Genomic DNA, 107,576 nt, shown 5'->3' on the forward strand with positions numbered 1-107,576 from the left:
AGAATGTTGAAACTTCATAGGATGATTGTACATGCAAAGTAGATGACCCCTATCGATTTTGGGGTCACTCCATTAAAGGTCAAGGTCACAGGGGCCTGAACATTGAAAATCATTTCCGGTCAGTAACTTGAGAACCACTTGACCCAGAATGTTGAAACTTCATAGGATGATTGGACATGCAGAGTAGATGACCCCTATTGATTTTGGGGTCAGTCTATTAAAAGTCAAGGTCACAGTGGCCTGTTCATGTAAAATCGTTTTTTGGAAATAACTTGAGAACCACTTGACCTACAATGTTGAAACTTAATAGGATGATTGGACATGCAGAGTAGATGACCCCTATTTATTTTGAGATCACTTGATCAAAGGTCAAGGTCACAGAAGCCTGAACAGTGACTTGAGAACCACTAGGCCAAGAGTGTTGGAATTTAGCGGGATGACTGGACATGCCAAGTAGATGATCCCTATTGCAGCCAACCATCAGTGTCTCTTTGACTTTCGCTCCTGACCCCTATTGACTTCTTGCCTATAGGACTTTGCATTGGGGGAGACATGCGCTTTTTTACAAAAGCATTTTCTAGTTAGAGTTAGTCATGCAGCCCCTTTCAAAACTCCCAGTGGCCAAAAAATGGGGTCATTTATGACATTCAGTGGCTCTGCATGGCTGAATATGATTTACTGACCGATGAGGCCTGTAAACTTGTAATGAACTTCCAAGGGAGTTCCATTTGTAGCTCATCTGCGCTGAATGCTCAGAGTGAACTATTCCTAATATTAGGATTGATGAATGTCTGTCAGCCGTCCATTCACATTTAGTTTGTTTACACTAGCATCCACAATTTTGAAGCAATCTTAATCAAATTTTGGCACAAGACCTTGGACGAGTTTGATTATGGGCTAGATTGGATCAGTGTGTCCAGAGTTATGTGCCCTTGATTGACAAAATTTGCTATATTTCACTTTGGCATAATTTTTCACCATAATGAGACGATGTGTCATGCGCAAGACCCAGATCCCTAGCTCAACAGGATTTGTTCTGTGTCCAGTCCCTAACTCTAAGGGATTTTGAAATAACTTGGCATAAATGTTTACCATAATGAGACGAGATCCAGACCCCTAGCTCCAAGGTCAAGGTAGAAGTCAAAGGTTAACATGGTCCGTTTCATGTCCGGTTCATAACTCTGCCATCCATGAAGAGATTTTAAAATTACTTGGCATAAATGTTCCCTATAATGAGATGAAGTGTCATGCTTAAGACCCAGAACCCTAGCACCGAGGTCAAGGTCATACTTAGAAGTCAAAGGTTAACATGGTCTGTTTCTCGTCTGGTCCATAACTCTGCCATCCATGAAGAGATTTTAAAATTACTTGGCATAAATGTTCCCTATAATGAGATGAAGTGTCATGCTTAAGACCCAGAACCCTAGCACCAAGGTCAAGGTCATACTTAGAAGTCAAAGGTTAACATGGTCTGTTTCTTGTCTAGTCCATAACTCTGCCCATTTATCAAGAGATTTTAAAATTACTTGGCCCAAATGTTCCTCATGAGTTTATTTATCATGTGCAACACCCAGACCCCTAGCTCCAAGGTCAAGGTCACCTTCAGACATTTTTAGCTCACCTGTCACAAAGTGACAAGGTGAGCTTTTGTGATCGCGCGGCGTCCGTCGTCCGTCCGTGCGTGCGTCCGTAAACTTTTGCTTGTGACCACTCTAGAGGTCACATTTTTCATGGGATCTTTATGAAAATTGGTCAGAATGTTCACCTTGATGATATCTAGGTCAAGTTCGAAACTGGGTCACGTGCCATCAAAAACTAGGCCCAGTGGGTCTAAAAATAGAAAAAACCTTCTGCCCCTCTCTAGAGGCCAAATATATTTCCCAAGATTTTCATGAAAATTGGTCAGAATTTTTCAACTTGATGATATCTAGGTCAAGTTCGAAACTGGTCACGTGGGGTCAAAAACTAGGTCAGTAGGTCTAAAAATAGAAAAAACCTTGTGACCTCTCTAGGGGCCATATTTTTCATGAATCTTCATGAATATTGGTCAGAATGTTCACCTTGATGATATCTAGGTCAATTTTCGAAACGGGGTTCACGTGCCGTCAAAAACTAGGTAAATAGGTCTAAAAATAGAAAACCTTGTGACCTCTCTAGAGCCATTTTTTTTCATGAGATCTTCATGAATATTGGTCAGAATGTTCCCCTTTGATGATATCTAGGTCAAGTTCGAAACTGGTCACGGGGGGTCAAAAACTAGGTCATTGGGTCTAAAAATAGAAAAACCTTGTGACCTCTCTAGAGGCCATACTTTTGAATGGATCTTCATGAAAATTGGTCAGAATGTTCACCTTGATGATATCTAGGCCCAAGTTCGAAACTGGGTCACGTGGGGTAAAAACTAGGTCAGTAAGATCTAAAAATAGAAAAACCTTTGACCTCTCTAGAGGCCATATTTTTCATGAGATCTTCATGAATATTGGTCAGAATGTTCACCTTGATGATATCTAGGTCAAGTTCGATACTGGGTCATGTGGGATCAAAAACTAGGTCAGTAGGTCTAAAAATAGAAAAACCTTGTGACCTCTCTAGAGGCCATATTTCTCAAGGGATCTTCATGAAAATTGGTCAGAATGTTCACCTTGATGATATCTAGGTCAAGTTCGAAACTGGGTCACGTGGGGTCAAAAACTAGGTCAGTAGGTCTAAAAATAGAAAAACCTTTGTGACCTCTCTAGAGGCATATTTTTCAACGGATCTTCATAAAATTGGTCAGAAGTTAACCTTGATGATATCTAGATCAAGTTCGAAACTGGGTCACGTGGGGTTAAAAACTAGGTCAGTAGATCTAAAAAAAGAAAAACCTTGTGACCTCTCTAGAGCCATATTTTTCATGAGATCTTCATGAATTTTGGTCAGAAGGTTCATCTTGATGATATCTAGGTCAGGTTTGAAACTGGGCCCACGTGGGTCAAAAACTAAGGTCGTAGGTCCTAAAAATAGAAAAACCTTGTGACCTCTCTAGGGGCCATATTTTCTCTATGGATTTTCAATGAAAATTGGTGAGACTGTTCAGCTTGATGATATCTAGCCCAGGTTCGTAACTGGTCATGTCCCGGGTCAAAAACTAGGTCAGTAGGTCGAAAAATAAAAAACCTTGTGACCTCTCTAGAGGCCACATTTTTCCACGAGATCTTCATGAAAATTGGGTGAGAATGTTCACCTTGTGAAATCTGGGTTAAGTTTAAAAGTGGGTCACGTGCCTCAAAAACTAGGTCATAAGGTCAAATAATAGAAAAACCTTGTGACCTCTCTAGAGGCCATATTTTTTCAATGGTTCTTCATGAAAATTGGTCAGAATTTTTTTTCTTGCATACCAGACGGCGTTTTTCCAGTATCTTTACCGTGCGGAAAAATCCATCTTACACCCCGGGTGTAAGATGACTCTCCGTGCTTTAAATGACGTATTACGAACTCCAATATGTAGAAGATTTATGTAGTAATAAATTTTATTTAAAAAAAGGAATAAAATTCAATACCTTACAGTTCCTATTGGTTCCTGATATACATTTCTCGATTCAATCACGTTATTTTATCAAAAAATTCATAACTTACGCTGGCAACTGATAAAAAAAAACCGGAACAAAAACATTTTTATTTTTTTTAAAAACGTCATGACGTCTTTCCTGTTTACGGACTTTGGGTTTCCCGCGCTTTGTTTAAATATACTGCCAATGAAATAGTTTATGTTTTTTCCTATAGAACTCTTACGTAAATTCAAGGGACCATGAGGCGGGGACAATATTGATCCTGGGATCATAACTTGAACAATATTGGTAAAAGTCCACTAGACAATATCTTAGCTCTAGGTCTTCAGGTTTCTGAGAAGATTTTTGAAATTTACAATATAGTCAAATAGGGAACATAGGGGCCACCCAAGGATCATTTCTGTGAAGTTTAGTGTAAATCTGCCCAGTGGTTTTGAAGAAGAAGATTTTTGAGAGTTAGAATATAGCCATATAGGGAAAATAAACCCCGACCCCTGGTGGCCATGTTTTTATCGAACTAGAACAACTTAAGCAATTTTGGTAGAGGGTCAACTGGAGATAATTTCTGCAAAATATTTTTGAAATCCGGCTAACTGTTCCTGAGAAGAAGATTTCATGTGAACTACAGTTCTGAATGGATTTTAATTCTTTGGGCAATTTTGAAAGGGGGCCACCAAAGGATAATTTCTGTGAAGTTTGGTTTAAATCTGCATGACACACGACAGATATCAAGCGGTCGCAAAAGCTCACCTTCAGATTAAATATAAATAGAATTAAGTTACTTTGAAATCATTTAAATTTCATGGACATTTCTAAGTTTTTGTGGTTTCAGTAAAAGAGACTTTTGTTGGGACATAAATATGCGGATTTCAAATTTTAACCCTTACCCTGCTAAATTTCTATAATGAAATTGTCCATCTTTCAATTTGGACAGTACCATTAAACTGTTAAAAGGGGTGCATAGTGCATATCAAAAAGTTACTGACTGAATGGCAAACAGTGCAGGTCATTATCAGACTGCACTCATCTACACTGGTCACAAAGACAGAATCAATGTGTCCAGCATGATAAGGATTAATTTAGGATGAAATAGTCATTAATTTTTATATTCTTTGGCATTTCATTTCCTGAAATAAATCCACAACAAGAGGGTCATGATGACCCTGTATCGCTCACCTGAGTAATATGACCTACATGTTTCAAATGTCAAACTGATGATAAAATATTAAGAAAGTCAATAGGTCACTCATGGTCATTGAAATTCAGTTTTACGATTTGTGTGCAAAACTGTGTATGTCATCAAAATTTCAAGGCTGTATCTTAAAAAAAAAGAAAGTAGGTCAGAAGGTCAAGGTCACAGTCAAGTGACATCATATTACTTGGGGTCATCAGGTAATAATAATTAAACAGTCTTGGAAATAGGATCAAATGATTTTTTAAGTATTTTTTCCTATATAACTCACATAAAAACTAAGTGACCCCAGGGCGAGGCCTCTTTTAACCCCAGGGGCATAATTTGAACAATTTTGGTAGAGGACTACTAGACAATGCATCATTACAAATATCAAAAGCCTAGGTCGTGTGGTTTCAGACAAGAAGATTTTTAAATTTTTTTCCTATATAAGTCTATATAAAACTTGGGACCCCCAGGGCAGGGCCTCTTTTCATCTCAGGGGAACAATTTGAACAATTTTGGTTGAGAACAATAAGACAATGCTGCAAACCAAATATCAAAGTTTTAAGTGTTGTGGTTTTAGACAAGAAGATTTTTAAACTTTTTTTTCATATACAAGTCTTTGTAAAATTTTGGACCCCCGGGGCGGGGCCATATTTGACCCTAGGGGGATAATTTGAACAATCTTGGTAGAGGACTACTAGATGATGTTATACCAAATATCAAAGCCCTAGGCCATGTGGTTTTGTACAAGAAGATTATCAAAGTTTTCCCTAAATAAGTCTATATAAACCATGTGACCCCCGGGGGCGGGACCATATTTGACCCTAGGGGGATAATTTGAACAATTTTGGTAGAGGATCACTAGATGATGCTACATACCAGATATCAAAGCCCTAGCTACTGTGGTCAAGAAGATTTTTAAAGTTTTTCCTTTCTGTCAACACAGCTGACACACGAGTTCTGCAAATCGTCTTTACCAGGTGATCATTTGACTGGAGTATCATGAAAATCCTTCAAGGAGTTTAGAAGATACAGAGCGGTCAAGAAATGGAAGGCTCAAACCTTTGCCCTTGCATTGTGACCATGACCTTGAGTCAACAAGGCTGACACACAAGTTCTGCACGTCGTCTTGATGAGGTGATCATTTGACTCAAGTATCATGAAAATCCTTTAAGGGGTTTAGGAGGTACAGAGCCGACATGAAATGGAAGGCTCAAACCTTTGACCTTGAGTTGTGACCTTGACCTTGAGCAAACATTGCTAACTCATGTGTTCTGCACATCATCTTGATGAGGTGATCATTTGACCCAAATTCCATGAAAATCCTTCAAGGGGTTTAGGAGATAAAGGGTGGACATAAAATATTACGGACAGATGGAAGGAGACCATTCCTATACCCCTCCACCACTTGTGGCAGGGGATTAAAAACATAAAACAGAACAAATTTGAGCTAGAAGGGACCATACAAAGATGCTATGCACCAAGTTTGATGAAGATCTCCCGTGTGTTTAAAGGGAAAAGATATTTGTATTTCTTAAAGTGATAAAGTGCCTCTATTTGAAGAAATGTAACTGAGAATTTTATAAGAAAGATATAGACCAAAGTTTGATAAAGATCCATCAAGCACTTCATGAGAAGCAGTTATTAAAGGTATATCTATTCTTAGCTCTAATGGCCCCACCTCCCTAAAAAAAGGAGCCAAGTGCCATCATTTGAACAAAATCAAGAGAGGATCTTATGATGCTACAAACTAAGTTTGTTGAAGATCCATCTTGTAGTTCATAAAAAGAAGTTGCTTAAAGGTAATTCCATTTTTATCTTAGTGGTCCCAAACATGGATCAAGACTGCAGATCATTTGAACAAAACTGAAAGAACCTTATAATGATGCTAAAGGTCAAGTTTAATGAAGATCCATCAAGTGGATCATGAGAAGTTAAGTAAATGTTGTTATACTTTTAGCTCTGACAGCCTCTAATACTAATAAGTGCCCACATTTGAACACATTTGAGAAAGGACCTTGCCAGGATTGCTAAGACAAAGCTTGGTGAAATTCTGACATATAGTTTCTTGCACACTGGACTGTTGTTTCCATTGATTTTACCCATGCCGGCAAAATCCATCTGGCACCCCTCCATGCCAGATGACACTCATGCTGTTAATGACAATTAGCGATTAATGCATTGATTATATTTCATTTATGTAAAATACGAAAAAAATCAGGTACCTTGATAGTTTCTCTCCGATCCTTAATGTAGTATATTTCTCGATTCAAATTACCTTGTTTTACGGTAAGAACATACCGTTACCCTACAAGCGATAAAACTAAAGTGAAACTTTGTTATTGTGAGTCACTGCAGGGATATAAACTAACTATTTTTATTTAGGGACCCAGACTGTCAAAAATAAATGTTTAACAATAGGTATATGGGCATTCTGTCCAACAATTTAGGGGCCCAGCCCAAAATCAAGGCATCATGGGCTACTGGGCCCCTGTTAATTGATATCCCTGCACTGAAACGTCATGACGCCACTTCTGCTTACGAATGTATAATTTCCAGCGCTTTGTGTACATACTCTACTATTGAAAGAGTGCTACGAAGAAAGTGTTTCTATTTGCTTTACTTATTCTATTATATGCAAGAAAAATAATCTGTCACATTTATAATAAGCTTCATATATGTATATGATATGCAAGAAAAAATATCAGTCATGTGTTTACGAATCAGATAGAAATATTCATCCCTGGGCCACCTGCGCATGGGCGGTAACTTGGCAAGCCTCATTACTGCCCAATGCACAGGGGCCCTCGGGTTGGATATTTTTATCTAATTCGAAACACGTGACATATATTATTATTCAGAGATGTTTAAGCTAACATTTTGGCTAAGGACCATCTGCCTGTACTATAGCTCACCCTGAAAAACTTTCAGAAAAGCTAAAAATGTTAGGGATATATACTGTGATAGGTTCCTTGAAAGTATGAAACTTAAATTCTTGGGTTCTGAACATCAGGAGAGGTAATCTTTGATAAAAACTTCAAAAAGTACTTTTCCCACTGAGAATATGACCAAATATCACTGGTAAGATAAACGGAGCAAGAATCTAGGGGTAAAATATATTTGTCCAAGATAAAGCGCATTTTCTTACATACATGTAGAGTTTAGACTGACATTTTGACCATTAAACCGACCTAGTCCTACACGAACGTAAATGCATTTTGACGCCCAAACTATTGATTTGCACAAATGTTTAGTACTAAATATTGACTAACCAATAAATTTACCAATTCTCATTAGCCGTTAAGCTGACACTGTCCTGATCACTGGTTTATATTTGTTAAGTTAAACAGTAACTATTGACAAATTTTCACCTACTCTACTTTACACTAAATTGGATTATTACAATTCAACCAGAAATCTGACATTGATTGAGACAAATCAGAACTTCAATTAAGACTTTGTGCTATTGAAATATGACCAGGTTTGTTTTTCCCCATATATGACTAACAGCAGATTTTTCAAGAATTAACATGAATAAATGATAAGAATATACTGAAATAATTAAATTAATAGACTGACTTAAATTCCCATAAGAGGTTATTGAGAAATTACATTTAAACACAAGAGCTGTCTGTAAGACAGCGCGCTCCACTATTTGGCAATTTGACAGTAAAATGAATTTATGTCTCAATAAGAGACCTCTACTTTAACATGAAAATAATTCCAAGTATAACAACTTGGTGACCTTGACCTTGGATATAATGGGCCCAGCCCCTGCATACACTTTGTTTGTATGCTGGACAATGTTTATGTGAAGTTACAGTAAGATATAAGCAATAGTAACAAAGATATGACAGAAAAGCAAAGACTGCTGAAAAACTTTAACCAAGAAAGTAACACGCCAACACTGACGCTGGGGCGAGTAGAATAGCACCCCTATTCTCCGAATAGTGGAACTAAAAAGCAAAGTTTGCTGAAAAACTTTAACCAAGAAAGCTCTCGCCGATGCCGTGGCGAGTAGAATAGCACCTCTATTCTCCGAATAATGGAGCTAATAAAAACTTTAAAAGGGATAATTAAAGGAAGCACAGAGCACAGCAAACATAAAACTTAACCAACTTGAAATGCTGGCCTTTCAGCAGATTAACCCTTACCATGCTGGACATGATTGATAATCTGCCTTTGCGACCAGTGTAGATCATGATCACCCTGCACATCCGTGCAGTCTGATCATGATCTACACTGTTTGCTATTCAGACAGTATCTTTTTGGCAAGCACCCCCTTTAACAGTTAAATTAGAAGATGGACAAGTCCATTAAAGAAATTTAGCAGGTTAAGGGTTAAATAATACACTGCTTTCCTTTATCAAATAAAGATCTATTTTACAGCTGTAAAATATCTGTAAAGAACCTGATTTTTAGAATGACATGGTTGTGTAAAATGTTCATGGGGTAAAATGAAATCAATTTGGAGTTATTGAAAGGACAACCAAATTTTAAGTCAAAAATTTGCAACTTTAATCAAACTTGATCTGTATTTTATAATCATAAAGTTTAACCTGTGTACCAAATCTGAAATGAATCCATTCAAAAATTATCAACCAATATCAGTATTTTGCAAACTTTTAAGTCAACAAAAGCTGTCACTAATGGTGACAAATGCCCCCACAGCACCTTGACCTTTGACCTAGTGACCTTGACCTTTGACCTGGTGACCCCAAAGTCAGTAGGGGTTGTGTACTCAATAAGTACTATCAGCATGTGAAGTTTGAAGGTCCTGGGTGCAGTGGTTCGCGAGTAAAGTGCCTTCATGCAAAAAGTTAATGTTGTGACGAACGAACGAACTAACGAACAGACGGACAGTTGAAAACTAATATGCCTCCCTTCGGGGGCATAAAAAAGGGCCATAATTCAGCCAAAAATAGGTGAATTCTTACAAAAAATCCATCTATCCTTTCAAAATTTATCACAGATGGACAGAAGGATGAATGCACAGATGCATGCACAGTGTGAACAGTATCTTCATTTACAGGTGCATAAACAAGAGCTTTCACAGGAGACAGCAGGCTCAACTCTTTTAGATGCTAGATAGTGAAATAGGACATATATATCTGACAACAAAAGCTAGACCCCACCCCATGACAAGAGGGCCATGATGGCCCTATATATTGCTCCAAGAGTTGATCTGGCTTACTGACCTTGTTTTTTACCCTACATGAGCCAGTTTCGAATTTAACCTAGGGATCATCAAGACAAACATTCTGACCAGGTTTCATAAAGATTGAGTCACAACTGTAGCTTTTAGAGTGTTCACAAACTTTGCCTTTGATCTGACCATGTGACCTAGTTTTTGACCCTAAATGATCCAGATTAAAACTTGACCTAGAGATCATCAAGACAAACATTCTGACCAAGTTCCATAAAGATTGAGTCATAACTGTGGCCTATAGATTGTTCACAATCTTTTCCTTTAATCTGGTCTACTGACCTAGTTTTTGATCCCACATGATCCAGTTTCGAACTTGACCTAGAGATCATCAAGACAAACATTCTGACCAAGTTTCATAAAGATTGGGTCACAAATGTGGCCTCTAGACTGTTCACGAGCTTTTCCTTTGATCTGGCCTACTGACCTAGTTTTTGACCCCAAATGACCCAGTTTCAAACTTGACCTAGAGATCATCAAGACAAACATTCTGACCAAGTTTCATAAAGATTAGGTCAAAAATGTGGCCTCTAGAGTGTTCACAAAGCAAATGTTGACAGACAATGCACGACGCACTGACGCATGAAGGATGCTGGACCGGCCACAATGGCTCACCTTGAGCACTTTGTGCTCTGGTGAGCTAAAAAGCTATTGTGAACTTTTTTATCATGAGAGACCTACTATGTCATGAACTTTCAGGGCTATTAAGGACAAGAGAGCCAAAAATTGTCTGGCTTCTGACTACCACATCTAGGCCTCTGTCGTTGGAACATATTTTAATACATTTTACCTGTAAGAGTCTACTTCAACTGTCGCCAATATAACGCAGAATAGGCATAACAAAAAATATTAAAATGGATGCCATTGTTTCTGTAATTTCCAAAACATTCTGACTTTACTTAAAAGAAATGCTTCAGTTTCTTGTTTCATCAGTTTGAGCTTACTGAGCTTATTGTTTCATGTAATATGACAAAAAAAGTTTGAGCTAACTGGTTCATGTAATATCTAACATGACAAAGGAATTTAAGTTTACCATTGTATCTAATGTGAGAACTAAATTTTAAAGCTTAATTGTTTAAAAATTCTGATGTGACTGTTCCGGTCTTTAAAGTCAGTTCATTACTGTCAGTTACGTATACATTTTGTACAGGTATATGTATTTCAAATCTAAATCATATTTCTCCATAATTTTGATAACATTTTGTATCATTCATTTAAAGAAAAATAGCTGTCACAGGTGAGAAAAATGTGCAGTTAGTCCTGGGCTCAAGCCCAGAACCCCTCGCTTACAGGGCGAGTGCTCTACCGACTGAGCTAACCGGTTGCCTGACATATCTCCCCTAGCGTGACATACACCCCCACAAATTAGAAACTCATCCTACAGTTAAGGAGGTACATAATATTGCATGCGTCGTAAGACTGACCAAGCAATCATGCCATGGCCCACATTGGGTGCCAAATATCACAGGGTGAGAAAAATGTGCAGCAAGACCGGGACTCGAACCCAGGGTGTCAGAAAACTGTTCCGATGCTCTATCGACTGAGCTACCCAGCCGCCTACACTCTTTCTGCCCATTTTAATATTCAAGTTCTATACCGTGGCATAGCTATTTCAAACGCATACAAAAAGTTTTATTTTAGATTTCTTAGTATGGATGTCAAAATAACAGAGACAAAATCATCATGACCATATTAAACTAGAGGATAAATCATAATTAGATATGCCATCCAACTAGCTTACGGATTAGGTCGGTGGTTCTACCCAGGTGCCCGCTCGTAATGAAATAATACACGGAGGGGCACCTGAGGTCTTCCTCCACCATCAAAGCTGAAAAGTCACCATATGACCTATAACTGTGTCAGTGCGATGTTAAACCTAACAAAATAAATAAATATAATTAGATATATAGTATTAACGCTTAGCCAGATAATCCCATTAGATTAAATACACACGGCTGTCATTCAGATCACTTATTACTAAGACTTCTGATCTTGTTAGAGAACCTTGACAACACTTAAAGGCATGTCAAAAGTACATTGACTTTTTAATCGGTTTTTACATAAGTACATTGTACTGTCAAACCTTTTGTGTGATTTTGGACAACAGCTCAGATATTAATTGGAATAAAATTAAAAGTGCTATTACATACAGTTGTAAGTTGTAAACCAAAGATATATCAAATTGCATGATCCAATTAAAAACTTTTTTTTTAATTTTACCTTTGTAAGTCAAGATAGCTTCTGTATTAACTTTTAAATGTTTTTAAGACAATTATTGAGATACTGAAGTGAAATAGATCCTGTTTTTTCCCACAGTGAAAAACAACACAAAACCAAAATCTACACCTGTAGGGGATACAATTAAAGTAAGGTTTCTGGACAGGGACAGATTTTATTGCCCTTTCAAACCCTCCTGAGTCCTGACCCTGACCTTAAAAATATAATGAAGGAGGCACAGCAATATGCAATGTTATGCTACAGGGCTGTTTCATTATAATAGCAAACATAGATTTATGCAAAATGAAATCAAAATCTCTTGACTGAGAAAACATTTGATCTGGTAGGAGAGTTCATGTTGACAGAAAGATAATTGAGCCATGCCATGAGAAAACCAACATAGTGGCTTTGCGACCAGCATGGATCCAGACCAGCTAACGGTTTCTCTAATTACGGTTTCTCTAAGCCACTATGTTGGTTTTCTCACGGCGCGGCTCATATATTGTATCAAGTGCAATATCTCTCACAAATCTGAAATATAAAATTATATTTTGATTGAAAGATTCTAATAAAACTGGGTTCAAAAAACATGAACTCTTTAATAAGAGATAATTTTATACTGTTGGTTTTTAACTATTGTTATTTTAAATTAATGTTTAATTTAAATTAAACCTATGGGAGGTCCATTCAAGTGCTAAAGTCCAGACCTCGAGATCCATTTTAGATGACACTAACGTGAACCCAACAGCCAGGCTGCTGGAAGTGACTTATAACCTACTATTAAATTCACTTCTAGTCTTCTACCACTTTACTTTTTCAGAGCTGATCATTTCTTCAGAACGACCCTCCATGCCCACCACAAGAGCCCGTCAAACAATTCTGACACCTTTAAAGCAATCCTGTAGGAAAAAACACAAGGTCCCAGCTAGAGTTTAGTCAGGGGTGATCTTCTTTCCCTATTTTAAATATAATATTTTCTTTTTAATGACATAAGGTTCTAAAACAGAAAAAATAAATTATAATAATAATTATTTTTTTAAAGAAAAACATTGCCTCCAGTGGGAAGCAAACACATTGCATTGACAAAAAAGCCATTATAATATTAAAACCTGCAACTTGGCCCACTCAGCCACCCATCGCAGGATATGACAGAAGATGAGTGAGCATCTTGTACAACTTTTAAACAATACCATCTGTGTCCTGTCTCTCTATGTGACTGCAAGAGTAAGCTCGTATCCATTCTCATATTCCTTGAGCAAGGAAATTGTGTTAAAAAAATTGAAGTTAGGGGTAAAAAAAAAATTGTTTGTTTCCGGTATCCCGACCTACCCTAAATTTTTGGCCCAACCCTAAATGTTTTTATGGCCTTGGAGAATATCTTTTTCAACTTTTTAACAAAAAGATGCAAAACTGCACTTTTTATGCTTTAAACATGGCCAGTTATGTTAGAAATCAACATACTGATGCTCTAAAGGCATAACCCCCTTATTTGTAATCATTTTTTGACAAAAAAATAATTTCCGAAAAGTCTCCCTTGATAAAAAAAATTTCCAAAAAAAAAAAAGTTTTCCGACCTACCTACCCTAATTTTTTTGAGCATGTTACCGGAAACAAAGAATTTTTTTTTAGGCCTAAGCATTCTGTTTTTTCATTGCATCAATAGTGAAGGGAAAATTTTTAACATTTGAAAGATGTTGTAGTGATAGTAGGTTTACAGGCCATTTCTAACAGCCTTGCTGTTGGGTTAACCAAAGTTTAGCAATGTGGTTAGAGTGTCCACCTACAGATCACGAGGTCCGGGGTTTGAGCCCCAGTAGGGACCTTGGTATTTTCTCTCCTAGGGTTTACTTAAATGGTGTCAGAAGTGTTTGACAGACTCATGCGGTGGGCAATAATTGGAGTATCATTCTGGAGAGCTGGCATGCTCTGAAAAGTAATGGTGGAGACATGTAGTGATAGTAAGGTTATAGGCCACTTATAACAGCCTTGCTGTTGGGTTTACCCTTTAGCGTGTCTGCCTAGGCTATGGATTACAAGGTCCAGGCTACAGATTACAGTAGGTATCTTGGTATTTTTCGATCTCACCTCGGGTTTACTTAAATGTTTTATGACCGGGACCAGCTCTCAGTATATATTAAAAGCCTAAAATATATTGACTGACGGTTAATCGGCTGTGCATGTACAGTCTACTCGCGAGTATACTCTTCTACTAGTTCTAGAAACTAGAGTGAGGCAATTACTGAAGAGGTGATGATGATGAGCATCACTGAAATATCTGAAAACTTGACATCCGCTTATCACGTGATGTAAACTATCTTTTAACAGGAAGTGACAGGTGCCCGCTGTTGGTTCCTAGCTCAGAAGTTGTATTTTCAGTTTCGCGCTTTCGGTTTCAGTCGGTTGTTGCTATTAAAAAGGTTTTGTATGACACGCACTTCTAAGCAATCATTTCTAGTAATTTTAGGCTATCAAAATCTCTTTGTAATTGTAGATTTATCACAAATACAAAACATGTGCAGAAATTAAATACATGTAGCCAAAGTTTTAAAATGGGGGGAAAGATAATAAATAAAACAAAATGAATAAAAGTCTTCTGAGAAATTATATGATTATACTTCCTTGTGATTTTTAAATTCCAAGAAAGAATATTTTACTTAGTTCCTACAGATCTTGAATTTATGTTTTAATACTCGAGTAGCCAGTTGCTTGAGGGTAAGGAAACAGCGCACAATTTCGTAATAATTTAAAAACTCAAACTATTTTACATAGAAATACTGGTACTTATGATAAACCCGGACAGATGATAAAGTCGAACACCTTGGAAATATTCGAAACTGACTATTGGTGAGTACAAGTAAATAATGACAGTGTCAGTATATTCTGTAGATAGATATTTTTTATTCTATTTCTCTAGTTCGCTGAATCACATATAATGTAAGAGAAAATTATCAGATTCATTTCTTATTCATATCATCAAGGAATGAAAATACTGTAGGCCTATGCAGAATGATATATGATAATTTTCACCCAATTTGAAAATTTTAATAAAATATGTAAGAAAAACCCGTAAGTTACACAAATTCATTCCATATTGGGAGTGTTGCCATGATTAATATGCTGTTTATCTTAATTTATAAATCAAACGAAAAGGATGTAATATATTAAGATCTACATAATAATAATATGCATCTAAAGACAATTATATTTCAGATACCTCAGAATGGCACCCCGCAAGGGCCTCAGTGATACAGATCCAACATCATTCTCAAATCCAGATAAAGTGGTTGTCACAGACATTGATCTAGATCTTGAGGTGGACTTCAAACGTCATGTTCTAGCTGGTGTGGTTAATCTCTCTCTTAAAAAGCTTATTGATGGTGTAGATACAGTGGTGAGTGAGTGCTGTTGCATGCAGAGCTTTCTCTAACTTCCTTTAGTTAAGATTGCAAAGGAATTAAGCAAGCTATTAAACAATGCTGATCAGTGATAAGATGTACACTAAGTAAATTGTGACATTATTCTCTAAAATACAAATTAGAAAAAAAGAGAGACAAAAATTAACTCTCAACCCATTTATGAGATGTATTAGTGAGAAAGGAAACAGTTTTTGACTTGAAAAGCTGTATCAGTTGTTCATCTTATTTAAAGTAGTGATTTTATGAGCAAATATTTTATGTAGAGCAATTTACATTAATATAGTGTAGCAGTATCAGTTTTGGGCTGCAATGATTTTCATTTTTGATTTTATTATTCTGTCTTTATATATATTGCAAAATTAGTATTAGGCCTACTAGGTCTATCTTGTTACTTGTAGTAGATGCATTACATATAAACGTTAGAAAAAAGTTCATTTCAGTGTCAGTATACATATTAGATTTTAGATACGCGTGATGTGACAGTTCACAGTGTGATAGATAAACAGACAGGTCAACAGCTTGAATTTGTTTTGGGAGAGAAATTGCCAGCTTTTGGATCAAAGCTGGAAGTAAGACTACCGACAACAGCTCAAAAAAGGTGGTATGATTTAGATAATTATTTAAACAGAACTATATGTACGTATTAAAAAAGTCACTAATTGTACTGGCCAGCTTTGTTCTTTATACTGAAAGAAAGGCTTTGCAATACATAGTGTATAACAGTAATGAATTATAATGTAGGTGATTGTGTGGTTTTCAGTCAGGTCTGTGTGGCTGAGAGATTAAAATCACTTGAACATTTTATAATTTGAGTCTACTAAGGATAAAATATCTTGTATGGAAGCCATCCAGTAAGGTCTTTTTCCATGTGTAATTCTTTAGATTGTATATTTCAATTTTAAAATGAATTGAAAAGATTTGTTTGTTTCCAGTTGTGATATTACCATAAAGTATGAGACTTCACCAGAATGTAGTGCCCTGCAGTGGTTACGTCCAGAACAAACTGCTGGAAAAAGACAGCCATACCTGTTCAGTCAGTGTCAGGTAATGTGTGTCATGAACTATCTGGGGATTCTTTTAACTTCTATAAAATGAATTTGTTTTCTCAGATCTTTACAGGACTTCGCAAAGGTAAATTTGCCACTGTTTTTTTCTATTATTTCTTTTTATCAGTTTAGTTCTAACACTGACCTCAGCAGAAAGTATAATGTAATCTTTCTAGACAGGGACACCAGATCTGAAAAGAAGAAAACATAAACATAGTTGTTGTTCCTCTGCAAACATTACTTGTTCCCTGCATTTTTTTTATGTTGGACATAGAAATGGACCATGCCCATCTGTGTGGCTCTCACACTTAGTGTCCAGCCCATGTCTCTGCCACCCATCAGTGAATTTTAAAATTAATTGGCAAAAATGTTTAAAACCCTGACCTGTAGTTTCTTGTCTCAGGTCAGTAACTTTGCTATGCATTGACGGGTGTTCATCTAGCATGGAACAGTGCCAAAACAAAACAGTTTCACTATGTCTTTGTTATTTCTTACTGAATTTGATTCCAACTTAAAGTAGTTCTTCCACATCCTCACCATGTGACTCACAGTCCATAACTCTGGTGCAAATATTTCATGAATAATAATGCAAGGTCCATAACTCTTGCCCCAGTATGACTTATTATGAGTTACGCTGCCTTTTTAATTCTAATTTCAGGTTCAAGTTGTGATGCGCTTTTGTTCTGTCTTAATTGTTAAATATATTTTATTCAAACTTGAAACAGTTCGTTCCACATTATTAGCAAATAACTTTGTATTGCCTGGTATTGTCTGGCAGTACATTTTGCAATAAATGCCGCTTGGCTGAGGATGTCAGTAACCCAGTTTCTTAGAGGGAGAAAAATCAGCCTTTGGAAAGAGGCACTGTTTACATCTTTAAGAACTCAGATGTCTTCTATTTTTTAAAGGTAAATACAGGAAATGCAGTAACAGCTTCATAATGTTTAATGTGAATGCAATATTTACAGTACTGGTTTAACAAGAGATTTCATTTCAGGCTATACACTGCAGAAGTATGATTCCTTGTCAAGATACACCATATGTTAAATGTCCATACACAGCAAAGGTTTGTTAAAGTTGGAATAGTAATGTATTTCATTAGTATTTTGTTATAGAAAATAATGAGAGGAAGTCAAACTTCTGACAATGACATCATTTGAATAAATGTATATAAAATGTTGTTTGTCTCTATGTTCTTTTAATAGAATATGTAATTTGAAAAATCTTTTAGAATAATAAAAACAAGTGTGCCTTTGAGATTTGAATAAAATTATGTAAAGCAGTATTAGGTAAACTTACTTTGAACTTGATCTTATTTTGTCTTTGATTTTTTTAAACAGATTACAGCTCCCAGTGAAATCAAGATTTTAATGAGTGCATTGCTGGAGAAGTCCGAGCCAAGTCCAGATACTGGGAAGACTGTGTACAGTTTCAGACAGAAAACACCAATGCCAAGCTATCTCATTGCCATTGTAGGTGGAGATATTGTCTCCAGGTAAACTCATTGCCACTGTTGCTTGAGATAGTAATCTCTTTGCCATTGTTGGTTGAGATGTTGTCTCCAGGTAATTTGATTGCCACTGTTGTTGGAGATATTGTCTCCAGGTAAACTCATTGCCATTGTTGCTTGAGATAGTAATCTCTTTGCCATTGTTGGTTGAGATGTTGTCTCCAGGTAATTTGATTGCCACTGTTGTTGGAGATATTGTCTCCAGGTAAACTCATTGCCATTGTTGCTTGAGATAGTAATCTCTTTGCTATTGTTGGTTGAGATGTTGTCTCCAGGTAATTTGATTGCCACTGTTGGTGGAGATATTGCCTACAGACAATCTCATTGCCATTGTTGGTGGAGATCTCATTGCCAGTGTTGGTGGAGATATTGTCTACAGACAATCTCATTGCCATTGTTGGTGGAGATCTCATTGCCAGTGTTATTGGAGATATTGTCTACAGACAATCTCATTGCCATTGTTGGTGGAGATCTCATTGCCAGTGTTGGTGGAGATATTGTCTACAGGCAATCTCATTGCCTTTGTTTGGTGGAGATATTGTCTCCAGGTAATTGCATTGACACTGTTGCTTGAGATAGTAATCTCTTTGCTATTGTTGGTTGAGATGTTGTCTCCAGGTAATTTGATTGCCACTGTTGGTGGAGATATTGCCTACAGACAATCTCATTGCCATTGTTTGGTGGAGATATTGCTACAGGTGATGTCACTGCTATTATTGGTTGAGATAATTAGTGTCTCAGTGTAATCTCGTTGCCATATGTTGGTGGAGATATTGCCTACAGGTGATCTCATTGCCACTGTTGGTGAAGATATTGCCTATAGGGGATCTCATTGCCATTGTTGGTGAAGATATTGCCTATAGGTGATCTCATTGCCATTGTTTGTAGAGATATTGCCTATGGGTGATCTTATTATTATTATTATTATTATTGTACCAGATTTATATAGCGCCCTTTTCATGATCAATTTCACGTTCAAAGGCGCTTTACATAGTTCAAATGCAGCCACACAGGGCGCATAATTCATCCTCTACTAGTACAGACACAGAGCAATCTGACCAGAGAGACAGAGTGAGACAAAGCCCCCACGACAGAGAGATCAGAAATCAGATACAGGCTTTTTCCGGCTAACTTAGCCAAGCTCGTTGCGAATAGACAGCCTGGTTCTTTAACGTGCCCAGTGTATAGTACTGATACACGCAAGGATTGCCTGGGTTCCTGACCAGTACACCTCTAGTTGAGTGGGAAACACTGAAAAGCGTTTCTGAAAATTCCCAAGTAGCTGCCGGTGATTGAACCCCCGACCTCAGGATTGGAAGGCCAGTGTGCAAACCACTGAGCTATCCGTCCATCTTATTGCCATTGTTTGTGGAGATATTGCATACGGGCGATCTCATTGTCATTGTTGGTGTAGATATTGTAATTTGTTTGCTTTGCTGCATTTCAAGTCACATCAACTCAGTTTAGGTCATAAATTTCAAGTTTAACAGTGTAGGAATACAACAGCAACCTTAATAAGCTGGAGACAGAAGGCCCATGTAAACATTTAAAGTAGTTCTTTACATTTGAAAACCAAAAGTGTGCTGTTATTTATCTGTAAAACATATAATAAAGCCCTGATTCTGCACATGGAAATGTAAATCGGACCATGAATAATTGGCAACTTAAATGTTAATTTATAAACCAACAACTTCTCTTCCTTTCTTAAGATTAAATCTATAAACAAAACTTATGACACATGGTGAAAAAAAGGTCATAAAATCAGTTTGAAGATAGTGGGTCTCTTTAATCTTGATCTGTTCAAATATCGAAAAAATAAGACATGGACCTATACAATTCATTTAACCAAAAGAAAGACAATATGTAACTTTACAGTTGGAGAGTTTCATTAAAATCTAACTTGTAGAAATGTTTCTGTTTGCGAAAATGTTGTCAAAGTTGTGATTTTTTCCATAGACTCCCATTATAGAAATTTGTTTGAGTTACAAAATTTCAAATTGGTCTAACGAAAAATCATATGTCCTTTCCTTTTTCCTCCGCCTGATGTTCTTAGTATATCTGTATGTTTTGAAAAATGATGGTTTAATCAAATTTAAATTTTTCAGAGTAAGGGTTACACAGGATTTTGGGCTGTTTCTAATAATGCGTATACACACAAATTTTTACATTTCTACGCGTCCTAAGTCTAACATGTTGGCAGTCCAAAATCATAATTTCGTTGCGTATCTCCTCAACTGCTGTTGCAAGTTTTTATTTTTGTTGTGTCAGTTTATTTTTTTATGGTTTGCTAGAAAACAGCCATACTGTTAGGAATTCATTGTCATACTATTAGGTTTTGTTTAGCAGTTTCGTGGTTAGCAACTTTATTTGTGATGTTAAGAATTCACAGAACATGAGTGGTCATGACTTAGGACATGCTACAGACTGATATTCAGGAATGTCATGAATTAGCGAACCAGTTAACCTTTAGCCTGCTGACGGCAAGTGGTTTTACCTTTAGCCTGCTGATGGCAAGTGGTTTTACCTTTAGCCTGCTGGCGGCAAGTGGTTTTGTCTTTAGCCTGATGGTGGCAAGTGGTTTTGCCTTAAGCCTGCAGGCGGCAAGTGGTTTTGCCTTTAGCCTGCTGGTGGCAAGTGGTTTTACCTTTAGCCTGCTGGCGGCAAGTGGTTTTGTCTTTAGCCTGATGGTGGCAAGTGGTTTTACCTTAAGCCTGCAGGCGGCAAGTGGTTTTGCCTTTAGCCTGCTGGTGGCAAGTGGTTTTACCTTTACCCTGCTGGCGGCAAGTGGTTTTGCCTTTACCCTGCTGACAGCAAGTGGTTTTGCCTTTAGCCTGCTGACAGCAAGTGGTTTTGCCTTTAGCCTGCTGGTGGCAAGTGGTTTTGCCTTTAGCCTGCTGGTGGCAAGTGGTTTTGCCTTTAGCCTGATGACAGCAAGTTGTTTTGCCTTTAGCCTGCTGACAGCAAGTGGTTTTGCCTTTAGCCTGCTGGCGGCAAGTGGTTTTGCCTTTAGCCTGCTGACAGCAAGTGGTTTTGCCTTTGCGACCAGTGTTGACCAAGATCAGCCTGCACGTCTGTTCAGGCTGATCATGGTCTGCATTGTTCGCTATTCAGTCAGTAAATTTTCAGTGAACACCCCTTTGAATAAGAAGTTGTACTGCCGAAATTGAATGATGGACCAGTCCATTTTAGAAATTTAGTAGGGTTATGGTTAACAGTATTCAGTCTTTCGGTGCTTGTGGTCAATTCTATGTTAAGCTTTATTGTCAGCTTTCTGAAATTTATATTTTAAGTAAATAGATTGAATTGAAGAGTTTCTGGAAGTTTTTGCATGAAATGGAAAACACTTCCAAAGTTTGTGCTTTTTGCAGGAAACTGGGACCAAGAAGTCACGTATGGTCAGAGCCAGAATTAGTGGAAAGATCAGCATTTGAGTTTGATGAGGTATGTTTTTTTTTTAAAGTTTAGCAGTTAATTTAATTATGCTGTTTTTAGCTCACCTGTCACATAGTGACAGGGTGAGCTTTTGTGATCGCCTGTCGTCCATCCGTCCGTCGTCCGTGTCCTTGTGAACACGATAGAGACCACATTTTGTATTTGATTTTAATCAAACTTGCACATAACTTGTATGTGCATAATATCTCGGTTCCTTTCGAAAATTGGCCAGATCCCATCATGGTTTCCAGAGTTATGGCCCCTTAAAGGGCCAAAATTTGCCATTTTTGGCTTGTGAACATGATAGAGACCACGTTTTGCAAACAACTTTAATAAAACTTGCACACAACTTGTATTGGCATAAAATCTCGGTTCCTTTCGAAAACTGGCCAGATCCCATCATGGGTTCCAGAGTCATGGCCCCTTAAAGGGCCAAAATTTGCTATTTTTGGCTTGTGAACATGATAGAGACAACATTTTGCAAACAACTTTAATCAGACTTGCATGCAACTTGTATTGGCATAATATCTTGGTTCCTATCGAAAACTGGCCAGATCCCATCATGGGTTCCAGAATTTTGGCCCCTTAAAGGGCCAAAATTTGCCATTTTTGGCTTGTGAACACGATAGAGACAACATTTTGCAATTAAATTTAATCAGACTTGTACACAACTTGTATTGGCATAATATCTCGGTTCCTTCGAAAACTGGCCAGATCCCATCAGAGTTATGGCCAAAGATTTGCTATTTTGGCTTTTGCAGCCATATAGAGACTTCATTTATGGTTTGATTTGATACAAACTTGCAAAATATTTTCAACAACAATAAATCTCAGATTCCATGATGAATCTGTCCGATCCAATTATAGATTCCAGAGTTACAGCCCCTGATTGACCCCTAAAAGAGCCAAAATTTGGTAATTTTTACCTTGTGAACACGATTGAAGTAACATTTTATATTTGATTTTAACCACACTTACACACAACTTAAGTCACAATAAGATCTTGGTTACTTTCGAAAACCGGCTAGATTCCATCATGGGTTCTAGAGTAACTGCCCCTGAAAGGGGCAAAACTTTCTATTTTGGCCTTTTCAGCCATATAGCGGTTTCATTTATGCTTTGATTTGATACAAACTTGTACAGAATGATTATCTTGATGATCTCTAGGCCTGGATCGAAACTAGGTTATGTAGGGTCAAAAACTAGGTCATCAGGTGAAATAAAAGGAAAAGCTTGTAAACAACTTAGAGGCCCAATTTATGACCCTATCTTCATGAAACTTGGTCACAATCTTTATCTTGATGGTTCCTAGGCCAAATTTGAAACTGGGTCATATGCGGTCAGAAACTAGGTCACCCCCGGTCAAATCGAAGGAAAAGCATGTTAACACTCTTGTTTATTTGATGTGCATGAAACTTAGTCAGAATGTTTGTCTGCATGAAATATCTTATGAATTTTTATATGGGTCATGTGGGATCAAAAACTAGGTCACCAGGTCAAAGCAAGGAATAAGCTTGTTGACACCCTAGGGTGCACATTTTTTGTTCTAACTTCATAAATTTTTGTCTGTTTATCATGAAGTCCTGGACAAGTTTGTATCTGGGTCATATGGGGTAAAAAACTAGGTCACGATGTCAAATCAAAGAAAATGCTTGTTAACTGTACACTCAAGATACCACGTTTTTTGATCCAGTCTTTTGGTCAGAGTATTTGTTTCCATGTAATCACTAGATAAGGTTTACACTGTTATGGTGTGTTACACAGGTGAGCGACCTAGGGCCATCTTGGCCCTCTTGTTGAATGGTTTTAAATGTTACACTGGTGTGTTGATTTTTTTCCTAAAAAAGTTAAGTACATCAATTAGTTACTTAGAGAGTTGAATATAAAATTGTGTTGACTCTTTTGAACTTAAAGAACAAACAACTGTCAACATACTGTGAAATTGTTTAACTTAGTGAGCATTATAAAATCATGTAAAATCAAAATGACAATTTGGGGGAGGGGTGGGGAAAACACTAATGAGTGACTTTCAAAGAATTAAGCTAAAATGAATGGGAATTTAGTGTGTTTTTAGGATTAATTTCTTGGATTTAGACAAACATGAAAAATAATTAATCTCACACTAATGAGGATTTCAGAGGATTTTTAAACAAGCAGACTCTGTCAATGAGATTTTACTAAACCTTTTCAAATCTGTGAAACAAGAACATACTTCATGAAATATGATATTTTTCAGACTGAGAAAATGTTAAAAACAGCTGAGGATCTGCTTGGCCCCTATGTTTGGGGTCACTATGATCTTTTGGTACTACCCCCATCTTTCCCATATGGTGGAATGGAAAATCCTTGCCTCACCTTCGTGACTCCAACATTGCTGGTAAGTTTTACATAGAAACACTAGAGAAGTGGAGATATGCACTGATCATGCATTCAGTATAGAGAATTACTAGAACAATAAAATCTGTAAAAAAAGTTTAACTGCATTACAGTCAAAAGTACTTAACTAAATACCAAAAGAACAGTTCCTATTTTTAAAATTTAGATGTTCCATTAAAGAAATGGAGCAAAGCCTTTAAGTCTAGAAGAAAGGAATATGGATTCCAACCTGTGTACTAAACAACACTGTGAAAGATTAAAAGCAGTTTTGGGTAGGAGCCTAGCTTAAGCCCTGTAGGAGCAATGTTGACGGGTCAGTCACAGCCCTGCAAACATCATTTTTCAAGGATGGCCTCAGGCTATTGACTTTTTGCCGAGGATTATCAGCACAACTCGGGCAATAGAGAGTCCGGTGTTCAATACACAACAGCTTCAAGTTCCTGTATAACAACTTGGTAGAGCATGAAGCATCTTAGTCATAGGTCCACCACCACTGATCCATGTGTTGAAGTTGTCAGTTACTTGTAGAAAGCCAGTTTGTACTGATATTGAATGCCTAAACACTGTCGAGTAGTTTGTACTGATACTGAATGCCTAAACACTGTCAAGTAGTTTGTACTGATACTGAATGCCTAAACACTGTCGAGTAGTTTGTACTGATACTGAATGCCTAAACACTGTCGAGTAGTTTGTACTGATACTGAATGCCTAAACACAGACAAGTAGTTTGTACTGATACTGAATGGCTGAACACTGTCATGTAGTTTTTACTGATACTGAATGCCTAAACACTGTCGAGTAGTTTGTACTGATACTGAATGCCTAAACACTGTCAAGTAGTTTGTACTGATACTGAATGCCTAAACACTGTCAAAGTAGTTTGTACTGATACTGAATGCCTAAACACTGTCGGGTAGTTTGTACTGATACTGAATGCCTAAACACTGTCAAGTAGTTTGTACTGATACTGAATGCCTAAACACTGTCGAGTAGTTTGTACTGATACTGAATGCCTAAACACTGTCAAGTAGTTTGTACTGATACTGAATGCCTAAACACTGTCGAGTAGTTTGTACTGATACTGAATGCCTAAACACTGTCGAGTAGTTTGTACTGATACTGAATGCCTAAACACAGACAAGTAGTTTGTACTGATACTGAATGGCTGAACACTGTCATGTAGTTTTTACTGATACTGAATGCCTAAACACTGTCGAGTAGTTTGTACTGATACTGAATGCCTAAACACTGTCAAGTAGTTTGTACTGATACTGAATGCCTAAACACTGTCAAAGTAGTTTGTACTGATACTGAATGCCTAAACACTGTCAAGTAGTTTGTACTGATACTGAATTCCTAAACACTGTCGAGTAGTTTGTACTGATACTGAATGCCTAAACACTGTTGAGTAGTTTTTTACTGATACTGAATGCCTAAACACTGTCGAGTAGTTTGTACTGATACTGAATGCCTAAACACTGTCAAGTAGTTTGTACTGATACTGAATGCCTAAACACTGTCAAAGTAGTTTGTACTGATACTGAATGCCTAACACACTGTCAAGTAGTTTGTACTGATACTGAATTCCTAAACACTGTCGAGTAGTTTGTACTGATACTGAATGCCTAAACACTGTCAAGTAGTTTGTACTGATACTGAATGCCTAAACACTGTCAAGTAGTTTGTACTGATACTGAATGCCTAAACACTGTCGAGTAGTTTGTACTGATACTGAATGCCTAAACACTGTCAAGTAGTTTGTACTGATACTGAATGCCTAAACACTGTCGAGTAGTTTGTACTGATACTGAATGCCTAAACACTGTCGAGTAGTTTGTACTGATACTGAATGCCTAAACACAGACAAGTAGTTTGTACTGATACTGAATGGCTGAACACTGTCATGTAGTTTTTACTGATACTGAATGCCTAAACACTGTCGAGTAGTTTGTACTGATACTGAATGCCTAAACACTGTCAAGTAGTTTGTACTGATACTGAATGCCTAAACACTGTCAAAGTAGTTTGTACTGATACTGAATGCCTAAACACTGTCAAGTAGTTTGTACTGATACTGAATTCCTAAACACTGTCGGGTAGTTTGTACTGATACTGAATGCCTAAACACTGTTGAGTAGTTTTTACTGATACTGAATGCCTAAACACTGTCGAGTAGTTTGTACTGATACTGAATGCCTAAACACTGTCAAGTAGTTTGTACTGATACTGAATGCCTAAACACTGTCAAAGTAGTTTGTACTGATACTGAATGCCTAAACACTGTCAAGTAGTTTGTACTGATACTGAATTCCTAAACACTGTCGGGTAGTTTGTACTGATACTGAATGCCTAAACACTGTCGAGTAGTTTGTACTGATACTGAATGCCTAAACACTGTCGAGTAGTTTGTACTGATACTGAATGCCTAAACACTGTCGAGTAGTTTGTACTGATACTGAATGCCTAAACACTGTCGAGTAGTTTGTACTGATACTGAATGCCTAAACACTGTCGAGTAGTTTGTACTGATACTGAATGCCTAAACACTGTCGAGTAGTTTGTACTGATACTGAATTCCTAAACACTGTCGGGTAGTTTGTACTGATACTGAATGCCTAAACACTGTCCAGTAGTTTGTACTGATACTGAATGCCTAAACACTGTCGAGTAGTTTGTACTGATACTGAATGCCTAAACACTGTCGAGTAGTTTGTACTGATACTGAATGCCTAAACACTGTCGAGTAGTTTGTACTGATACTGAATGCCTAAACACTGTCAAGTAGTTTGTACTGATACTGAATGCCTAAACACTGTCAAGTAGTTTGTACTGATACTGAATGCCTAAACACTGTCGGGTAGTTTGTACTGATACTGAATGCCTAAACACTGTCGAGTAGTTTGTACTGATACTGAATGCCTAAACACTGTCAAGTAGTTTGTACTGATACTGAATGCCTAAACACTGTCGAGTAGTTTGTACTGATACTGAATGCCTAAACACTGTCGAGTAGTTTGTACTGATACTGAATGCCTAAACACTGTCGAGTAGTTTGTACTGATACTGAATGCCTAAACACTGTCGAGTAGTTTGTACTGATACTGAATGCCTAAACACTGTCGAGTAGTTTGTACTGATACTGAATGCCTAAACACTGTCGAGTAGTTTGTACTGATACTGAATGCCTAAACACTGTCGAGTAGTTTGTACTGATACTGAATGCCTAAACACTGTCGAGTAGTTTGTACTGATACTGAATGCCTAAACACTGTCGGGTAGTTTGTACTGATACTGAATGCCTAAACACTGTCGAGTAGTTTGTACTGATACTGAATGCCTAAACACTGTCGAGTAGTTTGTACTGATACTGAATGCCTAAACACTGTCGAGTAGTTTGTACTGATACTGAATGCCTAAACACTGTCGAGTAGTTTGTACTGATACTGAATGCCTAAACACTGTCGGGTAGTTTGTACTGATACTGAATGCCTAAACACTGTCGGGTAGTTTGTACTGATACTGAATGCCTAAACACTGTCGGGTAGTTTGTACTGATACTGAATGCCTAAACACTGTCGGGTAGTTTGTACTGATACTGAATGCCTAAACACTGTCGAGTAGTTTGTACTGATACTGAATGCCTAAACACTGTCGAGTAGTTTGTACTGATACTGAATGCCTAAACACTGTCGAGTAGTTTGTACTGATACTGAATGCCTAAACACTGTCGAGTAGTTTGTACTGATACTGAATGCCTAAACACTGTCGAGTAGTTTGTACTGATACTGAATGCCTAAACACTGTCGAGTAGTTTGTACTGATACTGAATGCCTAAACACTGTCGAGTAGTTTGTACTGATACTGAATGCCTTTACACTGTCAAGTAGTTTGTACTGATACTGAATGCCTAAACACTGTCAAGTAGTTTGTACTGATACTGAATGCCTAAACACAGTTGAGTAGTTTGTACTGATACTGAATGCCTAAACACTGTCAAAGTACATATATGTAAAAATGGTGTACTGTTAAGTACAGTGTTAAACCCATATCTTGTTGCAGGCAGGAGATCGTTCTCTGGCAGATGTTGTAGCGCACGAGATTTCCCATAGTTGGACTGGCAATCTGGTAACAAATAAAACATGGGATGATTTCTGGTAAGTTTGAAAATTTTGAATGTTAGGTGTATTATGCAGTTTATATAAGTAAGCAATAATATGAAAGCCGTAATCAATTTTATATTTTAAACTAATGAAAACATGTACATTTTAAACTGAAGTCAGAGGTTACTGTGTGGCCCAGTGGTTGAAGTTGTTTGCTTAGAGCCTTTTGCCTCTCACTACAAATGGTTCAAGACTTGCCAGGCATTTTAATTGCTTTATCTTAGGAAGTCATCAAGCTGGTTTTTGGAAGGTTAAAGGTTTAACTCGGTGGGGGGTGGGGTGGGTACTGTTCTTGCCTGAATATACTGTAAAATCATTTAATTTTGTGAGCATAAAATTTCATGTTTCCATCCAAAAATGCAGTTTTGTGGGAACTTAATTTCATGGTGAAACAGATGATGTCATATAGATGAAGTCATATAGTGACTTGGTGACTTGAAGACCCCAGATGCCCGTCAAGGTATTATTTCAGGCAAAGGCAGGCACAATGGAGAGATTCAGTATCATTTAGTAAGCCTACTTGCATGGAACCAGCAAGGCTGGACCCTACAGGGATGAATGGCAAGTAATTTGAAGTTAGGGACCTGAACCACTGGGCCACAATCCAGACATGTCTTACATTGCAACATCTATCATGCATTAACGCCGTTATGCTGTTGGGCAGTATAAGATTTTGAGGAATAAATTTGATTTGGTGCAATGTTCAGGTTGAATGAAGGCAATACGATGTTTGTTGAGAGAAAGATAGCGGCAAGACTGACTGGTGGTGAACCGTTCCGTCAGTTCAAAGCTCTATGTGGCTGGAATACACTTATTGAAACTGTAAGTTTTTTTGTATACCATGAAAAATATTGTAAACCAAAATGTCTCAGCTGCATTGTGAAGAGTGTCATTTCATATGGAATATATCGGCCTAAACATTTGTACCCTTAATAAAATATTTCATTACATGATTCCTTATATAGATTAGCAGGCCATAGTTTGTGCTGTATGACTGGTATACATTTGGCACAAGCTTGCTGGGGTAAAAATGAAACTTGAAAAAGAAATCGTGAAAATTCATTTTTTATGTCATTTAAAAGCACTTTAATTCTGAAGATGACTTGCCAGTCAGTACTTGGTAACTGTTTGCCCAATGGTCCTCTGGTAAATAGTTTTCACCACTGACTGTCAATCCATTCATAAGTATTTATTTAAATTGCCAGTCCATATCTTTTGCCGTTGACTGGTCTACAGTTCAACACAGTTTTGCTAGGCTCAGAAATCAGAACTTGAAAAAAAAAATCTTCAGAATTTATTTCTGATATCATGTAATGTAACAAGATCTCTACACAGTTAAGTTTTTTTTTAGTTTGAAAGTACCAGTAGAGATAGAAGGAAAAATTAAATGTAAAATGAATGATGAAATTACAGACATAATTATATTTTCAACTTTCATATCAAAACAAATTTTCATTTGAAAGGAGACACTCATTTTGCATGCTGAAACATGATTTGGTTTACATCATTGCTTTCCACAATATTTGGAGAGAAATTCTCAGACTCAGTTATCTGTTGTTTAAATCAGGCTGAATGAAGGAAATACAAAGTTTGTGGAGAGAAAGATTGTAGGAAATCTTAAAGGAGGTGAAAAATTACGACAGTTTCTTGCACACAAAGGCTGGACTATATTGACTGAAACAGTAAGTGTGCTAGTTGAGGCAAAGATTTTGGTGCCTTTCAGCTACAGGGTAGTTGTGTTAAATTATGAAATGAGCTACACCATGAGAAAACCAACATAGTACATTTGCGACAAGCATGGATCCAGACCAGTCTGTGTATCCGCACAGTCCGGTCAGGATCCATGCTTTTCGCTTTCAAAGCCTATTGCAATTAGAGAAATCCTAGTGAATAGCATGGATCCTGACCTGATTGCGCAGATGCCCAGGCTGGTCTTGATCCATGCTGGTTGCAAATGCCCTATGTTGGTTTTATCATGGTGCAGCTCAAAAAAATATATTGTAGGATACCTCAACAGGCTTTTTGTGCCTCCAACATCAAAAATGTGGGAGTGGGCATGTAGTATTACTCTGTGTGTCAGTCTGCCCTTGCACAAAATCTTGCCCAGCCTATCACATCATTTTGCTATGTTGGATTTTGAAATAACTTACCACAAATGACTATAATAAAACAAAATGACACACTTTTCCCAGTATGTATATAGTAGAAACTTTAAAAACTCTATATTAAAGTCCCAGTAATATGCACATTTCCACTTTATGTTGATGGTACGTACCAAGTTTCAATTAAATATGATGGAAACTGTATTAGAACTGAGTTGTGTACATTATGTAAAGGTACAGTACTGGTTTCCCAGTAGTTTCCGGACCGAAATCCCTATTTTTTGCCAGTAATTTTCAAACAAAACAAAGTAGAAACATAAAAGTTTTACAGAAAAAAGCTAGGTTCTTCGTTAATACCATGCATAATTCGTATTACACTTGCGTTCATAACACAAATGTAGATGAGGCCTCAAACGGGGCAATTAATTCCATTAATATCTCAGTTAGTCCGAGTAGTTTTCCGGACCTTTCTATGTAACAGTTGTAACCTTCATGTAAAAGTAAACATTTCCGATTTCGTTATATATACTCAAAATCAAAACATAATTTTAAGGCGTGATGACGGTTTAAAAAGTATATTTCAAGATTTTAACAAATACTAGATCTATAATACGCTCATTACAGTTACATCTCATTACGTTTGAATGACATTTGCAACGTCACCCTAAAATGACGGGACTTATTTAGCGGACTGGTAATATTACAAAAAAGAAATTAAGAACTTTTAATATAATTAACAGCTTTTTTTAAACAAAAAAGAACAAGACCGGTCTCAAAATTGTTAGTCTAACACCCTGACCACTCAGGCATGGACACTGCTGCTAAACATTTGATTGAAAGACGGTATCGTAGGTAAATCCTTGTCTCTTTTGGTTCATTTTTTTAATCGATAATTCAGTGCCGTAGTAAAGTGAATATGTCGATTTTTTCTGACGTTCATTGTTTTATTTTATTACTATCGAAATGTTTTTACTGTATCGTCTGTAAATGGGAGCATCAGTTGACTGATGTTTACCTTCAAGGGGCCTCAATTTCTGCACATGCGCGCTGTAACTGGAATTCCCCAGCAGTTGACAATCTCTTGTGTAAACATTGCATCGAAGTAAGTTAAAACAACCGGGATATTCAAATAATAAATAAGTTCGGTAATGCTAGGTTTTCGCTGCTATGTACAGGTATCAAAGGTCTTGATGATATGATATTGTTACCCTGATGCTTTACAGCGGCGTAAAGTCTATACAGCACGAAATATAAAAGGTCCAGAAAACTACTTGGGTCCAGAAACTACTGGGAAACCAGTACATGTAATATTTCAAAGTCCAGAAAGGGCCATATCTCCAGACAAAATATCAGCCATAAAAGTCCTGACAGTATGTGTACTATTTGAATTGGATTGACACTGTAGGAGTTGAGTACACAAGAAAGTGTGAGAGATAGGGTGAACGACTGATGGACAGACAGTCAAAACACTCTTTGCACCTCCATGCAAGCTGATCATGGTCTGCACTGTACGCTATTCAGTCAGTAAATTTGCAGTAAACATCCCTACAAATAAAAAATGGTACTGCCCAAATTGAATGATCGACCAGTCTATTTTAGAAATTTGGTAGGGTAAAGGTTCATGAAATACACAAAGAGTAGTCTTCCATGAATATTAATGATTTCACAGTGTTTCACTGATATTGTTTGTTGACAGGTAGATGTACTGGGTGATTTCACAGTGTTTCACTGATATTGTTTGTTGACAGGTAGATGTACTGGGTGATTTCACAGTGTTTCACTGATATTGTTTGTTGACAGGTTGATGTACTGGGTAGGGAGCATGCCTATACAAAGTTGGTACAGGATACAAGAGGTGTAGACCCCGATGATTCATTCTCTTCCATACCTTACGAGAAAGGACACGCCTTTCTGTTTTACCTTGAACAGCTCCTTGGAGGACCAGGTATGTAATCATCCATCAGGATTTCATATGTTTTCAGGCTTAAGGTTGTTAATCACCTACCAATGTATCACTTGACGGGACTTATGGTTTGTCCCTTGTCTGTCTGTCTGTCAGTACATCACATAAAATGGAATGGGATCTAGTGATAACATTAAAAGTACATACATCAAGATATTTTTACATGAAACTTGGTACATGGATAAATGGCAATGTGTAGAATATGCACATCCTTTTAATTTTTTTTCCTTTGGCCAAAAATGTGGTTGCTATGGCAACAAATAAAAATGTTCTGACAAAAAAGTGCAGAGCAGGTTCCTGTGATAACCTAAAAGGTACAAGATATTGTTTCATGAAACTTGATACTGGAAAGATGACAGTATGGAGATTATGCACAGCTTTTTTAGCTCACCTGAACCAAAGGTTCAGGGTGAGCTATTAGTATTGGGTGGATGGTCTGGCATCCACATTTTTAGCTCGACTATTCATAGAATAGTAGAGCTATTGGACTCGCCCATGCGTCCACGTCCGCGTCGGCGTCCGCGTCCCGATTTGGTTAAGGTTTTGTATGTAAGCTGGTATCTCAATAACCACTTGTGGGAATGGATTGAAACTTCACACACTTATTCACTGTGATAAACTGACCTACACTGCACAGGTTCCATAACTCTATTTTGCTTTTTTACAAAATTATGCCCCTTTTTAGCTCACCTGTCACAAAGTGACAAGGTGAGCTTTTGTGATCGCGCGGTGTCCGTCGTCCGTGCGTGCGTGCGTCCGTCCGTCCGTAAACTTTTTGCTTGTGACCACTCTAGAGGTCACATTTTTCATGGGATCTTTATGAAAGTTGGTCAGAATGTTCATCTTGATGATATCTAGGTCAAGTTCAAAACTGGGTCACGTGCCTTCAAAAACTAGGTCAGTAGGTCTAAAAATAGAAAAACCTTGTGACCTCTCTAGAGGCCATATATTTGAAAGATCTTCATGAAAATTGGTCAGAATGTTCACCTTGATGATATCTAGGTCAAGTTCGAAACTGGGTCACGTGCCGTCAAAAACTAGGTCAGTAGGTCTAAAAATAGAAAAACCTTGTGACCTCTCTAGAGGCCATATATTTCACAAAATCTTCATGAAAATTCGTCAGAATGTTCATCTTGATGATATCTAGGTCAAGTTCGAAACTGGGTCACGTGCCTTCAAAAACTAGGTCAGTAGGTCAAATAATAGAAAAACCTTGTGACCTCTCTAAAGGCCACATTTTTCATGGGATCTGTATGAAAGTTGATCTGAATGTTCATCTTGATGATATCTAGGTCTGGTTCGAAACTGGGTCACGTGCAGTCAAAAACTAGGTCAGTAGGTCTAAAAATAGAAAAACCTTGTGACCTCTCTAGAGGCCATATATTTCATGAGATCTTCATGAAAATTGGTCAGAATGTTTACCATGATGATATCTAGGTCAAGTTCGAAATTGGGTCACGTGCCCTCAAAAACTAGGTCAGTAGGTCAAATAATAGAAAAACCTTGTGACCTCTCTAGAGGCCATATTTTTCATGGGATCTGTATGAAAGTTGGTCTGAATGTTCATCTTTATGATATCTAGGTCTTTTTCGAAAGTGGGTCACGTGCCGTCAAAAACTAGGTCAGTAGGTCAAATAATAGAAAAACCTTGTGACCTCTCTAAAGGCCATATTTTTCATGGGATCTGTATGAAAGTTGGTCTGAATGTTCATCTTGATGATATCTAGGTCAAGTTCGAAACAGGGTCATGTGCAATCAAAAACTAGGTCAGTAGGTCTAAAAATAGAAAAACCTTGTGACCTCTCTAGAGGCCATACTTGTGAATGGATCTCCATAAAAATTGGTCAGAATGTTCACCTTGATGATATCTAGGTCAAGTTTGAAACTGGGTCACATGCCTTAAAAAGCTAGGTCAGTAGGTCAAATAATAAAAAAACCTTGTGACCTCTCTAGAGGCCATACTTTTCATAGGATCTGTATGAAAGTTGGTCTGAATGTTCATCTTGATGATATCTAGGTCAAGTTTGAAACTGGGTCAACTGCGGTCAAAAACTAGGTCAGTAGGTCTAAAATTAGAAAAATCTTTTGACCTCTCTAGAGGCCATATTTTTCAATGAATCTTCATGAAAATTGATCTGAATGTTCACCTTGATGATATATAGGTCAATTTCGAAACTGGGTCACGTGCGGTCAAAAACTAGGCCAGTAGGTATAAAAATAGAAAAACCTTGTGACCTCTCTAGAGGCCATATTTGTCATGAGATCTTCATGAAAATTAGTGAGAATGTTCACCTTGATGATATCTAGGTAAAATTCAAAACAGGGTCACGTACCTTCGAAAACTAGGTCAATAGGTCAAATAATAGAAAAACCTTGTGACCTCTCTAAGAGACCATATTTTTCAATGGATCTTCTTGAAAATTGGTCAGAATTTTTATCTTGATAATATCTAGGTCAGGTTCAAAACTGGGTCACATGAGCTCAAAAACTAGGTCACTATGTCAAATAATAGAAAAAACGACTTCATACTCAAAACTGGGTCATGTGGGAAGAGGTGAGCGATTCAGGACCATCATGGTCCTCTTGTTCGTCTTAGAAATTTTTGGTTAAGGTTTTGTATGTAAGCTTGTATCTCAGTACTTACTAATGGGAATGGATTGAAACTTCACATACTTGTTCACTGTCATGATCTGACATGCACTAAGCAAGTCCCATAACTCTGCTCTTTTTTTTTTCAAAATTATGCCCCTTTTTCGACTTAGAAATTTTTAGTTAAGGTTTTGTATGTAAGCTGGTATCTCAGTAACCACTTGTGGGAATGGATTGAAACTTCACACACTTATTCACTGTAATAAACTGACCTACATTGCTGAGGTTCCATAACTCTATTTTACTTTTTTACAAAATTATGCCCCTTTTTCGACTTAGAAATTTGTGGTTAAGGTTTTGTATGTAAGCTGGTATCTCAGTTCTTAATAATGGGAATGGATTGAAACTTCACATACTTGTTCACTGTCATGATCTGACATGCACTAAGCAAGTCCCATAACTCTACTCTTTTTTTTTTTCAAAATTATGTCCCTTTTTTTGACTTAGCAGTGTTTGGTTAAGTTTTTGTATGTAAGCTGGTATCTCAGTATCCACAAATTGGAAAGGATCGAAACTTCACACACTTGTTCACTGTCATGATATGACATGCAGTACAGAGGTTCAATACCTCTACTTTGCATTTTACAAAATTATGCCCCTTTTTCAACTTTTGTATTAATTCAATTGACAAGGCTGTTGAATAGTCGAGCGTTGCTGTCCTCCGACAGCTCTTGTTACTTAAACATCTCCTCCTATGCAACTACTGGTCAGAATAAGACCAAATTAAGTCTGTAGCATCCTGGTTAGGTCCACTATCAAATTTGTTCAAATGGTGGCACGTGGCCCCTTTTAGAGGCCACTAGAGCTAAAAATACAAAATACCTTTAAACGACTTCATCTCATGAACCGCCTGATGGATCTTCATCAAACTTGATCTGTAGCATCATTATATATCCTCTCCCAAGTTTATTCAAATGGGGGCCCTTGGCCCCTTTTAGGGGCCGCTAGAGCTAAAAATAGAAATACCTTTTAACGACTTCCGACTTCTTCTCATGAACTGCTTGATGCATCTTTATCAAACTTGGTCTGTAGCATCATTATATGTTCCTCTCCTAAATTTGTTCAAATGGGGGCACTTGGCCCCTTTTAGGGACCGCTAGAGCTAAAAATAGAAATAACTTTAAACAACTTCTTATCATGAACCGCTCAGCTGATCTTCATCAAACTTGGTCTGTAGCATCATTATTATGGTCTTCTATCAAAGTTGTTCAAATGGTCGACACTTGGCCCCTTTTAGGTGCGCTAGAGCTAAAAATAGAAATACCTTTAAACGATTTTTTCTCATGAACTGCTTGATGGATGTTCATCACACTTGATCTGTAGCATCATTATATGGTCCTCTCCCGAGTTTGTTTAAATTTGGGCACTAAGCCCCTTTTAGGGGCAGCTAGAGCTAAAAATAGAAATACCTTTAGACAACTTCTTCTCATGAACCGCTAGATGGATCTTCATCAAACTTGGTCTGTAGCATAATTATATGGTCCTCTCCCAAGTTGTTCAAATGGGGGCATTTGGCCCCTTTTAGGGGCCACTAGAGCTAAAAATAGAAATACTGTTAAAAGTATTTTTAGATTTTAAATTTTAAAAAAGAAAAATTTAAATTCTCTTTCAAATTTAATTCTTTGTCACAAGCAATATCTAATTAGGTCAAGGTCTGGGCCTATTGTTATTTTGTTGTTATAGAAACAAATGTGGTTGTAGAATATACAGGTCATTTTATTTTGTCACTTTATCCTTCTGTTTGTCTATCTGTCTGTTCATCTGTCAGCCACAAAAGCTAGATTGCTTGTTAATTTTGAAAGTACGAGCAATTTTTTCATGAAACCTGACTGACAGATGGTATCTTTCTTGAGAATATGCAGGTACTTTATTCTAGTTTTAGTCTAAAAATGTGGTTCATATGGCAGCAAATATGACAAATCACCATCCACGTTAGGGGACTTTTATCAGTATTGCCTGGCAATAGTCTTGTTATTCATGTTACTCACCGATCCAAATCCATATGCGATCAGAGTTAAGGCTGTTATTCATGTTGCTCAGCAGTTAGAAATCCATATAAAGGTTAAGGTTGTTATTCATGTTACTCACCAATTTAAAAACTATGTCTTCTCAGTTAAGGTTGTTATGCATGTTACCCACCAATCAGAAACCCATGTCTTCTCATTTAAGGTTGTTATTCATTTTTAGCTCGACTATTCGAAGAATAGTCTAGCTATTCTACTCACCCTGGCGTCGGCGTCGGCGTCGGCGTCGGCGTCGGCGTCGGCGTCACACCTTGGTTAAGTTTTTGCATGCAAGTACATACAGCTATCATTTAAAGGCATATAGCTTTGAAACTTATTTATTCTTTTTCTAGGTCAATTACCTACCTCTCTGGGTCAAGTCCCATAACTCTGACATGTATTTTGAGCAAATTATGCCCCCTTTTGGACTTAGAAAATTTTGGTTAAAGTTTTACATGCAAGTTACTATCTCCAAAACTAATGCAGATATTGAATTGAAACTTCACATGTGTCTTCGGGGTTATAAAACTAGTTGATAGCACCAAGTCCCATAACTCTGACCTTCATTTTGGCCAAATTATGCCCCCTTTTGGACTTAGAAAATTCTGGTTAAAGTTTTGCGTGCAAGTACATACAGCTATTACTAAAAGGCATATAGATTTGAAACTTATTTTTTCTTTTTCTAGATCAATTACCTACCTCACTGGGTCAAGTCCCATAACTCTGACATGTATTTTGAGCAAATTATGCCCCCTTTTGGACTTAGAAAATTCTGGTTAAAGTTTTACATGCAAGTTACTATCTCCAAAACTAATGCAGATATTGAATTGAAACTTCACATGTGTCTTTGGGGTTATAAAACTAGTTGATAGCACCAAGTCCCATAACTCTGACCTTCATTTTGGCCAAATTATGCCCCCTTTTGGACTTAGAAAATTCTGGTTAAAGTTTTGCGTGGAAGTACATACAGCTATTACTAAAAGGCATATAGATTTGAAACTTATTTTTTCTTTTTCTAGATCAATTACCTTCCTCACTGGGTCAAGCCCCATAACTCTGACATGTATTTTGGCCAAATTATGCCCCCTTTTGGACTTAGAAAATTCTGGTTAAAGTTTTGCGTGCAAGTACATACAGCTATTACTAAAAGGCATATAGATTTGAAACTTATTTTTTCTTTTTCTAGGTCAATTACCTACCTCACTGGGTCAAGTCCCATAACTCTGACACGTATTTTGGGCAAATTATACCCCCTTTTGGACTTAGAAAATTCTGGTTAAAGTTTTACATGCAAGTAACTATCTCCAAAACTACTACAGATATTAAATTGAAACTTCACATATGTCTTCGGGGTTATAAAACTAGTTGATAGCACCAAGTCCCATAACTCTGACATGTATTTTGGGCAAATTATGCCCCCTTTTGGACTTAGAAAATCCTGGTTAAAGTTTTGCGTGCAAGTACATACAGCTATTACCAAAAGGCATATAGCTTTGAAACTTATTTATTCTTTTTCAAGGTCAATTACCAACCTCACTGGGTCAAGTTCCATAACTCTTAACATGTATTTTGAGCAAATTATGCCCCCTTTTGGACTTAGAAAATTCTGGTTAAAGTTTAACATGCAAGTTACTATCCCCAAAACTAATGCAGATATTGAATTGAAACTTAACATGTTTCTTCGGGTTATAAAACTAGTTGATAACATCAAGTCCCATAACTCTGATATGTATTTTAGTCAAATTATGTCCCCTTTCGAACTTAAAACTCTTTTGATATTTAACATTTTGGGTAATAATTTCCTGCTTCTGTGACAATATTTCGAATAGTCGAGCTTGGCTGTCTTACGGACAGCTCTTGTTGGTTAACTGGAAGTCATGGCATATTGCCATTTATTGGGATAAAACCTGGATCCAATGGCATAAAGAAGTATAATTCATATCACTAATTGCAACTTGTATCTTTATTGATAAAATGGGCAAAGTTACTATCTTTCTAAGGAATAAGTAAAATAACAAAAAACATTTCCATGAAATAATTCAAAATTTTCAGATTACATCAAAATATCTACTTCAAAAGTGTGGAGTTCTTTATTGATAGATAAGTTTCTCAAATTTTTTCATTTTACAGAAATAAACATGTCTCTTATTTCACCATTAATCTATGTACATAAATACATTTCAGATGTATTTGAGCCATTTATGAAAGTATATATAGAGAACTTCAAATACAAGTCAATAACAACAGCAGACTGGAAAGATTTTCTTCTCTCGTACTTCCATGAACAGGTACTGGTATCGAGTCTGTGTCATTATCAGTGTACATCATACAGGTACTGGTATCGAGTCTGTGTCATTATCAGTGTACTTCATACAGGTACTGATATCGAGTCTGTGTCATTATCAGTGTACTTCATACAGGTACTGGTATCGAGTCTGTGTCATTATCAGTGTACTTCATACAGGTACTGGTATCGAGTCTGTGTCATTATCAGTGTACTTCATACAGGTACTGGTATCGAGTCTGTGTCATTATCAGTGTACTTCATACAGGTACTGGTATCGAGTCTGTGTCATTATCAGTGTACATCATACAGGTACTGGTATCGAGTCTGTGTCATTATCAGTGTACTTCATACAGGTACTGGTATCGAGTCTGTGTCATTATGTACTTCATACAGGTACTGGTATCAAGTCTGTGTCATTATCAGTGTACTTCATATAAGATTATGTGACCATCCACAATAAACAAGTTTCTTATTTAAAAACAACACAGTTCTTAATTCTTCCCAAGCAGTTTAAACTATCTAAACCCATTAAATGACTTTCTTTACACAACCAGCGGACCCAGCTGTTAAAGCATGGTTCAGATGACTGGGTGCTAAACTTACAGTAGTCATTTGCACTTGTATACAGTCAGTTTTTCTAACAGTCAAACAAACAAAGAACCTTAACATTGAGAGTTCACCATCTTAAAACAAATTTTGAAATTTTGATCACAGTTGTTTACTAGCCATCATGGTGTTGACATCAAAACTGGAAGCCTTAAACATAGACAAGAACGAAGGTCTGTTTTAGACCTTTCCAAAACATAAAGAGCGTGTCTTTCTAAATTTACCATTCTATGAAGAGACCACTTTTTATGCGATCCTTTGTCTGGTCTCTTTATATTATGCTGTTTGTACTTAACGAGTGAATTGATAGTTCAGCGAGGATGGCTTATGAATAGTAATTGTGACAACTGGTACCCAACAGCCGATTACATACACTAGGTTGCATAATCATTTATCTACTCTTGGAAATGCATAGACAAGTAAAAAAAAAACTTAGGGTGGAAATATGTAAAGGTTTCAAACCTTTTATTTCACAATTAAGGAAGAATTTACGTAAAAAGCCACAAAACAATGGAATATTATTATGAGGTCATTGGTTTGAGTTTCAGCCAGGCTGCATGTTTATCTTAAATGTTTTCAGACCAAATTTTAGATATCCACAGTCCAAAATAAACAATAGATTTAAATTTTGTGTTTCAACTTAACATTGACTATTTGGATAAGCTGTTAAGGTCATTGTCATTTAATCTCTTGCCCCTTTAAACTCTGCAGGTTTGAAGAAGCCATCTACCTAGTTAGTAGAAAGTCTGTGGCTCTACCAAGGTGCATGCCCATGCTTTAACCCTTACCATGCTAAATTTCTATAATGAACTTGTCCATCTTCCAATTTAGACAGTACCATTAATTGTTAAAAGGGGTGCTTACCAAAAAGGTACTGGCTGAATAGGGAACAGCGCAGATCATGATCAGACTGCACAGATGTGCAGGCTGATCATGATCTACATTGGTCGCAAAGGCAGAACTAATCGTGTCCAGCATGGTTAGGGTTAAGTAATGTCCAAAGGGGCTCCTGGGGTCTTCCTCTTTTGTTAAAGTTGGAAAGTTGCCATAGGAGTTAAATTGTATCAGTGTGACTTTAAACCCAACAAGTTTTTAAAACACATGATTTACAGGAAGCACAAATTCAACTTGAAAATGTTTAAGTCAGTTTCAAATATATAGAATCAGTAAGTCAAGTTATAACACAAGTAGTTCATCTTATATCTATTACTTATTGCATATTGTGTGATTGCCAGACTGCAGCAGGAGTATTTGACAATGTGGACTGGGACGGTTGGTTGTACGGGGTAGGGATGCCGCCAGTCAGACCTAGGTAAGGAAATTTAGATTTTAAAGCATGACTGGTGTGCCCAACCACTTAGGTCACTAGCATTAGTGCAGTTCTACAGATCATAGGGTCTTGAGTTCAGTCCCGGAGTGAGGTGTGTGTTCTCTTTAACGATTTGTTAAAAGAAAATTTATCTGAAATCATTTATCCTCTACATCTGATTCATGTGAAGAAGATGGCAGTTACTAACCGAGAACAGGTTAGTACGAGTGCAGAATCCAGGAACAGTGGTAAGGTTTCTTGCCTGCCATTCTGTCAGAAACGGTACTAAGATCAGTCAAGAAACCAGCAATAGTGAATATTTTATAGACTCTTGCAATGGAAAGGTGACGAACATAACCAGTCAGTTTGGGTTGAGCCTGTCGGCAGTTTTTCTCATATGCAAAAATGGTACTTATGGAAAATGGCACATGGAATTTTTGACTGTTAAATCAGCTTCTAAACATGTTCTTGAAGTAAGTCCTGCTGTATATGGGGATATATATTGACATTGTTTATCTGTCTATCTGTCTGTCTGCCTGTTTATCTGTTCAAAAGTTTGTACGGATTACTCTGAAATTACAGGTGGGATTTCAAAAAATTTCTGTAGAAAGGTTCACTACCAAGGCCAGTAATGAGTTCAGAGTCATGTGCCCTTGATTTATTAAAAATGGCATATTTTTTATTCTTGAGCACCTTCATTTCTTAATGAAGCAATCCAAATTAAAATTACATAGAATATGTGTACTAAATACATTTCTTTCATATTTTGTTTTGGACCAGATCAGATTGGTACATTAAGAGTTATGTTCCCTTGAATTATCAACTATGCTATATTTTACTTTAATTTACTCTCCAGCACCTTCAGTTTTGAACAGGATATGTATACTTGTCATGTCAGTGTCATGTTAGAGAAATGGCAAGGTTATGCTATTGATTGTTTGAATCTTGTGATTCAGTAATAAATTTTCATTTGACGCTTATATGAAGTAGAATTGCAGCATTGATATACCAAATAGCTGAGCAATAATGCAATGTGCTTTTGTTGTAAGACTGGGTTATAATTTTATTTTTCTTACTTTAGATACGACATGACTATGGCTGAGAGTTGCGAGACACTTGCTAGGAGATGGTTAGATAGTAGTGAGGAACAGCTTACAGATTTCACCTACAGTGACATAGAAAAATTCTTACCTGTACAAACTGAACAGTTCCTTGCAACATTCCTAAACCACGTAGGTCTATTATATATATAGATTATCTATATTATGTCATCATATAATCCCAATCTAGAGTAATCTCCTAAAATTTTCAGATTTTGAATTATAAGAAAAAGATATAAATATTTATGCAAAATTTAAATTTTTTGATTTACCCTGCTAAATTTCTATAATGGACTTGTCCATCTTCCAATTTGGACAGTACCAGTAACTGTTTAAAGGGGTGCTTACTAAAAGATACTGACAGAATGGCGAACAGTGCAGATCATGATCAGACTGCACAGATGTGCAGGCTGATCATGACCTACACTGGTTGCAAAGGCAGAACTAATCGTGTCCAGCATGGTAAGGGTTAATAAAAATGAAATTAGTACCCCATAAATATGACATGATTACATTACAGGAATATAAAAATATACATTTAAGGTGTTTGATTATCTCCCCAAAGGTTAATTTTATATTAAAAAGACCATTGTTTCATCTCCAGTTGTTGCTTTGACTGTATAATATACTGGAGAAAAAAGATTATATTTTTTTTGTTCTATATTTTTCAATTAAAATTTCCACATCGTTTGTTTCAGTTACTTCATCATAAATTTATTTCAAAGAGTAACGAGCCATTAGTATGGATCATGAAGTCTGAAGAGAAGGCTTTAACATTTACCCTGCTAAATTTCTAAAATGGACTGGTCCATAATCCAATTTGGGCTGCACCACTTAATATTTCACTGAAAATTTACTGAATAGCGAACAGTGCAGACCATGATCAGCCTTGTTGTACGTGCAGGCTGATCTTGGTCTGCACTGGTCGCAAAGGCAAAACCACTTTCCACCAGCAGACTAAAAGTTAAGAAAACTGTTCATTATTTATTTGTAATAAAATAACAACTGTTTGCTTCAAATTTTTGGCCACCTGCCCTTTGTCAAGGAGGAAATTCTTTTCACAACTATGTTGCACCCATTTTCATGTAAATTGTGACGATATATAAACATTTCCTGTTTTGGTGTAATGTCATTTCCAGTACAACCTTTTTACTTTCACCAGACAATGTCACATTTGTTCATGTATTGTTAGTTTACTTGAAAATAGATGTAAAATAGCTGTGAAAGGTATTCCATTCTTGATATAGGCAAAGTGGCCAAAATTTGAAGAAAAGAGCTATTTTATTATGACTTACAGAACTACCCTGTTTTTGGGGATGTTTAGAAGAATATATTCATTGTCTATTTCAGACACCACTGTCACATGCCAAAATTGTCAAAATGAGGGACACATACAAATTCAGTGAAGTTCAAAACTCAGAAATTAAATTCCGGTAAGAACACTGACCTTGAGGCAGTCAGTGAATCATCATATGTTATTAATTTATAGTGATATGTTTAATTGTACTGGGCTAGGGATCAAATGTATCTCAATAATATAATATAAATAATAGAAGATGCAGATGTAATAAGAAGATGTTATCATTGATTTGAGGAATATGAAATATTTCTCTCATGAAGTTGTGCAGTATTTCTACAGCAGAACTCATGCATATTTCTTGATACAAAATGAACAACCTTTAACCTTACTGATCATTGAAATATTTTGGCTATATCATTGATCTGATAGGATATTGATGCTAAATAATGTGGATATGTGTCTGTAAATCATGATTTATATGTATTATATGTATTTGTATTAACACAGGTGGTTACGTGTGTGTATTCGAGCGCAATATGAACCTGCAATACAGCCAGCATTACAGTTTGTTACAGAGCAAGGCAGAATGAAATTTGTGAAGCCAATTTACAGGTCACTTTTTAGACTTGTCAGTCATTTAATGAAAAGTAAACTTATGCCGTATTCACATACTTTCAGGAAAAATTTAATAACCTGTTACTCAAAACTAATTGAAATATTTTTTTTTTGGAAATACGACAAAACAGGTTTAGAGCATCAGGAATGACTGGAGCAATGCATGTGATCCCTGACCATTTATGTTATATATTCTGTGATTGGATAGGTCAGAACCCTTGATGTTTAGATCATTTTGTTTATTCTTTTGTCACTTTGAGTAGTCATGTATTTCACTGTATTCATGTTAGCTGATGTCCTTCCTAAAACAGATTGCAGGGCATTAAATTACTAATGATATTGCCTGAAGATCGAAAATTTTACTTGATTTATGAAAGAGTAGCTTAAAATAAAATAAATGTGTAATTATGTTTTTACAAATGGTTTCTTGTTATACCCCCACAAAAGAAGTTTAGGGGATATATAGGAGTGGGCCTGTCGCTCAGTCTGTCGATCCTTTGGTTTTTATGGTTTCCAGACAATAACTCATGAAAGGCTTCACAGATATAAATGGTACACAGGTGTAACATCATAAAATACAGGTCAAGTTCAACTTTGCCTACAAACCACCATTTTTTGACGTAGTTATGGCCCCTTTCCATCTTAAAAACTCTGTACGATAGAGGTTTCATTTATGATTTGATTTTAATCAAACTAATTATGCACACAACTTGTATCACCATAAGGTCTTGGTTCCATTCTTGAACCAGCCATATCCCACTATGGGTTCCAAAGTTATGGCCCCTGAAAGGGCAAGAATTGGCTATTTTGGTCTTGTCTGCACGATAGTGGTTTCATTTGTGATTTGATATTAAACAAATTTGCACACAACTTGTATCACCATAAGATCTCGTTTCCTTTTAAGAACCAGTCATATTTTGTCATGGGTCCAGAGTTACTGCCCCTGTGTGTCCACAAACTTTGTCTGGAGCATTTCTTCTTCATGCATGGAGGGTGTTTTGATGTAACTTGGCACAAATGTCCATCATGAGATGGAGTGCTGTGTGCAAGAACCAGGTCCCTAGAGCTAAGGTCAAGGTCAAACTTAGAGGTCAAAGGTCAAATTCAAGAATGACTGTCCGGAGCATTTTTCTTCATGCATGGAGGGATTTTGATATAGAACTTGGCACAAATGTTCACCACCATGAGATAGAGTGTCTTAGGCAAGAACCAAGTCCCTATGTCTAAGGTCAAGGTCACACTTGGAGGTCTAAGGTCAGTTACAAGAATGACTTTGTCTGGAGCATTTCTTCTTCATGAATGGAGCGATTTTGATGTAACTTGGCACAAATGTTCACCACCATGAGACGGAGTGTCGTGCTCAAGAACCAGGTCCCTAAATCTAAGGTCACAGTCACACTTAGAGGTCAAAGGTCAAATTCAAGAATGACTGTCCGGAGCATTTCTTCTTCAGGCATGGAGGGATTTTGATGTTACTTGGCACAAATGTTCACCGCCATGAGGCAGATTTGCAAGAACCAGGTCCCTAAGTCTACGGTCAAGGTCACACTTAAGAGGTCAAAGGTCAAAGTCAAGAATGACTTTGTCCGAAGCATTTCTCCTTCATACATGGAGGGATTTTGAAGTAACTTGGCACAAATGTTCACCACCATGAGGCATCCATGTTTTTAGAATTACTTCCCTTTGTTGTTACTATAAATAGCTTATATTGTAACTTTTTTATTACTGACCATAGGGAAAAATTGAGACCACTTTTCTGTGGTACAACATGCATGTTACATCCAATGTTTAGGTGTATTTTGACCTGTCTCTACCTGGTAAGGAGTTTTGTGTGGACATATATAGTTTTTTAGGATTAACTTCCCTTTGTTGTTACTATAAATAACTTACAACTTTTTGATAATTGGCCAAAAAGACATCCATATGCATATACAGGTGCTGGCTAGTGTAAAGAAATTTGCAATGACAGGCTTATTATAATTGTGACATTGTGGCACTTTTGTTCCTCTATATTTATATATCGGAAACTTTAAAAATGTTCTTGTCAGAAACAGCAAGCCAGATTTTAACAATTTTACACAAATGTTTCTTGGCTATTTACGGGTGATATTGGGGTTTGACTGTCTATGGTAATTGTTCAAATTATTGCCCTAGGTTCAAATATAGCCCTGCCCATGTATGTGACATATATATAATATATGCTTATATAAAAGAAACTTTGAGTATCTTCTTCTCTGAATCCACAATAGCTAGAGGCTTGATATTTATATAAATCTAACTCTGTACTTGTACCATAATGTTAGTATACAAACACATTTGAAACCTTTTACACAGGTTAGCGCTTTAGGGTCAGTGACCCTCTTGTTTACTTAAATCAGTATTTCTTGTTAAGAATGAAGTACTTCTTGAACAAAAAAAAACCCATCTCAATTATAACAGACAGATAGAGGGAATGTTTCATTTATGTTTTCATATTTCAGGGATTTATACAACTGGGAAACAAGCCGGGCTCAAGCCATATCCACATTTGAAGCAAACAGGAACCAGATGCATAGTACTACAGCGAACACAGTTGCAAAAGTCCTGTATCCAGAATAAGTCATTTCATCGACATTATTCACAGATATACTAGTTATTTTAATCAGTATTGACATTTTTAGAGAGAAGTTCAGAAGTCGAATGTAAACAGATTTTTTGACATTGACGGTGCAAGTGTATTAATTAAAACAACTGTTACTGATAAAAACAAAGATACTGCTGTTCCATATCATTATTTTCTGAAACAGAAATCAGTAATTTTATGCTTCAGTGTTAAAGACCATGGAGGCAAAGTTTTCAAATAGTCTGCCAATCATTCTATCTATCCATCTTAACCTTTACCCTGCTAAATTTCCAAAATGGATTGGTCCATCTTTCAATTTGGGCAGTACCATTTATTATTTCAAGGGGCGTTGACTGAAAATTTACTGACTGAACAGTGAACACTGGCCGCAAAGGCATTATCATTTGCCGCCAGTAGGCTAAAGATTAACATTCTTGTTTACTACTAGACATGTCAAACAATCAAGATTGGTCTTAAACCTTCATAAAAACAGTATTTAAGAAGTGATGTTGCACAGATCTGGTCACATGAAATTAAATTGTCAAGATTTTTTTTTAAAAAGTGATATTTTCATCACATTGCCATACCTTAACTTGGCTTATCTGTATGCCATGTTGTTGTTCTGTACACAGTTGACAATGACATTATTTTGGAACATATTTTGTATTACCAATACATGTACTTAAAATGTTCATACTTTTTTTTGAAAAATACAAACTGGCCACATTGTCATTAACAAAATAACCTCGGAAATCAAAAAAGTTTAACTAAAGATAAATGAAAATATCAATTTGTAGGCTGAGAACTAAATATACCCCAGTATTCATTAAGCAGAAAGTATTTGGTCAGAAATCTATTGAAAAGATTTATTAAAACAGCATATTTGATTTTAGAAGATTGTCTTTATGACTGTCTTTTATACGACTGTTTCTTGAAAGACATTAAACCCAAACACACACACTGTCCTTCTTATTACAATGTTTTTGTGTTGTTCAAATTTATAATTCATATTCATCTGTTTGTTTAGGGAGATGGGATTAAAAGTGTGAAAAATGTGTGAAAAAAAGTGTGAAAAATGTGTGAAAAAAGTGTGAAAAATGTTGTTAAATTTTACTGATTAAAGAAGTACATGTATTTTCTTTTTTATGTTTATTTTTCATTGTGCGAGGGACCGTCACCCATCTACTTCCATCTAGAATGTCATTATTACACATTTGGAACAGGGATATAGTCTTGTTTTTGCTTCATATTTTATTTCTGAATCTCTGAATTGTTTGAATACATTCCAAATCAGACTTTCATGAAGATTTTTAATTATTTCCTTGATTTTTGCTTAGAAACAAATTGCAAGAAAAAATGCATTTTTTTTCATGTAATGCAAAACATTACCATTGTTTTTTGTTTTTGTTTTTTTTTCATTTTATATCAGTTATCAGAATTGTGTAAAATGCAAAATGCATATTATGTCATGTACATGTAGGATAGAAAGACAAATAAAATATTTTTGCTAGTGCAGTGATGAAAGGTAAGGGCACCATTATGACACTCGGCAATTTCCTTACGATTCCATTATTCTCATTAGGCAGTTCTGCATTCTCTGGTCCTAGTTCGACACAAACAGGACTTTCTGTGTAATACAGAGAATGCCGAATTTGGCGATTGACATTACTGGTCAAAAGAAGAGTGACAAAACATATATGATTTGTTTAAGATTTTGTTTTTCCATGTCTGTTCTTCATTTCTACATTCTGAAGTTGTGTTTTTTTATATTATTAAGCTGAATAATAAAACTTTAAATATTATATATCACAGCTGTTTGCGTTATCATTATTTTCATATTTTGTTTATGTTAAGTACATGGAAACTTTAATTTTAACAGGAGTAGAATGACACTTCAGCTTAATTTTCTAAGAAAGAGGAAAGTGTGGCTATAGCTGAAATCGTTCTCCATTAAATCAGAAAAAAATGAAAATTCAAAAAGGCCCAAAACAAATACAGGATATGAAACTGCATTATAGAGTGTCAGTAAATGACAACATTAAAGTTAGTCATGCAGCCCCTTTCAAAGCCCCCAGTGGCCAAAAAATGGGGTCATTTATGATAATCAGTGGCTCTGTAAACTTGTAATGAACTTCCAAGGGAGTTCCATTTGTAGCTCGTCTGTGCTGAAGGCTCATATTGAACTATTACTAATATTAAGATTGATGAATGTCAGTCGTCCGTCCATTCACATTTAGTTTGTTTACACTCTAGCATCCAAAAGTTTGAAGCAATCTAAATCAAGTTTACACTCTAGCATCCACAATTTTAAAGCCATCTTAATCAAATTTGGGCACAAGACCTCGGATGAGTTTGATTATGGGCTAGGTAAGATCAGTATGTCCAGAGTTATGTGCCCTTGATTGACAAAATGTGCTATATTTCACTTTGTTTACACTCTTACATCTGCATTTCTTCACCAATCCTAATCATGTTGATATAGAATATGTATGACCTCAAGATCTTGTATGAATTCAATTATGAGCAAAATCGGACTGGTAGAACCAGAGTTATGTGCCCTTGATTGACAAAATTTGCTATATTTCACCTTGTTTACATTCTAGCATTTTCATTTCTTCACCATATCTAATCATATTTACATAGAATGTGTACGACCTCAAGATCTTGGACAAGTTTTATTATGAGCAAAATCTGGCTGTTCGGACCAGAGTTATGTGCACTTGATTTACCAAAATTACTATATTTTATGTTGTTTACACTCTAGCACTTTCATTTCTTCACCAATCCAAAACATATTTATCTAGAATATGTATTGCCATAAGATCTTGGAGGAGTTCAATTTTGAACAAAATCAGACAAGTAGGAACAGAGTGATGTGTCTTTGATTTTACAAAAATCCCTACACTTTACCGCGTTTACACTATAACACCTTCATTACTTCAGCAATCCAAATGTGTATTAGCATAAGATCTCAAATGAGTTCGATTATGAGTGAAATCTAACCATTAGGACTAGAGTTACTCATCCCTGATTTTACAGAAATTGCTATATTTTCCCTTGTTTACACGCAAGCAACTTCATTTCTTCACCAATCCAGATAATATTTACACAGAATGTGTATGATTAAAAGATCATGGACGAGTTCCAAGAGCTAAATGGCTTTAGTAGGACCAGAGTTATGTGCCCCTGATTTACAAAAGTTGCTATATTTCAGTTTTGCATTTTTCTTTCTTCAGTCCTAATCATGTGTATGTGATCGATTTGAAAGTTAAGTATTACTTGTCTTCATGTGGTCTCAGATTATCAAGGTAGATAACTCTTGACTGATTTTATTTCAAATTACCTCCCTTTGTCTTTTATTAAAATGAACATATTTTGGTAACTACTTGCATGATTGATTCTAAATTTCATTTATGTGATGAAGATGAAACTCATAAGAATTGGTCAAAATGTTTGTCTTGATGAAACCTTGGTCAAGATTGAATACCGGTATTGGTCATACCGGTCAAAACTAGGTCACCCAGTCAAATCAAAGAAAAACGCATGTGCAATAGGGGCTGCATTTTTAGCTCATGAGTTTTTGTGATCGCTCAATGTCCATCGTCTCTGTCTGTCGTCTGTCTGTCCGTCAACATTTAGCTTGTGTATGCGATAGAGGCTGTATTTTTCAACTGATCTTCATGAAATTTTGTCAGAATGATTACCTTAATGAAATCTAGGCAGAGTTCGAAAATGGGTCATCTGGGATCAAAAACTAGGTCACTAGGTCAAATCAAAGAAAAACTTTGTGTATGCGATAGAGGCTGTATTTTTCAACTGATGTTCATGAAATTTTGTCAGAATGATAACCTTGATCTAGTTCGAAAATGGGTCATCTCTGGTCAAAAACTAGGTCACTAAGTCAAATCAAAGAAAACCCTTCTGTATGCAGTAGAGGCTGTATTTTTCAATTGATCTTCATGAAAATTGGTCAGAATGATTGCCTTAATGAAATCTACGCAGAGTTTGAAAATGGTTCATCTTGGGTCAAAAAGTAGGTCACTAGGTCAAATCAAAGAAAAACCTTGTGTATGCGATAGAAGCTGTATTTTTCAGTTGATCTGCATGAAATTTGGTCAGGATGATTGCCTTGATGAAATTTAAGTCAAGACTAAATATGAGTCATATGGGGTCAAAAACTAGGTCACTAGTTCAAATCAAACCTTGTGTATGCGATAGAGGCTGTGTTTTTCAATTGATCTTCATGAAATTTAGTCAGAATGATTGCCTTGATCAAATCTAGGTCGATTTTGAATATGGGTCATTTAGGAACAAAAACTAGGTCATTAGGTCAAATCAAAGAAAAACCTTGTGTATGCAATTGAAGCTGTATTTTTCAATTGATCTTCATAAAATTTTGTCAGAATGATTACCTTGATAAAATCTAGATAGAGTTTGAATGTGGGTCATCTGGGGTCAAAAACTATGTCACGAGGTCAAATCAAAGAAAAACCTTGTGTATGCAATAGAGGCTGTATTTTTCAATTGATCTTTATGGAATTGGGTCAGAATAATTGCCTTGATGAAATCTAGGTCGAGTTCGAATATGGGTCATCTGTGTTTAAAAAGTAGGTCACTCTGTCAAATCAAAGAAAAAACTTGTGTATGCTATAGAGGCTGTATTTGTCAATTGATCTTCATGAAATTTGGTCTGCATGATTGCCTTGATGAAATCTAGGCCATGTTTGAATATGGGTCACCTGGGGTCAAAAACTAGGTCAAATCAAAGAAAATACTTGTTTAAACTCGAGACCACATTTTGGGTCCAATCCTAATGAATGTTTGTTTTGTTTGTTTGTTTTGGGTTTAACGCCGTTTTTCAACAGTATTTCAGTCATGTAATGGCAGGCAGTTAACCGAACCAGTGTTCCTGGATTCTGTACCAGTACAAACCTGTTCTCCGCAAGTAACTGCCAACTTCCCCACATGAATCAGAGGTGGAGGACTAATGATATCAGACACAATGTCGTTTATCAAATAGTCACGGAGAACATACGCCCCGCCCGAGGATCAAACTCGCGACCCCGAGATCTGTAGACCAACGCTCTTACCTACTGAGCTAAGCTGGCGGGCTCAGATCAAAAAGTCTTGGATGGTTTTGAATTTGGGTCATGTGGGGTCAAAAACTAGGTCAAATCAAAGGAAAAGCTTGTTTACACTCTAGAGGCCACTTTTTTGCTCCAATCTTCCTGAAACTTTATCAGAATGTTTGTTTTTATGAAATCTTGGATGAATTTTAATCTGGGTTACGTTGGGTCAAAAACTTGGTCACTAGATCAGATCAAAGAAAATGCTTGTTTATACTAGAGGCCACATTTTTGGTCCTGGGTCATGAAAATTAGTCAGAATATTTGTCTCCATGAAATCACTAGGTCAAACATGTTTACTCTGTTATGGTGTGTTACTCAGGTGAGCAACTCAGGGCCATCATGTTTTTCTGAAAGCAAGTGAGCAGTTTCAGCTGAAGTCATACACAGATTTCACTAGTTCAGTCATTGGCTGTTAGTTCAGCAGACAATTGGACATTGTGTAAACCCTTCTAGAACTCGAACTTGGCTTTGCATTGTACATTATCTTAAAAAATGGAATGCAGCCCTAAAGTGAAGGACTACATGCATCGAGACTAACTGCTCTATGACCAAACTTTGTTCAGAGACTCATTTCTGTATACTTCCTTACAACTGGTCAATTTCAAGATTGCTATCACATGCTGGAGGTTTAAGATTTGTTCAGCTTAAGACCTATATTATAAACTTGAATCTTATCAGAGATATAAATATGCAGACTGCATGTCTGGCACAATGTCCTGTGCGGCATTGAGTCCTGTTCTGTGGCGCTATGTCCTGTCGGGTTCTGTCTTGTCCTATGCTATGTTCTGTTTGGCAATGTGTTCTGCCCAGTGCATTGTCCATCACTTGTCGAGAGGATAAACCACTGAAAACAATGCAATGAAACCTGAAACAGTTATACATGACTACAAGATGAAGTGTACAGTGCAAGGATGATAATGCTGCTTCAAAAAAAATTATCTCCTTTTGTAATTTTTATGCTCCTGGAGGCGGGCATATTAAAATCGCACTGTTTGTCTGCGTGCATGTGTGTACGCGTGTAAATCCTTGTTTGGGCTTGAACTTCATTCATAGGGGGATTTGAAACTAATTTGACATAAACGTTCACCATAATGAGACGACGTGTCATGCGCAAGACCCAGATCCCTAGCTCAAAGGTCAAGGTCATGTGTTAACAGGATTTGTTTCATGTCCGGTCCATAACTCTGCCATCCATGAAGGGATTTTGAAATAACTTGGCATAAATGTTTACCATAATGAGATAAGATCCAGATCCCTAGCTCCAAGGTCAAGGGTTAACATGGTCCGTCTCGTGTCCGGTTGATAATTCTGCCAATCAACAAGGGATTTTAAAATTACTTTGCTTAAATGTTCCCCATAATGAGACAACGTGTTATGCGCAAGGTCTAGACCCTAGCTCTAAGGTCAAGGTCACATTAAGGTTAAAGGTTAACATGGTCTGTTTCTCGTCTGGTCTATAACTCTGCCATCCATGAAGGGATTTTGAAATAACTTGGCATAAATGTTTACCATGAGAACCATAGCTACAAGGTCAAGGTCACACTTAGAAGTCAAAGGTTAACATGGTCCGTTTTGTGTCCAGTTCATAATTCTGCGAATCAACAAGGAATTTCAAAATTACTTGGCTTAAATGTTCCCCATAATGAGACAACGTGTCATGCGCAAGGTCCAGACCCTAGCTCTAAGGTCAAGGTCGCATTAAGGTTAAAGGTTAACATGGTCTGTTTCTTGTCTGGTCCATAACTCTGCCATCCATGAAGAGATTTTAAAATTACCTGGCATAATGTCCCCAATAATGAAATGAAGTGTCATGCACAAGACTCAGAACCCTAGCACCAAGGTCAAGGTCACACTTAGAAGTCAAAGGTTAACATGGTCTGTTTCTTGTCTAGTCCACAACTCTGTCCATTTATCAAGGGATTTTAAAATTACTTTGTACAAAATGTTCCTCAAGAGTTAATTTATCATGTGCAACACCCAGACCCCTAGCTCCAAGGTCAAGGTCACCTTTGGACATTTTTAGTATTTTTCACTGCCCCCCAAAGGTGGGCATACTAAAATCATTGTCCGTCTGTGTGTGTGTGTGTGCATGTGTCCGTGTAATTTCTTGTCCAGGCTGCAACTTCAACATTCATAGGGGGATTTTAAAATAATTTCACACAAATGTTAACCATATTAAGGTGTGTTGCGAATATGACCCGGGTCTCTCAGGTCAAGGTCACAAAATGATGTGTGATTTTTTTTATGTCTGCTTCAGGGGCATTTGTCACTAATAGTGACAGCTCGTTTTCACACTTTTTGTACTTAATTTTTTTCACACTTTTTGTCTGGATGATAACTGGAAGACCAATGAAAGAAATAAAGAAAAGTAATTAAACTTGATGTAGTGAAAGATAGGAAATAACTTAAAAAAACTAATGGGAATGAAACTTGGTATAGTAATGTGTCAAAAGACTATTGAATTAAAAACAAGAGCACCGCCTTGCGGGTGCTGACGCTCATCTGATTTTTTTTGTGTAATAGAAATATTGTCCTACCCATGATTTTCTAAGTCTAAAAAGGGCCATCATTCTTGCAAAAAGCAAGATAAAGTTATGTTTCTTGATGTACAGTGTCCACTTATGATGGTGAAAAACTGTTGCAAGTTTTAAAGCAATAGCTTTGATAGTTTATGAGAAAAGTTGACTTAAACATAATACTCAACCAAGAAAATGATTTTCTAAGTCCAAAAGGGGCAATAAGTATTGCAAAAAGCAGGATGGAGTTATGTTGCTTGCTGTACAGGGTCAACTTATGATGGTGAACAAGTGTTGCAAGTTTCAAAGCAATAGCTTTGATAGTTTAAGAGAAAAAGTTGACCTAAACATAAAACTTAACCAAGAAATCTGATATTTTCTAAGTCCAAAAGTAGCCATAAATCTTGCAAAAAGCAGGACAGAGTTATGTTTCTTGCTATACAGGGTCAACTTATGATGGTGAACAAGTGTTGCAAGTTTTAAAGCAATAGCTTTGATAGTTTAGGATAAAAGCTGACCTAAACATAAAACTTAACCAAGAAAACTGATTTTCTAAGTCCAAAAGGGGCAATAAATCTTGCAAAAAGCAAGATGGAGTTATGTTTCTTGGTGTACAGGGTCTGCTTATGATGGTGAACAAGTATTCCAAGTTTCAAAGCAATAGCTTTGATAGTTTAGGAGAAAAGTTGACCTAAACATAAAACTTAACCAAGAAATCTGATATTTTCTAAGTACAAAAGGGGCCATAAATCTTGCAAAAAGCAAGATGGAGTTATGTTTCTTGCTATACAGGGTCAGCTTATGATGGTGAACAAGTATTCCAAGTTTCAAAGCAATAGCTTTGATAGTTTAGGAGAAAAGCTGACCTAAACATAAAACTTAACCAGGCAACGCCGACGCCGACGCCGACAACCGCTCAAGTGATGACAATAACTCATCATTTTTTTTTCAAAAAATCAGATGAGCTAAAAATGATATGCTTGCCAATGGCAATGAGTGGAAATATAGATGGGAACATGTGGAAATGAAAATACCATAATTTATACCATAGCAGTAGCAGATATTTAATCCCGTCTCTGTGACTGCACTCGTAATATCTAGTAATCCAATGGTGTTGGTTACAACCTGCAGGTTTAATGATTTCTACATTTTTATAAGAGGAGTATTGTGATACCCCTGTCCATGTGCAAGTATGCATATGTGCATGTGCTTGTTTCAGTAAAGTGTGCTTAGTCTGTAGCCTGTAGCATGCTGAGATGATCCATCTTTTCTGTAACCCTTACCCTGCTAAATTTCTATAATGAACTTGTCCATCTTTCAATTTGGACAGTACCATTAACTGTTAAAAGGGGTGTTTACCAAAAAGATACTGATTGAACAGCGAACAGTGCAGACCTTGATCAGACTGCACAGATGTGCAAATGTGCAGGCTGATCATGATCTACACTGGTCGCAAAGACAGAATCAGTCCTGTCCAGCATGATAAGGGTTAAAAAACAACAATACCATATTCTAAAGAACTCAGAGGATGGTAATGGGAAGTTTCAATTTTTTCAAAATATCTTTATAAATTTTTTATTTATCATCAAAAACGATTTTGATGAGGTTATTTTCCAATGTAGATTTCAGACACTTTGGCCACCAAAAAAATTTTCAAATGAAACTTTTGCCTTAAATTGCTGATGGATTGTTATAACACATTTAAGATATTTTAATCTGCATAAACGTGGCATATCTATGCAAAACATATGTAAAATTTCAATTTTTTTTTTTCAAAACTATGATTTTGACTGATTTTTGAAATAGGAAAAATACTCTTTCCACCATAAAACTGACTTTCTTAAAGATATTTTACAAGGTCACATTACCATTCTCAGAGATGTTTAGAATGATGTGTAGTTTATATCTGGATCTTGAAAAATAAGCCGAAATTCTTAAAGACCCTCTTAGTGATGTGGATAAACAGTAGCTCAAAGACTTAAGACTGTTTTTTCACGTCTTCCGTAACTTCTGTGTGCATAGAAATAAATAACTCTGCAAACACATCAACCATAATGAGACGCTATGTCTAATGTAAGATTCAGGGGTGGGAAGCCTAGCTAAAGGTCATGGTCACACTGTGAGATCAACAGTATTAAGTTCTTGTTGTGTCTATAACTTCTCTAAGTATGGATGGGTATTCTAATAACTTAGCATAAACAGATCAAATAACTTGGTATAAACAATAACATTAGAACCTTAGCTCAAACGTAACAATTACATTTAGGATTCAGTGCTATTAACCTTAAGCCTGCTGGCGGCAAGTGATTCTGCCTTTGCAACCAGTGCAGACCAAGATCAGCCTGCATATCCGTGCAGGCTGATCATGGTTTGCACTGTTCGCTTTTCAGTTAATAAATTTTCAGCGAACACCCCTTACAATAATAAATGGTATTGCCTAAACTGAATGATTGATCAGTTCATTATAGAAATTTAGCATAGTATGCCATTTCTCCCTAACTGCAAACATCATACCATTATTATAGCAGAGACATTTTTGTCCAATGGACAAATTTCTAGTGTTCTTTTTTTATAGAATAATTTCAGTCATTGTACAGATTAAATACTGGTAACTGCATTATGATAAAACAAAAACACAACTTTATTACCAGTTTGCTTTGAACTAACAATGTTGTATAATTTAAATACAACTGAAAGAACATTGTTTTATCCTATTAAATATTATTAAACAAGCTAAATAAATAAAATCAAAGTGTCATCGGAAAATTATTTCTGCATCAGTGAGGTCATAAACTGGTTCAATATTGTTTTGCCAGAGGTCATGCGGTATATTTTCCAGGTCACGACAACTGAATGTATGTATGCTTGTGTTGTTGAAAACATCCTCATATTGTGCTGGAACCTGTAATGGAGTTTCCTGTGTAAATGGCTGAATCTGTAAGATAAAAAAGTTTGAATTACTATAATTCAACCTAAATGTATGTCATTGAAAATTCTTTAAAATGAATTTATTTCTATTACATCTTCGGCATAAAATTGTAGATTATATGTATTACTTTGTTAATTTTGTAATTTTACAGTTTAATTAAGTAATGCCAACAATTTTATAATGGTAAAGTCATGCTTATATTCTTGGCATCATCCTTTTGGTGTAAGTTGAAGTCCTCCTTCAAAGAAATTTTCTACCTTTAGTGGGAACATAAAAGTTCTGATATGAAGCAATTTTACATGAAATTAAATGTATGCTTATATATGTATGAAATTGAACAGACCTCGGATTCATTACTCTGCAATATTTTGTTTTTTGTTGGGTTTAAAGTTACATGGATACATGTAGGTCATACTGTCACTTTTCAAAACATTACTGCATAGGTTGTCACCTGGGTCCAACAATCAACCTTCCTTAAGCCGGATGAGTGGCTTCATTGCTGAGGGACAAGTGATCTGAAGTTCACCTGAACACCTTAACAACATGGCAATAGTGGTCCCTGTGCATGAACAAGGATTTTTTTTAAAATAACCAGAGTTTTAAATGATGATGTTTTGATTGCGGAGGAAGACTTAAACATAATTTAAGCCACAGCAGCACCTAGGTAAGACAATGAACTGTCCTTATGCCAGCTGGATGACTTCTACACATGAAAAAACTCTACATCCCAAATGAGGGTTCAAAACTACATTAGTAAAGGTACCTTTAATCTCTTACCATATTTTCACAAGGGCCGGAAATAACATGAGATTTCAAAGCCATCTTGAAAATAACCAAATTATTTTTGTGAACAATACTCTATTACCATAAAGAACAAAATGTCACAAGATTTTTATAAATATATTTTATAATTAACAGTTTGTTTACCTTTATAACATAATTTGCTGTTCTTTCTAGAATTCTTGTAGGTGTACTGCAAATAAAATGATCACATTAAGCCTTAATGGGCGTTAACTGGAATAATACATATTACTTCCATAAAAATAATTTTTTCATTTTTTTTTCTAAACAAGTTAGTCAGTGGAGACAAAGCTTTACAAAGCTACTGCAGAATCAGAAATTTTAGCAAGTACTTTTGCTATTTTCTCTGACTGTTGCATGTGTAAAAAAAACAACTCATGGAAGTGTTATTACTGTTAAAGTAGTCTTAGATATTTCACATGTAAGTCATTATTAAAAATTATTTCAAAATCTCACAAGCAGTTAAAGAGATGTCACATAAAGATTTTTTCTAAATTTTTAGTTCATGTGGTTTATCCTTGTTTATGATAAAAGAATGATTTGATCTTGGTAGAGTCATCCAAGGAATGTTTAAATTATTTTACAAGCAGGCCATTGTGGCCCTAAGTCACTAACATGACCTTCCCTGTTGGACCATGAATATACGTATGACATACTGATATTATGAATGGTAACATCTGTGTTTATTATAAACTAGTTGCCAATAAAACATGCCAATCACCACCATTTTGATAAATTTAGGAGAAGATCTTAAAACAATGCAACAGGCCAAGTTTCACAAAGATCCACAAAGCAGTTCATGAGAAAAAGTCATTTAAATGTTTTTCTATTTCTAGCTCTAACAAGCCCTAAAAGGGGTAAAGGGCCCAAACTGAACAGACTTGGGAGAGAGCCTTATAAAAATACTACAGATCATGTTTAATAAAGATCCATCAAGCGGTTCATGAAAAGAAGTTGTTGGATATTTCTATTTTTAGCTCTAGTGGCACTTTTCAGGGTCCGATCTTCCCTATTTGAACAAATATGAGAGAGGACCTTGTAATATTGCAACAGGCCAAGTTTTATGATGATCAATGAAGTGGATGAGGAGAAGTCGTTACAGGTATTTCTATTTCAGCTCTAGTGGTCCCTAAATGGGTCCAAGCACCCTCATTTGGAGAGGAACTTCAAATAACCCTACAGTTTGATGAAGATCAATTAAGTGACTCATGAAAAGAAGTCTTTTAATGGTATTTCTATTTTTAGGTCTAGCCCTAAATGGGACAGAGTGCACTCACTTGAATTAAATTGGGAGAAGATCTTACAATGTTACAGACCACTATGCTGGTTTTCTCATGGTGCAGCTCAAATAGATTTTGGGTGACGGGAAAAGCTCATCTCCAGTACTTTTTGTTCAGATGAGCTAAAATTCAGCAAAGCTGAAAACCACTTAGACAAACAATATCAGATAAGCCTTTTACAGGGCTTGATTCAGAAGGAGATTCAGACATGAAGGAAGGATACAATGTCCATTTCTGGTCTGACATCATCATGTTTTCATTCATTTTGAACTGAAAGCCAATTTTTGGTATTTATTCATTAGTCTAGAGTCATTAATATGGGATAAGGTAGCAGCTTGATTTTTTGTAAGAATGTATGGTACAAGAAAACACCTAATCTGTCCCTCTAGGCATTATTGCAGGCATAAATTAACCCACTGTCCTTCCAAGAGTTCTATATACAAAAGGTTCATTTTTGTTTGTTTTGGGTTAAGACCCATTTTTCAACAGTATTTCATGTAAGTAATGGCAGCAATAAACCTAACCAATGTTCCTGGATTCAGTACCAGTACCTACCTGCTCTCCACAAGTAACTGATACCTTATCCACATGAATCAGACATATTCTTTTCTCAAATCATTACATTTCTGCAGATCAAACTCATGCAGTGATCCATAGATCTATGTCTTGTACATCTACTGAGATAGAAGGGCGAGTTTAAATATTAACTAAAGCCTCCAGCAGTTTGAGGCAAGTAGTTTGAACTAAGTAGCCTTAATTACCATGAAGATCCCAGTTTATAGTAATTTCACAATATCATAATTACCTGTCAATCATGTGTGTAAAACTATTGCCAATTATGACAACATTCTCTAACTGACAACCCCAGTTTCTCCACAACAAGTTGTTATATAAAGCTTTACCACAATGTGGCATATAGAATATGGTGACTGTATCTGGACTACACTCTCTTTTACCCTCCTGAAATAAATACACATTAATACTGAGCTTTAATACAACCAAACATAAACAGAAAGACTGCATATGTGCGACTATATACATGAACCCGAGTAATTTACCACAAGGAAGTTTCAGTTCTGAAAATCAAGATTTGATTTTTTTCGCATAGAGCTGTAGACTACAAGAACACTAAAAATACTGACAGAATCTGAGCTTACAGACTGAAGCATGCCCGAACTATGGACTTGATATACATTCAGTTCCAAAATCATTCTGACCGGATCATTGGCATACTGACCCCTAGTTTACAGTGCATAAAGTCACAAAGTGCAATATTTACATTTGTATATGAAGTTTCATGTTAATATGTCCAAGGGTTCTACAGTTATTATCATAAGTCAGCAACCATCTTCCATACAAACTGAGTATATATGCAAAAACAAGCTGCACATTTTAAATAAGAGCATTATGTGCCTTTAAAGATCATTGTTATTTGGGGTTGTTTTTGCCTACCTGATTATTCTGTAGCACCTGAAAGTTCAATTCCAATAGCAATGATGATTCCTCTGGTGTGAATTGTGGGTCATATATCTCACAGTCTCCTCCACCAATCTACAAAATTTAACATAAACATTCAGTAAATGTGTTTATCACATTCACATGTTTTTTATGACTATAAAATTTATATTGCACAGCCATACTTACAATGTTTATGCTCCTAGTCAACAAAATTGCATTTGAGCCGTGCCGTGGGAAAACCAACATAGTGACTTTGCGACCAGCATGGATCCAGACCAGCCTGCGCATCTGCGCAGTCTGGTCAGGATCCATGCTGTTTGCTAACAGTTTCTCTAATTGCAATAGGCTTTGAAAGCGAACAGCATGGATCCTGATCAGACTGCGCAGATGCGCAGGCTGGTCTGGATCCATGTTGGTCGCAAACCCACTATGTTGGTTTTCTCATGGCGCGGCTCATTTGTTCACAGTCAACAAATCAGGTAAGTTCAGGCCCTGTGTTCATGAAACATTTTTCAGTCTTGGCTGAGTTTGAAAATTTTAATATCAATTTTACTAAAACTTCAGGGTTAAGTTCCAACTGAGACTGACCATTAGAACTGAAGAGCCATTTGAAAATAGCTATTAACTTAAAATTTAGTTTCAATACACTATTTAGATATAAATGACAAATAAAGTTTCATTATCAAAAATGTTTTGTGAACTCGGGGCCAGGTCATCCTGTTCTTTTTTAATAAATATTTGTTATGTTGATAATGGAATTATTTCTAAATTTAAGATTAAGTAGTCATTTCAAATTACTTAATGACTTCCTTCTGTTGTCTATAGTATTGGAGTTAAGGTAAGATGTTTCTTTTAATTGATTATGTCATAAATAGAATATTAAATTTTGTTTCAGTACTGAATTTACTGAACTATTAAATACTGTCTACAAATTAACAACTGAAATTAAACTCATTTGATGTCCTCTATACAGAGAATATTTAACTCTACTTGTCCATATTTGGTGTGAAAGTATTATAAGGTTAACAGTAATGTATATCTGACATTCCTTGAGTTCAGCTGAAAACTCTGGTACGACAGGCTTTCACACTAATATACAAGAGGGTCATGATGACCCTGGATCACTTACCTGAGTGATATGAGCTACATGTTTCAAATGGCAAACTGATGCTAAAATATTAAGAAAGCAGGTCAGTAGGTCACATTCATGGTCACTGAAAGTCAGTTTTAAGATCTATGTGCAAAACTGTACATGTCACCAAAATTTCAAGGCTGTATCTTAAAAAAAAAACAAGAAAGTAGGTCAGTAGGTCAAGGTCAGTCAAGTGACCCTAATCACTTGGGGTCATCAGGTAATTATAATTTAGCAGTCTAGGAAATACAATCTGATAAGTATTTTTTTTTCTGTATAACTCATATAACAAGTGACCCCCAGGGTGGGAACTCTTTTCACCCTAGGGGCATAATTTGAACAATCTTGTTAGAGATTCACTAGGCAATACTACAAACAAAATATCAAAGGCCTAGGCCTTGAACTTTCAGACAAGAAATTTTTTAGTTTCTTTCCTATATGTCTATGTTAAACTTGGGACCCCTAGGGTAGGGCCTTTTTTCACCCAATTGGCATAATTTGAACAGTTTTGGTAGAGGAACACTAGGCAAGGCAACATACCAAATATCAAAAGCTTATGCCTTGCAGTTTCAGGCAAAAAGATTTTTAAAAAAATTTCCTATATAAGTCTATATAAAACTTGAGACCCCCACACCCGCAGGGCAGAGCCTCTTTTCATCCCAGGGGCATAGTTTGTCAAGAAAAATTGTCATAGAGGACCACAAGGCAATGCTACATACCAAATAGCAAAGGCCTAGGTCATGTGGTTTTAGAAAAGAAGATTTTTAGTTTTTTCCTATATAAGTCTATGTAAACTTGGGAACCCCTGGGCGGGCCTATTTTCATCCCATGGGCACAATTTGAAAAATCTTCATAGATTGCCATTGGATGATGTCACACGCCAAATATCAAGGCCCTATGCCTTGCGGTTTTGGACAAGAAGATTTTTAAAGCTTTTACTTTTGGTTGCCATGGCAACCAGAGTTCTGCGTGGAATTCAATTCTTTGAACGATTATGAAAGGGGGCCACCCAAGGATAATTTCTGTGAAGTTTTTTGGTGTAATTCTGCCATGTGGTTTTCAAGAAGAAGACTTTTTAGAAAATGTTGATGGTGGCACGACAGACATAGAGCAGTCACAAAAGCTCACCATGAGCCTTTGGCTCAGGTGAGCTAAGAAGTAACTGACCAATCACAACCCTGGCCCTGGCAACAAGTATAACTGCTTTTGCCTGGCTCATTCTGCATGACCATTACAAGTCTTGAACCAGTCAACACCGCCTAAGGGACTAATAGTAGCTAGAGTAATTCTAGTCTGTGGGCTGAACACGTCCAGGACTGTTTACACCAGATAGGAAGTGACTACACAGTGTTACATGTGAAGTAGTCCAAAATGTAGATCCATGTTGTTGATGAAATATGGTTTAATGGCCGTCATATGAGCCACACCATGTGAAAACCAATATAGTGGCTTTGCGACCAGCATGGATCCATACTGTTCGCTTTCAGAGCCTATTGCAGTTAGAGAAACCGTTAGCGAACAGCATGGATACTGACCAGACTGCGCGGATGGTCTGGATCCATGCTGGTCGCAAAGCCACCATGTTGATTTTCTCATGGCACAGCTCAAAGGATGTAGCAGCTATATATAATATTGTTTGCTTAGTTTTATTGCTTATTGTACTGAGAAAAACAGGGCCTCCACTGGGTCTCAGAGAGGTGTAGCCACTTTTTGAGAGAAACTGCCAAACTGAAGCTGAATTGCTGAAATTTGGTCACATTCTAATAAAAATTTTGTCACCACTTTCAAAAATCTGTAGCCAGCTCTTAGAATTTGTATTGGCAAATGGCAGAGGAGGCCCTGGAAAAGATTTAGATCACTTTCACTGTGAATTTCCAGATTTTAGTTTTATTCATTGAGAGAATGTCTACATTATGTGTAAAAGCTAAATGGCAAAGTTCATGGGAGTCTTTTCAGAGGGTGATGTTTTTCAGAACAGATTATTTTTCTCATATGTAACATAACATTTCAATTTTTTTTTTTTTGGTAAGAAAACAAGTTATACTAACTGGCTACGTATGGTTTTTCTATCACTGAAATGCTCTGAAGTACTGAAAATGAGTCAAAAGATTTGATTATCTATATGAAATAAAGACGGAACTGAACTAGTATAATGTAACCCCCACTGAAAAATGAGAAATCCCATGCAGAATGTAGATAATCTCTATCATTTCAAATCTTTCTCAAATGCTAAACCAATTTGCTTGCTAAAAAATAGATTAAACATGCTCATTTTCAAGGTACACAGCAATTTTGTATTAAAATTGCAATTTTCTGAATTTCGATGCTTTTTGAAATAACAAGTTGAAGCCCTATTACTTCCCATGAAAGTATGAAATCTAATATTATACTCTAATATGTATGTAAAAACTTACTTGTAACTCCTCCCTCAGAGCCAGTAGAAGGGCTAGCTGGTATCTAGCAATGTAAGATTCAGCAAAATTGCCCAGTCCATAACAAACTAATTCAGGGGATGGTTTATTTCCTGAAAAAAACAACAAAAAAGTGTTTATTAAATTCGGAAAATATTCTGACATGAAAAAAATAACGGAAATGGAGCACAGCATTGTTATTGTCATCATGAATATAACTAAGGGCCATTCTAGATTTGAAACCAGAGAAGATTCATATATTCAGGAACAATTTTATTCTGAAATTTGATCTTTTATGATGCAAAATTTACAATTTGCACTATAATTAACCCTTACCCTGCTACATTTCTATAATGAACTTGTCCATCTTTTAATCTGGGCAGTAACATTGACTGTTAAAGGGGGAATTACCAAAACGATACTGATTAAATGGCAAACAGTGCAGATCTTGATCTACACTGACCGCAAAGACAGAATCAATCAAGTCCAGCATGATAAGGTTTAAGAGCAAATTTTCATGAAACTGCTGAATCTTTTCCCTGTATCTCTAAACGGATGTACAAACTTTCAGCAGTAAAGAAGCTATATAAAACTATTAATACTGCAACTTGAATTTTTAAAGATTTACCGGCCATCTTCTCAAAATTGTAACTTTCTTGTAAGTAAAGTCAACAAGAATATTTTTTATTCTCTCAAACTGTTTTATCAGTTTGACCTAATCAGTGTTACTGGATTCTGCTTGTGTTTCGCTACCATGAGCAGTCGAATATGACCACCATTTCTAACGGAGCGGACAATAAAGTTTGGCTTTGTCTTGCTACGGTCCATCAAACAGCCCTTGATCTGCTTTTTATCGCTGTGGCACAGACAATGTTTTACCGCATCGACGTAATACGTCTTCCCCTCAAACTTAAAGCAATACATATATACAATATCTGTCCTATTCACGTATTCGACCTCGTATCGATATTTGCCAACTTCAGCATTGCATACCTCACTGTGGTAATCGCAAACCACCGTATCAGCGGGTATATCTTTGGAAGCATACACACCACGCCCTTTACTACCTGCCTGTTCGGATCCCTGCAGATAGTGACGCTCTGCAGTAGAGGCGGAGTGTGTCAACATCGCGTGAATGGTTCTTTGTTCCTCACGGTCTTAGTACCGGCTTCCAAGCATAGTCAGCAACTTTCTGTACTCGGTGTAGGTAAACCCTTTCAGGTCTGGGTTCAACTTGGGCAAGCAGCAGGCTAAGTCATTGGTTGCATTGTAAATCTTTTTGCCCTTGCTGTTCAGAGACAATGTGTTCTTATAGCTGGGAGACGAGTGCCTAAGGCAAATATACAGTATAAATGTATTGAAAAAGTCCCACATTTCCTCACCCATGTAAATGTAAGCTACAAAGCAGGTAGCTGTCCTGTGGTTACCTGTGGCGCGGAAAGAGTATTCAGACCAATCACTCCTTCTTCTGCATTTGCATTGCCCTTTTTAAAACGGTCCAACTCCATGTTCTCAAATACACAAGGGTGGTTTCCGATCAACATGTTGTAAATGTTGAATAGGTTGTTTACCATTTTAAGCTGTGCAGGGTTCAGGCCACAGCCTGCTTTAGCAGTCTCAAACAGGGGTTTACAAAGATTCTTGGCCTTTTCGAACGCTTCAAACATTGCTACGAATTTGTCACGGTAGCTAGACAAAGGCAGGTATGCCTCCTCGGCGCGCTTGCTAATCGTACCCTGACTGATTTCTTTGACCATAGCCTTGCTTAATATATCGACACAACCGATGGCGGCTTCCACTCGGGTTTTTGTGTCGGAGTCAATGCTACTGTCTTCTTTGCCTTGACACCCGAGAGACTTGGTAATCTTATAGAAATTTGAAATGCTGTATGGAGACAGCCCGACAATGTTCTTTGAGGCAATGGCAAGCATGTTCATTTTCTCAGCAGTAAAATGAGTCTAGTGAAATCGGTGTGCGTCGATCTCTGGGGCACAGAACTTCACAATTTTCATGGCAATTGCAGCATTATTGAGAACATAGTCTCGGCCAGAGTGCGAGAGTCAATCACTGCTTTCAGTCGGGTGGCTTAGTGCATGTCAATTTGTGGGAATATGGGCCGCCGTGAGAAAAATATAGAGACCTATACCACATTGTAGATTGAAGTGAGTTATCGTAATTTTCCATGTATCTCTTTCCAGACACGCGACTGGAAAAAGTTATGACATCATAAATATGGCGGCTTAAGAGAAAATAAAAAAAAACGTATTCTGCTCAATATTTACAAGTGACAACGTCTTTGAAAACTATGTTATGATTGCAAAATTGATATATTTAGTGAAGGTAATGTTTATTCTAGCAGATAAAACACTTTTATGGAAAAAAGATGGAATTAGTTATGCTTAAAATGAAAAAAAAATCCATAAATATCAAAAAATGACGAAAACGACTGAATAACGATATTAAGTGAGCAAATGTCTATTTAATGGCACAGTATGTTCGATTTAAAATAGAAATAGTCTGATAATCTATCACTACAATAGTCGATTAGCATAATTATATGTATCTATATACCCTTGTTATCTGTATGAGTGTGTCAGATCAGCTTAATGCCCCTACACTGTGGTCAGAACTCAAAATCAATAGAAAAAAATATCTGTTACAATTTTAAGAATGCTTTTTCTAATGCATTTACAGCTTGTTGTAAACTATTTTGTAGTGCAGATTCTCCTATTGAAATTGATAAATCCGATCAATTAATACATACTTCCCAGTAAAACTAAGTTAAAGACGTCTACGAAAGGAATCATCAGTAAATTTCTCTAAGAATGTATTTGTCCAGCATACTAATGGTCTATGATGTAATCGTCGTTTAGCGCTACAGTATATTTACATTTTACAGAAGAAAGTTTATAATACTAAAAACTACACCTTGAGTCCTTTCAATGAACAGGATTTGGTCACTAATCACATCCCTTCATTTGTATTTTCAAGCAAAGCTCGCATATATGATCAGCAGTATTATTTTCGATTCCTTAATTCCATATACAATTAGATTATGTTTGTTTCATAGATAATTTCACCGCTAATACATATACCACTTCTAATTTATTAAATCGTATAACTTCATGTCGAGCTGATATTTACCTCATGTGAAAAAAAATATTGCGACAAAGTATATGCAGATGCTGAAAAAAAACCATTCCCAGAAAAATCAAAATCCAGCAATTACAGGGTGTGCTGTGCCGTCGTTTCATATGATTCCTTTACTCTTTATACCTATTTACCAAATAATCCAATGAATTACAAAGGAACTGCTTTAATTAAACGCCTTTTCTTGTGTATTTAATTTCAGTTAAGCCTTTTCCTGCTTGTAACATTGCTTAAAATAATTTCCATGTGAACCTGTGAGGCAGTTTGTCAAAGCATGTCCTTATTAAACGATGTCCGGTAAGGGAATGCAGTTTTTCGAGAGATAATAAGTAATCCATGAGAACTACTTCTGCCTAGCTTGTCGTATGATTTAGAAAACGTTAAACACAGTTATGTGTGGCTACTATATGAAAAATAATTCACGCATTTTTGATGAAGTTTTCAAATACAAACAATCAGTTGTTGCTCGAATAGTTGACAATTTTTATGTCAGGGAGGTGTAGTTATTAAATGAAACTAATAACTCAAATATTACAATACTGCATCGCTTGGGATTGATATATCTCCGTATCTTAAATTGATTTACACTTTCAAGTTTATTTACTGGAGTTTTTCTCTATTCAGATGGGGATGTTCCCCATACAATCTTCTGCAATATATCAGCTTAGATAACTAACATAGTTTGTCACAATCAGCTGTAGGTCATGTTGTTTGCCGGTTATATGCGGCGTTTAATAAATACACTTTTTTTAACTTTTATATAATTTTCATATATTTGCAAGAGCGACTTTCAAGAATTCAATGAACGTTATTAATATGTCCTTTTTGCAGATATACTGCTATTATCAAGTGCAAGAATATTCTACTAAATTTCGCGACTGTAATTCAGACTTGTGTGGCTTATTTTTTTAAAAGTTTAATAGCAGTTTAAAAACACTTTCTATTACTAAGTGTATCAAAACAGTAGTTATTTATCAATTTCAATGAAAATTTTCACAAAAGATGAAATGTTTTATTATCATGATTATATGCGGTTCTGACCCTCTTATCTGGAGATATGTTGCGTATTCGGTGCTCATTCTTTTGTCAGCTAGTTGCTACACTTGCTTCTTTGATCGTGACCAACGAAAGAAGTGGACCACGCCATGACTGGTGGTTCTTAAGGCCATTGGGACTGAGCTACTTTGATATATTTCTACTTTCCTGATTTGTCGGATCCTTAATAATGTTTCGCTGGTATTCTGCTTTCTGTAACGGCATGGAGAACATGCGCAAATAATTTGTTAAAAGCTTTAAGAAGATCCATTGAAAGTTTAGAACGCAAATAATCAAGATAACAGAAGACTTGGTTTGACTAAGTTTGTTCCTGAGAGGTTTAGAAAGGTGAAAAAAATCTCATGCCCTTTAGCACCAGCTTAAGCTGAATTATATTATAATGATATTTAACGAACTTCATAATACCAAAGGACCAGAGGCTATTTACATATTTAATGCAGATATTTACTCGATCATTTTTATGTTTCAATTAATAGCGTGCCCTCAGTTTCCCTTGCGTGAATAAGACACTCAGCAATCGGGGGGTTACGGTTACGTATAATGTTCTATAACATTGGAATATGGTGGAGATATAGAGTGTGAGCATTATTGCCAAACTACTATTTAAGCACACCAGCATTGTTTTGCAACTGACCGTTCCAAGGCTTTGCCGCACTACGTTCCTTTATTTTACGTTTTAAGCTTTCTGTCTATTGGCTTTACTTAGTTCATGTATTTATCATGTTCTAACCTATACATGCATTGCTGCAGAGTTTTACGGTTCAAAGATGCGTTGCATTAACATGAATCAGAGTGTATCACAAATCGGATCTGTTGAGATCTATTTTCAGTTTCAGAGAAAGAATGATGAAAGAAAGAAAATGAAATGATTATCCCCTGCCCCTGATGCCCCTCCTCCTGCAATTAGCGAAACATAATTATGGAAAGCCCATAATAAACGTTTAAACGCAGGTTTGATAAATTATACTGTTTATAGATACTTTTGTTATCGCGGAGCTGAAGACGAATTAAGTAAAACACTTTCAGTGTTGATGTCAAGTTTGAATGCGTATGATTAACCAGTAATTCTGAGTAATTAAGTCGACTATTATGAATCTAACTTTAAGAAAATATCTGTTACATTTCCACCGGCATAGTCGTCTTGCTCGTACTTAAATCTAGTTTAAATAAAATTGCACACAATGCATGTAATATGTACATGTTCTAATAATAACAGCATAGACAATTACTTGTGCCGACATTGATTTGTATTGCATTTTCGACAAAATCCTTTCCTTCTAGGTACTGATTAAAACCAGATATTAATAACGTATTTTCCCTTATTGTATGTTATATTTCTTGTAACGTTTGGAAATAATCTTATTTCAGATTCAACGCCATATGATTAGTCGAAAATATTTTATTTCAAGAGGTAGAAGCGACATGTAAAAATGCATTGTATATTAGGTGGGTGGGGTACAAAATAAACAATTAAAATAACTTAAATATACTTTCTACTGAGAAAGTGCAATATAATATATTTGATATGTCCAATTGGCTTGTTTAATAACATCATATCCGATATTATAAGCAATTTTATTTATATTTTCAATCATTATTCAGCAGTATTATTTTCGTAAACGGTCGCCATATTGATGACGTCATTTCCGGATCCAGTCGCGGTCTCCAGAAGAGATACATACATATTATTTTTGTCTTGGACCAAGGTATAATTTGGTATACGTGGCTATATTTCTCAACTACTTTCAAGTGGGATTACGAATGGCCGTGGACTAGCTAGCTTTCGGTCAATATAGAACTTAATTATGGCATTTTCGACCATAAGACGGTCCTTTTCTTCATTGCTTGTGAACATGTTTAACTTTTTGTAAGCGGCTGTAAAAAAGGCACAAGAACCTGGAGCTAGTTCACTGAATGAATCATCCACTTACTCGTCAGCATTGCTGCTTTCACTAGTACTAATACGTACACGTGCACGCTTAGAGTGTGTTGGACCAATCACAGATTCTGTGCTTGAATTTAACTGCCTCGCCATAGGCTGTCTGGGCGAAGAACAGAGAAGGACTGATGGTTGTCAGAATAATTTGTATATTTAATATATTGATAACGTAACACATAAGCACAGATAGTGCTTGACTCCCTTTTCATGCTATCATTGCTATAATTATTGTTGAATTGCTGTTAATAATAGAATTTGGGTCATTTATGGTTGATTTGGGTTCATTATGTGGATAGCTGGGTCCCAGCTTCGCACATTATATCATATACAAAGGTTAAAGGGAACCAGATATGTGATAGAGCAAGTACTCGTTGTAGAACGTTATGTTTAAATTTGGACCAATCAGAAACAAGTTCTAAAAATAGCACGTCTGCTGGGGTATAAATAGGTAGATGGATGACAGAGAGCTCATTCGGTATCCAGCGGTTGAAGAAGACACATCGAGGATTCAACTAATAATTTATCCCAGTACCTTGAGAAGGAGACTATTGCAGTCACCCTGTCAGGGCGGATAAATTATTAAAAAGAAAACTTTGGAAGTTCTTAGACTAAAGAAGAGTAGCAGAATTTCGATAAGGTTTCGAGCTATAGGGCCAGCGCATAGGAGCTTTACCTAAAGGTAATTGAATGCTATAGACGATAGCATATATAGGCTGAGCATCGGAAGCTGAGACAGAGACCCAGAGTTTGGTAATCTACTGAGATAGTAGGAGAGTTCCAGCTTATAGACGGTTCAGCATTATTGGCGAAGTACAGCCAAGGCATCGGGGATAATACCTATATGGTAGTTGAATGCTATATATGATAGCATATAGGCGCTGAGCATCCAGGAGTCAGGGCAATTATATAGAGTTTGAGAGGACAGAGGCCGAGCATCTATGCGATAGGACTCGTATGTTGTTGATTCAAAGACATTGTCTGACGGGAACTTCAACAAAAAGACTAGTCAAGTATAGAGTCTCCAGCCTATAGGAGTTTGAGCTAATCATTTTTAATTAAAGATTGTTAGTTTGAAACATTTATTGATTTGCCTGATCCCTGAAATTGTCTAGCTCATAATAAGAAATCATTTACGAATCATTGGTACACGAATCATTTAGGCAAGGTAGCCAGAGGGAAAATTCTATATATGAGATATTTGGTCTCACCAGCTCTACGTTTTAACAAAGGACAATCTACATCGTTTGTCAGCTAGTCTAAGACATAGTCACCTTAGCGATTGACCCAAACCATTGTTCAAGATACTAAAGGCGTAGGCACTTCCCTGGGTCATATAACCAGTATCCTGACAATTTGGGGGCTCGTCCGGGATCTATATCCAAAGAGGTACAGAGACTAGTGGTTTTGACGTTCTGTTAGTGTACCAGAAAGCGCTGTGACAGCAGGTAGTCTGAGCTACATACAATTGAGCTTTAGAGATAGTTCCAACTTAAAGTTTCAAGATGGACTACAATAAATGGGTAGCGATGGTGAACGAATGGGCTTTTTCGGGTTCAGAGCTGAGCGATTATGTGGATAGAAAGGAAAAGGAGTACACTGAACGCGAGGAGCGTATGCTGAGACGGGATGAAGACAGCGGAGGTTTGGAGGCTCAAGAAGCTGAGAAGAAACGACTTTTTGAACTTGAACAGGCCGAGAAGTTACGGCATTATGAGGAAGAACAGGCTGAGAAGAAAAGATTATTTGAGATTGAACGTTTGAGGGAAGAACGAGCTTTGAAGGAACAGGAGTTGGAGATGCTTAAAATAAAGGCTGATGCCGGAGCTTTGGGAGTTGATAAAGGTGCTGAGCATTTGAGCAGATAAAACATTGCGGCCAAGGCTACCAAAGTTCGAGGAAAGTAAAGATGATATGGATGCATACCTCGAGCGATTTGAACGGTTTGCAAAAAGCCAGGGATGGAAAGAAGAGACATGGGCTGTAAGCCTCAGCTCATTACTTACAGGAAAAGGCCTGGACGTATACACAAGCATGCCTCCAGACCAAGCCAATGACTATACGGCATTGAAGAAAGCAGTTCTGAAGCGTTACCAGTTAACAGAAGAAGGTTTTAGATTGAAGTTCAGGAATGCAAGCCAGAGCGTGGTGAAACTGTTTTTCAGTTTATGGCAAGGCTGGACAGGTATTTCAGTCGATGGACAGAAATGGCAGAAGTTGACAATACGTTTGAAATGCTGAAAGACCTTATGATCAGAGAACAGTTCATCCAAACATGTTCCACAGACCTTGCTTTGTTCTTAAAGGAAAGAGTTGCAAAATCGAGAGCTGAGATCACGCAGTTAGCAGAACAGTACATTGAAGCGCATGGTGGTACTATAACCTCGAATAGGGTTTTGAAAAATAATTCCTCATCCAATAGGCCGCCACAACGTCTAAGTATGACACCTTCATCTCAGCCCCAACAAAGAGAAAGGCCAGGTTTTAAAAAGCCTGTATGTTTTATATGCAACAAGGAAGGTCACATAGCACGAGAATGCAGAGACCTATCCAAGAGGAAAGTAAGCGGTGCAGCTTTAGCTAGTAGGGGATCCTATGAGGAAAGACAGAGAAATAGGCATGGAACGCAAGATTCTACACCTATAGATTGGAGAAAGGAAGGCCAAGCGCAGAAAGACAGACAGTATGAAGACAGGAAAGTGTCAGCTTCATGCATAGCTGTGTCATTAGATGACAGAAAGGTAAAAGACAACATAGAAGATGGATGGCTTAAGTTAGGAGATGGACAATCTGTTTCGGTCATAGCAAGCACCTGTACCATTGATTCAACAACCGGTGAAAGAAACTTGGTGTTGAAGACAGGATATATAGGGGATAAAGAAGTTCAAGTTTTGAGAGATACAGGTTGTGAATTGGCAGCTGTCAGGAAAGATCACGTATCAGAGAATCAAATGTTGGATAAGACGTATCTTATGGTTGCGATTGATGGACGTTCAAGGACAGTTCCTGCAGCAATGATACAGGTTGATACACCATATTTTAAAGGTGAAATTGAGGCAATGGTTGTGCCAAACATGATATGTGATTTGATAATCGGAAATATAAAAGGAGTTTCAGATAAACCAGACATAAACTGGAGAATCCGAGATGAAAGACAGCCTTCATCCGGCGAAAATATTGCTGCAACTGGGATGAAGGAAACCCAGCATGCAATAAATATGGGTATTACGGAACCCTCTGAGGTTTGCAAAGTCAATGTTGAGCAAATGAAAATTGCTCAGAAAGATGATGAGACATTAAAGGAACTTTGGACTTATGCTAAGGATAAGGCGAAACTGAAAACAAAAAGAGGTTTCAGGTTTCATTATGAAGTGAGGAAAAACGTTTTATATAGAATTATCGAGAAGAAGAAGGGCAGAGTTGTTAAACAGATAGTAGTCCCAACCCAGTTTAGGAGGAGTGTTATGATATTAGCTCATAAGTCAATAGCCAGGGGACACATATCAGCTAAAGAGACACTTGATAAAATACGAACGAGTCCTCATTGGCCAGGCATCACAAATGAAGTAACAAGGTTTTGCCGGTCATGCGATGTATGCAAGAAAGTAAAGACTGACCTGTCACCAAAGAGCAGTTACGGTAGACACGGTTTGCAAGAATACAGGCATCATGATAGAACAGAAAGAAACTGGAGACAATCTGATGACAGACCAAATTTTGATGATCAAGGATTCAACCTGTATCATGAGAGGTCATCTATTAAGTACGCGAACAGAGGATCACGTTGGCATAACAGAAAGAATATATATGATAGAGATCATAACGGACGAGATGATAAGGGTTATAAAGTGTATGGCTCAAATAAATCTGAGCACAAGAAGTCATGGAGACAAAATGACATGAGAAATGATCTCAGAAAAGGGTTTATACGTAGGTCTGACGGGAGTTATCATGTAAAAGGAGGTTTTGGTGAAAACAATTATTATGTCAACAGAAAAGATGACAAGTACTCTCACAATCAGAGAAACAAGTGAACATCATTCATGAAGAATGATGATAGGAAATTAAAAGGTCAGGAGATTAACGTTGTATGATATTCTTGAGATCATATACTATTTGTTGAGTCTTTTAGAGATGTTTGATCTTTGATACTGATTGTATCAGTATATTAGTGAATGTATGTTAATAATAGCAATGATACCTGATTTGTAAAAATCGAGAAATAGTAAAAAGAAAAGGAGATTTGTTTGTACACAAATTATTCCTTAAGTGTTTGAAAAACTAAAAGTATTTTCTTGAGAAGGGGGCTATTGTCAGAATAATTTGTATATTTAATATATTGATAACGTAACACATAAGCACAGATAGTGCTTGACTCCCTTTTCATGCTATCATTGCTATAATTATTGTTGAATTGCTGTTAATAATAGAATTTGGGTCATTTATGGTTGATTTGGGTTCATTATGTGGATAGCTGGGTCCCAGCTTCGCACATTATATCATATACAAAGGTTAAAGGGAACCAGATATGTGATAGAGCAAGTACTCGTTGTAGAACGTTATGTTTAAATTGGACCAATCAGAAACAAGTTCTAAAAATAGCACGTCTGCTGGGGTATAAATAGGTAGATGGATGACAGAGAGCTCATTCGGTATCCAGCGGTTGAAGAAGACACATCGAGGATTCAACTAATAATTTATCCCAGTACCTTGAGAAGGAGACTATTGCAGTCACCCTGTCAGGGCGGATAAATTATTAAAAAGAAGACTTTGGAAGTTCTTAGACTAAAGAAGAGTAGCAGAATTTCGATAAGGTTTCGAGCTATAGGGCCAGCGCATAGGAGCTTTACCTTAAAGGTAATTGAATGCTATAGACGATAGCATATATAGGCTGAGCATCGGGAAGCTGAGACAGAGACCCAGAGTTTGGTAATCTACTGAGATAGTAGGAGAGTTCCAGCTTATAGACGGTTCAGCATTATTGGCGAAGTACAGCCAAGGCATCGGGGATAATACCTATATGGTAGTTGAATGCTATATATGATAGCATATAGGCGCTGAGCATCCAGAGTCAGGGCAATTATATAGAGTTTGAGAGGACAGAGGCCGAGCATCTATGCGATAGGACTCGTATGTTGTTGATTCAAAGACATTGTCTGACGGGAACTTCAACAAAAAGACTAGTCAAGTATAGAGTCTCCAGCCTATAGGAGTTTGAGCTAATCATTTTTAATTAAAGATTGTTAGTTTGAAACATTTATTGATTTGCCTGATCCCTGAAATTGTCTAGCTCATAATAAGAAATCATTTACGAATCATTGGTACACGAATCATTTAGGCAAGGTAGCCAGAGGGAAAATTCTATATATGAGATATTTGGTCTCACCAGCTCTACGTTTTAACAAAGGACAATCTACATCGTTTGTCAGCTAGTCTAAGACATAGTCACCTTAGCGATTGGACCCAAACCATTGTTCAAGATACTAAAGGCGTAGGCACTTCCCTGGGTCATATAACCAGTATCCTGACAATGGTCACACCCCGGAACCACTGTTGGACGAAGCAGGCGATTCAACTGGTGATGGTGTGCTGTAACTCACCGTATGCGCATGCTTTGAACGTAATGGACTTTTAAATGGGGACGACTGTCTACCTGAAGTAGCGGAGGGTGGAGAGAAGGGCTCAGCACTGCCTTCCTCCGCTACGTGACTTGGTGTCATCACTTTGGATTCCGTACATGAGCACTGCAAGTCCGGTCTATCACTTGATGTGGCATTTTCATCATCGGGATTGGGCAGTACAGGCAATACTGGCTGTACAGACTGCTGCACAGACACTACCAGCTGCACAGGCTGTACAGGCTGGGCAGGTACTACAGGCTGCGCAGGCACTACAGGCTGGGCAGGCACAACAGGCTCAGTGGGCAGGGTTGGCTGCCTGTGTGCAGCTAATATGCGTTGCGCTATCATGTCCTCCATGAGGTGGGTTACCCTCCCATCACGAAAGGCATGGTTAGTATTAGTATTAGGATCTCACTTGCATTAGTCTGTGCCCTAACAAGGGCCTGACCTTCAACACCATGGACCGCGCGCATATGGGGCATATCCCCTTGGAATCTTTTACGGCATACAAAAAGGACTTGGCAATTCTGAAAACAAAGAAATGAACATCCTGATATGGGGACTGAACGGAACATTTCATTTAGTCCGGATATACTTCATTGAAATCTGGTTCACTTCATTTAAGTCAACAACTCATTTCAATTCCTTACTTTCATAGTTACTTGCAATTGCATATGCTTCAAAAAAACTAATAAATACATATAACTTTTCCACAATGCCTTTTCTCATAACTGCCGACTGTAACATAGTGACAGCATTCTGTAGAATACATTTGCAAATAGTTAAAGGACTTATTTACACAACCATAACATGGAATGCAATTGTACCTTGTGACGATGAAAATGGGTATAACAGTTCAAAAGCATATGTGCAGTGATACAGCGAAAATGTTCACTAGCTTTTCTACTGTGCATGTAATCTTAATTGCCGACTGTATCATAGTGATATGGTGCTATATGATACGTGTTCGTGTAGAAAACGGAGATCTACATACTTAGACCCTTAAAAGCCCGATATGCCTTGTGGCCGGGACCCAAGGAACAAAAGTTTGACCCCATGTGTACGCGGATACAGCGAAAATGGCCAATTTAGCTTTCTTACAATGCATTTAACCTTAATTGCCGCCTGTATGATGGCGAAAACATACCCTGCAATATATTTTCTGGTGTGTAAGGGACATATCTAAGTAAACTTATCATAAAAACTGGGAGATATCCTGTGCAGTTGAACAGAGGAACAGAAGTTCAAGCCACGTGCCTGCCCAGAGTGCTAAAATGTCCATTTTAGCCGTATTTACAGCGCATATTACCGTATTTGTCGCCTGTATAAGGACGATACAACACACTATAAAATGCATTACCGTGTAGGCAGTGGACATACCTACATAATCTAACCCTAAAATGCAATCGTTGGATAGGTCTAGAAAAGCGCTCCAAAGGCACTGGTCCCATTTGCCTGGGTGATCGGACGGCTGCTCCAGAGCCATTTAAGTGATTTCCAGGCAGTTGTAGCAGTTGCCTCCCTTGTACCTTTGCTGTCTATCACACAGGTTACACATAAATGGCCATTACGCAGGAACGAGATGTCGGAGCAAGCTGTTTCTGGTACCATTGGAAAGGTCTCGTCCAGTCTTGTCTCTTGGCAGCCAGTACGGTCGTCTGAAGGAAGGCGCGTCCGGAGCAGTGTCGCTGAAATGTGTGAGAACCGTTCTCTTGGTGCATTTAAAAGGTTGCCACGGTAAAACGGCATGATGAATCGCCATATGTTTGACACCATTGTAAAGGTCTTGCCAAGTTCTTTTGATTGGTACCAAATTCATGGGGCTTAGCCAACGTACGGCTGCTCTAGAGCCAATTTCGTGTGTGCGACAACACGAAAATGGATATTAAATCAGCACTGAGTGCTAACGGGGTGTCGAAGCAGGCTGGTTCTAGTACTGTTGGACAGGTATTCCAAAGAGCTCCAGAGACGTTTAAGTGTTTTCAGTAGTAGTTATAGCAGTTGCCTCCCTTGTACCATTTCTCTCCAGCATATAGCACATAGGTTACACATAAATTGTCAACAAGTGCGAATGAGAGGTCGCAGCAAGCTGGTTCCAGTACCATTGGTAAGGTCTCGTCCAGCCCCGTCTCCTGTCATATAGTGTGGCCGAGTGACGGAACGTGCAGCTGCTACAGTGTGTCCGAAACATGCGAAAACCATTCTATAAGGGCACATAATAAGTCGCCATGGCCAAACGGCACGTAGCAGTGCCATGGTTTTGGTACTGCACCAGTACAAACCTGTTTATCAATATTCTCATAAATTCACACATCCCATTTCTTGTATCTTTCTTAAAACTGGTTAAAAAGCAGTAACACAGTCAACATTTTTAAGGCCCTGTGAATAAATTTCAGACCAACTTCTACACTGAATTTATTGATTGAAACTATGCAACAAAATCACAGTATAGAAATGTTTGCGAGAAATTAATTTTTGCTAGTTTGCCTTTTTTTATTATTTAGTGAAAACAAGTCCTCTGAAGAGTGTGACTTTTAATTACTTTAATGAGAACAAGAGAAGCAGACTGTCACAAAATACGCCCATCATCGAACTTGGCCTAATTCAAGGGCCATAATCCAAGAGTGCCTGGGGCGACTTTGCTGTTTCTTGAACTTGGCCAAGATATTATGCCCACAAACACTGCCAGCAAGTATGGTGAAGATCAAATGAAAACTGTTTGACTTCGAGAGTGGACAAGACTAAATTTGCAGATTTTGAGTAAATCAAGGGCCATAACTCAAGAGTGCCCAGGGCGATTTTGCTGGTTATCGAACTTGGCCAAGACATTATGTCCACAAACATTGTCACCAAGTTTGGTGAAGATGGGATGAAAACTGTTTTACTTAGAGAGCGGACATGCTTTTGGAGGCCGACCACCCACCCGCCCGCCACGGTGTTCAGTATGCCCCGCTCTTTCAGAGATGGGCATATAAAAATTATGGTCATCATAAGAATTATAAACCTGTGATAATCACATATCAAAAATTGGAATCCCAGGCTAAATATAGATTGAAAGCAAGGTTCTGATTGACTAGCGGAAAGGTTGTCTGAACATGATCCTCAATAGGCAGTCTCCAACTCCTATGCGTAGTGTTAATATGAGATGGTTTTAATCAGATTGACAAAAACAACTTACCACTTTCACATTTTTCTTGAAGAATAGTTTTGATTTTATCTGTAAAAGGCAAAAAAAAAAACATCCCTGTCAACAGTGAGGAAAAATAGTATTCAATGCGCTGCAATAGTTTATTTTCAGATAATAATTTTAAATGTAGAAAACCCTGATCAAATGTATTTAACTCGAATAAATATATATAAACTAAATGTGTTTGTAGAGCTACATTTATATTTAAATACCATGTATAAAAGGCATTTGTTAAACAAGAGGGTCCTGATGACCCTGGATCGCTCACCTGAGTAATATGAGCTACATGTTTTAAATGTCAAACTGATGCTAAAATATTAAGAAAGTAGGTTAGTAGGTCACATTCATGGTCACTGAAAGTCAGTGTTAAGATTGGTGTGCAAAACTGTATGTCATCAAAATTTCATGGCTGTATCTTGAACAACAAAAAAGTAGGTCAGACTGGGGTGGTACGTAAACTTTAACATTTGTGTGATGCTCACGCTAACGCCGGGCGAGTAGGATAGCTCCCCTATTCTTCGAATAGTCAAGCTAAAAAACTGCTAATTTAACTGAACTTGATTTGTAGAGAGTATTTCATAAACTGTAGCAGTAAGTGTTTGATTCACAAGTGATAAATCTAATTATTTTTACTGGTATAAATAATTTAAAGAAAAATTGCTGTGAACACCTGGCCCCTTCCTTGAGGTGGTTTGTGTTTTGATAGCAACTGTCACATTGCCTAATTGACACCATGTCTTACTATATACATATACAATATTTATGTTTCTGGCACTTATTAGCTGTCATGATCAATAGTCCCACTGTATTATTCTCAATACTTGAACATGGTAACTTCATTTTGAAAATAAGTAATGCAATCAAAATATTCAATTGACCAGTATTGACCACTACATGTACTGATAAGGAATTTGTGTAGGACCAAAATTTGAATTGACCAGTAATGTCAATAAGTGTAATTTATAGTAATAAAATCTTTAATTAATTAAAAATAAAGGCTAAATACTGTAAGTAGATAAAGCACAGAATAAACTAGTATTATTAGTCTAAGGATGTTATCCAAAGTGGAGCCTGACCAGGACACATTGCCAAGAACCAAAACTGACCACTCTAAATTTTATATTATTCAAACTGCTTTATTATTTTTATATTACTATTACAGCCTGTGCTAATCTGTGAATGTACATTACGTAAAAGTGTTGAATAAACCAGTATTGACCTCCCAAGAGTAACCATAGTATTGAATTGACAGTATTGACCAGTATTGACTGGTTTTAACCAGTACTGAGCGCGGGCCTGCTCAATACTCATACTGAACGGCTTTTTGCCAACATTGACTGTCAGTAGGTCAAGGTCACAGTCAAGTGACCCCTAATTACTTGGGGTCATCAGGTAATTATAATTAAACAGTCTAGGAAATATGATCAGATAATTTTTGAAGTAGTTTTTCCTAAAAACCTCATATACAAGTGACCTTCTGGGCAGGGCCTCTTTTCACCCCAATGGTATAATCTGAACAATCTACATATCAAAGGCCAAGTCCTTGAACTTTCAGACAAGAAGATTTTTAAACTGTTTTCCTATATAAGTCTATGTAAAACTTGGGACCCCTGGGTGGGGCCTCTTTTTACCTCTTTTCAGGGGCATAATTTGAATAATTTTGGTAGAGGACCACTAGGCAATGCAACATACACAAATGTACCAAATATCAAAAGCCTAGACCTTGCAGTTTCAGACAAGAAGATTTTTAAAGTTTTTTCCTAGTCTAAGTCTATGTAAAACTTGGGACCCCCTGGGGCAGGGCCTCTTTTCATCCCTGGGTAATAATCTGAACAATCTTTGTAAAAGACCACAATGCAATGCTACAAACCAAATATCAAAGGCCTAGGTCTTGCAGTTTCAGACAAGAAGATTTTTAAATTTTTTCCTATACAAGTCTCAGAATGTAAAACTTGGGATCCAAGGGCAGGGCCTCTTTTTATCCCAGGGGCATAATTTGAATAATCTTCAAAGAGGACCATTAGATGATCACATGCCAAATATCAAGGCTCTAAGCCTTGTGGTTTTGGACAAGAAAACTTTTAAAGTTTTTCCTTTCGGTTGCCATGGCAACCAGAGTTCTGCATGGAATTCAATTCTGTGAAAAATCTGTGAAAGGGGGCCACCCAAAGATCATTCCTATGAAGTTTGGTGTAATTCTGCCCAGTGGTTTTCAAGAAGATTTTTTTAGAAAAAGTTGACGGACACATGCACAACGCATGACTGACGACAAACACTGAGCGGTCACAAAATCTCACCATGAGCTCATGGCTCAGGTGAGCTAAAAACTTATTCAAAAACTGCTAAGTCAAAAAAGGGGCATAATTTTGAAAAAATGCAAAGCAGAGTTAAGGGACCTATGCAGTGCATGTCATATTATGACACTGAACCAGTGTTTGAAGTTTCAATCCATTCCCATTAGTTGGTACTGAGATAACAGCTTAAATACAAAACCTTAACCAAAAATTTCTATGTCGAAAAAGGGGCATAATTTTGTAGAAAAGCAAAACAGAGTTATGGAACTGTGCAAAGTAAGTCAGTTTATCACAGTGAATAACTGTGTGAAGTTTCAATCCATTCCCACGAGTGGTTACTGAGATACCAGCTTACATACAAAAACTTGACCAAATCGGGACGCTGAAGCACGTGCGAGTCCAATAGCTCAAAGTTCTATTCTTTGAATAGTCGAGCTAAAAACTTGATCTTACCTACAGTATCAGTGAAGAACTGGGTAGAACAAACATCAAATCTGAAAATATATGTTACACTGCATTATACAATATCACATTACTTGGCTTCCTAACTACAAAGACTCCCAGGAAGTAATATTTTGAAAAGATTTTTAATTCTCTGGTGAAATAAAAGTGTCGGTGAATCTACTGTTGGACACATGATTTAAGGTACTTCCCATTTCTATGTCCCTTGGTAGTACACCTTTTTTAGGTACAGATTGACTTTCTAACTGAAAGCAAGTTTGCAGTTATGGAAATAGTGAAGTGGGAGCAATAACTCAATTCATTCACAGTTTAACCAGTGTAAACATCCAAGCAGCAACCAGGGACTTTCAAAAATTCACTTTAAAATTGGTTTATTATGTCAGGTTATGCGGTATTTACCTTGAGTGAATACAATAATCTTTACCCTGCTAAATTTCTAAAATAGACTGGTCCATCATTCAATTTTGGCAATACCATCTATTATTCCAACCATGATCAGGTCTGCACTGGTCACAAAGGCAGAAGCACTTGGCTAAAGGTAAATGGATTATTTACTTACAGGGGATGCTGATGTTTACCTACAGTTTTACATGTTTAACTATAAACAGGTGATAGATCACTCTTCTCTGTTACTGCAAACCTTAATTTCATAAGGTCAATAAATGTCCTATTACCTATACCAGAAGGTCAATAAGTATACATAAAATAAGGAAAAAATATAACATAGAAAGTTAAAATCTAAAATCAAATACAACCATTCTATGCTGTAAACACATTAAAAAGCAATTCATCTGTATTATCCCCTGCCAATGAAATTGGGAGCGGGGGGTACTGAAATGGCGTTGTCCATCCCTCAGTCAGTCCATCCGCAGCCATTTCTCAGTAACTACCTGGTAGAATTTCATGAAACTTGAACTAAACATGAACCAACATACTGCGATGATGCCCGCCAAGTTTTTTTTTTATTGGTCAATTTCCCTTCGAGTTATTGCCCTTGATTTAATGAAAAATGTCCGTCCGCAGCCATTTCTCAGTAACTAGCAGGTATATTTCATCAAACTTGAAATAGACATGAACCAAGATACTGCGATGATGCCCTTCATGTTTATTTTTCGATTGGTCAATTTCCCTTAGAGTTATTGCCCTTGATTTAATGAAAAATGCACAAAAATGTCCGTCCGCAGCCATTTCTCAGTAACTAGCAGGTAGAATTTCATCAAACTTGAAATAAACATGAGCCAACATACTGCAATGATGCCTGTCAAGTTTTTTTTTTGATTGGTCAATTTCCCTTAGAGTTATTGCCCTTGATTTAATGAAAAATACACGTCTGCAGCCGTTTCTCAGTAACAAGTTTGTAGAATTTCATGAAACTTGAAATAAATATGAACCAACATACTTTGATGATGCCCGTCATTTCCTTTTTTTATTGGTCAATTTTCCATACAGTTATTGCCCTTTGATTGTTTAAAAATCCACAGATTTGTACATAACAATTTTTTTCATTTTCCATCAAGATTTATAATCAACATGTAAAGTTTTGTACCCTCCCCCCTCCCCCCCCCCCCCCCCAAAAAAAAAAAAAACAACATTCATTTTCTGTTAATTTGATTTTGACTAATGAAATGATTTGCTTCTTTGTAACATTCTTAACTTTTTGCTGGATATATTTTTTTGCCGTTCCTCACAACAGACCCTTTCGGCGGGGGATACTAATTCATTGAATTTGCTTGTTAATTTTAAGAATTGCAGATGCTAACAATTTCAAAATAATTCTAATCAATCTAGATATCCCTGTTTCTCATATTCTCATTTTTGCCAGTTGTCAAAAATTAATGATACAATGTTTGTCAATCTCTAGACAGGTATGGGACAAAACTGACACATCGGAAATTTTAACACAAATGGATGAAAATACTGGCATTTTACTGAATTTTCAAAAATGTCCTTATTTTTTTCTGGTGGGGTAACCAAAATTGCCTTAAATTAATTTATTATGCTATCAATTGTCATATTTCTTCATGCATTTACTACAGAATACATCTCTTTATTGCACCATGGTAATTTAAATGTTTTAAATTCTACAAGTTGCTTGTGCTGAAGAGTCTTGAATCTAATTCCACAGGAATACGAGAAAAGAAAATCTTGGTCAATATCTGAGATTGGGGGTGGTATAGATTTTTCTAGCACAATCTAAATATAAAGCCAATAAAAAGTCTGCTTTAAGAAAAATATGATCACTGTTGCAAAAGCAGCTCTTATTTTCAAGCATTTGTCTAGAATAAAATCATGCGAAGGCACCAAACACCACCCACTTTTAGGCAATGTGCAAAATAAGACAACTAAAATATGAATTGCTTAAAAAATCTGTAATGACTAATGCACTTATTTTAGATAAAGTCTGTGGAAGTTGCATTAATAACAGTATAGCTTGACCCCTGAAAAGCTGATCTTGACTTTTGAAAATCTGATTTTGACCCTTGAAAATTTAGGCTGAAGAGTCAATGACTTGATCTTCAAAACCTACCGAACGTCCTGCTTGAACATGTAAACAGTATAATTTATGAATTTCAAAGGAAGATCGAGCCGTATCGCATGTCCGCACCGAGTTGCCCATTTGGTGGTCTGTAACCCAATATATCTTTCTTGTACTTTATTTAATTAGCGAAAAGCAATAGACTGGTTTACCACTTTCGTGCATTATTTTGCTTCTTTTTTCCCAACCTACCGGTCCAGTCAAAATAAAATGGAGTGCGCACTGCGAAAGGCACCGCAGGTCGAAAAAGAAATTCAAAACAACACACTGCTTACATAGGTTTCTTCATCGGCGAAAGAAATAAACACTGAAAAATATTTTTGTCTGTTATGTGGTAACTGTACTGTTACTAATTCACAAAGTATCAGGTTGTACTTTTACTAATTAAAAAAAAGATCAGGTAGTAGCGTTACTAATTTCACAAAACATCAGGTTGTACCATTACCTGTATTTTCTATTTTTAGTACTGATAAGACAGTGATCGGGTTGGCAAAATTAATGCCAAACGTCCAAGTTTTTTGTAAACAGTGATGTTTTTCTAACGGCCTAAACTTTCTTAAAACACGAATTAGATCAATAATTTTTTGATCAATGGAAAGGTTATAAAACAAGAAATTTATTAATTACTTTTGATTATTATTTCAAAATAAAATGGATCAATTATGAAAGCTTAACTTAAGTATTTTTCTAAAAGTTTAAAACATCACTACGCCGCTATTAAAATTATATGTCATTTAAAACGGTTAGTCATTGAAAAAGATATTTAAATACGAAAATATGAAAATTGTAAGTATTTCAAAACATTTTGAATTTTGAAAATCCATAAATGAGTGAAAAAGTTATTAGAATTAAAAAATTCTTATCCATTACACAAACGATGTAAAAACATTTGTTTTGCCCACCACCAGATAAAGTTTGATAAACAGATGTTAATGCATGAGGTCATGGCGATCTCTCCTATTGCACAAAACCTTATCTGGAGCTCAGCTTTATAATGCATTCTATATTGTAGGCAAACTAAAAATTTGGTTCTCTGGAACACAGGTACATGACACATACCGAAAAATCCGAATGTAGGACGTTTTGGCCAGCGGACGTTTTGGCCCGGATGTTTCGGCCTAGGATGTTTTGGCCAGGCATTTTTTGGGGGTAGGACGTTTTGGCCAAAAATAAATTGTGGTTCCATATCAAAGAATGTTATAGTCAAAGAAGTATAAAAAAACATTTATTTTTATAGCTCTTTGTTATAGTGTAAGTGAATAAATTAAACTGATAATAAAACGTACTCATGATATTTTATCAGTTTAATTTATTTAGGGTTCTAGCCAGGCTATTATCGCCTGTTGTGTGCGACATGCCTTCAGGCTTTGAGTTGTATATTCGACATCCCTTATTTCCCCCGTCTTCCCATAATTGCCAAAGCGACATGTCTTAAACGCAATCCAATAAACACCTCGATTAATCTGATAGTGTATTCCAAAGTTTACCACATGCTCACCCGATAGTTCAGGTAAAACGATGTCAGTTAAGATATACGATAAATCAATGACAGCTTCCTATGTAGAAACGTGTGACGTAAATTTCATCGTAGCTCCACCTTTAAATCCTTTGACAGACAGTATTGTGATGTGTACATGAAAGTGTTTTAAGATTTTTTATGTAATCAGAAATAATGACAGATGACTTTCAACAATTATTGTCCGAACGTTTTTCGCAATCAAGGAAAGACAATGGAAGGTACTAAGTCAAAAATTGTGCAACACGTTAAAATGATTTTGAATAATTCTCGGCGTAATATTAATGTTTTTTGACGTGTATGAATTGTGTTTTCTCGGGTGCAATATCGAATCGACAAAGCCAGAATTAATGTTTCTGTCGTCACTTTCAAAATAGAACTTGTAGAGAAAAGTTTGAAATATTGTTGATCTATTACTTAAGATGATGCCTGGAAATAAACTTAAATCAGAGAGTGGGACATTGTTAAATATGAACTAATTCAAGAAGCTCCGGAAGGAGAACAATGTTAGTGACTCAGTAATAGAGGAGACAGTGTGATGTGAAAAGCGAGACAATCTGTGAATGACATTCTTCCTGGACCAGGTACACCTGGGAAAACGGTCACAAATTCAGAATCCAACCCAGCCACGCCGGATGGCCAAAGAAAATCAGGCATTGATCCAAAATGGAAACAAGCGTTCCCCTGGATGACAGTCTCAGAGAATGGTAATTTAAATCATTTTTTAAGTAATCCCAAAAATACTGAACGGTCTATTGAATATATCATATCATATGTATCAAGTGATCAGTTAATGTATTAAAAAAAAAAGGTGCAAACTATCAGTTGTTAAACAAATTATAAGAAGACCACATTTTATATTTCAAATCTGATTCCTTTGGGGTGAAAATATTGGACATGCATACTTCAAAAATAGGGAGGAAGATTTGATGACTAACTATAAATTAAGTTGTCATGGCTTTTAAACACAGGGCTACAGTATATTTTATGTGTTTGTGTCTTTTTTTTTACATATAACTTCTTGAAATTCATTAAAAAACTTTTAGGTCTCATATCATATGTAAATAACAAAATTGTTTTAAATTCCTTACTTCAGGCTAAGGTATGTTGTGTTCAGTATGTGTAAAGCACCAGAGAAGGCCAAAGAAGTGTGTTCCTGGTAGATCTGTGTGGGTTGACATTCCATGTACCTCAATAAGGCGATCATTTTTAGTATTTCATAAGGACTGAGACTCACACAAGAAAGCATTGTTATTTGACGTTGCGGAAGCAAAAACAGGTGGTGGGATCAAGGCTTGTTTTGTGAGGGAAGAACATGTGAACCATGAGGCAATGACAGCATCTATGACACTTCTTTACTTTCCGTGTAAGGAGGAAATTCCCCACACCACCAAACACAAACCTTTAGTTCATGTTGCTAAGACATTAGGAGTGGATGTTCTAAATAGTTTGGAAAAGTGGGATAACGCCAAGTACACAAAATTGATAAGTTTACGTTGTCATTCAGCAAATAAATTCCACAGGAATAGAAGACTGAAACTTTAATGTGCAGTGCTAAAATTGTGTTGTTTTATGTAAAATAAATAGTGAACATTTTCAGAAACTTATATAACTGGATAAGTTTACATTGTCATTCAGCACATAAACTCTAGAGGAATTTTTTATGACACATTATCTCTATTCATTCTTGTTGAGCATGTAAATGATGCTTATTAAACATTGAAATTCACCAAAATGAGTTGAAGTAATACAAAATTTTCTGGGGGTGACCCCCATACCCCCCCCCCCCCCCCACACCCAGCAGGAGGGGGTAACCCTCCCGCACCCACCCCATTGTTGTCCATGCTCTTTTCAAAAATACCCTTTGGCAACATGCCTTCAGAAAATCCTGGCTAGAACCCTACAGTGAGTAAGAAGCACTATATTTGTATTTTTCACTATGTGAAGGACAACAACTCTAGCCTAGCTGAGTGAAATCCTAAAGAGAACACCAGGTGCAGAAATTCACATGCTAGCCTATATATTAATTCTCTAATGTTTTATGACTCTAAACTTATATTTTTTGACTAAGCCAAGAGCCATAACTCTGGTCTTGTAAAGTAAAAATAAAAAAACTTGTTTGCATATATATATATATTGTGTATGTGTGTATGTATGTGAAAATATTTGCCATTTACAACAAATCAAAAGAGTTATGAAAATAAATTTTATTCACAATTATTTTTCTTAAAAAATTATCAATTATACTGTAACATATGATAACATATTAATATCCAGATCATATTTTGCATATTATGGAAATATTTTTTTTTTTTTGGCCAAAACATCCTACCTCAATAATTTTCTTGGCCAAAACATCCTAGGCCAAAAGATCCTAGGCCAAAACGTCCGGGCTAAAACGTCCGTGGCCAAAACGTCCGTCCTATAGTATAGTATATATCGAGGGGTGAATGCGAAAGAGTTCTAAGTGCATATAAATAAAGAAGCACTTGGAACTTTTTCGCATTCACCCCTCGATATACTCTCTTTATATATACTAAAGGTGGATTTTTCGTTATTTGTCATGTATTCCAGAGAACCAAATTTTCTTTCTATATACTATAGGTGGATTTTTCGGTTTGTGTCATGTAACTGTGCCCTAAAAAGTAATTCATAACTTTATCATGACATCACAGTACAATAGGTGTTCTAACTGACCAATCAGAGAGCTGCATTTTTGAGTATCTGCCAGTTTCCACTTGGGTACAAGGAAGTATATTTACAATGAACATATAGTGACTTTAGATATAAATATCACACTATTTGGAAATCAAATTAAGATTTTTCACTGCACATGGCCCAGATGATGCTACAAACAACAAAACTTTGAAGTTTCATTGAAGTATTATATTCATTTAATACCTTAATTTTAGTTAAAAGTTGATATTTTACACAGGGAGTCTATGATAAAGTCCGAGTAAAATGTAATCAATACCCAAGTGAAATAAGTATCATTCAGCAATGTTTTGGACATGTTAAAATTACATCTACATCTACATGATTCTTCCAACAATCATTAACGATTATGACTGGAAGGCGCTTGTCTGGGCAGTGTTAAAAATGAGAAAAACTCATTAGGTGCAAAGAATAAAAATTACTACAGGTGCTAAGTTAAAAACATAGTGAAGGAAGTTACAGCAGTTGTACAGTAGCCAGCCGCTCAGCAAATATGTTGAGGCTGGGGCTGGACTGTACATATTGAGGAAGGCCATTCCATAGTCTGATTGTACGGGGGAAGAAGGAGTTCATGTGGTATTGAGTACGGGACTGTGGAATTAGGTAGTTCAGATTTCTGGTCGGAGTTAGATGATTATGGGCGACGCATACATGATTCGTTCGGATTTTGTAAAAATAGATGAATGGCTGAAGTTGCCCTATGAACAAGTTCTCTTCAAAGTTAAGACATAAGGTTGCGCCCAGGTTAATGGATCATAATCATGCAGTATATATCATTTCATACTGAAACATCTGCCTGTTTATTCTAATTCATAGTATATTATAATTTGTCCGAAATTAATTATCCGGAAAATGAAAAGCTGCCATTGACTGTCGCGAAATCATATAACAAACAAAAACTACATACGTTTCGGAAAAACAGATGTGATATACTTTTATATCGAAATAGAGAAAAAAAATTACTTAATATCTTTTATTCTTTTTAACTGATTGCCACTCGAATCAAGAGATATTTTCGTTTTTCTTTGCTTCTTTTTGCGAGCCGGTACGAAATCCTCCATCTTGTTTTTGGTCAAAGAAGACCAATTAAATTTTCTTATGGTTAGAGACCATCAATTGGTTACACTTAGATTCGAAAATTTTGGGCACGGCCAGGCTTACATGTAGCGAGTCGCATTGCACTTCCATAATGAGCAGAATCAGGGTGGCCATTTTATAAATTGCGTGCATGCTTTGTGCTTTTAATTAATGGCAAGATCAGGACTCTCATACAAGAATGCAGAAAGTTATCAAAACGAAAGTTTTACATCATCCATTAAAAATAGCATAACAAAATCATCATATCTGCACTTTTTGCACGGCCTGCAATGATCCCGCTGCAGGAACAATGCCCAGTTTTCACACTGGCCATAGCTTTCGCAGAAGCGGTGGTTCCAACACCGCAGCGGCGGTGGAGGATTCATCGCAGAAGCAGTGGAGAAATATGGCCGACTGACTATATTTATGCTGTCATCGGTACGTTTTCTAATGACCTTTTAACGTTTGACTGAAAACAACCAGTGAGACAGGAGCCCGCATGTGTACTCGTCCGACCAGAAACACTTGTTCAATGTAATTCTTTGTCATTACTGTAAACACTTCTGTACAGTTTGACGAGGGACTGCCGTTTCTGTAGAATTCACATTAAAAATGGTAAAATCTTGTACAAAACGACCCATGCGCACGTTTGCAGCAAATCGTAAGTACGCTCTGTCAAGCAAAAACTATTTCTTTGTAACTGGTGAATTTTCATTACAGGCATATGAAAAAATCGACCAAAATGATTCCAAGGCAGTGTGCGGTGGGTACAATTGCAACGCATTACGGTGGATCTTGTTTCTTTAATGTTCGTTATTGACTTTTAACTCAAGTAAACAGCATTTTCCTGGGATTTTAATTGGGGTAGGTCCATGAAATCACTTTGACATCAGATAGCAACAGAAACTTAATGTTTAGTAATAATATACTGTTGATTTGCACTTCCGTTCTGTTGGATGCACACACGAAAAGCTTTATTTCAAACCATAATTATTTTACTAAATCAACTGCCAAATAATAAAGCCATGTTCTTCCGTACTAAATACAACTCAATTATGATTATTGATATTAAAACGTGAAGGTTATCTTCATTTTCCTTTTCCCTTATTATATACAAAATATTAACTGACAATATCGATTGTTTGATTAAATGCTTACTTTGCGACTTTTACATCATAGAACAGACCAACTTATCTAATATACAAACTGACAGCCATCTACTGTTCCTCTTTTTTTTTGGCCACATAATATCGAAGTCGGGTCCGCATTGGAGTGGGGGCGGGGGAGTATTCTCCAACACACTGCACATGCTGCAACCATTTGTCATTTTTATAGGTTTTTTTTAATCATGTTTTAGCTATTTAAGTATGTTCCCAGCTGTAATTTCTCTTCAGTTGTTATAATAAGAATAACTGAAATGAGCTGATTCCTTGTCGTCCTCTTGGCACTAGAACAAGGAGTTAAAGGTCTCTTAATATGTTTGATTGGCGCTGTGACAGTTTTCAGAGGAGAATGAAGTTTTTGTCTTTCATTTATTGTAACATTTCTTTCTGCTTGTCTGTTGTTAGTTGTTTGTACTCTGTTTCTCCGTTTATAAGTCGCCGGTAGAAACCGGCGACTATATTTGATACGCTTTAGGATTCTGCAGCTGGTAGGAGAAGTTATTAAAATGTGATAATGAAAAAATGATATTGTAAATAAAAGAAAAATAAGACAGTTAATGAAAGGCTTACATAAAGGAATAAGGAGCTGAAAATTGCATAATATTTTTATTATTTCAAAAGATTGCTTTTTAAGGAAAATAACAAAAATGTATTAAGAACTTATCCCTATACTCCGTACCAATAGCCCTATCACGTGATCTGAAACAGGTTAACATTCTCACTACACTGCAGAGAGAATGCCTTTACAACGGGTTTACAACCATGTCAAATTAATAGCCACAGTTCAGCTATTTCTTATCACTTGCTAATAAATAAACAATTAGACCCTCAACCTACACAGAATCCTAATATAATCCCAGTCTTTACAACATCCTACAAATAATTTCAGAAATGGCCTCTATTAGTTCTTTGAATTGGAGTAAAAATTAAATGGAATACTAAAATATTGCTTATTACATAAAAGAAAGAGGAAATCAAACAGGGTGTTTGAAATAGGATACAATTTTTTTATTGAAAGTTATGTACACGATGCGTTTGTTTGTAAAACAGACAATGAATTCCTTCGAAAAGCAAAATGTTGTCGATGTCAGAGGAAAAATGAATTACCACATACAATGTCTAAAAGAACCAAACGTTCTTGACGGACACTGCAGTTGTATCGCTGGGTAAATAAAAAATGTGTACTTTCATTTAAACAATTGAAACTTAAATAAAGTTGTGTGTGTTATTTATTCAGGATAAAACTAGTTAATCTTTGCAATTTGTACATGTGGTATGTATATATAAAGACACTGGCTGGGAAATTCTCTGTTTACCACGGATCACGTGATAAATTTTGTCGATATGGAACATACGTATATCATTAAATTTCGTAATCTTTTAACCTTATTGTAAATCCAGTTTTCCGGCGATTTGATGCTCTGCATCAAAATTTTACTTGTCTTTCAATGTTAAACTTAGCCTTAGAATCATCAAGATAAACATTACTGAAGATAAGGCCATGAATGTGGTGTATGGCGTTAACAGGGTTTTCTTTTGATTTGACCTGGTGACCTAGTTTTTGACCCCATATGACAAAGTTTCGAACTTGACCTAGAGATTATTAGGTTTCGAATGATGTACATGATATTAACACAATATATTGAATAATAAAACTTACGCCCTCATTTATAATTTTTGTTTACGTTCCACTTTCACCTTCGGGCTCAAAATAACGTAGCGCGATCATGTGATTGGGCATACATATGCAAGTTTGTATCAAATCCAAGCATAAATGAAACCTTATATGGCTGAGAGGGCCAGAATAGAAAATTTGCCCCTTTCAGGAGTAGTATGATGGAATCTAACTGGTTTCCAAATAGGAACCGAAATCTTATTGTGACTTAATTTGTGTGTAAGTGTGGTAAAATCCGAAAGTTAAATGTCACTGCTATCATGTTCATAAGGTTAACATTTTGGCTCCTTCAGGGATTAAAATTTGTTGAAAAATGAGGTCTCTATCGTGTTCAAAGAAATTGTGGACGGATGACGGATGAAGGGCAATCAAATAATTTCATCTTGTCACTAAGAAAAAATCTTAACTTTTTCCTTGACACTTTGAGATTCTGTGGTAAACGTCTAAAAATAAAAGAATATTGTTGAAGAAGAGGTAAATTAGCCTACTTGTAAAAAGTCTTAACTCCAGTAACACAGATGCTCAATGGCATTTTGTTAAGGTATGCTACGTATTAGTAATTGTATTGTGTTTTAGTCAAGTTGGTTTATCATACGATGCAGAAGTCGCATGTGGTCAAATCAGAAAATTAATATTGTCACTTGATATTATGTATTTACGGATGTACAAATCAATGTCGTATTTATTCTAAACTTTCAGTTTCTGTTGCTATCATATATCAAAGTGATTTCATGGCCCTACCAAATCACAATTCTGTGAAAATGCTGTTTACTCCAATTTAAAGTCAAAAGCGAACATTAAAAAAACAAGATCCACCGTAATGCGTTGCAACTGTACCCATCGTGCACTGCGTTGGAGTGATTTTTGGTCGATCATTTTGTATGCTTGCAATGAAAAATCACCGATTACGGAGAAAACGTTTTTGCTTGACAGTGTCAGACTTACATTTTGATGCAAACGTGCTCAGGGGTCGTTTTGTACAAGATTTTACCATTTCTGATAGAAATTCTACAAAAACGGCAGTCCCTCGTCAAACTGTACAGAAGTGTTTACATTAACGACAAAGAATTGCACTGAACAAGTGTTTTTGGCTGGAAGAATACATGTGTGGGCTCCTGTCTCACTGGTTGTTTTCAGTCTTACGTGAAACACTCGTTAGAAAAAGTACCGATGAGAGCGTAAATATAGTCAGTCGGCCATATTTCTCCACCGCTTCTGCGACGAATCCTTCGCCGCCGCGGCGTTGGAACCACCGCTTCTGCGAAAGCTATGGCCAGTGTGAAAAAGGCTCCGTTGATGATGTTAACAATTATAGAGGCTTGTTGGTTGTTTTTCTAAGATATTTAGAACCATTTTAAATAAACGTATTGATTTATTTTATGAAAATAATGCTACTTTTTCGGATGCACAATTCGGATTTAGAAAAAACTGTTCAACTGTTGATGTCTTATATATTTTGATGTCTGTTGTACAACATTTTTTAAATGAAAACAAACGTTTGTATGTTGTTTACGTTGATATACTAAAATGCTTTGATAGTATATATCGCAGTGCTCTAGGGTATACAAGGTAAATTACTAGAATTGTTAAAATATGTTACTGACAGTGGGCCTCGGTGTTTTTTCAGCAACTTGTGTTTTGTTACATTTGATATATCTATAAAATTCACAGTTTCTGTTTTCGCTCTAAACAAAACAGATACATTTGATACAAATAGCTAACCTAATTTGTCTCCTGTTTTCTCTGTTTCCATGAAAATGCAATAGAGAAGTACTAGGTCTAGCAGATATAGTTTATATATTCAGTGAAGCATTTATATTTTGTAAATGGTTTATTCAAATACTCTTCGTGGATATTACTTTTTGTATTTCTTTGTCCATTTTAGGATTTCTGTGTACAGAAAACTCATTTTGATATGTCTCATTAAGAAATGCTCAAGTCACTGGATTTTGATGGAAATGATACCTCGACTTGATTTTTTATACTGACTTACGGAAGAGACAGTGAGTTTTGTTTCTTGTGTGGTGGTAGAGTCAGCGGTAACACTTAAACATAGTCACACATTTCCCTCCAAGCATTTCTCATATAAGCATTTAATTTTGTACTTTTGCTTGTGAATCACATAACGTTTTGCTAACAATGTCATGTCTAATCTGGCTTTAAAAACGTACTTTTTTTATTGTGGAACTTAACAACTTCAGAGCCCACTACCTGTTCTCCGATTTACCAGTCTAGTATGGTAAACCTGTCAACCTGAGTTGCTCAGATTTATTTGTCTGAAATGAGTTTTAAATGCATAGTTTTGCCTTATTGAATTTTCCACATTTATCTAAGACCCCACCTCTACTTTTACTCAAATTACACAGACGAGTAGTGCGTTGCGTACATTTTAACCTGATTTGCTTTAAAGGGTTTTCTTTTTTTCAGAGATGGCGTAAATTCCCATTTATCTTGTATCAATTCAAAATTTCCCGGAGAAGACCATGAATCCCCATCTCTATTTGTACTCCAGTTATGCAGGCGGGTAATGTGTACATTTCAACCTGATTCTCTCAAATTCTTTATCGGAGATGTCTTAAAATGCACCATTTTGTCTTTTATAATTTCAAAGTTTCTTGGGGAGGCCCCTTGAAATTCCATCTTTACCTGTATTCCAATTATGCAGGCGACTAGTGCAAACTTTTTAACCTTATTTGCTCAGATTTTTGTTTTCAAAGGTTACTTAAAATGCACAGCTGTGTCTTGTATAATTTCAAAATGTCTTGGGGAGGACCCAACCCTCTTCGTGTACTCCAATTTTGCAGGCGAGAAGTGTGTACATTTTACTCTGATGTGCTCAGATTTTTTGTCTGAAATTGATTGAAACTAACAGCGATATTGTATTGTATAAATTCAAAACTTTTCAAGGAGGACCGCCCCCTATCTCAACTTGGCTCCAATATTGCAGACAAGTTCTGTGTATATTTTAAAACTGTTTTGTTCAGATTTTTTTTTATCTGAAATAACTTAAAATACACCATTTTGTCTTGCAGAATTTCAAAACATTTCTCAGGATGGGCCTCTGTAACGCTACCTTGACATATGCCACAACTCTATGTGCTTTTTATACTAGAAGAAAAAATGTTCAAATTAATTGTTGACTTGTAACATCGTAGTTTTTACCGAAGCCCATAAATGCAACACTCCATAGCGTTATCACACCCGTGATCGTATAGTTAATAACAACAAGTTCAGTTACAAGGTTTACTACAACTTTTATTCTTACTTCGTGTTTACTCAGATAAAAACAAAACAGAAAAAAATGATTACAAATCTAAGAACACAAATTTTTATAGCACATATATCTTGGGGGCTCACAATTAGATCTCGTCCAAAGGACTTACAGTAAAACATCTTTGATTGGCATTCAAGTTATAATGTCTATCTACTTTGGTGGCATGACAGATATTACACATCACGCACTAGTCCGTAGAATATTGATTAGATAGACATCATATATATCACGTCTGAATTAACATATTACTTAAGTTATGAATTATGAATTTAAACGCACGTGAAAAAGCTTGGTATAAGACACATGTTAATAAGGAACGTGATTTAGCACTCATATAACAGCTGTTGTTTACAACTTTGCAAATAGAATTCGTGATCCAGCAAATTGGTTACATGTATAACTTTAAGACAAAATTGAAATGCAATATATATGTGATACATGTACATTGAATGGACATTAAAAGTAAATAAAATCAATTACAAAACAATAATTCATAAACATATATAATACAAATATGTAACTATGTTACAACTCTTTCCCGAAATAATTCTGCCTCGGTGTTTTTTTCAGGGCTGGTTACGGAACTGATGTAAGAGAATGTTACATATTGTGTCAAATCATGTACAACCTTTTCTGAATATTTAGTTATGCTGTCGGTTTAAGACAGGGGGAAGTGATGTCCCCGATTCTCTTTTCATTGTTTGTAGAAGATCTGGAATTGTTTTTACAAGATAACATACATTCTGGTTTAAATATTGACGATATAATCTTAATTTTATTGCTTTTGCAGATGATATTGCAATTTTAGGTAAATCGCCAAAAGAAGTACAAACACATTTAGACAACCATTACTTATATTGTAATTCTTGGGGGCTTAACGTAAATACTTTAAAAACAAAAATGATGGTCTTTCTCAAAATGGGTAGAATTCGCCAAGATGTGAAATGGACATATAATGGACAAAATATAGAAATCGTTGATAATTTCAACTATCTTGGCACTGTAATAAATTATACTGGTAGTTTTACATTAAGGTAGTTCTGCACGTTTGATAAACCGGAAGTGATAGCGTAACGTCATTTATCTGGAAAACGTAGAATAAAGCCTGGATTCGGCGTACGGAAATGAAAATCATTTCATCAATTAATTGAAATCTGTGAGAACATTTATTACAATGGCAATTTTGCTACATTTCTTAAGTCAAACTATGATATTAAAACATATGACACGTTGAAATAATCAAAATAATGTCTTAAAATTAGCGTGAAATGTCCGGTTCACTTTAATTATGGTCAAATATCTCAAAAATAAGCACACGGACCTATACATTTTATTTCACCAAATTATAGGCCATGTGTTTATTTACAATTGTGAGAAGTTTCATTAAAATCTACATTGTAGAAAAATTTCTATTTGCGAAAATGTTATGAAAGTAATGATTTTCCCATATACTCCCATTATGAAATATTGCGTTATGTCCAAATCTTTCAAATCAGTCTAGCAAAAAATCAAGTACTCGACCCTATCTTTTTTATTTGCTGAATTATCTAGGTATACCCTGAAGTTATGAAAAATCTGAGTTTAATCAAATTCTACATTGTAGAAAAAATTTCGATCCAAACGTGCAGAACTACCTTAAACCATGCAGGAACATTTAGTTGGAAAAGCTCTTAAGGCTATGAATACTTTACTATACAAATGTAAGGAATATGATCTAAAAGCAAAATTGCTTTGCCAATTGTATGATACCTTTGTTGGCTCCATTATAAGTGATGCCTCTGAAATATGGGGGTTTAATAAAGCAAAAGAGATCGAACGCATCCATTTAAAATTTTGCAAACGGTTATTAAATGTTAAAATAAATAAATGTAATGCTACTGTATACGGTGAGTTAGGTAGATAGTAGATACCCTTTAAATATAATCTGATATGTTCGTATTATAAAATATTGGTTGAATTTTGAATGTTATTGACAGTAATAATATTATAAAAACTGTGTATAATCAAGCTTTAAATGATTGCAATAAATGTTATAAAACTGGGTTACAAATGTTAAAAAATGGATGTTCATATGTATTTGACAATCCAAATACAGTTTGTGCAAATGCTTTTATTAGTGAATTTACATGTAGAATTATTGTCACATTTAAACAAGAATGGTACGGTAAAATGAATAGTTGTTCTGTTTTAGATATGTATAGAGTGTTTAAAACTTCTATTGAATATGAAGCTTACTTAGGTGTAATGCCAAAGAGTTTACGATTATATTTTGTAAAATTAAGGGTTTCTGACCACCCTTTGAGGATTCAAACCGGACGATATTTACGAAACAGTATTCGTCGAGACGAACGTTACAGTTTATGTTGTAAGCAAAGGGACATAGAAGACGAATTTCATTTTATTTGTATATTCCGTCAAGTAAGGCAAAAGTATATTAAAAGTGTCTACTACTTCAATCCATCTGTTGTTAAGTATCATGCCTTATTGATCTCAACGTGTAAACCTGAAATTGTTAATGTCTGTAAACATGTAAAGTAGGACTTCGATCATTAATAGCATTACCAATGAAAATTAATTAGAGAGTTTGAGATTTCAACCATCGCCTTCCCCTTCAACGTCTCTCATATATATTTGGGGTAACACGTCACCGATATGCGTGTATTTTATTTATATTAGACGTTGCTACTAAAGTTTTCCATGTAATATCAAGTAAGCCTAAGACTTCTCTTTATTACTATGTGAAATAAAAAGCTTTGTTTCAGGATTTCTGCTATTAAGTTATTCGATTATCCATATGTATAATTAGACTAAATTTGATGCGAAACACTATCAATAAGTATTAGAATAATAAAGTTTTATATGGCTAATAATTTTAACTAAATACATTGAATTGAACCTGGAAGTATGAAGTGATCAACTGATTTTGAGAAGCATTGAGATTTTGTTCAAACTTCAACTTCTACGGCATAATTGTGTCACCAGGTGGTATCGATTATACTAGATGGGCCTTTTTGTCGTATGAAGTGAAGTTTTGAACGTCCGAAGATGTGATATCACGAAAGTCAAAACTTCAGTCTTTCTTCATCTACTCTGTCCACATACTCGGCATTAAAGACTGAAATTTGGATGGATGCACATGGCAGGACAGTCATTTTACTTGAAAAATAAATAATTACGCGCGATTATCGTTTAGTGGAACATTTTATTTTTTCACTTTCAGATAAAAACAATCCGTTTCTGTCTGACACTTTATACGACAGTTGCGTTTAAATTATAAACATAAAATGGTACTAGTAAGACGGAAAATTCTTCTGAAGTATCAGACAATTTCAGATCTATGATATCATGATGCGAGAAGTTTCCTGTTGGCCGTATGGGATAACTCCATTCTTTACATGCACGGACCCAGAGCCTGGCAGAGGGGCATTGTGGGTCAATCCCCCTTTGATTCTTACATTTTACAAAGAAAATCGGTCTTGAAACTCGGTGTGACCCCCTCCCCCCTCCCTCCCTTGAAATGGGTGCCCCCCCCCCCCCCCCCCACCTTTCCCCTCTTTAAAGTTGGTGTCCCCCTAACCGAAATTCCTGGATCTGCACATGCTTTACTTATAAAATAGTATATTCAAACAAATACATAATTTTATTATATATGTCTACATGTTATTTTGTGCGACAATTTCCGTCTCCACCTAACATTTCTTGACTGTTTCACTAGACACATGGTGACTTGGCTCGATCATGTATATTGTGCTGTTTGAGAGTTTGGCATTATACAGAGTCATGCAGAGTGTCATGATGCCAATACGTATGATATTACGAGAGTATCTTACATTTGTTTCAATTCGCATGTTAAATGTATTCATAACTTGTGTATATTGGCTCATGTTATCAACATATCTTTTAAAAGGTTAAATTTTCATCAGGTAAATTGTTTATGAGTGTCTACAAGTTAAACGCGTCTTTTAAGGAATTCGATGTACAAAGTACCAATTCAAAGTGAACAAGGAGCTGCGTTCAATAAACGTTTGATGCCCCCGCTGACATCCTTGTCGATAGATTTTGCACTTTATGGTTACATCTGTATTAGTATCAATTCATTCTTGTAAGCAGTATTGATGCTAGACGAAACGGTCCCATTAGGTTAACCAAGAGATGGCCCATACAAAGCAACCTAAGTCCAAAACGAGGTCAAGGTCAAGGTCAAACTGAGGTCAGGTGATGTCTGAAGATGAGGAATGGTCACAGGTTACATATGCATTAGTATCAAGTCATTCTAGTAAGGGGTATTGATGCTAGACGAAATGGTCCCATTTGATTAACCTCGTACGGACGGACGAACGAACGAACGAACGAACGGACGGACGGACAGGACAGGACAATCACTATATTCCTCCCGCATCAGTAGATGCCGGGGGCATAAAAAACTCTAAGAAAAACTATGAAATACCAGTCCACAGCATGACGGATGAATCTGCCCTTTATATTTTATGATCAAGCCTTTTGTCTTTGCTTTATCGCATATATTTAACTTAATTTCAAAGTATTTCGACAAATGCATTTGTAATAGTTGGTGTTTCATTTTTTTGTTTGAAAAATATTAACTGCATCATCTTTCAAGAACACCATCAACAATAAAATACGTTGATATGATTATCATTGTTATAATGCACGAAAAAAAAAAAACGATCATAATTACGGTTAAATTGAAAGGGCGGATTAAATGAAGTAAGGTTTATTCTAAAGTTTGAAATCTCAAGGAATTTTAATCGAACTTCAACTTCATACGTTAACTTCGCAAGAGACGTTGAAGGGGAAGGCGAATGTTGAAATCTCAAACTCCCTAATATTTATATCCTTACTGCCTTCGAAATAAATCTTTAACCACTACTTATAAAAATTGCATTTTTTGCTCCGTTTTGTGTTTCGAAATTTCTTGTTCTCTTAATTTGAATTGTAATTATTTTCTTACAACAGATACATTGTACAATACATATTGACACGTGACAGCATTGTATATAAAAAACAAGGAGCTGCGTTCAATAAACGCTTGATGCCCCCGGTGGCATCCTTGTCGATACAAAGCAACCTAAGTCCAAAACGAGGTCAAGGTCAAACTGAGGTCAGTTAATGTTTGAAGATGAGGAATGGTCACAGGTTACATCTGTATTAGTATTAATTCATTCTTGTAAGCGGTATTGATGCTAGATGAAACGGTCCCATTTGGTTTACCAAGAGATGGCCCATATAAAGCAACCTAAGTCCAAAATGAGGTCAAGGTCAAGGTCAAACTGAGGTCAGGTGATGTCTGAAGATGAGGAATGGTCACAGGTTACCTCTGCATTAGTATCAAGTCATTCTAGTAAGGGGTATTGATGCTAGACGAAACGGTCCCATTTGGTTAACCTCGTACGGACGGACGGACGGACGAACGAACGGACGGACGGACGGACAGGACAATCACTATATGCCTCCCGCATCAGTAGATGCCGGGGGCATAAAAATGTATGTATTTTGACGATGTACATATGTATAAGTCATTATAAATGTTCTGTTCTTTAATCAAAAGTAAATTAATATATATACAGCAGGAAGTCGAATGTTGACATTTAGATATTTCTATTCAGAATGTATAAATTTGCGCCAGAAATAGACAGTGAGAACACTTACATGTCCGTAAAAATATTGCACCAGTAAGAATAGGGGAGTTAAAATACATAAAACGTAAATCAGATTAGCTACCTGCGAGTTATAGTAATATTTGATTTTGCAGTACACCTTTTTATAATTATCAAAATAAGCGTGCACTTACTAAGTTGTCTTAACGTCAATTTTGTGTAATGCAACTAGTGTTAAAAATGTAAGTTTCGTGGCGTGTGACGGGCGTAAATAGTAAAAAAGCGTGCATTCTATTGAAATTTGAGCACGAGAGTCGGTAAAAGTGCTTTATTTTGCGGGGTCACAAGCTATGCGCTTTATTTGAAGAACCCAAACCCCGTTATTAAAAAAGTAATAAGCCATAAAAAATACCCTGCCTGAATCGAATGACCTAGTTATTACACTTAAGGTAGTTCTGCACGTTTGATATACCGGAAGTAATGGCGTAACGTCATTTATCCGGAAAACGTAGAATAAAGCCTGGATTCGGCGTACGGAAATGAAAATCATTTTATGAATAAATCGAAACCTGTGAGTACATTTATTGCAATGGCACTGTTGCTATATTTCTAATGTCAAAATATGATATTAAAACATATGACACGTTAAAAATTTCAAAATAATGTCTTAAGATTAGCGTGAAATGTCCGGTTCGCTTTAATTATGGTCAAATATCTCAAAAATAAGCAAATGAACCTATACATTTTATCTAACCAAATTATAGGCCATATGTTTATTTACAACTGTGAGAAGTTTCATCACAATCTACATTGTAGAAACATTTCTATTCGCGAAAATGTTATGAAAGTTATGATTTTCCCATAGACTTCTATATTATAAAATATTGCGTGAGGTCCAAATTTTTCAAACCAGTCCAGCAAAAAATCAAGCAGACGACCCTATCTTTTTTATTTGCTGAATTTTCTAGGTATATTCTGAAGTTTTGAAAAATCAGAGATTTATCAAATTCTACATTGTAGAAAAAAAATTTGATCCAAACGTGCAGAACTACCTTAATGATATATTGGCTACCCATAAGTCCCGTGAGTATGCATTTCAGCCTTGAGTATGCATTTTATCTAAGATTATAATTTAATTACATGTAAATGTCATGCAGTATTATCACAACAGATAACTAACATACAACTGATAATCCTTATCATCCTTATGACGTACTTTATGTATATCATATACGTGATCTAAACATCTACATGTGTGTTCGAGTGTATGACTATATTTAAAAAGGAAACTTTATTATTCAGCTATCAGAATGTTGGCACCTAAGTCAGTGTTCATCACAGGAACTAACCGCGGACTTGGTCTAGAACTGGTAAAGCAATTCTTAACACTCGAAACGCCGCCAAAATACATCTTCGCAGCCTGCAGAAATCCTGTGGATGCTGTGGTAAGTCACGTTTTTTAAATGTCTGGTGCAAACCTGAAACACGGAGATTTCCGTTTCTTCCGTATTATAAAAAGCCGAGGTGATGATATTGTATGTTAGATATATATTGCTTGGCATAATGACCGAGGTGGTCACACTGTTGTATAAATAAGAATTTGGTTTGCCAGACCTGAATTTTCAAACTAGAACGTTCCTTCATTATTATATTTGCTTTAAAGTGGAATGATGACGTCAAACATCGAACTAACTCTTAAGGATTCGCAGGTGTAGTATCCAACAAAAAATGTTCTAATCCTTCTCCCTTTCCTAGTGCCCTTTCTCAATAGCAGCGTGTTTTCTTATACCGTACTGCGTTTCAATATATATATACTGGCATGACAGTGGCCGTGGATGAAAGATATCCGCGAAGAAATATAGAATGTACGAAATGTTTTGACATACACACTATGTATCTAGTATGTTTTAATAGCCTACTCAAAAACGTATTTTTTCCACGGACGTATAACCTCTTTTCGTGCATTGATAACGTTAAAGCACTGTTTTTCTATACATTATTTTTATCTGTTACAAACAACTATTTGTATTAAAATGAACTGCAGTTCTTGTGTCGCCATTAACACTGTTCTATTCAAATTTGTTAATCACTTGCAGTTTCTGCACACTGAGAAAAATAACCTTTGATACAATAAGGTACTGATACTATTTCCATTGATTTAAGCCATGTAGCTTAATCTTTTATAGCTTATATATAAATCAAAAATAATTAGCGCCAAAGAGCCGCCTTAAGACCGCAGTTCAATTCAAGCCAAGGTGATTCTTATACAACTACGCAACACAAAAATAAAACAGCCTTATATATCACGTGACCATAATACTGATTGATTGGTTATAGTCATATGCTTTTCTGATATTACTAAATGCGGTAAATCTTCTTACGATTTATGACAGACATTTTAATAAATGTCGTAAATTTCTCATTCCAGGATCTGGACAATCTTGCAAAGCAGAATCCGTCACTCAGTGTCCTTCCTCTTGGTAAGTGTGTAAACGGGAAACTTTCCCTTTATATTCTCAATTATTTGGTTCTGTTTATATGTATTCATGTATGCAAACTTGTCTTCTTCGTGTCATGCTCTCTTGCGATTACGTCTCCACTTATGTGGTTTATATTTCATTTAAAAGTCCCTGCTTACTTTTGGTTAGAAGAACAAAACCCATCCTTCTATCAAAATTTCCCTCTGATAAAAATTCAAAGAGGACGAATCTATTCTTAGCAAGTATGATAAAACCTCTTCCATTAATAACAGCAATTCTACAGCACCAATGGAATTTTGTCCTACTTAAAACGGGAGTCAAAGTTTGCTCATTCTATCATTTTAATGTTGTTGTTTTTTTTTGTCATACATGTAAAACGCAACGGGATTGGTGTTGTCCAGGAGGGTCTTCATTTACACTATCGGCTAGAATGAAAGTGCTATATGTGCTTTTCGTACAGGAAAACTTGAAGAAATGGCAATGTCTTTAGAGTATATATGTAGGCCTACTACTATGCACTGGCTTTATTCTTCATTGAAATACGTGATTGCAATATATCACCCTTTCACATGAAAACATCTAGCCTATGTGTAACAAACACATACGAGTCGTGATGGTAAAAGAACAATTTGGTAATACCGGTATTTGAAAACTAGGTTTGCAGATTCATGCTTTTTTTGTAATTTAGAAAGTCGCTACCTTTGTACGCATTCTGGGATAACTTTTAAATGAAATATAAACCCCATAACTAAAATAAAAGCCAGCGGATTCCGACCATACACAACGATTTTGAAACGTCAGTGCTTTAATAAACATCACACCTATAAATATTTGCCAAAGTTTATTAAATGATTTCAGATGTCACCGATGTACACTCGATAGAAACAGCAAGATCATTTGTAGCCTCAATCGTAGGCGATGACGGTCTTACATTGCTTGTAAACAATTCCGGTAGAAACGGCCGTTATACATTTGATGACGTTACGCAGGATCACATGCAGTAAATACAGTGGGACCTTTGATGGTTGTCAAGGTGAGACATGTTTTAATTTGTATTTGCTTTATGTCTTACAGAAATGAAACCGCATTTGTTCTTATTTTAATAAAAGAGTAGATCCTCTATAGTGAAATTGTTCTTTCAGAATATTTTACCAAAAATGTAGAAACTTTAAATTTTCTTCTCATATTCCAGTTTTACGAAAACAAAAATGTAACTAGAAACTTAATGACAAATAATCTGGTCGGAATGCAAGTTACATATAGATTAATAGAGTTAGATCTATGTGCAGATATTCTGTTTTGAATTGTACGAACTGTTCACCAACTGAGCCAGCAGGCGAAGCCATAATTAGAGGTTCTTCCGAGACGGTTGTTTAAGTCGGCTATAACAAATTTTATTCTTATATCTGTGTTGAACTTTTCTAAAACAATTATCGTTTTCAAATACTGTTTTATAAAAAAAGTACACACAATACATTGTTGTGGTAGATTAATATTTGATCGATTTAGGCTTTCCATACTTTACTGAAGAAGGCTGCAGACAATCAGAGTGATACGGAAATATCGTGCAACAAGGCTGCAATTATCAATGTATCCTCTTTAGCAGGATCAATTTCTGCAAATATCAACATCGGAATGTATCCATACAGAGCATCAAAGGTAAGAAAAGTAGAGACAATAATTTACATAAATTACACAATACTATCTGTAAAGAAAGAGGAGTGGGGGCGTTCCAGCCTATTTCATTTTGTTGCCATGTTTTGATGACATAACGGTTGACAGATATGCAATGTTATTCTGTCTGTGTACATTTGTATTTCCTTATGTTTAATCTCAGTGCAGTTTCTATTTTTGTTGCTGTCCCAGTTTTCCGAGAGACTGTAATGTTTAGGCTTATCACTTAGGAACCGCAGTATCATTAAATACTGTTCACTGTTACTTGTACCTTAGTATCGTATGACATCACATAGATCAGTGCTGAAAGTAGGTACAAAGACGAAGCCTTTTAAATTATACATATTTTTCGGGAGAGTTCGGATTCTTTGATTATATCAAGGCAACCTATATGAAAAATCTGTTCTATTTTGTCTTTTGAACTGACTTAAGAAACATCAGCTACCGCGATACCATTGAACCAAAGTCTTAACTTGTGGTGTTTTTCAATCTTTTCAGTTTAAAAGGGAAAACCTTTTTTCTTTCTTTTTTGTCATCTTGGCAGTGTAGGAATATTAAGGATCTTCTATGAAATGAGATTTAAAAAATATGTCGACGTTTGTTTAAAAAATGGCAGCCATTTTTGTTTCCGTAGCTACATTTCAATTATATTTAACGAATTCCCGTTTTTTGTTGTTGTTTTTTTTTTCAAATAAAACAAAAGAAATTATCACACTTAACATATGAAATTCAAGCCTTTTGTAGTATATCAGCTATTATTTGCCACACAAAAATCATTCTTCATTGTACTAAAGCAGTCATAAATATCAAAAAGAAGCCATCTTCCTAAGTTTCTGTGGTCGACTTTGATCTTTTAAGCGTTATGAATTGTCAGACCGTAACAGTTTCATCCCTTCAAAGGTCCATTACTAAGCACAATATGTGAAACAAATACAAGTGTGAATTATTAAGTAATCATTAGAAAATAATATACAAATACAGTTAACGTTACAGTAAATAGGTATAAATCTGGCGCTATAAAAGAAAGAAAGTTATACTCCACCACTTTGTATATAATGGGAACCATGGTACCCAACGAGGAAATATACAAGCCCGACATTAAACGCGCAGTTAGATAATGGGTACTATGCATAAACAGGTACTTTATCTTCTATCGTGCACCAGTCATATTTATTCAATGTTTCTTATCACATAGACAGTGTATTTTATCTTTTCGTCAACGTTATAAAAAAAGACCTTGGATAGGTATTTTTTATATCGAAAGTAGCCCTAAGTTATTTAGAATCTACATATCAGTAGGCTAGATGCACTTTTTCATTTGATAAAGTTCTATTTATTTAAGAAATGATAGAATCTATATCTCATTTAAGTTTGTCGCTGAATAAATCATTGTTTGGAGTTCAGATGCGAAGGAATTTATATAGATTCAATCATGAGGGCGCAGCCCGAGTGATATAATAATAGATCTACGCATCTGAACGACAAACAATGATTTTATTCAGGGCAAATCACTAAATGAGGTATATTATTTCGATTCTAACACGTTAACAAGGGTTTTAGAGTAGATCTACACCCTTGACGGCATGAAATATTTGTCCGTTAACGGTTTTCAATACTTGGTTTCTTTTGCAGCGCGCCGCTATGCCGTTTGACGCTATGACGTAATAATTGTGACGTCTGAACAGAGATTTGTTGTAAAATAATTCTCTGTTTTCAGCCTTCTTTGTTTAATAGGAAAATGAATCGAATCGTGTTAGAATCACACTTTACTCTATTGGAACTTTCGGTTAGTTGATTTTTTATTTTTCAAACATTTTTATTTTTTTCCTTTTTTATATTAAAATGATCATAATCATTCGGAAAGT

The 107,576-nt window shown here is 36.3% G+C and overlaps 2 protein-coding genes and 1 pseudogene across 5 annotated transcripts; 2 read left to right on the forward strand and 1 right to left on the reverse strand.

Moving 5' to 3' along the window:
• Positions 1 to 14,478: 14,478 nt before the first annotated feature.
• LOC123529512 (leukotriene A-4 hydrolase-like) lies at positions 14,479 to 48,433 on the forward strand. 3 transcript variants are annotated; one of them, XM_053521283.1, is made up of 17 exons: positions 14,479 to 14,565; positions 15,359 to 15,539; positions 16,023 to 16,162; positions 16,497 to 16,608; positions 17,608 to 17,676; positions 17,951 to 18,105; positions 21,489 to 21,561; positions 23,789 to 23,929; positions 27,988 to 28,082; positions 28,796 to 28,910; positions 31,991 to 32,135; positions 38,990 to 39,093; positions 40,934 to 41,010; positions 42,089 to 42,239; positions 43,458 to 43,540; positions 43,915 to 44,019; positions 46,503 to 48,433. In XM_053521283.1, exons 2-17 carry the CDS (start codon positions 15,369 to 15,371, stop codon positions 46,618 to 46,620), a joined length of 1,854 nt encoding a protein of 617 aa, XP_053377258.1. In that variant the 5' UTR covers positions 14,479 to 14,565; positions 15,359 to 15,368; the 3' UTR covers positions 46,621 to 48,433. The 3 variants fall into 3 exon arrangements, with proteins under 3 accessions (XP_053377258.1, XP_053377257.1, XP_053377256.1); XM_053521282.1 differs by lacking the exons at positions 14,479 to 14,565; positions 28,796 to 28,910 and adding exons at positions 14,704 to 14,860; positions 29,656 to 29,770; XM_053521281.1 differs by lacking the exon at positions 14,479 to 14,565 and adding an exon at positions 14,705 to 14,860.
• Positions 48,434 to 56,886: 8,453 nt separating this feature from the next.
• LOC123529508 (SRR1-like protein) lies at positions 56,887 to 89,833 on the reverse strand. 2 transcript variants are annotated; one of them, XM_045309868.2, is made up of 8 exons: positions 89,717 to 89,833; positions 81,978 to 82,018; positions 79,222 to 79,260; positions 64,284 to 64,393; positions 60,732 to 60,830; positions 60,085 to 60,239; positions 58,126 to 58,171; positions 56,887 to 57,204 (listed from the first exon to the last, which is right to left on the reverse strand). In XM_045309868.2, the coding sequence occupies exons 1-8, from the start codon at positions 89,812 to 89,814 to the stop codon at positions 57,025 to 57,027; spliced, it is 768 nt and encodes a 255-aa protein (XP_045165803.2). In that variant the 5' UTR covers positions 89,815 to 89,833; the 3' UTR covers positions 56,887 to 57,024. The 2 variants fall into 2 exon arrangements, with proteins under 2 accessions (XP_045165803.2, XP_045165805.2); XM_045309870.2 differs by lacking the exon at positions 79,222 to 79,260.
• A 12,878-nt stretch (positions 89,834 to 102,711) lies between these two features.
• The window catches only part of LOC123529509 (uncharacterized), a 7,523-nt pseudogene continuing 2,658 nt past the window's right edge, over positions 102,712 to 107,576 (forward strand).

The sequence above is a fragment of the Mercenaria mercenaria genome, chromosome 13 (genome assembly GCF_021730395.1).
Source record: "Mercenaria mercenaria strain notata chromosome 13, MADL_Memer_1, whole genome shotgun sequence".
Classification (NCBI taxonomy): Eukaryota; Metazoa; Mollusca; class Bivalvia; order Venerida; family Veneridae; genus Mercenaria; species Mercenaria mercenaria.

Excerpts from the sequence above, each read along its gene's own strand:
- LOC123529512 (XM_053521283.1), top strand. The coding sequence starts at position 15,369 with ATGGCACCCCGCAAGGGCCTCAGTGATACAGATCCAACATCATTCTCA. Across the intron at positions 18,106-21,488 it reads GGTGGAGATATTGTCTCCAG|GAAACTGGGACCAAGAAGTC; the intron begins GTAAACTCATTG and ends TGCTTTTTGCAG. Across the intron at positions 43,541-43,914 it reads AACTCAGAAATTAAATTCCG|GTGGTTACGTGTGTGTATTC; the intron begins GTAAGAACACTG and ends GTATTAACACAG.
- LOC123529508 (XM_045309868.2), bottom strand. The coding sequence starts at position 89,814 with ATGGAGGATTTCGTACCGGCTCGCAAAAAGAAGCAAAGAAAAACGAAA. Across the intron at positions 82,019-89,716 it reads AAAAGAATAAAAGATATTAA|ATTTGATGTTTGTTCTACCC; the intron begins GTAATTTTTTTT and ends ATATATTTTCAG. Across the intron at positions 64,394-79,221 it reads TCAAGAAAAATGTGAAAGTG|GAAATAAACCATCCCCTGAA; the intron begins GTAAGTTGTTTT and ends TGTTTTTTTCAG.